Raw genomic sequence first — 115525 nt, forward strand, 5'->3', positions numbered from 1 at the left:
TGACTCTCAAAGTGACGATATATGAATCACGAAGGACCATGGTTTCAGCTAAACATCTTCTTTACATTTCTACTGAAGAAAAAAACACACTTACATCTTGGATGGGCTGAGTAGCCTAAACTAACAGCAAATTTTCATTTTTGGGTGAACTATACTTTTCACACGTTAACACAAAATGCCGCAAGTAGCTGCAAGTCATGATGTCAGAAAGAATGGAAGGTTTTTGTCTTGATGTTTGCCTTCCTGGTGGGTCATAATGCATCTTGAGCAGATCCTGCTGGGAAGCTGTTAATTAGCCGGATCTCTGTCAAAGCTCTGCTTGGCTGCTAGCCTTTAAGATCATGCATTAAGAAGTTTTAAAGCTACTTAGTCTCACACCAGAGAGATCTCATGGTTTGGATCCTCCTCGCTTTATTGTATTGCATAGTCATTTAGTGAAAGGAAAATCTGTTTTCTACATTCTGAAATGTCTAATGACTTAACACTATTAGAGCTCAGATTCCCAGTATCTTGTCACCGTGTTATTCTCCACCTCTCAGCAGTTGTCACGAGATCTACTCATAGCGGATTTATCTATATATCTATCTATCTATCTATCTATCTATCTATCTATCTATCTATCTATCTATCTATCTATCTATCTATCTATCTATCTATCTATCTCAACCATAATGCACTAGGTTATTGCAACTGCCAAATGTTTACAGTCAGCTATCATTCATGACTCCCATGTGAGCTTCTTTTTTTTCCAGAAGGTGTTGCTGTACCCCTCTAAAAAGGCCCAGACACAGTAGCAGAGGTCCCATTCGGCGTAGTGACATCTTATTAAAGCGGCACCACGTAATCCTACCAACACCCTCCCTTGCTTTAAATCCGCTCGTCCGGTGCAGTTCCGTAGACTCACAGCACAGCCTCCTCCTCCAGCAGAGCAGCGCCGCGGCTCGTGTCTCTACGGTAACATGGTGTGCAGCGCGCGGCAGCAGTAGACAGTATCGCTGGACCGTAAGAGAAGGCGCTCGCGCTGCTTATCCTGCTCTCCTTCCACAACATATCAACACATCGGGGGAAACTTCTCGTTTTTTGGGACACGGTAAGATGGCCAATCAACGCGTCCTGCGTACTTACTGTAAAATATTAATATTTTTTAATTCTTAATGACGGAACGTTGGCTCTCCTCTTGCAGTGAGTCTGTGTTGTCAAATAGCATCCCATCATAAGCACGCGTGAAATAACGAGAGATGGGGACCGATCCCAAATAAAGCCTAGTTTTAAAAAGCGACTAAATAAATGTAATTAGAATGGAATGACATAAAATAACGCGATTGCATTATTTATTTTTTTGACCCAGTGATTAATAGTTCACAACACAGGATTCGGGTCATTGTTCAGCCTCCGTGTCGTGTGAACAGTAGCCTACTTTATGAATTAATTGATAGTTTTGTGATTATGACGGATGTAAGGAATGTTTGGATGGGTCAGGGGTCGCGCTCGACGGATGTGCGCGCTTCCAGTAATTCTGTTTTTGGACAGTCAGGCGATGCTTTTGTTCGAAGAGCTCGAGGAAGCGGGACACGAATCCTGCGCAGGCAACACTAGGCTACTGGGATAAGTCATTAGCCTGCTCTAAAAGTGACCAATGTAAAATTATTTCGAATCAATTATCTACAATGTTTATTGAATTATTATGAGCAGTAGCATACTGTACATGCATAGGATGTAATAGACTCCAAAAGCAGTTCGGCGTGCAGTTCGCTCTTGGAAAAAAGTGACATACCTTTGCATTGCACAAGTGAGTGACAGAGTGAGTGTATATTTTATATATGAAGCATTTTTATGATGCTTTTAAAATAACCAGTTAGTTATTTATTCTTTTCGATTAAAAATGCAAAAAACAAACAAAAAAACAACAACAACAAAAAAACCAACCATAGGCTATAGCCTAGCTACCATGCTATAGCCTATTCTAATTGCTTCACTGCTATTATAGAAATAAATGAAAATAAACATATGGTCATGACATGGTCAATATTTTATTTTAATAGCCTGTTAATATGCACATAAAAATAACTCAAACAATCCAAGGTCTTAGGGGTCTAAAAAAACAAATCTAGACAAACCAATTAATGTATGCAATTTTGTTCCTTTTATTAATCTAAGTGACACATCCAAATTGAACTTGTATATGAATGGATCTTCTCCATGCCATTGATGTTGGTGAAGGCTACGGTTATGTAAGAAGATAAGAGTGGGAAAGACGGGCTCATCTGTAACAGTCTGTTTGTAATCAGGCTTTTGGTCCCACTGAATCCCTTCAGGACACACTTTATTCAAAGATGCACATTGATCTATGGAAGGGTTATGACATCAGGTCAGGGTGGGGTCTGTGATTTTTTCATGCTTAAAGATGTGCTGATAAGTGTGTGAGATTAATGTTTGTGTATGTTCTCATTAGGTAGATGCGGGTGTGGGGCTGAGTTTTTAGAATTTAATTCTAAATCATATTAAACACAAATTTCTATTTTTGTGTTCCATGGAAAAAATAAAACCATATGTCTTTGGAACAGTGATTATGGAGCATAATTCAGGTTTTTGGATGAAACATTTCTTTAAAGAAAATGCTTTCTTAAGTCTGGGAGAAAATAGAAGATGACAATGACTCAAGTGCTCTGTAGTTTCTGCATGCCATTAAACACCACCATTTAAAGTATGATCAGTGCTTAAGACACACTGTGTCTTGGCATTGGCATTGCCTTTGTGTGGCCAGAATCTCATGTGGGGGCTTTTTCTTGGATTTCTCTTAGAAATCTCATGGTCTCATTAGCTGTCTCATTAGTTCTCACTGTGCTGTTTTCTTTAGTTTTTCAAAACATGTGATCGTCTTTGGCATTGGTAAAAGGCTGAATAAAATGTGGATCTCATCCACTCAGTATAGGGAAACTGTGGTTTGCAGCACATAAAATGTAACTTTATGGCACACGTTATGGTGGAAACACTGGTCCATAAAACATCCACAATACTAGCTGTGAGTTAATGGACATTTGAGATAATATTAGTCATGGCACTTAATCTGAGATAAAGATGACATTCATGGTCATTGTTAAAATACATTAATGTGCCCTTTGTAATTAAGATAATCAAGATATAAATATGGAAATCAAATCACATTAAGTGTCATTAGTTTCAATGCAGCATTGAGACTCTTATTGCTGCTACAATACAAAAAAGCCTACAAAGATTTTTTAGAGGCATTTAAAAATTTAAAAAAAATTAGTTTTTCACTTTTTTACTGTCATATGTGTCAGCGCTATACCAATCATTTGAACACTGTGAGTAACCAAGCTCTGTGTGTGCCTTACTTGACCACTGCGTTCCACTCAGCCCAATTGTGGCTGCACTGTGGGATGTGATTGTGAGTTTGAGAACCTTTTCAAGGGAGGATGTGGCTTTTGCACCCCACTGAGAAGTTCTTGCTTCCTTTTTTTTATAGCATACCCAGATCCAGCCTTGCACTGGGCCTTCCATTAGACTACAGAAAGGCAGGCCAATTACTCCCAGCAGCCGCGTTGTGGTTGATTCTAAGGAGCTCTCTCAGAACCACTATGTTTTTCTGCTAGGGAAAGTGTGTGCTAGGATGTGAGTATTTGTGTGCTCAAGTGTTTCTAGGTTCGCCTTTGTCTGTGAGTAAATTCAATCGGTGTCATGCTGTTTTTAATGCTCGCTGGCTGCAGAGAAACTTAAGAGCAATATAAAGTCTGTGGCTATTGCCGGAAATGCATGAGTGCCCCTCTTAAAGTCCCCATGAAATCAAAATAGTCAACAATAGTTTTTGGGCTTTTAGTATGAATTAGGGCTGGGAAAAGATTAATCGCGATTAATCACATCCAAAATAAAAGTTTGTGTTTACATAATATTATGTGTGTGCACTGTGTATAATTATTTTTTATATATAAATACACATGTATACATATAAGAAAAAAAATATAAATTTATATATAAAAAAATTATATTTATATATAATATAAATTATAAATAAATATATACAGTATATACATGCAAATATTTCTTAAATATATACATGCATGTGTGTGTATTTATATATATATATATATATATATATACAAAATAATTATATACAGTGCACACACATATATTATGTAAACACAAACTTTTATTTTGGATGCAATTAATCGCGAATAATCTTTTCCCAGCCCTAGTATGAATATGTTAGCCTTAGGGTGTATTCACACCAGGAAAGTCCGATAGTTCACTTGCTTTGGTCCGTTTTTTTTTTTTTTTTGTTACGGTTCGCTTTCACACTGCTCCTTTTGCAAGTGAACCAAAATTTGTAAACAAAACCACATGTGTGTTGTGCCGACTCGGTGTCATTGGTTGTTGCGTTAAATCTTACCCAGATACAATAGTGCTATTTTCTGATTGGCTAACAACACCAGAGGAGACGTGCTTGATTCCTGCCGGTTCACAGTGAGAGCGGCGCGGCCAGAGTTTTGGGCGCTGCGGCATATTAAATATATTACAAATCGTTTTTCAGCATGAGAAATACAATGTGTGGCGGGAGAGCGTGACAAAAGACCGAAATGAGTGACTGTCACGCTCAATGCGTGACACTTGAGAGCCCTGTCACTCATTCATTCATTCATTCCATTCCAATGATGCACACACGACGCGCAGAAAGACGCACAACAGTATTGTGTGGCCAGACAGCGCGCCGGAATGGAATGTAGTAGGCTACAACAGATAACTTTCCCATAACGCAACTCCGACTACGGAAGCCTGTTAACTCAAAGGCGCAGTGCTTTCTTGCAATTGGGTCGGTTCATGTTCACACCGTACCGAGACCACCCCCTCGGCTAGGTCTCGGTTCGGTTGTTTGGTCCGCACCCGAGTTCGATTGCTGTATTCATAGCTGCCCAAAAGGTCCGCACCAAGGGGGTAAACTAACTAGAGTTCGATTCAATCGAACCAAACAAGGCAGGTGTGAATACACCCTTAGTTTTCACTATGAGCTGTTGTGCTCCAAAACAATTACAAAATTTGCATTTAGAAGATATTAGCATTAAAACCTTACAGTCTCTCACTTCTGCCAATATGGATCAATGATGTTGATGATGCACTTTGCACATCACCGCCCCCTACGCTATAAATAGACGCTGAATCTGCTGCTGAAATCGGTAACTTGTACATACATTTACTATTTTCTACATGGTGAATGGGACATAGTGAACTATATAGGGAATAGGGTACGATTCAGACAGTGTAAAAATGGTTTACATTGGGGCGAATGAAGTCTGGTTTTGCATTAGTGTCACGCGAACTGCCGCAGCGAACACACAGTCTGCTCCAGTTCAGAGACACGATAACACAGAGCGGATCATATGTGCGAGCCGGCGCAGACCAGAAAACGTATCGGACCCATTTGAATTCTGCACAGAATGTTATATTTTAAAGCGATATGGAGCAGATTAGGAGGAGAAATGGTTAGAGATTAGGAGGAAACTACGTCTTTACCGAGCTCAACGGCTCATCACGAGCTGTGTTGTAAACTAAACGCTATTTGCTATTTTAAAAAAGGGGAGGGGCTGTTCGATATGTCCCGCCCTGTCTTCCTGTTTTAGTGAAAATACAATAAATAATGCTGCGCATTTCAAGGCACTTCAGTTTCAGTAAAGTAACTTTCACACTTGCAACACTGAGATTAAGCTGCCCAAAATGTGAAGTTGTCTCAAGTACTTCTTGTCTCCTTTTCTATGAGGTCAAGCTGACCGACAGTGCTTCTCTACGTGGAGTTGAGAGAGCTCTTTCAGTGGATCTTCCCACTGTTCAGCTGGCTTATTTTCAACATACTGAGCCCTGGTGAGTCAGTTCCTTTTGCTGTCATATCTTGGACGACCTTTCATTGACACTGGGGAGTTAAGAGGACCTCTTGAACTTGATGAGAGTTATACTTGGCATTTAGGGAGGACTTTGCTGCAGACAAAGATAAGCAGAGGAAAGCAAATATAAAGTCAGTTGCGTAGGGTTTTCCTCATTTGAGAAATACTGGTTCTTTGTGCAAATTGCGATATACGATATAATAAACAAATGATTTCATGAGTCAACTTGCTTGGTCCTAAAGCAAAATGCACACACAGATTAGTGACTATTCTGAAATGTGTATTTCTCAACTCTAACTAGCAACAACAACTAAATGATTGATAACACTTATAATGATCAATAAGCCATTTTCCGTCATTACAATTGAAAGCTATAAAAAAAATTTAAACATTTATTAGGCTTCAAAATAAATGTCATATTTACCTGTGCCCTTCCTGTCTAACAGGTAGTACATACAGAAATTGAAAAAAGTTATCAAACAGTCTGCGCTTCATAAATTATAAATGATATATAGACTAATCCTTATTAAAGCTACAAAAGTTCTTTAGTCAAGAGCAGTGAGTAATTTTCTGTGTTCCCTTTGTTATTTGATTAACTTTACTGACAGAACACTTTATTGACTGCTTGCCCTTTAAGAGCAGCCGCTGCTGACAGAGACGCGGATCTCACTCGCGCCTCATTCTCGCACAACTCTTTACGTCCATCATAAGACTGCTCTTATGTTATGAAGATTCTTGACAAAACGGCATTTTGGCATAATTGTGTTATTGTTCATTCAAGCTTGAAAGATATTATATAGATATAGATATATTATTCTGGCGGGTGGTCTGTGTATGCGATTGATACTGGCACGCGTCTTTCTGTGAGTCACAGGCAGGACATTCACAGGCAGCGCACTCTCTTTTGACTTGTCGCCCATAAATGGTTAAAGGCATTTGCACGAATAAGAGCGGGATCATGTAACACTATTTAAAGGATGACACAAAATAACAGATGCTGCGTTAATTGCGTTAACAGCCATAATTAGTTTATTTCATATAAAATCACAGCCTTTTGCATCATATAATTGCATAGGCTTGACATCGCGATTGCGATATGATTAATCGTGCAGCACTAGTGCAAACGGAGAAAAAGTAAGCATTGTAGTGCATTCAGCACAAATTTTTTTTTCTAATTTGTCATTTGTTTCCCTGAAACCTTTATTTTTAGGTGACACAGCATCCACTCCACAAGGTGTCAGTAAAAAGTTAAAGCCCAATGTTGTATCAGTTATTTAGGAAGATGAACGAAAGTCAGTGAAGACAAAAGAAAAAGCGCACTTTAAAAATACACGACAACTGGAGTACTGATAGAAAATTGTGTTTGAGCATTACTTGCACAGCTGGACGTTTCTAAAACTTTTAAAGAGCGCGATTACCTGGTTGAGGTGTGTTTAATTAAGGTTGGAGATAAACTCTGCAGGACGTTGGCCCTCCAGGAGCATTATTGGGAATCCCTGCTCTAGAGTAAATCATAAGGACTCTAATAACTTTGACATACTATGAGTATCCTCAAAGGATTTACGGATACTAATATACAAAATGAGAGCAACCGTTGAAGGTCAACACACACAATTAGTCTTCAGACTCCCTTGGTCTGACACACTGATGTCGAGAGTCATGTCAAGATATGATAGTGGGCAAAAGTCAACACAGTTTACACAGACATAACCGTTATAGGATCAAGTAAGCCAACCGTATGGCACATTTGTTCCCAGGCATGGGGATTGTGGGGGTCTCTTCCTGCTCTGTGACTGTGTGCTGTGCTACATGATAGCGGTTGAAGGAGAAATTCGTGCTGAGGGGGCAATTTGCGTTCTGACGAAAGGGGATGTGTATTTTTAGTCTTGGCCTCATCACGACAGGAAATGGGATAGTAGGCTCCATAATGTCTCAACTAACATACTTTTAAAGACATTTCTGTTTCCCTTTCTCCCAACCCTTGACACAATTTCCCAAGGCCTCTCCCTAAACAATAGGTGGAATAGTTCATCCTTATTTGGGAATGTTGTGGCAGTATAGTGTGATGTCCTCAAATAGCTTTAGCATATAGATTTGTGTATTGCAAATATATCTTAGCCAGACTATATTCACTTGTAAATCACTGTATGTTTGTTAATCGAAAAATAATGTTTAATTGAATCCAAATTGGATTTGCATAGCCATATTGAGTGATACACTCTCATTAACTCTTTCCCCGCAAGAGTTATATCTTTTTTATCAACACTTGAATGTGGGTAAGTTTCATAAAAAAGCAGTATTTTGAACAAAAATCTGATTTTTTTTTTTTAAGACTACAATGTGCATAAGCAATGCTTTTATCGCTTGTTTCTGAATTTTTTTCCGGTGTTTTTGATTCTGAGATTCTGTACTCTTTCAGAAGATAAATAATAGCGCCCCCTACCGTATAACAGTGAAAACACGGAAACACCAGAAAATTCTGTCAATGGCGGGAAAGCATTGTCTCATAAATTAAGGAAAATTCCGTAAATGTCGGGGAAATAGTTTAAATAAGGTAAAGCGTTGTCGAATAAATGACGGAAAGTTCCAAATGGTCGGGCAAAGAGTTCAAATGAATACATAAAGGGTTAGTTCACCCAAAAATGAAAATTCTGTCAGTATTTACTCACCCTCATGTCGTTCGAACCCCGTAAGACAACTGACTCGAGGCCCACAGAGAAGGAAATGAATAGTTGAATTAAAGTCATTATTTTAGTTTTTTTGCTCACAAAAAGTATTCTCGTCGTTTGATAAACTTAAGATTGAGCCACTGAAGTCACTTGGACTATTTTAACGATATCTGTAATAACTTTTCGAGGCCTGCAAGTTCAATCCCTCAAGAAGCCTATGGAGGAGTGATCCAGCTCTCAGATTTCATCAAAAATATCTTAATTCATGTTCCGAAGATGAACGAAGGTCTTACAGGGTTGGAACAACATGAGGGTGAGTAATTACTGACAGAATTTTCATTTTTGGGTGAACTATCCCTTTAAGGCACCACCCAAATACTACAAGATAATCGAGCCGATTTTGGTCCCAAATTGTCCCCTTCCGACAACCCTATAGGTAAAATCCAGATTATCTTGATGATTCTACAGAAAATTTCATCAGATTTTCCTGTGGTGTGAGGTGTGTTAAGAGTGGAGGACAAACATGCAAGTACTCTGTAGATTGTCATGTGGAACAAAACGATACCAAATCAGAGAGTGAGAGATTTTGCATGATTTCCGGTATTTACAGTCAGGACTCTGGTTGTTTGTGAATGGAATCTATTATTGTGCGGTATGTGGTGTGCTGTCTTGGTCACATCCCGGCACCCCACATAAAGCTCTAAAAACTGTTTTTTTTATCATAATGTTTTTGGCTTCTAATAATCTGATAAGATTTTTAAAATCTTTTAGTGTGGGCCAGCCTTTAGTCTATTGTACATGTTTCATTTCTCAACCATGAGTTTGCAGAGTTTGAATCCAAATCTCAGGCGGGATAGGAAATAGTTACTTGTCTTGCTGTCCTGTCATGGGACATGCTGAGGTTGGCATACCGGGCTGATGCCTGGACATCCATAAGGGTCAGCACTTTGACGATCTGGCTGAATCTGGCCACTTTGAAGCCTGTTTTGTTTATCGTTGGAGACATACGAAGTGAGAGATCAGTTCTCCTTGACCTGAATACTATGGTGCCCTGGGCAATTAAGGTGTGGTGAGAATAATTACGATGTGGGATGGAGGGTGTCCTCTGAGTCTGGCACATATCAGTGTGTAGTGTTAAAAATGGGAATGAGCTGCACTACATTCTGCTTCCAATAATGGAAACTTCCAAAAAACCCGTTGAACTGTGTGGCATGACAAAAAAAAAAAAAAAAATTCACAGACCAAGTTGAGACCTGATATCTCTGTAAAACGTGAAGAGGATTTATTTTTTGCTGTTAATCCACACATATGGATTATTCGATGGGTGATACTTTGAAATCTAGATATTATGGTTGCTTGAGTTTTTGGCGATACCAATATGACTGATGAAAGTAGTATTGTCAAATGATAGCAAATAAAATATCTTTCAGCATTATCATTTGCTATTAATTAAATTCAGTTGATGAATTTAAATGTAATATTACACATTTCTAATCATAATTCACTGTAAATGTTTGAAAATACCAATGCACTAGACCTTTTAAAGGCTGTTAGTAGATCAGCTTTTGGCTGGTAATCTCAAATCAGCCTGGTCAATATATCACTGCTAGATATATAAATAACTACTAGATATATAAATGATATAGTTTAATGATGGCAAATTATGAAATTAAAGATGAAATAATTAACAAAATAAATGAAAAAATTGAAAAATCTTAAAAAATATGTTAAAATATACAAATATTATACATCTGAATAATTGATCTGGATGATAAATTGGAGTATCAATTTCCACAAAAAAATATTCTTAATTTTATTTTCAAAATGACCAATATTTAACAAAAAAATATCAACAAGGAAAAACAAGCTAGCAGTGTTTACATTCATTCAGCATCTCAAGTTGAAGTTAATGCAGTATGACACTGGACTAAGGGCTTTTTTGAATTTTATCCAAAAGGAACATTCTCAAAACAAAGCTAAATAAAGCTCCATTAAGATCACCTACAAGCTTGTTCATTTAAAAGTGCCAGCCTGAAGAGGTGAACTCCCCAGGTGAGTCTTGGTTCCTCCCAAGCTTTCTCACGAATCTTACCTAAAGATCTTAAGGAGTTTTCCCTTACTATTGTCACAGCTGTGGGTTTTTCCGCATGTGGATTTTAAGGCACTATTGTGTTTAAAGTTTGTTTTTAATGATTTGCATTTGTCAAAATGGTTAACTATATTTAAAATCAATTAAAATTGAATTAAAATTATGGCTTAAAACCCCTGATACGATGTAGTCATAGCCTCAGAGACTACAGATGGTGCTCTTCTGCTTACGCTCTCTCCACTGCCTGCTTTCTCATTCCTCATTAGTGGATTCTGAAATGTTGGTAATGGAGGATTAAGGAACATGTCAGTAGTCTGGCACAATATGGCAATTGGCACAAGTGTCTGTCGGAAGAACAGATGTGATTTGTAAGTCTAGCAGTTGATGAGTGCCTGAAGACCATCAGAAACCAAGTTAGCAGAATTCACAAGCTTAGACAAGAGACTGCAGGCTGAGCTGTAGAGCACAGAGATGTTCTAATCAGAGTTGGTGGTTTAATGTGATTGTCAGCAGGAATACTGAGTTTTTGCCTCTGGGAAAACTGATCAAATTCTGAGCAGAAGGGAAAAAAAGACAGAAAAAAACCCTCCAATTTCCCCTCTTTCTTCATACATAATAATAAAAACAACTGAAATTAATGAGCAGATAAACCCCTTCACTTTAAACCTCTCTCCAATTTGCGTCAACCTGTCAAGGTTTATTTTTCCTTGCATAACTAATGTTTTGCTCTTCCCTTGTAAAAAAGAAATGTGCTTAATTGCATTGAATATGCACTTTTGTTGTGTACTTCAAATCCTAAAAGCATATTTTTACTTGCAGAAAAATAACATTAATGAAATAAAACCTCTCTAAAAGAGAGTACACTTTCATGACTGTTAAAAAGTGCACTTTGTTTGCCTTTTTATTATTATTATTGCTATTATAATTATTATTTTAAACCATTTTTTATGTACCATTACTGTTAATTAACATAATCTAAGGCAATTTGTTGTTGGTGAGGGATTGAAAATGTAAAAAAATGCAATCTCTCTACAATCAATAGCATTTGTCTTTGGAATAAAAATAAAGAGAGAAGAAAGTGCACTTTGTAATAGATTGTAATAGTTACCATGAAGGCTTCTCAGTACATTTGGCAGTACACTTTAAGTTTATCATATGTCAAATACAATAGAAGTTATTATGAAATTACATTTAAAGAGTCCAACTTAAGTGGGTCAAGTTCAACTAATTGCATTGAATATAAATTCAAACTATAATACATTTTCATTGAATTGTAAATAACATGCAATTAAGGGCCAGGTTTACTAACAGCTTGTGCCAGTGCAAACACTCTGAACCCTCTTCAGGGATTACTAAAGACACGCAGTGAAAAATTAGTGCTGAAAAGGTGTGCACACAGTTATTTTTGTGGCTGTATTGCATATGCATTTGTACGAGTTTCCCTTTGAGATGCCAAATTAATGGGAGGAGAGTATTTAAATTAATCATGCAAGGCGATTTGGTTTGTGCTTGTCAATTTACTGGTATTTACGCCTTAATTAAATGCCCCGAAAAATGTCTTAAACCAGACACTAATTTGTGCTACTCCTGGTAGATTGATTTGGTCATTATGGAAAAGATCCGGCTGCGTCTGTTCTTAATATTTGATATAGAAGTCTTGATGTGTCTTCCGATATTGACGGGATGATATCTTTGAATACTGAATTGCTCACAGTCCTTATAACCTCCTTCACTAATAAGATCAGACTCTCTGCGAAAAGCTATTTGTGTTGCTTGAGTTAGTACACCGAAAGCTGATGAGTGGGATTTACAGCTGCAGAATGACTCGTGCAACAGGTAACTCCAGAGGGACGAATGATACGCTGCCTTCGCTTTGCTCCATTGCGTTGCATGTCCCAGGGGAAAAAGGGGAAATCCGAAGCAAAGAGTTACATTCTAATTACGTTACCTCCATAATTCAGGCTCCCTTGAGCTAATGTGCAGACGGCAGAACAGGAAATTACAACAACCCAAACCATTAAAAACATGGCTGCTGTTTTTAGGGAAACTGCCCTGGGTGTCCTATGTGTTTCTTTACCCTGGTCGTGACTAATGACCTTCAGGCACAGTTTGAGGAGATACTAGAGATCAGGAATGGGCAGCAGCAGGCCTTTGGAGTGATTTATGTGTTTGTGTCTTCTCCTGGCTGAGCAGTCAGCCAGTGTTGGACTGGTTTGCAGGAGGCCGCCACCGAATCTGGCAGTACAGTATAACTCAGAAACCGATCCCTCAGCAACTTCAAGCAGGCAGACGTTTGAAGCAGGAATGAATGGATTTGTTAAACATCAGTGGTTTTGCAGAGGTTTTAAAGTAACTCTCTGGGGTGAACCTAAATTGTGCTAATTGCAATATTTTGATAAACGTTGCCATATATATTTAATGCATCAACGATAACAGAATACTAGACCTTCTGTGAGCGTTTGTGTAAGCAGGCTGTGCAGAGTAAGGTGTTATCTGAATTAATCTGTGCTTGTACAGCTGGGAGATTATCCAGTTGACATATCTCTATGTTGATGTTATGTTGGCATAAAATGCGCATGGAGGTTAAACTAGGGTAACTGTGCGGTATTTTTCCCCCCAATTCTGTTATGTCTCTGTAATCTTGTCCACATTCATATTAGGAGCTGATAAGAGTAAAGTGGCATTTCAAATGGCTTGAAGTTATTAATTTAGCACATTACAATTTTTTTTAAAGTCAACATGAAATGACATTCATAAGACATTTTACTTATGTAATCTGACCTTTCTGGGTGAAATGGGATATACTGTGATTAAAAAATGTTGAGAGAGAGAGTTGATTTAATTCATTGGGAATTGATTGGATCATGGAAAAACAAGGTTGTGGAGAGGTTTTTATTGGCTGAACTTTAAGCAGCCTTGATTTACTGTATGTCAGCTGAATCCGAATTGTAAAAAGAAATATTTTAGTTATGAGTTGTTAGGTTGTAGTCTAAATTGAGAAAAAGAGTGATGTAAAAAGGAAAAAATTTAAAGATGTAAAAAAACTCAAAATTTTATGATAACCAGGTACCATTTTTTTTATGTTAAACCAACAATATTTTCTTATAGGGATGCACCGAAATGAAAATTCTGGTACACGTGGCTGCAAACTGATACCGAAACCGATTATATTTTTGTATAATTGTATTATTTAAAGACTTTTTAATTGAATACAATAATTTAATGAATCTGAAACAATAAGATGCAAAAATTGGACAGAAAATAGGCCTATATTAAAATAATTTCAATATATCAATATATTATTCTTCATTTAGTTCTATGCAACATAACTATTTATGATAGTCAGATTTAACAAATTAATTTTTTGACCAGTTATTAAAATAAAGTAGTCCTACAAATCTATTATTATCAGAGCATGTGAGCAGATAGCAGGGAGTGGATTAGCCACACACACAGAGCAGAATATTGAGTAGAGAGCGCATATGGAGCGACTGATTTGCTTTCTTAGTGTAGAAAAGCCTGCCTACGGTTCTAATGCGTAAAAATTATGGGAAGTGCGCTAACTAGACGGGATTTAGACTTTAAATGTAAAGTTTGCGAGCTAATTTCATCCATCAGATCGAAAAATGTGAAAAGTTCATACATTTACCCACCCATAGGAATGCACAATATATATTGGCCACCATATCGTTATCGGACGATATATGTTAATTTTTAATGTTATCTTATTGGCTCGATAAGAAAATCTAGCCGATATATTAGACCCTATAAAATATAGGATGATTTCCTTCAGCTGAGACACTTCAGATGCGTACTGTTTGTCATGATGGTTTTGAATCGCTTGAAATATGATTGAAATTCCTTCAAAAAGGAAAATATGGTTAAGTGCAACATGTGCAGCGCAAGTCTGTCATATAGGTTATCAAAAATTAAATAAAAATTTGGATTTAAATTTATCGACTATATTAGTTATCGGCTCTCAAATATAAAGAATTATGGGTTATCGGTATCTGTATCGGTATCGATACATACCTAGCCAAGACCCTCCCCTCCAAGAAATCAGGACAGAAGTGGTCAAAAGTGGACAAAAGAGATGGATTAAAACTCCAGGTGTGAACGGTGTCTCCCTCATCTACTTGTGATCCGATCAACCAAAATGCATCTTAATACCAGGTATAAACAGGGCCTAATTCACCATTACTCTCAGTCTGTCTTAAAAATTAATCAAGTTTTAGGTATTGTGTCCACATTGAAACATAGATCATTATAATAACTGACAGATTGTTCATATGACAGCTTTGAGGGTTTTTTGCAATAAACTCTCTTTAAAGACTCTTTATCATGTCAACATGTTTTTCTTCCACGCTCACTGTAGTTTTAATATCTCTATAGCTTAAATAAGTCTTTCAAGTTACTTTCAGTACCTGTCGATAATTTAGCCATCCATCATTTGTTGCTTTTGGGCACTCCGCAAGAGATAACACCACTCTATACCCTTTGGGAAAACAATGGCACGAAATGTAATTCATACTAGTCATTGCCTGGGGGGTCATTAGACAAATGATAAACCTCTTTGTTGTTTCCCACTCCCTTACACATCTATTCTACTTTGAGAAGGCTGTAAGTCAAACTGTGGTCATTGTCCAAACTGCACAATATAGGTGTGGTTCTCTCTCAGTTCCAGTGGCTTCTGTCTTAGAGCATTTCTTCCTTTTGAGCGTGATTAACGCTAACTTAACGGCTGAGAGCAAGCGCACATCTTATCTGAATTTTAAAATGGATAGAGAGATTTCAGGTCAAGGGGCTGCTCTTCTCTGCAGTATTTCAGAACAGTGAAGTAGATAAGCTGACTTTTATGAGCGCTGTTGCAGTGTTGCATGTGTGTATTTGTGTGTGTGCGTTTGCTGTCTTTACAGACCGTACAGTAAAGTCAACCTGGGACCCGACGTAACGAAATGAATTATGTTTTGGCCTGAGTATGTTGCAGATGAATAGAGGATTGGTATTGGCACTTGCAGACTCCATATAAAGCTCTATATTGCGATATAAAACCCACCGCCAAGTACACATCAATAAGGTGTCAGGTAATAAAGCTAAAGACACGGGTCAATGAGCTCTTAAGAGACCCTATTGTTATCTATTGAATTCCCCATCTATAACATGAAACTCAAAGGAGGCGAATCTTGATTAGTCCCTGAGAATGCATTTTCATGAATCTCAATGCTCTTGAAATCTTTGAAACTGAATGCCTTTACACAGCCTGCTTTGCCATCTGGGCTTTTGCTTGCGGCATGATTTTAAGTGAATTCAAAAAGGTTGATGTTTGTTTTGAAAAATACTTTACTTTAAAAGACTTTCGTTTAGAGATGCACTGACAGGTTTTTTTTGAACAATCAGTCGCTCTGGTGCATTTCTCAGATCACAACTGAAATTCTTGAAACTACTTGTTCATCCTCCACACCATCTAGTCACTTTTGCATATCATAAAAGCAATTTCTCATTCTTTTGAACAAGTTGCAAATGCTTTTGGTACATGCAGTTGATCATGTAAAGTTGTCTGCTGTTTCCTACATTAGCAATTGCTAATGTCATGTTGCTCACACGTTCTCTGTTGAATAGTCTTACCCCTCAAAAGATCTAGCCATTAGTTCATTGCATAAGTAATGTCAAGTTTATTTTCTATTCATTCTATTACACTTTTATTGTAAATTTGTCCTGAATTGATGAATTGTGAATTTGAAATTTCAACCAATCTAAAATATCTCAGAGATGCATGTCATTATTCTTCAATTGGAAAGCATATTTAGACAGAGCATAACACAGAGTTACAATTTCTTTGGTGGAAGAACAAGGAAACAAACAATTCAACAACTGGGAAGAAGAAGATGAGTAGGGATATGTGGTGGAAGGGTAGGGAGGCAAAACAGAGGAAGAGTTAGATAAGTCAAAGGACATAGGCACGTTTCTGATAAGGACCATTGTGGACCATGTTCTTAAATTATGACCTTACAATGGCTGAGGCGGGTTAAAAGGTGTAGCCGAATGTTGAGAGAACAAACGCTTCCTCAGTCATTCAAGCATTTCGTAGACAGAATGGGTATGTATTTCAACAATGTGCACTATACTCTAAAACTGTATACCAACTGTAATGGTTCATTTTACAGTAAAGTAAATAAACTTTATACAAATATACACACATACATATGTATACATACAGTATATATAGTTGTCTTCTTTTCTTTTATATATCACAATGACATTGTACTGTAATTTGTTGACAGACCAAAAGTAAATGCATAACTGTGAATCCTGTCCAGTCTCTTGCAATCAATGTCACGATCCACACACGGGAAACAGGGGTTAGATCCAAAAGCAGTATTTAATAGGGTAATCCATAAATCATAATCCAGTCCAAGCAAAGGTCAAAATCCAAAAGGCAATCCAATACAAGAAACAAAACAAGAAACAGGCATCAGAAGTGCAGTGACATTAAACAAGGACTCTGTGACAATGCCTGAACAGACAGGGTATAAATACACAGATACTAACAGGGTGAGTGAAAACAGCTGTGTGCGATAATCAATGATGACGGGTAACAGCTGAGTGCAATAAACAGTGATAGGTACAGACATGGATTGTGGGGAATGCAGTTCCAGAGTGAAAGGTGACAGTATGGGGAAGAGACCTCTAGTGGACACCTGGGGAAACACAAACAAGACACTGTGACATAACCCCCCCTCTACGGAGCGGCTACCAGACGCTCCAAGACCCACAAAAAACAAACAAAACAAAGAGTCCAGGAGGGAGGTGGAACGGTGGAGGATCAGGGGGAGGGATGGGGGGCCAGGTCCGTGAAAGGGAACAGAAACAGGGGGTGATGGTTTAACTGGGGACCAGGGCGAAACAGAGAATCCATCTGGTGGCCAGGGCGAAATCGAGAATCCATCTGGCGGCCAGGGCGAAGCAGACGACCCATCGGGCGGCCAGGGCGGTGAAGACCCCTCGGGCGGCCAGGGCTCAGGAACACACACTGGCTCGGCAACAGACACTGGCTCCGGCTCAGGAACAGACACTGGCTCAGGAACAGACACTGGCTCCGGCTCAGGAACAGACACTGGCTCCGGCTCAGGAACAGACACTGGCTCAGGAACAGACACTGGCTCAGGAACAGACACTGGCTCAGGAACAGACACTAGCTCAGGAACAGACACTGGCTCAGGAACAGTAACAACCACAAGGACAGATACAAACACAGAAACAGACATTGGCTCCGGCTCTGGAACAGGCACTGGCTCAGGCTCTGGAACAGGCCCCGGCTCCGGCTCTGGAACAGGCACCGGCTCCGGCTCTGGAACAGGCACCGGCTCCGGCTCTGGAACAGGCACCGGCTCTGGAACAGGCACTGGCTCCGGCTCCGGCTCAGGAACAGGCACTGGCTCCGGCTCCGGAACAGGCACTGGCTCCGGCTCCGGAACAGGCACTGGCTCCGGCTCTGGAACAGGCACTGGCTCCGGCTCCGGAACAGGCACTGGCTCCGGCTCCGGAACAGGCACTGGCACCGGCTCTGGCTCTGGCTCTGGAACAGGCACTGGCTCCAGAACAGGCACTGTCTAGGGACACAAAAGGTCTGAAGGGTCTTTCCAGGATCCGTGCCAGACGCTCCAGATAGTTGCTCGGTATTCCCCCGGCTGCGAGAATGGGTATCTCCTGATCTGTCTCTGGCTCTGGAACAGACACTGGCTCAAGCTCTGGAACGGCAGACACCGGCTCCGGTTCAGGAACGGCGGACACCGGCTCCGGTTCAGGAACGGCGGACACCGGCTCCGGTTCAGGAACGGCGGACACCGGCTCCGGTTCAGGAACGGCGGACACCGGCTCAGGCTCAGGAACGGCGGACACCGGCTCAGGCTCAGGAACGGCGGACACCGGCTCAGGCTCAGGAACGGCGGACACCGGCTCAGGAACGGCGGACACCGGCTCAGGCTCAGGAACGGCGGACACCGGCTCAGGCTCAGGAACGGCGGACACCGGCTCAGGCTCAGGAACGGCGGACACCGGCTCAGGCTCAGGAACGGCGGACACAGGCTCAGGCTCAGGAACGGCGGACACCGGCTCAGGCTCAGGAACGGCGGACACCGGCTCAGGCTCAGGAACGGCGGACACCGGCTCAGGCTCAGGAACGGGGGACACCGGCTCAGGCTCAGGAACGGGGGACACCGGCTCAGGCTCAGGAACGGCGGACACCGGCTCAGGCTCAGGAACGGCGGACACCGGCTCAGGCTCAGGAACGGCGGACACCGGCTCAGGCTCAGGAACGGCGGACACCGGCTCAGGCTCTGGCTCTGGAACGGACACTGGCTCCGGCTCTGGAACAGCGAGCACAGGCATGTCGAGGATCCGAATCAGATGCTCCAAATAGTCCATCCGTGCCCTCGCGGCCACGCGAATTGGCATCTCTTGATCCGTCTCTGACCCGGGAGACGTGGTGTGGACAGTTTCTGGCTGAGCAGACGTGACGTGAACAGTCTCTGACTGGGCAGACGGAACCTGAACAGTCTCTGACTGGGCAGACGGGACGTGAACAGTCTCTGACTGGGCAGACGGGACGTGAACAGTCTCTGACTGGGCAGATGGGACGTGAACAGTCTCTGACTGGGAAGACGGGCTGTGTTTCCTCCTTCTCCTTCTCCGGACCACCGGACTCAGGACCACCAGAACCAGGACCACCGGAACAGGGATCATGTCCCGACTACCTCCTCCACTGTGACCTCCACGGGACCCGCGAAACTTGACCAACCGGGTCCCCTTAAAAAACTCCCTTCTCTCCCGCTCGTGGCTGGGGAAGAGATATTAAAAAACATACCGCTGGATCTGGGTTTGACGGAGTCCTTCTGTCACGATCCACACACGGGAAACAGGGGTTAGATCCAAAAGCAGTATTTAATAGGGTAATCCATAAATCATAATCCAGTCCAAGCAAAGGTCAAAATCCAAAAGGCAATACAATACAAGAAACAAAGCAAGAAACAGGCAAGAAACAGGCAAGAAACAGGCAAGAAACAGGCAAGAAACAGGCAAGAAACAGGCAAGAAACAGGCAAGAAACAGGCAAGAAACAGGCAAGAAACAGGCAAGAAACAGGCATCAGAGGTGCAGTGACATTAAACAAGGACCCCGTGACAATGCCTGAACAGACAGGGTATAAATACACAGATACTAATAGGGTGAGTGAAAACAGCTGTGTGCGATAATCAATGATGACGGGGAACAGCTGAGTTCAATAAACAGTGATAGGTACAGACAAGGATTGTGGGGAATGCAGTTCCAGAGTGAAAGGTGACAGTATGGGGAAGAGACCTCTAGTGGACACCTGGGGAAACACAAACCAGACACTGTGACAATCAATATCCCATATACAGTATTGTGTCTGTAATTTGTACCGTTAAAATTAATATATGCCATACAGAAAAAGTGCAGTTTTGTAAATTTTCAATCATTGTCATCAAAATTGTAGCCATAGTTTACACCAAGAATAATCTTTTGCTTTTATTATTGTATTATCAATGTATTATTAATAATACTAATTGTAACTCAGTCTGTAAGGACTTTAATTTTCACATATGTTAGCCTGTAATGTTCTGTTTAAAGTTTGAATGCCAAAAAAATAAAAAATAATCATGATATGGCAGATAATTGCTAAATAGATATTAAACATTCATACTACTTTATTTAAATATATAAACATTCAACAATCAATCATTTTAGATCCTACAAGTGAATTTAGGCATAACAACATCATAACGTATATAAAAATCGGTAGGCTATTCATTTTTAGATTTGCTAAAGATTATATTTTACAGTCTTATTAAATTAAATTAAAAAGTTTTTAAAAATTAAATTTGTAACAGAAGTTCCAATAGTCTTTTCTTCCCTATTATGATAGCCAGTACATCCGAGTGATACACCTTCTCTTTAAAGAAAAAATGTTTGGGGGCGGGACTTGATTTCGTCCTTCAGGAATTGATTGGATGATCATTGTGGTTTGCTATTGTGTGATGTCATGTGAGTGACAGTTTGCCCTGTCCTCGTGCCAGTAAACACGTCAACAGGAGGAAATGTTATTTGATTAAAGATTATGAGGGCACATGAAAAAAAAAACTGGAAAAAAGATGTGCACCGAAAAGTCATTTCTAATAAATAGTGCGATATTCCATAAAAAATAACAATAGATTTTGATTTCACTGTGAATTTAAGTGAACATTTGACAACAGCAAAGATGATACAATGTAAATATAGGGGAAATGAGCATGCACAATTAAATATACAATTGATCAATACCGTTAAATTTAATTTTAAATTTACCGAAAATCAACCTGTAATCGTTATGGTACTGATATATTGTTCATTACTACTTTAATTTCACTAAACTGGATGCCATTTGATGCCAGTACCAGTGCAATGAATTAAACCGATAGTGAGCACGAGTATACAACTGAATATAAACAACATTCCTTTCCAAAAGGTGGATTCCTTTCAACGTCATGATCTCTTTCTTGTTTATGAAATGCTTTAGTTAACCCTCCAGCCTTAATGTTTTATACATTCAGATCTTGATTTCATAGGTCATAGATCTCAGTTACATTAAAGTTGTGCTGCTACAAATAATCAAAGCAGCACTTAGCTCATTTAAAGGGGAATGTAAAATAGTCTTTGTGTGCTTTTGTGCGTGTGTCCTTCTGTTATGGCTCTGTTCTGTCCTCTTGTGCTCTGATGCTGTGCCAATGTGGATGAATGCCGCTGGTCCCTTTCTGTGACCCACATACTGTAATCATAAGTGCTTCTAAAAGCCTGAGTTTTTCTAAGGAGGCGTGCTCTGGGTTGACCACTTTTTTCAAACACTCCATCTCAATGTCATCTGGCTCAGGCCAAACAACTTGATAACTGGAGGTGTTTACAACAGTGAGAGTTTTTTTCCTTCACAATGTAGTGGCACTTACCAATGCGAGCATCACTACTGCACTGTACAATGTCGTTCCAAACTTGTATGACATTCATAGACATTCATCGCAGACACTCTTTTGCACACCCGTACAGTAGTAAACACCTATTCAAGCTGCAAGATTATTTATCAAATAACGAATGTGCGATTATCAAATTGCAATGGCTGTGATTTAATTAAATACATATGTGTGCTGCGTATTTCTTAGTGAAGCACAGCACTGTGTTCATGATCAGTGTTTTCAGGGGCCAACATTTTCAACTCAAAACTGGACACTATTTTTGCGTTTTGGCTGTTCATTTACATGACGACAGCGGCAGACTGAAAATGCAAACTTTTGAAAATTGGTTTTAAGAGTGCAGGTTTTTTTATGTTAATTTCTCTCTGTAAACTACAAAAACATGAATATGTGAAAACGGTGACGTCATGCGCATGCGTATTACATGTTCAGTCTATAGGTGTGTAGTGTTTCTGAACACCCTCCCATGGATAATAGCCTGGCATGGATAATGCAGCGTTTTTAATAATTTTCGCAAATCTGTGGCAATGGGGAATGCTTTGACAATATTGTCATCTGTACTTGAAAAATGCAACAACAAAAAAATGAACCTGTTTTTAGTTCATCATTGTTGTGTAAACGTGCCCTCAGAGTGTCTCAGTTCACAGTAAATGCTGCTACACACAAACTTATCTCTGCATCTGCATCAGGAGTTTGGGTCACTTACTGTAAAGTAAAATTATTATTATATTTTCTTAAATACTCAAAAAAAAATTATTTTACAGTAAAATACTACAATAGTGAAATCTCTTATTTTATTTCTTATTTTAATTTAATAACAATAGGACAAATTAGTATTTTATTCTTTTTAATAATTTTTAGTCATATTGATGTATAATTACAAAAAATATTGGCCAAATTATGTAACCCTACAAACAGGCACAGCAACCTGGTGCTTTTTAAAACATTTTAAACTGTGATCACAACTTTCAACACCTATCACATAAAATACCTGTTGCAAATTCATACAAATGTGTGAAAAACATTTAGAACACCGTAGCAACTGCGTAGTAAGGCCCTGACAATCACCCACAATACCCTAGCATAGTGGCACTGATTTTTGCTAAATCTAGACAGAGGCTTGTATTCTGTATGTTCCCACACAACTTACTCATCAAGTCACTGATAAAAATTCATTAGAGGCCAGTCCATATTGTCTTTTGTTGAACAGAATAACCCTCAGTCACTGTATGAAATGAACTGGTTTCCTTCTGGAGCCACAGTCTAACCAAATTATTGTTCTTGAAACAATAAACAACAGATGAGCAGTTATTCTCTTTCAGCACCATCTGCAACTCTATCCAGCTTATGACTTACAACACACATACATATGCACGTGTGGACAAATACACATGCACTCACGGACAGGTCACAGAGGTCATCCGGTCTCCAGTGATTATCAGGCCTACACTCTTAGAGCAGGTCCAAGTTTCTTTTGTTTATTATGATCAAGTGATCTTCCTACAGTATGCTTGCATGGATGATGAGACTTTCTTTATGCATCTCTTGTGAGCGTTGAGAAGGGATAGTGTAATAACGGCACACTACCACCGATGTGTCAGAAAGCTTGTTAATGGAAGTGTAGGTCATACTCTGGGAGAGATGCTCATACAGCGCGTGTCCATCTGTCTGCTGATGCCATGTTTTTCTCACATATAATCTCTTTTCTCTCTCTCTCTCTCTCTCTCTCTCTCTCTCTCTCTCTCTCTCTCTCTCTCTCTCTCTCTCTCTCTCTCTCTCTCTCTCTCTCTCTTTAATATCTATCTATAATGCTCATGCATGCCATCATATGACCCTACTGTAATCAGACTGAGAGATAAGTGTGTGAATCCTGTGTGAACCCATTAATAGTCATGATTAAAAAAGTGCTAGTGTTGTCTTGTGGTTTGCTTACAAACCTTGAGCTAGCTTAAACGCATAAAGTTTGTTGAATTTGATTGTTTGGAGTTTCGGTTATATGATGTGATTTCTAGTACGGGGCTGCTGAATGCTTGAATCTGATTGTTTGACGAACGTTCTAATGTGTTCAATTATTTTCAGGGAAACGCATTACATTACAGGTATTGACCGCATTACAGTTCCATATCACTTCGCCAAATGATTTCAATTATTTCAAAGGTCCGTACAGACTACAACAGCAAAATAACCAAAACCCACAATGACACTGACCAAGCATGGTTTAAGTATTGTAAACAATAGGATAAAAACAACAAATTATTTCCATGTTTTTTTATACTCTCTTTTTCCTGCTCTCTCTCCCAATAAAACACACACATATACAGTACAGACATACACTCGCACAGAAACGGGTTGTCAGCGCTGCTCTAACGGTTTTATCAGTAAATTAGTTGAACAACTGAAAAGCTATAAGACATTTATCACAAGCGAAGTAATAACGGCGTTGTTCTTGGAGAAGATAAACGTACAATTTCACTATTTGTAGAGAGGCTGCTGCCGACTGTTGAGAGACTCAGACTCGGGTAATTCACATACGCTTAATCTCTCTCTCTAACTGCAATAGTCTGCTATCAGTGGCTGAAGCCTCAGTTACTAGCTCTAAAATGACCTTTTGGAATTAGCAATGGAGGCTTTGGATGAGATGGATCCAAACAAAACACACAAAATCCCACACAAAAGCGTTTTAAGGACAAAAATTCTGACAAATGTCTCTGAAATACATCATCTGAACAATGTTTTGAAATGTGGTAACCGTAGTATAAGCGGAATAAATCAAGCGTAGCGTCAGTTCTGGCAGGTCACGTTAATGAAGTTCGGATCAGCTGACTCTCAGCTGATCTACGTCTACCTAACGTTATAGGAATACGACGACTATCACTGTATACATATATAAGCTCCTTCAGTATAATCAATAGCTATTGCGTTTTTTTTGGAGCTAATTAAATGGTGAAATTCGGCAGGCAAACCACATCATCTCACAAGGAATCGTACAGTCAAACTCGTGAACTTGAACACGAGATTCACCGCATTCATCATGAACTGACTGATTTGGAAGTGACCTCAGTCTGCATTGCTACTCGCATCGCTGCATTATTGACACAGGACTCGATGTGATTCACTCTCCATTTCTGAAAGTCTTCACGAAGCTAAGCTAAGTTCCTGTTTAATGCTCATTGCTAAAAGCTATCAGGGTATTGGCAACATGCTTGTTGCTAATGCTATCTGTGTGCTTGGGCTTATCTTGTCGTTTTTATTAAAATGCTCGCGTTGCACTTCATGCCGTGTGTTTAGCACTATGCAGCACAGATTCAAGCAGCTTGTGGTGATAGTTAGGAAATAACAATTCATGATGCAAACAGAATCATTTCTGCTGTGGCACAGCTCTAAAAAGACATAGTAAACAGTCACTATTCAGTTGAGTCAGTTCAGCGTTGATTCTGTCGGGTATTGGACACGCTTGGTCTATCTAGCCTTGTTCTTGGAAGCATGGCGTTCTTAAAGTTATAATGTATTGAATGGGATTGTTTTAAAGGCTATCTAACCTGTACGTTATTGAAATACTGCTTGTTCTAAAGGCTACTGAAAACTTCTTCCTCTAAAAGCTGTTAGTTGCTAAAACATGGTTGTTTTACTTTTAAGGTTATTTAGCCTAGTCATTATTTGGAACATGGCTGTGTTTTAGGCTTATATCTGGTGTCATTATGACATGCTGTGCTAAGCTTATCAGGTATCAGCAATATGCTGTCGTTTCAGCAACATTGCTATCAGTTCTGTACGGTGGTTGCTAGTGCAAATTTTATCAAATATATGCTCATTATTTAGGCTTGTAGTATTATTGCGCATACTGTCCGAAGCAACATGCTGTGGTAATCAAGTGTTGTTTTAGGCTTATCTGGTTGCATTCGAAAAATGCTTGTTCTTTATTTTATCTGATGATTGCAACATGCTGTGTTAAAGTTGGCACATGCTTGTTGCTAAAGCTATCTAGATTATCGGTAACATACTTATGCAAAATACACAGTAGGTACATTCACCGCAGAGGTCGGTTATTCAACAACACTAACAACATCGTAGCTTGATGGTCCTGTGAAGGAGTGTGGAATCATGGGGGTCGTCATCTTCACTTCCACAGTCGATGGAATCAGTACGACGGGAGCAAAAACCATCTTCATGAATGAGGAAGCACACTGAATTCATAGCTTAGCACTGCATCTGACTCAGTGCTACACAGAGCTCAGTTCTGGCAGGTCACGTTAGTCAAGCTTGCATCAGCTGATCCATGTCTACCTATAGGAATACGACGCCTATCACTGTATACATATATAAGTTCCTTCAGTATTATTAGCAGCTATCGCGTTTCTCAGGAGCAAATTACCCTGATCCATCCCCAGCTCCTCCTCTCGTCAGTCAGGATTTGGCATTCTAATTCCCCTCGAATCAGAATAAATTCTCAAACAAATTATGTTGTATTTTAAAATCTTGAATTAATGATATCTGCATACATTCATGTTGGTTCTGTTCTGTTTACCCTAAGGGGGGTTATTCCCGGAATTTCCAGGAGTCTCCGGCATATTAATAGCGGCTCCCTGATGCCCGCAAATTAGTTCAAATCTCCCGGAATCTAGAGCTCGCAAGCTCCAAACCGTGTAGTTCGCGCTCGGCAGAGAGGGAGAGAGCGAGAGACCAAGCGCGTGTAACACCACAGACTTTGTGAGTCACCACAAACCTAGGGTGTTCAGAGTCGGTTCCCAAGGTATTGCTATGCTAAGGTTTGGTTTTAGTGCATTGCTTTAAAGTTGCTGGGGGGTTCTGCATAGTTGCCAGGGAGTTGCCATGGTCTTTTGAGTGGTTTTTAGTGCATTACTATTCAGTTGCTTGGGTGTTATGCATGGTTGCCAGGGAACTGCTAAGCTGTTCCCAAGGTCATCAGAGTGTTTTAATGTGCTGCTATAAAGTTACTAGGGTGTTCTTTGTGGTTTCCAATGTGTTGCTATGCTGTTGCCAAGGTCTTGAGTGCTTTTTAGTGCATGGCTATACAGTTGCTGGGGTGTTCTGCATAGTTGCCAGGGAGTTGCTATGCTGTTGCCAAGGTCTTTTGAGTGGTTTTTAGTGCATTGCTATACAGCTGCTAGGGTGTTATGCATGGTTGCCAGGGAACTACTTTGCTGTTGCCAAGGTCGTTAGAGTGTTTTTATTGTGCTGCTATGAAGTTACTAGGGTGTTCTCTGTGGTTTCCAATGTGTTGCTATGCTGTTGCCAAGGTGTATTAAGTGTTTTCAGCGTGATGCTATACAGTTTCCAGGATGTTCTGCGCAGTTTCCAGGGCATTAATATGTTGTTGCTAATAATTATGTTCTGAGTGTTTTTTAGTTGATAAGCTGTTGCTAAGGTGTTCGGAGTGGTTTTTAGAGTATGGCTGTACAGTTGGACGGGTGTTCTGTGTGGTTGCTAGGGCTTTTGTTAAACACCAGTAACAAGCAACATTCAGGCACCAATATTCTTTCAGCCCGTGGAATCTTCCATTCGAGGAGTTCAGGGATTATGACAGAGAATTGGATTTGGTACAACAGCGGTTTGCGTCATTTCCTGATACGATTCTCCCCTCTTCTCCTCATAATTTCCTGTCCTCTCTCTACTGTCCCATCAAAATAAAAATGTTAAAAAGGCCAAGAATCTCTCTATCCGCTCCCAGCCAGCTGAGATCAGCTGAAGTCCCTGTTGGCAAGAGGTATGAAATGGTGTCTACAATGTGAGCAGACTGAAGGGACCTCACTCACCGAGGACACAGCCTCATTCTTATTTTTACCTCTTTCATTAGCGTCCTTTCTCCATCTTCCGCTCGCTCTCTCTCTCACTCTTTCTCTCTGTCTTTTCTTGTTATTATGGCCTCTAGCCCCTCCCTCTCTCTTGAGTATTGTGAATTAGATTCATTGATTCAGGTCAGGGCTCGACCCCTACTGTCTTCATTAAATCCATACCTAACCTAACAGCTGGATGAACCGAGTGTTGGTGTGTAAGGCTGCGTTCAAATTTTAAACCAAACATCTAGAAATGCCTTTAAAGTCTTTTCAGACACCAATGTAACCATCACAGGATTGTTCAGCAGCTAAACCGTGATATGAAATCTGCGTTTTGATATAGCGATTTACTGTGTTGTTGTACACTTGAGGAATGAGATTGGCAGGCACCCTTTTAGCCTCTGTACGCTTCAAATTTTGATGGAATGGGAATTTCAGCACAGTGTTTTTAAGGAGAAGGTCTGTCCTTTATAGACAGACTCATAAGTGTTCTTGTATGTCGTCAAAATGTCAGCACAAGAATTCATTTAGTGTACATGATGCAAAAACAGGTTGTAATTTCTCTCCTTACTGCCACACAGAAAGGGGGAAAAGACTGAAAAAAGAGGACATTGCTCTGTTTCAAAATGTAGTGAGCTGTCTCTCTATCTACTGCCTACATAAGCAGCTGCCTTCTAAGAAAGTATATATCCATCAGAGAATCTCAGGAGTGACTGAACTTGGAACACAAAGGCAGAAACTCGTATAGCCACACATAGACTTTGGCATTATCGTGTTACTAAGCTAACAGTGCTCTACTCAATAAGCATAAAAACATGCATGATTATTTTTCCACACAAGTTAAGCATGAACCCTATTCCACAGCCGATTTCATTGGGCAACTCGATGCAGTTACCCATCAAGAACAGTCAATATTTCATGGATTCAGTTCAGAGCTCAGAAAAAAAACATGATGGATTAAATTGTGACAAACAGTATGCTATCTATCAGGATATGTCAACGCTATAGGTTAGGGATAGGGATTGGGGTTTTACTTTATTTTGATGGTCCCTTCAACACGTTCTGTTGACTATAAGTAATGTTGCACCTACATGTCTACTAACTCTCAGAGTTTAAGTAGAGTATTAGTAGACTGTTAGTGTCACGCAACACATACAAAAATGGGAAGAGAACTCAAGTGCAAAAACAAGGAGGATTTAATAACAAAAACTGTACAAACACAAATCAACAACCCACGAGGGGGAAAACATAATAAATGAACATGAAACCAACACTGACTCTGAACATAAGAACATCAACAAGGAACTGGGAAGACGTATGACAACGAACCGACAAAGACTGCATCCAAGAGGAGACTTAAAAAGGGAACAAATAAAGAGGGGACAGGTGGAACAACTCAAACACTAATCAGGTAACGAGGGGGAGGGATCAACAATCACATCAGCACATGGCACAACATAACAAACACCCATGTGCAACACAAGACAGGACAGGCATGTGACATAACCCCCTCCCTACGGAGCGGCTACCAGACGCTCCATCAGGCTAGGGCGGGGCAGGAAGGAAACATCAGGACGGAACGGAAGGGACTGATCAGAGGGACTGAAGGGATAGACCAGGGCGGGACAGACCAGTGCGGGACGAGAGGGACAGGGACATCGGGCGGCCAGGGCGAAACAGAGAGTCCATAGGGCGGTGAGGGAGAAACGCAGAGTCCATCAGACGAACAGGGAAAAACACAGAGTCCATAGGGCGGTGAGGGAAAAACACAGAGTCCATAGGGCGGTGAGTGAGAAACACATAGTCCATCGGCCGGCCAAGGCGAAACAGAGAGTCCATAGGGCGGTGAGGGAGAAACGCAGAGTCCATCAGACGAACAGGGAAAAACACAGAGTCCATAGGGCGGTGAGGGAAAAACACAGAGTCCATAGGGCGGTGAGTGAGAAACACATAGTCCATCGGCCGGCCAAGGCGAAACATATAGTCCATCGGGCGGCCAGGGCGGCGAAGAGCCTTCGGGCGGCCAGGGCGGCGAAGAGCCCTCGGCCGGCCAGGGCGGCGAAGAGCCCTCGGCCGGCCAGGGCGGCGAAGAGCCCTCGGGCGGCCAGGGCGGCGAAGAGCCCTCGGGCGGCCAGGGCGGCGAAGAGCCCTCGGGCGGCCAGGGCGGCGAAGAGCCCTCGGGCGGCCAGGGCGGCGAAGAGCCCTCGGGCGCCCAGGGTGGAGCAGATCTTTCAGGTGGCCAGGGCGGTGAAGACTCCTCGGGTGGCCAGGGCGGTGAAGACCCCTCGGGCGGCCAGGGCGGAGCAGACCCCTCGGGTGGCCAGGGCGGAGCAGACCCCTCGGGCGGCCAGGGTGGAGCAGATCTTTCAGGTGGCCAGGGCGGTGAAGACTCCTCGGGTGGCCAGGGCGGTGAAGACCTCTCGGGTGGCCAGGGCGGAGCAGACCCCTCGGGTGGCCAGGGCGGTCTTTCGGGAACAGACACCGGCTCGGGAACAGACACCGGCTCGGGAACAGACTCCGGCTCGGGAACAGACTCCGGCTCGGGAACAGACTCCGGCTCGGGAACAGACTCCGGCTCGGGAACAGACTCCGGCTCGGGAACAGACTCCGGCTCGGGAACAGACTCCGGCTCGGGAACAGACTCCGGCTCGGGAACAGACTCCGGCTCGGGAACAGACTCCGGCTCGGGAACAGACTCCGGCTCGGGAACAGACTCCGGCTCGGGAACAGACTCCGGCTCGGGAACAGACTCCGGCTCGGGAACAGACTCCGGCTCGGGAACAGACTCCGGCTCGGGAACAGACTCCGGCTCGGGAACAGACTCCGGCTCGGGAACAGGCACTGGCTCTGCCTCCGGCTCCAGCTCAGGAACAGGCACTGGCTCTGCCTCCGGCTCAGGAACAGGCACTGGCTCTGCCTCCGGCTCCGGCTCAGGAACAGGCACTGGCTCTGCCTCCGGCTCAGGAACAGACACTAGAACAGAAACAGTCACAAGGACAGACACAAACACAGACACAAACACTGGGTCCGGAACCGACATGAGCTCCAGCTCTGGAACAGGCACTGGCTCTGCCTCCGGCTCAGGAACAGGCACTGGTTCTGCCTCCGGCTCAGGAACAGGCATAGCAGAGACCGGCCTCTCCAAGATCCGAGTCAGACGCTCCAGATAGTCCGTCACAACTTTGGCGGCCACGCCAAAGGGAATCTCTGGCTCGGTCTCAGACTGGACAGACGGGACGCGAGCAGTCTCTCGCTGGGCAGACGGGACGCGAGCAGTCTCTCGCTGGGCAGACGGGACGCGAGCAGTCTCTCGCTGGGCAGACGGGACGCGAGCAGTCTCTCGCTGGGCAGACGGGACGCGAGCAGTCTCTCGCTGGGCAGACGGGACGCGAGCAGTCTCTCGCTGGGCAGACGGGACGCGAGCAGTCTCTCGCTGGGCAGACGGGACGCGAGCAGTCTCTCGCTGGGCAGACGGGACGCGAGCAGTCTCTCGCTGGGCAGACGGGACGCGAGCAGTCTCTCGCTGGGCAGACGGGACGTGAGCAGTCTCTCGCTGGGCAGATGGGCGTCTCCTTCTCCTCCGTCCATGAGGGCGAGAAGCCGGCCCAGAACTGCCTTCCACCGGTCCAGGATCGAAGGGGGGCAAGGATGGAGAGTGATGTTGACCCTCCTCTCGACCACCTCCTCCTCCTTTACAACCTCCCCGGGTCCCACGAAAAATTACCTGGCGGGTCCCCCGAAAATCTCTCCTCCCCCCCTCCTTGGCTGGGGAAGAGAAGTCCGAAAACCCCCCGCTGGAACCCAGGTTTGGCGGAGTCCTTCTGACACCGCCGATTGGAGAGAATTGGGTTGATCCAAATCTGGAAATGAAGTAATCTGGACAATCCAAGTCGTCGTCATCCATATACCTCCAGCAAAAATCCTCCATGCTGCTGAGTTCTCAAAGGGTCGGTTCGTTCTGTCACGCAACACATACAAAAATGGGAAGAGAACTCAAGTGCAAAAACAAGGAGGATTTAATAACAAAAACTGTACAAACACAAATCAACAACCCACGAGGGGGAAAACATAATAAATGAACATGAAACAAACACTGACTCTGAACATAAGCACATCAACAAGGAACTGGGAAGACGTATGACAACGAACCGACAAAGACTGCATCCAAGAGGAGACTTAAAAAGGGAACAAATAAAGAGGGGACAGGTGGAACAACTCAAACACTAATCAGGTAACGAGGGGGAGGGATCAACAATCACAACAGCACATGGCACAACATAACAAACACCCATGTGCAACACAAGACAGGACAGGCATGTGACAGTTAGGGTTAGATTAAGTTGACATGTAGTTGAAAAATTACTTATAGTCAGTAAAATGTCTGTTGGGGAAGCATCACAATAATAGCAGATATTCAGCAGACAGTCTACTAATACTCTAATGAGAGTTAGTGAATATAAAGTTGCAAAGTTACTTATAGTTAACAGCACGTTCAAACGGGAACATAAAAATAATTTGTTACCGGTATTAGTATTTGTTACAGCTTTATATCGGCAATCAGCATAGAAATGTTTAGAATTGGCTATGGCTCTGGGTTTGCGCGTAAAGGGTTAGTTCACCCAAAAATGAAAATTCTGTCAGTTATTATTATATAAAAGTCCCCCTTGAACAGACTGACAAACTCAATTGTAGCTTGTACTATGAGCTAGTAATAGTCTTGTGCAATGAAATGGAAATAAAACAAACAGATATAGACTTCTAAAGCTACTTTTAAAAAGATGAACAAAACGATAGATTAAATTATAATGTATTGTCTTTTAATTTATCTTAGTTGAGGGTCTTTTCTCAGCAAATATTGAAATGGAGTATGTAGCATGCTATTAATTAATAGCCTTGATTTTTCTTTTTTGTGCTTTACACAATGCATTATGGGATTGCCTCCCATCAGGGATAAATCTCAAAATGGTGGCATATTAAAAAAGAAACTTAATTATGCTATCTTGCTTTTGGAACAGTTGGGTGGGTACCTATGATTTCTTAAAATGCTGCCTACAGAGACAACTCAATAGGGGTTGGGGGAAAGGGGGAGAGAATATGAAAGGGAGATTGTTCATGGAAAGGTTGCGCAATTAGAATTAAACTTTAGAGGAATTAAAAGGGTCTTTAGCAAACGAAATGAAGGATAGAGCTGGCGGATTAAAAAGGAAGAGGCAGAGAAAGAGATGGCGGCTGATTTAGAGAGATCAAAAGTCGCTTGTCGGGTTAGATTGATTCTCTGATTACCTCTGTTTCTCATAAATGGATGAGAGATAGAAACACAGGAGTGGGGAAAAAAATCAATTCTGTCATCCTCTTTCCTCTGCCTTTTTATAGATGCAGGAATACGATACTCTTGTTGTGAGATTCATCTTTAGGCTCTTTCTCCCCTCCTCTGATGCACTCTCTAACTCCCTCCCTTCATTTCTCTTTTCTCCTTTCGGCCTTACACTTTTATTTCACTGGTTTGCAGTGGCTCATTCACTCTCCACTCTCTTGCTGGCAGGGATTTTAATGAGGCTCTTGTGTTTCAGATATTCAGCCTCCTCAGCCCTCAGGCTTTCCCACACAACAACAACAACAACAACAACTCTGAGGCGATTTCACTGAACAGTTGTGGCACTTTTGAATGTGGTACACTAACCGCCCGCAAACTGGTTTAAACAGGCAACAAATGCGCTGAAGTCTCTCTTGTCAGCGCAAACATGCCTACTACTTATGACCGTGCTTAAAGAATTTTTTGTTTATGCTGTGCTGATTGATCCTGCAGTTCGCACTATAGTGACACCTTCTGGCGTGGATGCAGCGTTGTGTAAACGCAAAACAAACAGTGCAGTCCTTGGTGAATTTTCAAAGCAGTTCCCTTCATTGCTCTTCATTCATCCATCCCTACAGCTGGATTAGCAGTCCAGATGTTGCTGACCCACATAGAGGAGAGGAACAGCTGTCTGCAGGACGGGGTGGGAAGGCTGTCCTGGATTTTAACAGTCAGAACAACCACTAACACATGTGGGACACTGTAGAGATAGAGAGGATTACCCCTTAAGCCTAAACATCCAGAGGGAGGAACAAGGGAAACTGCAAAGAACAAGAAAAGGAGAAATTCGGTTTGAGGTTCTGCGTGAGCATGATTCGGCACATCTGACTTTCTTGTATTTGCGGTCATCGGGTTTTTTTAAGAGCACTTGTCCCACTCATAAATAAGCTCTGTTTGTAATTTGTGTTTTTTTGTATTTGCAGGCTTTACTAGGTGAACATTTTATTGCTCAGAGGTTGCTTGTTCATAACTCAGGAGGCTTAAAGTCCACATGAAAACAGAAATGGTTCCATTTACTTTCTCCGTGCACTTGCATGTTAGTACTCTGAACGATTCATCGCTGTACTTAATTTGATAAAGTAAAGACTTTTATAATGTTACAAAAGATTTCTATTTCAAATTAAAAATACAGTATATCACAGTTTCCTCTAAAAAATATTAATCACCACAACTGTTTTAAACATTGATAATAATAAGAAATGTCTCTTAAGCAGCAAATCAGCATATTAGAATGATTTCTGAAGGATCTTGTGACACTGAAGACTGGAGTAATGATACTGAAAATTCAGCTTTGCCATCACAGCAATAAATTACATTTTAAGATATATTAAAATAGAAAACAGCTATTTTAAATTGTTATAATATTTCTCAGTATTGCTAATATTGCTGTTATTGTTGTATTTTTGATGGATTGGGGCCTTCTTGATGGATTGGTGACATTTTTTCAAAAACATTAAAAAGTCATACAGACCCCAAACTTTTGAACATTATAGGCTATAATAAGATTGTGTATTGCATAAAATATAGTATGTATTGAAATATGAGTTTAGACTTTGGTATATTGGCTAATCAGGTTGTTGAAAACCATAGAAGTGACTATGAGGGTTTTTTTCATTGGAATCAATTCTAAAGCCCAATTTATACTTCTGCGTCGAACTTACGCCGTAGCTACGCCGTAGGCTGTGTGTAGCGTGCGTACCCTCCGGCGTACCCTGACGTGCACCTCTCCAAAAATATAACAACGCGTCTATTCTACGCGGACGCAAGCGCTGTGATTGGTCTGCTCAAACCGCTTCCAACGGGTTTCACATGCTCCCTCTGCGTGCGTCAACGCGGACAACGACGCAGAAGTATAAATTAAAACCAAAGCGTAGGCTACGGCGTAGAGGCTCCGGCGTAGGTCCGACGCAGAAGTATCAATCAGCCTTAAGAGGCAGGGTATCCTTTCTAGGAGAAACAAGATATTCTAAAGATCTCATTTGTGCTTTCCCTTTGGAATTGTCCATGGGACAGTGTGATAAAATGTAAGTGGATGAAGTCACTACATTCTTTATACAGTATATTGCCCTCGCCTTCCTCCAGATGTCTTTTGTTCCACTCATCTTGGCTGGAGGTAAGGAATTTTTTTCTTCCTTTAACCAGGATCGGTTCAGCCTTCTTTTATAAAGTCTAATGAGCGTAGAGCGCTAAAACTAACGTGACATATCTCTGTGTGAGTGATGACATTCGAAGCCCTGGGGAACGGCACTCATTTCAGTATATCATCAAGGTGACTGCTACGCATAGAGGGACACTTGACATTGCACTGCTAGCCAGTTGGAGTTTTTCCAGCCGCAGATGCAGACATAATTACTTCGTCCTGCAGTTTCAGTTTTACATTGTCTCTCCATTTTCTGGTTCTTGTAGAAGGGCAACATAGAGCGCAAATTCTGTAGAAATATGGCTAATATCCACAGGGCTGGTTAAGGCACAAAAGCAGACGGCATAATGAAAACACAGAGCCATTTGCGCATCTGCTGGTCAGTCCAACACCAACACTTGGCAGTGATGCTCTTTCATCATCACTGGGCCATCCGCTAGTGTAAGCTGCTCCTGCTCTGCATTCTTGCCATTGTTGTTATTTTTTTCTCTCAACCACATTCCCCCTCCCCCACTCCCTCGTTGGACTTGTTGTGATCTCTGTGCTAAATCATTTGCTGTAGCTTCAACCCTAAATGGCTAAGTCTGGAGATCAGCCTCTAGCTATAAGCATAACGTGTTTGGGACATGTAATCACAGGACTAGGCTGAGGTTAAAGACGTTTTGAACCTTAGATCCTTTGGGGGGGGGGGGGGGGGGATGGGCGGATGGTTGACAAAACTAGTAGCAAGGATTTTGCAAGGAATGGCACAAATTTTAAAAACACTATCATCTAAATTAGGGCTGCACGATTTAGGGGCAAAAAATTTAAATATTTATTTAAAAACAATTGTTCTTGTGTTTGTTTGTTAGACTGCAGAATTTGGTCAAATATTCTTTGGATATAATAATAATAATAAATAAATAAAATAACTATGTAACTATTGTAATATTTCACTGTAAAAAAGGTATTTAGGAAAAATAATGCCTTTATTTTACAGAATTCATAATTAATTAGTTTTAGTTATTTAATTTATTCATTTACAAATGTTAAACCATCCAGCCTTTATTTTATATTTCACCCCAAAAATTTAAATGATCTCATCATTTACTCACCCTCATGTTGTCATAAACCTCCTGTACAACTTACTTCTGTGGAACACAAAACAAGATATTTTGAAGAACTGCTTTTGGCATACAATGAGAGTCAATGGTGTCCAAAATAAATAAACAACAGCAAAACATTGACAAAAGTGCATTTTGACAAAATATCTTATTTTATGTTGCGTAGAAAAAATTAAGTCAGGTTTAGAACAACGTGATGGTAAATAAAATAAAATGTTAAAAATGTAGCATAAAAACATATAAAAATGTTCAAGCAAATCTAAGCTGAAACTTTATTTTTATTGGCTGTTTTTATTGCAGACCCACCCCTAGCCACGCCCCTGGACTAATCTAAACTTGATCTGTGGTGTTTCATAAAACAATGTCTCTAATACAGAGCTAAAAAAGTAGCTTTAAATTAGGTTTTCCTCATCTGATCTCTCTCTCCTGGGGTTTATTTCTTTCCCGAGAATACACACACTCAGCATGGGGTAGAAAATTATGGAAGTAAAATAATGCCAAATGTTTTTGAAACAAAAAGCCTGTTGAATTGTACTACTTGGAAAAAAATATGCATTGCATTAACCCTGCATGTATTTTTTTAATGCATTGTATTTTTAGGGCTTGCATTTTTATGGGCTGAAATTTAGCATGGTTGAATATTTAAGCTGTGAATATTTAAATTCAAAACATCTCAAACACATTTTCATTAGTAAAATTTCAATAATCCATATTCACCTTTCATATTTCACTTCCAAAATATTCAAACTGATTAAAAATTCAACCTGTAATATTCAACAGGCGGTTTTCGGTCCATTTTGTTTCGCTTTGCAAATTCGCTTCCACAAATTCAGTGGTTCAAATTCGACAGTAAATTAAACGTTGACATCCAGGAACTGCAGGAAAAGCAGTAGATTACTGAGCATAATCTCTATCTGCTGTTAGTCGATCTCACCAGCAGGGGGTGCAAGCGCGTGTTGTTGACGAAGACCAGAGCAACAGTTAGAGCAAGCCATTCATTCATAAAAACTCATTTACAACAATGTAAGTGTATCTGTGATTATTATGTTTTATGTGAAATTCAGTGTCTTCACGATTACTTTTCCTGTGTAGCCTACATGCATCTATACCGTGAACGAGATTATACTGTTATTCCCCTGATGCGGATGTATACAGATCCAATGTCACATTTGAGTTTGACATATCTACTGGTTGTTTAGTTGCCTCAACCTTATTTTTTGCGGCGATGTGCTGCATGCAGTTGCTACTAGGGTTTCCCATACGTCAGGATTCCCCTGCTGGACATAACGCTTAACGTAGCTTAATGGACTAATACAGTGATATAAAAGACCAAACTCGCAGGCAAGCAGAAAGACTCAGAATATGAACTTAACGCGCAAAGTTTAAAGCTGAGCGTTTCTCAGTGATACTGGCATAAGTTGGCTTGACATTGGACATTCGCACATTTAGGGACCGTCTCTAAAGTTACATACGACATTGGTATACACATTTCTAACTTCAATAGCATTTGAATATAACGACTTGCAGTCATAAAACCAACTGTAAAGTGTTCATGTAGGTGTCAGGCATAATGCGCAATATATTCAAATAAATTGAAGTTTGCTATTGAAGTAAGAAACGTTTAGCCCTTTAGGACTACTAATGTTATTTTAGAGACGGTACCTAAATGTGCGAATGACAAGCCAATTTTACATTTAGTCATTTAGCAGACGCTTTTATCCAAAACGACTTAAGTTACAGTTAAACTAACAATATAGGACAACAATATGATATGCCAGATTAATCATGTATGTAGGAATGTTAACATGTATGTAGGCATAGGCTACTTCCCCAATAAGGTGCGTTGGTCTTTTATATCACTGTATTAGTCCATTAAGCTAAAGCGTTTTGTCCTGATGGAAGGGGAATCCTTGAGTATGATGAGGTATTTTCGGGAAACCGATTATAATCCCGTTCATGGTAGAAAAAGTTGATAACATGTAAGGCTACTCAGGGAAAGTAACAATGAAGTTAATGAATGAAACATAAAAACAGCTTTTGTGCCTTTATCATCTTTTCCGCATATATACTGATCCAGATAATCATCACAAAAAACTTAATGCATGCTCAATTGTTGTAAATGAGTTTTTATGAATGAATGGCTTGCTCTAACCATAGATATCATATAGAGACTAGATGCCATATTGGCCGTTGTGGCGCAAGAAATGCGGCCGCCATCTTAAACCGGGCATACTCCTATTTTCGTTGCATAGCAGCAGTAGATGCCAGAGCACTGTGCAGCATATTCCTGCTCAGATCGGCGGACCATCACTCGGGGATTACTTTCCACAAGTAAGATTTAACATTTAACATTACGGTACTATTGGTTGTATTTTGTGAACAAAATATTCAATGTGTCCTGTTACGTGTATGACCTTTGCAGCAAAAAACCCCGCGTGAAAATCAGTTTGGTATTCAGTGAGATATGATTAATTAAATGCGCTGGCAGCTCATTGCACCTGCCAAACAGATTACACTGAGCGGGTGACCGGTTTAAGATGGTGGCCCCACGGCTCGTCCGCGCCAATAGGCAGTAGCGGTCGATAGGGCGTCTATCTATATGATGTCTATGGCTCTAACTGTTGCTCTGGTCTTCGTCAACAACACGCGCTTGCACCCCCTGCTGGTAAGGTGACTAACAGCAGATGGAGATTATGCTCGGTAATCTACTGCGTTTCCTGCAGTTCCTGGACGTCAACGTTGAATTTGCTATCGAATTTGAACCACTGAATTTGTGGAAGTGAATTTGCAAAGCGAAATAAAATGGACCGAAATCCGCCTGTTGAATATTGTAGGTTGTATTTTTAATCAGTTTGAATATTTTGGAGAGATATGTGAGATAAGTGAGATATGAAAGGTGAATATGGATTATTGAAATTTTACTAATGAAAATGTGTTTGAAATGTTTTGAATTTAACACTTTCACAAGTAAGTTTAAAATATTCTAACTGACCCCCCAGCGTGAGTTTTTCAAGGCGACCGTTATTTAGAACTTGTCACTTTAATGTTTCCATGGTGACGCGTCATTGCTTGTCACGTGGCACAGCGTAACTACAACACAGCGCTGAATGAATGATGATCTGTTTTATGTAATTTTTACTTTTTTTATTAAAAATATACACAAATGTATTAGCTATAGCATGAAACACTGATATTCTGATTGTCAAATATGTGCAAGTGGAAGTGTTTTGTTGTTTAAACACCTTTATAACGATCGCGTTAGTTGAGCTGTATGCGCAATGGGCGGCGCCATGTTAGTTTGTTTCACAGTTCAGAGAATCGGATCTGTTGGATTTACAACACGTCAATTCCTCCACTTCTCACGAAATACATGAAAGTAGGTGGCCGGTGAACTGGGAGAAGAATAGGATAAAATGTAAAGCTACTTACACAATGTGTATCTGATATGAATAAAAGTGTTGTCTTATTATAATGGAAAGGAAGAAGAATTATTGCCGCTTCCATAAACATCAGTGTGTTTTTTACAAACTCAAAATCCTTGTTTTGCTAGTAATTATCTGTATTTAAGTGTCTGAAACCTAAATTAAACATTATGTGGTTGAAAACACTCAATATTTGTGATATATGACAGCACTGAGTGCGTCTGTCTCTGGCTCAGCGCCAGTCAACGCGCGAAAGCACGTTTGAATTTAGCAGTTGATCACGTGATGCACTGACCGTTCTAATCACACCGGTGTGATCGTACGCTCCAGGGACCAGCCAAGACTGATCACACCGGTGTGATCGTACGTGCGAAAGGGTTAAATATTCACAGCTTAAATATTCAACCATGATACATTTCAGCCCATAAAAAAGCAAGCCCTAAAAATACAATGCATTAAAATACAGGCAGGGTTAATGCAATGCATATTTTTTTCAAGCAGTACAATTCAACAGGCTTTTTGTTTCAAAAACATTTGGCATTATTTTACTTCCATAGAAAATCAAATCAGACAACTGCTATCATCTGTAATCGCGCAAAAATTAGCATCCCTGAAAGTGATACAGTTTGGAGGATGTTCTTTTTCTCAAAGCTTATGTAAGGTAATTTAGCTTAAACTCAAACCAGGCTTTTGCTTCTATCACATACTGTCAGATAATCTTTCTTCATTGAGCTAACACCGATCCCTTTGCTTTTGAGATAAATGTGCCTAGTGCTCAATGCTGGATGCTTTCATAAATCTGGGAAACTCTTGTTTGTCTGATCCTCCTCCGGTGTTTTTGTCGCGGTGCACTGCTTAGCCTCAGATCGCTGCCCATCTCGCAGTAATTGTGGGCGACTCTGTTATTAATTTGCGCAGGTTGGTAACTGCTCTCAAAACATCCTGAGAGAACGGCTGTTTTTCTACCTCACATTCGGACCGATTAATTTGTACATTTCCTTTTGCAGCGTTTATTGGCAGCATAAGGATTTTTATGTATTTTTATCAGAGCACTTTTTTTACCCAGGATGTGAGAATGAGTCAGCTCAGAAGGGTGTTATTAATTCACTAATGGATATGTTCATACACACACATGTTCATACACACACATATAGGAACACACGCTCACACACATTGGCTCTAATTATCCATGTAATGTCAGGGGAGACATTAGAGTTCAATGAGCTCTGATGGGTGTCACACCAGAGCAAGAGAGTTCAAACACACGTTAGGATTTGGAAGAAGCTTGTGGTTTTTAATTAGCTTAAATTTCATGTTCACAATACCATGACGGCCTCTAATCACTTGACCCTTGGCCTCGTAATTAAGACTCCTTCTTATTTTCACTTGAACTCGTAATCTACTCTAAAATGTTTTCAGGTATCACCTCATTGACTCATCTTTTTTGTCAACAGGTCTGACCCGGGGCCTCGGTGTTGTCACTGCGCACAGAGACGTATCATTATGGGAAAACAGAACAGCAAACTCAGGCCCGAGATGCTACAGGACCTGAGGGAGAACACAGAGTTCACTGACCACGAGCTGCAGGAGTGGTACAAGGTCGGAACGTCTTGAAGTATCTAGGCACTTAATCCACACGAAATATATGAAGTTCATTGCATTAAAACAATATCAAACCAAGCGCCATCATGGAAACAAATGATGCCAGATCTTTTCTACGAAATAATTACACTTTTCCGAAAGTTTTTTTGTTTTATAATTTAAAAGGATTACTATAATTTTTTTTTTTTTTTTGCTTGACATCTTTCTTTTGTGTTGTGTTATCTGATGCAGTGACATTAATAAAATTATTATGTGCACTGCAAACAAAAATTCTTGTATTTTTGTCGTTTTCCAGTACAAATGTCTAAACATTCTTAAAGATATTAAGTCGGTAACACTTTACAATAAGGTCTCATTTGTTAACATTAGTTAATGTATTAACTAATATGAATTATCAATGAGCAATACATTTATTACAGTATTTATTATACTTTGTTAATGTTAGTTAATTAGAAAATCCAGCTGTTCACTGATTAGTTAATGCACTGTGAACTAACATAAACAATGTTAACAAATACAACATATGATTTTAACAACGTATTAGTAAATATTGAAATTAACAAAGATTAATAAATACTGTAGAAGTATTGTTAATTCATGGCAACTAAAGTAGTTAACTAATGTTAACTAATGAAACATTATTATAAAATGTTACTATTAAGTCAGAATTAAGGGAGTTTATGCATAAAGCAAGAAAAACATATCTGCCAGTGGGGTAAGAAAAAAACTTAATTAGTTTTCCCTTTGAATTAAGTTTATTTTATGACTCCATTGGTGAATATTACTCACTAAACTTTGAAACATTTTTTCAGAAAACTAAACGTAATATCTTAAATCATTTTGCTTCTCAAGTAAATGTATCCTGATTTAAGAATGTTTAAATGTACTGGAGAACAAGACAAATAAATAAAAAAAACGAAGGAAAATAATTTTTGCGGTGCGTGACTTTAGTTCCAAACACTCAGTTTACTCTACATGGAAGGTAAATTATTGGATTTTGTTAACGGAAATATAATCTCAGGTAAAAAAACTAAATGTGTAGTTGTCACTGGAGCAGTACACTTATAGGAACTTTTAAAAATGTGCATATTAGTACCTTGGAATAGTAATATTTACCCTTAAGGTAATACTATAAACCTTTTAGGGGTAAATTAGTGGCAAAGTTCCCTAAAGGTACGATTTTTGCACTTTTTTTCTGAGAGTGTATGGTATTTATCCATATGAATATTTCATCATGAAAATAGTAACCCTTTCCCAAAAAGATGTCTCTATAAAGGGTGTTCATGGGAAAAGACTTACAGTAAATATGTATCCCAGGGGCTGGTTGTCCTTTGTACCAGAAGGTTAAGGTTAAGTGCATGTGTATGTAAATTGAAGCTATGTATCATGAGCCACAGAGTCCCTGGGGCTGAAAAAGCTCAAATCATTTTGTGCATTTAAGTACTGTCGGAAATTACTGTAACATTTAGTTTGTACGCATTTTGTGTAGTGTAGATGTAGTTTATGGTCTGTTGTGCAATCAAACTATATTTCCAATCACTTTCTGAGGCACAAGATTGATAAAGTATACAGATTATATAATTACACAACTAATGTGCATCCTTTGCTTATCATTATGCACTTAAAATGTGTCCCGTCTTTATTGGGAATTTACAAGCGAAATAAATACTGAATTGTCCAGTTAGTTTATTGTAGTATTAAAAAAAAATCACTTGTGTCACGTCATGAAATCAATTATGATTTCCAAACCTGCGAGCAGGAACTTCCCAGGAGGACGTGAATGCAGCAATAGACCTTCTATGGCGTTAGTATACTGCCAAATGTCAAAAACCACTTATTGTACCATAAAAGTACATCCATGTAATTCACAAGTGTGATTTTCTCGGCTTACATGCAGATTTTCTTCGCCCTCACACGAAACTGGACACTTGCTCTCAAATATGCAGTGCTCTTTTATGAATTGCCTGTCAAACATTTGTCCTGTGCACTCCTGAATCTCTCCATCCTCTTGCGCTACAATTTAATTAGGGCCCAAGCCTTGAAAAGGCGAAGGCCCTATTGTTTTCCTTAGGATTATTTTTTTTTTTTTTTTCTCCTCTTTTATTTTTCTTACGACTATTCGGGCACTTTTGGGGCTCTTAACGTGCACGAAAACTCTTGAAACTTTGCACGCGGGTCAGAACCCGCGGCCATCAGGGTCGGGGTGAAGATGGTACCCGGGCGTGGCAGGGGGGCTCGACAGCGCCCCCTGGAACGGGGTCCGAAAACTTGGTCCATAAATCAAACACGCTTGTATGTAAGAATATGAAACTCGGTACACATATAGATCTCATCGGTTCATATATACTTCATGCTCTTACTTTTTACCCCAGCCCAACAGGAAGTCGGCTATTTAGGGTTGTTTGTAAAACGCATGCAATGGAATTTAAAGTACTTCTCCTAGAGAATTCAAAGAAATGCCACGAAACTCGGTCAGCATGAAGTCAAGACATTGAGGATGAAAAATTGCGAGGGGATTTTTGATATCTCGAACGGTGTGGCCGTGGCGAGGAAACGAAATTATGGCGAGAAACGTGAAACAGGAAGTGTGTTATAACTTCTGCATACATTAACTGATCTTGATGAAACTTCAGCAGTGTGTTCGTTGTAAGAGGCCGATCACATGGATGTGACTTTTGTGAGTCAAAGTTATAGCGCCACCAACTGGCAGCAGGAAGTGTGTCACTTTCAAAATGCTTTGAAATCACCCTCTTATTTTAACCCGATTTGCTTCAAACTTCATCTGTATAATGTAAATACACGGCAGATGTAGACCTGTGAAAGGATTATTGATATCTTAGATACTGGTGCCATGGCAACGCATCAAACTTTAATATTCTTTTTGGATGCTTTTGAGACTCTTAGCATGCCTGAAATTGCTTAAAATTGCATGAAACTCGACAGACAGATCACATTTATTAGCCTGTAGACATGTGCAAAGTTTCAGAAACGGGCGTGGTGCAGGGACTCAGTAGCGCCACCTTTTGACAAAAGTGGGGGGGTTAGTTTTATAGTTTTATCTACAATCATAAAACTCGGTACGCATATTGTTCAGATCAAGCCGGACAACTTTCTAATTAACTGTCATTAGCTCAGACCAAGAGGAAGTCAGATATTTTGGTTTGAATATGGTCATTTTCTCTCTCTCTCTCTCTGAGCCAATATGGCAAGCCGTTTTAACATTTAATCATTTTAACCTACCAGTCTCTATTTTCATGCTTCTAGTACTTATTTTTTAGATACTAGTATCTATTCCATTAAGTACTAGTACTTATTTTTTAGATACTAGTATCTATTCCATTAAGTACTAGTACTTATTCATTAGATACTAGTGCTTATTCTTTAGATATTCTTTTGAATACGTATTAGTAGCTAATGAATAAGTACTGGTATCTATTTAATAGGTACTAGTATCTAATGACTTAGTACTAGTATTTATTGAATAAATACTAGTATCTATTAATAGGTACTAGTATCTAAAAGGTCATTCTCTCTCTTTCTCTCTCTGAGCCAATATGGCAAGCCGTTTTAACATTTTATCATTTTAACCTACTAGTCTCTATTTTCATGCTACTAGTACTTATTTTTTAGATACTAGTATCTATTCCATTAAGTACTAGTACTTATTCATTAGCGACTGGTGCTTATTCTGTTTAGAATATTAAAAGTGCTTATTCAATTTTTATGCTTATTTATATTTTCAGAGCAGAAAATCCGAATTTTCTGCTTATTCAATATTGCATCTAAAATGGAAGTGACTTGACGTGTGTGTGTGTGTGTGTGTGTGTGTGTGTGTGTGTGTGTGTGTGTGTGTGTGTGTGTGTGTGTGTGTGTGTGTGTGTGTGTGTGTGTGTGTGTGTGTGTGAGAGAGAGAGATTGTGTCTGTTACAGTGACAAGAGTTTAACCCTTTAAGGCCTTGTTTTTTGGATATAGATCTTTTTTTATTAAAAAAAAAGTGCATACAACCCATATCTTTTAAATGTATTGTTTGCTTTAAATTAAATTAAGATTGTATGTTTGGTAATTGAACCTAAATAAATTTAAAATTAATGTGCTATATTTCAGATCAATATATTTGTTTTCCTTCATTTTAATCAACACTAACTTTATTCTCATCTTAATTATAAATAACTTATTTCTGTATAAAATAAAAAATCCCGAATAATCCAGACCAACCAGTGCGCACTATTTCTACAACATCATCAGTGCTGAAGCGGAACTACCAGAGCCGTTTGGTAGATAGCCAGCAGATATTTTGTGTCACGTCGTGCACAATAACCCTAAAGGCACCAGGGTCGCGGTGCCAGCGGCTTTTTATATATATATATATATATATATATATATATATATATATATATATATATATATATATATATATATATATATATATAAATATAGCTGCGAGCAGCGATGAAGGGCCAAAGCCGGCGGTACCGCCACCCCGGTGCCTTTAGGTAACTAAAGGCACCGGGGTTGCGGTGCCACCGGCTTGGGCCCGTAATCGCTGCTCGCAGCTATATTTCTCTTTGCTCCTGTATTAAACATAGTCATTGTGTATTAAACGCTCCTGGCTGTATCAACCAATCAGAATAGGCTTCCATGACTGACAGATGCAATTGGTGAAAAAAATTTGCATTTGACATTTGGCAGCTAAACCTTCCATCTTGGAATTAAGCTCACAATCCCCTTGAATGTTTGTGAAGGATATAGACATAAGTGAAAATTACAGCATCCTCATGAGAAATAATTTATGCTCAGATGTCATCTTATAAAGGAGCCTCTTAAAGCATGCCACTAATGGCAATATATGTTGTTCACTCTAAACAGGGGTTCCTCAAAGACTGTCCCAGTGGGCATTTGAACGTTGAAGAGTTTAAGAAGATCTATGCCAACTTCTTCCCATACGGGGATGCCTCAAAGTTCGCTGAGCACGTCTTCCGTACGTTTGACACCAACAACGATGGGACCATCGACTTCCGGGAGTTCATCATTGCTCTGAGCGTGACATCACGGGGAAAACTGGAGCAGAAGCTGAAGTGGGCCTTCAGCATGTACGATCTGGACGGCAACGGTTACATCAGCCGTGATGAAATGCTAGAGATTGTGCAGGTCAGAGTCATTCTAGGATACCTGTGCTTTAATCTGCACTATGAATCCACTCTTAGAATAAAGCTAATGTACAGTATATTGCATCCATACACTGATTTTCTCAGTGCTGTGAAGATTTTGATAAACAAATGTGGATTATTTGGAGATTAAAAGTTTGATGCTAAATGCTAAAATGCTAACTGTCAAGGTTAGTGTGCTCAATAATCCTGAAATTTTGGTTAGCTGGTGTCCCAGCCTTGTCAAACTGAGACCACGTTCACACCAATGACTATAATGATAACTATTTTAGCTTTCACACCAGCAGACAATATTGTTCCTTTTTTGTCGTCTGTTGCTTTAAAAGCTCAAGGTCTGTTAGATTCTGATTGGCTATCATTGTTTTTATCATTCAAAAAAATAGTTCTGAAAGTGATTCTATCAATGTTTCTGTGTGACCTTAACGTTATAATTGTGGTGTGGACTATCCTGTCCATTGTGGTAGTTATCATCCTTGGTGTGAACGGACCTTTATGCTTTTACAATAGGGTAACCATACGTCACGTTTTTTTGTCCTGTCCCCGACTGAAGTTGTGTCTCTGTTTCACAGCATGTTTAAAACACCCTGCAAATACATTACAATAAAGCGTTCAGGGTTGTTTTGCATACAAATTTAAACGTCAGCCTTCAAAATGCAGTACTATGTGATATGTAGGTAGACAGTGATATGAATACATATTTGTGCTCAAAATTCTAAATAATTAGCCAAATTAAGGATAGCAAAGATCCGTTTCAAAAAGCACAAACATAAGATAACATTTGAACATTTTAAAAAGTTGAATTACTGTATACAGTATATTCACAACTTGTGAAAATATTAAATACATTTAGAAAATGTTATGCAGTTTTATTTATCGTATGTTGTGATATATATATATATATGTGTATATAATGTTATTTGCAGTGGTTACTATTTACTATTTTTCATTGTGTGATTTTTGGTAAATTTTGTTAAAATCAGTTAGCGTCTGTTTCACCTCCAAATATCATAATAATTATTCATTATAATAATGGTATATAAACAAAATTCAAAATATATCATCCCCATGTTTTAATTCATTGATAATAAGTGATATTTCAATGATATTTTGACCACGTGAACTAGAAAATGTCCCCGGTTTCCATTTCAGAAATCTGTTTGCCTCATCTTTCAGAAAGGATTTGTCATTTCTAAAAGTTTAGGCTTGTTGAGCACATTAGTCTTATGACGGTTTGAATTTAGCAGATAACATCTCACAAATTATGGATCAAGAAATCCTCCTGTTTGTTGACTTGTTGAGTGACTTTGTGTCCTTATGTTGGATGAAAGAAAAACATTTGCTTTTATCTTTTATGAAATGAAAGTATCAAAATACTTGAAGGAAACAAATGCAATATTTAATTTATGTTGAGCAGTTTTTCCCACCTAATTTGTTACTTATTATCAGTGCTCATATTTCGGTAACGGTTCATTTTACAGTCCTGTTTCCCATGTACATACTATGTACTTATTATAGTAATTACAATAACTGGGTAATAACTAGGTACTAACCCTGAACCCACCCCTAAACCTAACCTTAACCCATGTATTTACCTTATATTAGGTATATTTTGTGTCCTTTGTTGTTTCTCAAAATTATAAAAATTGACCAGCATCAATGATCATAAACTAACATAGACAATGTTTTTCAGGATAGCATACTACCATGAAATATTACTATTTCTGGGATGTTTTGATTACAGTATACTGTGTATATACGACACCATCTGGTTCTAAAAACAAATAGCACTCTATTCTGACTAAATTACTTTTTTTTACAAAAAATAATTAAATTGAATTTTTTTAAATAGCAAGCTGTATACTGCATAGTATTCAGCAAGTAAGATTCTATTTCAAACTGTACATTGACTATACAACTATTCCATTTCAAACTACACTTACATTCTCCTTCTAAACCAGCAGTGACTTCATGTACAGTACAAGTCTTCATAATTTGCAGAAAGCACAGAGATGAGAAGCATGACCCCTGGTGGAGAGATCAAGCACAAACATTAGCGAGCTGTCCCAGATGAATGCTCCCCTGTCAGCCTGTGCTGTGGGGGTAGAGAAGCTATTAGCATGTGCTTAGCATGCTCAGTTGGTACCAGTCTCCCACAACCAGGCTTGGCAAAGCTCAGTTCTGTGCGAAGCCTGTGGGGAAGATCGCGGCGATAGGGGAGGGCCGTAGGTAGCACCCATGTTGGCTCTCTTCTCTGTTGGATTAACAAGTTAAATTTAACCGGAGTTTATCCCTGTGTGTGCAGAACGGTGGGATTATCCGCAAGCTCATGGAGGTTACAGTTGGCTGGCACTCTGAGATTGCAGCGTGTTGCATATTTTATCACGGCGGCTGCTTTTAAAAGGTGCAGGGCTAAGCCGAGAGCAGTCTGCCCAACTGTGAATATCATTATCCCTCAAAAACATTACATAATTGATTGACTTAAAACCGTCTTCTCAGATTTAGTGGATATGGCAAGTAAATGAAAAAGCCTATGAGGTTTGCTTTCTACTTCGTGGCTCATGTTGAATCTCGGTGCAGCATGAATGCTAATGGAACAGAGTATTGGCTCAACCTGTGCAGGCCAGATAAAGGTGGTCTACTGATATTTTAGCTCTTTTTTTAACCTGGTTCATTCATATATCTAACAGGCCATTTATAAGATGGTGTCATCGGTGATGAAAATGCCTGAGGACGAATCCACACCAGAGAAGAGGACGGATAAGATATTCAGACAAATGGACCTGAACAATGATGGTAAGATGTGGACCAAGTCTTGACCGTTTGAATTCAATTTGAATTGAAATCACAAAATGGCCTTGCGTGACATCAAAAGTATGTGATTTATTTTAATGTACACTGTAGAATGTATAGAATTTATGTATAGAATGCATGCACTCAGAGCATGTGTGGCATTTTCAGCAGTCTCAAGGTGGTGCATAAAAATGCTTGGTTTACCTTTTTTAATTTGCAAAAAAAATATAAATCTATTTTATATAAATCAATTAATGTGGTACTGGTGCACAAAATACTGTAAACGGTAAACTGTTTCCACCAGAACAAAGACTTGAGAAAGTGGCGCAGCATCTGTCAATTTTTCACTACCATTCAAAAGTTGGGATTTAAAAAAAAATATTCAGCAATTCTATTCAGCAAGGATGCATTTAAGTGATCAGTAAAGTGACAGTAAAGACAAAGAAATCTTTTCTAACGTTATAAATTTAACGTTGATCAAAATTGACCGAATTTTTTATTATTTAAAAAAAATATGAATGTAGTATATTTTAGTTTGATGTTTTTTATTTAATATTTTGTATTTTTAAGGGATTTTAGGGTACTAAATCATATTTACACTGTATTTATTATCCATTTTGTAATGATGGGGTTGAATCGTAGGAGGAAGCAGGATCCACAAGCAGCAAACTTTATTAGCTAAACTCAAAACTAGACAAACTCAGGCTAGGGATACGGGAATCGAACAACCAACATAAGATAACAAAAACTGACAAAGACTGAACTAGACACAGTCTTACAACGGCAAACAAGCTAAACAAGATAACAAGGGGACGTGGCTAATCAGAAACACCTGGGGAGACTAATAAACAAGAAAAATTACAAAGGACTACAAAACATGGCACAGAACAGGAAATAACAGAAGTCCACACAAGACAAGGGGAACACTAGACAGCAATCATGACACATTTATTGACTTTTTGGGCATAGACTTTTTTTTTTAATTCAATGCTTTAGAGCACAGACTTTAGTTTGATCTCTTTTCAAAGATGACACTTGGAAAATTATTGAAGTGAAATTTTTTTTTTCTTTTTTTTTTTTTTTTTACAATTTTATGTTTATTATGAAAAATGCACTAAAATACTATTTACATTTTTATATGAAATATATATTTTCAAAAACACGTTTTACTCTAAAACTGAAAAAAAAAAAAAATCCATAAATCTAAACAAGCTGTGTTCCAAATTTGAGCTTGATATATATAAAAAAACAAGCTTTCAGTAAGACTTTGTTTGGGCGCAGTACCAAACTTACAATTTCCCATTCATTTCCAATGCGTAAGGAGTTGCACAACTATGACTATTTTTTTCAGGACCATTTAACCTTTTCAAATCATGTCCATGATTGTTTTGTGTTCACAAAGCAAGTGCCGAAACCTTTACCAAGTTTTGTACCATTTTGATGAAGTACAAAATATATATATATATATATATATATATATATATATATATATATATATATATATATATATATTTTAAACATTGAACATTAAAAAAAATAAGCTATGTTTCTTGAGCACCAAATCATCATGTTAGGTTGATTTCTGACGGATCTGAAAACTGGAGTAATGATGCTGAAAGCCTAAAAATGTAGCTTTGCCATCATAGGAACAAATAACATTTTTAAATATATTAAAGGCTAAAGGGTTGTTTAAAATTACTATTTTTAACGGTATAAAATCCTTGGTGAGCATAAGGGACTTATTTTAAAACCTTAACATAACCAACCCCAAACATCTGAATTGTAGTGACATGCAAATGAGAAATTACAACAGAAATATGTTTTTAAATATAAATTAAAATGGAAAGAACCCAGGTTTTAACCCAGGTCAGGTCTTGCAGTGTGTTCTCACAACATTTCCCCTCACCCTTTCCGTCTTGTCTTTCTAGGCAAGTTGTCTTTGGAAGAGTTCATTAAAGGTGCCAAAAGCGATCCCTCCATTGTGCGGCTACTGCAGTGTGACCCCAGCAGCGCTTCGCAGTTTTGAGTCACTCCAGACAACCGGCACTCAATGCATGAAAGCTCTTATATCTCATTCTTCTTTGTGTTCCAGACGGAAGAGTTTTAAGAAAAAAAAAAAAGTGCAACAATTTTACTTTCAGTTTTTTCCCAGAAAGGACATGTGTACATCTGAAGAACAAAGACAACACCTGCCAAGACATCCAAGTCTGCTGCGTGTCATCCGTCCTTGTCTCTGCTAGTGGAGTGCTTGACTCCACACACACACACACACACACACACACACACACACACACACACACACACACACACACACACACACACACACACACACGCACGCACGCACGCACGCACACAGACACACACACACACACACACACACACACAAAAAGGGTCCAGATTTGGGAAAGGAATGTTCCTTTTTAGGAATCGTGCATGCGCTCCCGAACTTCCCCACTCCTAACAAACCTTTTGTGTTTAATATCTGTGCTGTTTTGTTTCTCTTCCCCATTTTTTTGTGAGGGCACAGTTCCCCATCTACTTTTATATTGATATTTATGTGTATATACAGTTGAAATGCATATTAGAACTACAAAGGAAGGCAGTTATAGACGTCTTTTTACTCACGTGCATCTTACGGCAGTATTATGTAGCTTCAGGCAGTATCCAAATCTTAGTCTCTGACCCAGTGGACTGATGGACTGAATGTTGGGATTTTTCTGCTCTGGCGCTCATGATCTTTATTTTACAAAGAGATGGCTGAGGATCCCATTCTTGAATTCTGTTCATTTTAACTTTTTTGTTGTTGTTGTTGTTGTTGTTGTAAATATGTGGTTTGCCTCCATATCTCTTTTATTTATTTTTGCATTTTTATGGTGTTTATTTGACCAAGGGTGATTTTATTGCGGTTTAACTGAGATGTGAGACACTTGCTGGTGTATTATGAGCAAGTTGTTATTAATTCAAGGCTTTTCAATGCATTGTGGGTAATGTTTGCATCAGGGGATACATTCCGTTGTGTTTTGAATGGAATGCACTATAGCACATATCATTTGAAGCGCTTCATCTGTGTGTGTGTGGTTATATGCGTGTTTGTACAGTATGTACGCAAGAGTGAAGGTTTGCATGTTCTAGTGTATGTATGCGCCTGTGCTAACTTTATAGTATCACTTTGTGTTGTTCAATACGATATCTTTGTATGCAAGCAAGTTTTGAACCCTGATTTGAAGCAGCTCGTGACAACTTTTATCCTGCATCGTATGGTACTCAAAATCACCTGCTTAGGTTTCCATCAACAACATAGACAGGAATGTACAACTCTATAATTTATGATCATTTCTCACCTTTAGATAAAGAGTTTGAACACTGAAAGCGATCACTAAGGGCTTATTTTCACTCTTCAATGAACAGGTGTAAAGAGAACGCCACTGCTTTGATTTTTCTTTTCTTTTTATGCAACGACTGACATTCCATGACCTGAATTCTCCAGGTGCTCCTGCTTTGTACAAACATATCAGCTCATGAACTCACTACATGCCCACTCTCAATACATGTGTAGCTTCCATGTTGCTTCCATATTTGTACCGAGGCCATATTTGATGCTGCACCCTCTATGGCAACTTTCCTCTATTATGTTGCATGAAAACCTCATGCGAGGACATGATGATTGTCCCCTTTTACTGACATTGAAAAATATACTTCTGTGTTTAGAATGTCGCCTGAGAGTGATTCTTACGCAACGCTGACCTGCAGTTAATGTTAGGAACTTATTGGTCAACCTGGTCATGTGATCACAAAGTGCAAAGCTATTTAGCGGGATTGTGCGCCATTCAGGGTTGAATTTAGAATGCCTTTAAAATTCCAATACGATTCCTGAATTTGGATTGTCAGTAGCAAACAGGATGCAAAATTTAATGTGAATAGGAATGTAAGGAACTTATAATAGTTTTTAAAATGAAATTGAAATGTATGTAATTTAAGTAGAAAAGCGATAAATAGATATATTTGCATGATACTTCATTAATCTATTCCTCTACGAACACACACAAACACGCTTTCACTGTAAAAAAAAAAAAAAGTTTGTGATTTTAACGGTAAAAGACTACTATGGTAAAACCTGTTATTTGGTTAACAGTACGTTTTTGGAAGTGAAAAAGAACAAGTCATTGTATAATTTACAGTGAAAGACGTAAATTGGCATTCCCACAATTCCCTGCATGCCGCTTCACATTTGATGTATTTTCATTGAAATAACAGTTTCTTCTTACTTTTTTTCTTATTAGTTATTACATTATGGTTTTATGTTACTTCTAATGGTGTTAAATTAATGTTTACTGCATTACTTTAGTGTCATGTGTGTGTTACCATGATGGTGTTTTGTGTTTGTGTGAATGACATTGTGCACCTTTTATATATACTTTTTCAGCTTGTGGAAAAGCTGCTTGTAATGAGCTTTCTTTCATCATGTTACTTTCTCATCGCCACTTGTTTTTGGTGTTTGTCAGTGTGTTACAAAGATTCAAAACAACAGACATTAGTACTTCAGGAGGTTGACATAACATTATAATAGTTAATTAGATGTTTGCTGTAAAATTTAAGTTAAATCTGTTACTACCATATTTTAACAGTACATTTCTATAGACTTTATAGTGAGCTAGGTTTACACTGTAAAACTGTTGCTGCCTTAATTTTTAAGTACAATCAACAATTAACTTAAATTAGCCTACACTAAACTGATTTTAAAAATTAGTTAAATCTTGTATAACTTTATAAAAAATGGTCTAACGCTCTCAGAAACCTTTCTAAAAAAATCCACTTTCATTATACATTTTGTGTAGTAGACCTACGGTTGTTGGTGATCTCAGCTTTTAAGGCCTATTAGCTATGACCCTTCAAAGTATGCAAAACCTGACACACTCACTTTTTTTTTTAAATCTTTCTAGACACCATAAACCAGACACTATTAAATATATAGGCTATATTGTATCGAGACAACACACGAAAAGCGATGATCTATGAGTGAAAAAACATTAGATGCGACATAGGCTACTACAATCATGTAACATTCGTCTGTCTTCGAAAGAGTTTAAATTGCTCCATGGTCCGGTTTAAAATCAGATCCAGATGCTGGACCGTTCCAGCGATGCCCGGTTGAACGGGGATGCGGAGGGGTGTTGGCGGTACCCGGAGGACGCTGAGCGGTGCGGGTGAGAGTTGCAGGGTGGCTTGTACAGGTTTGGGGGTCTAACCGGCAAACTCCGCTCCTCGTCTCCTTCACAACGACTGGATGAAGGTGCGTTGCGGGGCTCGGGCGCTCCCGGGGTTTTCATCTGAAAAAGAACACAGTGTGCCGCTTTACAGTAGCCTATGACTGCATGTGATGTCACCGAACACAGTCACACACGTACGCGTGCATACGGGGCCATGTGTCAGTCACACATGTGTTAGTATTCTCTCAATCATCTATTAGGAGGACCGCATAAGTTGTCATACTGGAAACTTAAAGGATGAGTCCACCTATGCTAAAGCGCTGATTATTTTTAATGGTGCAAATTTGATCTCTCTTGAGTATCAGTGCCGATTCGGCCAGACGGGCCAGCACATACCAATCTGCTCTCATCTTGTAAATGTTGTTTGCGGAGGCACCGGGGTTGACCAAGGGAGAAGATGGAGACTTTAAATAAGCGGCATGAGAACACCATCTCCACTGCACTCATTAGTATCAATGGGATCCAGAGGACTATCGTGGTGCTCTGAGAGAGAGAGAGAGAGAGAGAGAGAGAGAGAGAGAGAGAGAGAGTTAACCTTCATTTACTATTCTGCCCTACAAAACAAAAAGGCAGTAACTGCATTTACAGTCAAAAATGAGTTATTATCCTTTTCATGACATTCAAGGCATCCTTTGTTATGTGAATAAAAGAATAAGCTAATATAAAGTAACAAAATAGCCACATGTCCAATAATCTATACCTACAACTAGGCTGGATGACAGGGTAACTTTAAAGTCGTTTTTCTCAGTTCTGCACTCTGCGTAGTTACTGTCTTTTTGCTTTGTAGGGCAGTATTGCGAGTGCATGTATTTAGGCTACTGTGCACTGGGTGGTCGTGACAAGTGCACCTTTTTTATTGGTTGCTCCTTTTCTGAACAATTTTGCAACCCCAACTGTAGCCTAGCCTACGGTTCATTATACTTTTTCATTATTTCCCTTTTTTATGTTATTTTTTTGAGATTTTACAAGTGTACATAATCAAACAAGTCAGGGTATATAGAAAGAAAGAAAAAAAATATAAATACAGAAAAATATTGTATCTTAACAATTTGCATATTTGTATTGCAGTTTTTATCCCAAATACATTTTAATGTCAGTTTTTAATTATTCAAACAGGATTTTTTCCAAACCATTTAACTTTGTGAATAATGAGCAAATAGGCTTAGTAATTACATAAAAAATAAATACTAGATGTTTATCAACATCCAATTTAAAAACACCTTAACATCGCCTACAAAATTACCAACATTCTTAACCTCTTTTTGTAAATAATACATTTACATTTATTCATTTAGCTGACGCTTTTATCCAAAGCGACTTACAATTGCTATATATGTCAGAGGTCGCACGCCTCTGGAACAACTAGGGGTTAAGTGTCTTGCTCAGGGACACATTGGTGTCTCACAGTGGATTCGAACCCGGGTCTCTCACACCAAAGGCATGTGTCTTATCCATTGCGCCATCACCACCCCAGTAGTGGTAAAATACTGTATACTAACCACATATCTCTACATATCATAAAGTATTTTATTTTATGTTGTATACTGGCCCATAGTCTATCACCTTGACATTTATGGTGTGGATGCAGCATCATGCAAAATTTTACAGCTAACAATGCCATTCAATTGGGTTATTTACACTTAATTAGTTGATTCCATTAATTACAATGTCCAATAACGGTGGGGTTACTCAGATAAAATGAGTACTTTTTGGCTGTTTATGTGATCTCAGCTCCAATTAGGCCATTGATATGAAGACTATCTCATTTTGAAAATTCACATTGCTATTAATTTCTCAATCTGTAAAACTTTTTAATGAGGAAGAAATTAAGGGCACTTTTAATGAGTAGAGAGTCTCATTGTGAACAAAATGATCAGATCCAATTTTTAAATTTAAATATCTTGTCTAAAAACATGGATTAAGAAAAGGTTATTTCTACAACTATAATTGTGTATATTTATGATTTTTAAGTTAAATAGCACAATATGATGAAAGGTGAGATGTATTACTGCGTCACAAAAGCAGCAGTTTAATACTGACATCAACATGATTGGCAATTAAAACACAATTTAGCCATTATAAAAGTTAAAGGCACACTATGTAACTTTTGGTTCTCTAGCAGTTAAAAAACTGGATTGCATGCATTGTGCGCAAGAGCATATTTTTAGTTGTGTTTTGGCTCTGCGTGACTGTACGAATGAATATGAACCTTCACAATAGATAATAAACTCTGTTAGAGAGCTACATATGGCAATTTATCTGTTCAATAAAATACCTTACTCAACTGTTGAGCAATATAAAACACCATCTTCACATCGCTTTTACATTTAAAATCAATGCCAGTGTTGATTCCGGATTTATTACAAGCTTGGTTGTGTTCTCTTTTTGCCTGCAGACTCTCCTCTGTTCTGCTTTTTTTTTTTTAAATAAAACAAATGATTACTCAGAGGTTCGAGATTTGGCGTGCTCCATGTCAACCTTTCTTGCTCATGGTAGGGTGAGTGACATATGTACGCAATTTCCTGCGAAAACCATCCCGACAGGTCTAAAATAAACACTTATAAATAGGCTTACTATATATAGTAAATCAGTGTAAGACAACAACACGTTTTGGAAGAAGGATTGATAATGCATCTCATTATTTAAATTGTGTTCATTTTGAACGAAAAAAAGTTACATAGTGTACCTTTAATGCAGAAGTTTCAATATTTAAGCACCCAGAATATAATTATTGGTGAACCAGAAACCTGTTTGCAACTTTGAACTGCAGATATTTCTTCAACAGCCATTCACCATTTTCTCTCATTTCTCCTTTGGTACTTACAAATATACGAGTTGGGTCAAAAGGACACTCATTGGCGATGGTAAGGTGACTCCTGCCATCATCACTGTAGCCACAGAAAACAAGTAGTCCCTTGTCCCCATGAATTATAGTCTTTACCAAGGACACCGTTAGACCGGTGACAGAGGCGGCAGCCACTAAACCAGCTACAGCACTTAACATGAGCAGGGACATGGTCTACAACACAAGAGAGCTGTTTTAGCAGTAGCAAAGAACAATTAAATACAATCGCCAAAGGATTTTCCTTTTAGGCTTTTCTATTTCACAGGGGTTTTTAGTACATTCTGAGCTCTGAAGGCACATGCAAGCTCTCTGACAAGCCAGTGATCAAACGCTAGTGAGCTCGACACAAGCACTGATGAATGAGAGAGGACGCAGGTGTGTGTCACTGAGGCAGAAAGAAGAAAGAGGGAGAAAAAACATACAGAGAAAACTGACAGAGAAAGCACAAACAGAAACCAATGACAACACTTTCATGGGCTTGTTCTCTTTCTTTCCTGGAAAAAAATGTTTTTTAAAGTTCCTAAGGTGTTTGTGCAATCATTGTGGACCAACAGCGGAAGAAAAATTTCACATTAAAGGGATAGTTCACTCAAAAATGAAAATTCTGTCAGTATTTACTGTTCCAACCCCGTAAGACCTTCGTTCATCTTCGGAACACGAATTAAGATATTTTTGATGAAATCTGAGAGCTGGATCACTCCTCCATTGGCTTCTTCAGGGATTGAAACCTGCCAGCCTCGAAAAGTTATTAATGACATCTTTAAAATAGTCCAAGTGACTACAGTGGCTCAATCTTAAGTTTATCAAGCGACGAGAATACTTTTTGTGAGCAAAAACAAACAAAAATAAAACTTTATTTCAACTATTCATTTCCTTCTCTGTGGGCCTTTAGTCAGTTAACGTAGTGTGATTCCGTAGAGCTACGTCACACGTAGGCTCACTATTGGCCGACGCTGGTCATGTGTGTGATGCGTGTGACGTATAACAGAAGCTTACGCTATTACACTAGTGAACTGACTCGAGGCCCACAGAGAAGGAAATGAATAGTTGAAATAAAGTCGTTATTTTTGTTTTTTTGCGCCCAAAAAGTATTCTCGTCGTTTGATAAACTTAAGATTGAGCCACTGTAGCCACTTGGACTATTTTAACGATGTCTTTAATAACTTTTCGAACCTGGCAAGTTTCAAACCCTGAAGAAGCCAATGGAGGAGTGATCCAGCTCTCAGATTTCATCAAAAATATCTTAATTCGTGTTCCAAACATGAACGAAGGTCTTACGGGGTTGGAACAACATGAGCGTGAGTAAATACTAACAGAATTTTCATTTTTGGGTGAACTATCCCTATAAGAATATAAAGCTTATTTTTTATGTCAAATAATATTAAATAGCCTATTGATAATTAAGCACATTTCCCCTCAAATTTAATTATCATAATATGTCTAAGCATATTTAGGTATATTGTAACTCCTATTAGACTCAATTGATGTATGGTGAAATATAATAATAATAATTTACAATTTAAATGATATAATTACACAACATTGTCACAATTATGCATTACCGTTATGAGAAAGATATTTTTGTTATTATTCTCATATCTTTATGAGAATATGAGGTGGAAATTAGCTTAATTGTCTTGTAAATAATGTCACAATATAAACAAAAACACTAATGAACTTAAATAGACTTCTTTCTTTTGATTATGAAGTGAATTATGAAGTGACCTGAGGTTTCATAGATTTTGTCTTTTAAGCATTACAAGAGAATTTGTGTGGTTTTAATTACAAAATGTAAATTACAGTAATAACCGAGACACATAATTTGTGCACGAGAAGTTCTTACTTACCAGTACCCTGTTCTTCTCATTTTTGGACAGAACAATAGTCAATATCCCAGTAACGACACCCTAGATAAATAGAACAGCACATTATTATGATTTCTTCTCGGCGCCCAAAAATATTTGAATGCAAATATTTAGAAAAAAGCCACACTTCAAAATAAATGAATGCCATTGCTCTAAATACACACAATGAAAACAATGTGAAATTTATTTGAAAGAAAAATAACACAAGGACATATTTCAAGCAAGATATTTCACAAAAAGGAGTTTGTTATGTTTTAAATGGAAAAGCATTAGATTACAACAGAAAGTATTTGGACACTTGGCTGTCAAACATTAATGGGTCATGTTCATGAACTACACCAGTAGTTATTTTACTAGTTAAATATACTCTGTAAACAAATGGCTTGTCATGCAGTATGCAAAAGACAGGACAAAATCTTCCTCTGGTTGATAAGATCAAATTGCCCATTTTACAGTTTACCAGCAGGCCCGCTGTCAGGGCTATGACGTTAGAGATGGCGCTTTCCATGGCCTGTCCCCGCTGAAGGCTGAAGTATCTCAGCACCACGCCATGGACCAGAGCGCCCAGCAGGAAGTTCACATGCCCAATCAACACCATACTAAGGCCCATCTTCATCAGCCCCTTCTGCTCCTCCAGACTGCCACAACACACCCCTGAGAGAGAGAGAGAGAGAGAGAGAGAGAGAGAGAGAGAGAGAGAGAGAGAGAGAGAGAGAGAGAGAGGGGGGGGGGGAGAGAGGGAGAGAGAGAGAGGGAGAGAGAGAGAGAGAGAGGGAGAGAGAGAGGGAGAGAGAGAGAGAGAGGGAGAGGGAGAGAGAGAGAGAGGGAGAGGGAGAGAGAGAGAGAGAGAGAGGGGGAGAGAGAGAGGGGGGGGGAGAGAGAGAGAGAGAGATAGAGAGAGAGAGATTTTTTTTTACTTTTACCATCCCTTTATTCTACATAGTCAATGAATGTAGATATAGATTAATTCATCACATTCACATTAATCACTCATTTTTAATAAATAAATAAATAAACATATCCATGTTCTTATCACATTCAATTACAATATACCCACAAAATAAGTTTCATTACCAATTAAAAACCAACCCCCCATACTCATTCACTTTAACCGGTGCTTCCTTAACACCCCATCTCCATATAAAGAAAGGGACATTATTAAAATGCTTGTAATATGTATATTCTATAACCACTCGTGCTTCCACTACGGATATGAATAAAGCCACCATGCAAATATCTCTTCCTGCATTTTTTTCCTGATGAGATTTCAAAAATTGTTAATTTAGCTTGACCTATGATAAAATTAGCAAGAACAAATGGTTCTTGTAAAGATTTCCTATAACAACAGCCCAATATAAATAAGCTATTACAGAAACCCTAATTTTGTTATTATTTTTCTCAACAGAACAAAAACAGGATCAATAGGGCAGCCACAAAACATATGAAAAATAGTATCAAAAGCATCACAAAATGGGCAATTCGATGTAACATTTTCATTCATCCTTGCTACAAACTGATTAGTAGCTAGGATACAATGGATCAATCTCCAATGAAGATCACCATGTCTTAGAAATTGGAGGTTTATACAGAAGTCTCCAAGATGGAAAAGTCCTGTATCTTTAGATATAGAGAGTTGAGATTTCCATTTAGTATCGACTTTTCCTTGCATTTGACCCAAATGTAAAGTTTTAACACATATGTGATACAAAAAGTTTTTCCCTTTAGAATCAAAAAACAATTGTCCATAACCCTTCAATAAGGAAAAACAACCAGAGTCATCAATGCCACATTCTTTTGGAAACACCCTTAACTAAGTAAAGTTCACCCATACAACAACATCCTCCAAAACATGATTAACAAAGTGATCAAATGAAAGAGGATTTAAAACCCCTAACAAATCCTTCTATAATTATAAGAGAATTCAAACCAACTTGATCAGCAAGTGACTGTGAAGTTCTCCACTGGGCTCTACTTAAATCAATCAAATCAATAACTTTAGTGACACCAGTATTCAAAAATCTATTGATTAAAGACTGAGATACATTTTGATACATTCCACACCATAATGCTCCTCAAAAGTTCTTGATATTTCAAACAAGTCCCATGATTTGAGCAAGTATAGATCTCCCAAAAACACCCAGGGCACATCATTTGAACTATACAATAGTTTCTGCAATGTTTGCATCCTCATTGCATAAGGATGTATAGTATAAGCCCTTGACCTCCGTCTGCCACTGTAAGGTAAAGGACTCCTGGAGGAAGCCAATGACATCCATCCCAGAAAAAATTAACCAATGCTTTTTGACGCTTTTAAGCTAGTCTTTAGGAGGGTCTAGAACAGTAAACTTATGCCACAACATTGAGGCAATTATGTTATTAATGACCAAGCATCTTCCTCTAAAAGAAAACTGCGAAAGTAGCCATCTCCATCTCTGAAGTTTACCATTAACACAATCAACTAATCCCTCCCAATTCTTCTTTTCATATTGATCATTCCCAAAGTACTCCAAGCAATCCATCCCTGCCCCATTTACACTGTTTTGGCAATTTTTGAGGAACAAAAACTTGCCAATCACCCAGCAAAAAAGATGTACATTTTTCCCAATTAATGCAAGCAGATGATGCTTTTTGAAAATTATTTAAACAAGAAGTTAACCTGTTAATATCCTCAGAATTTTTTATAATAATCGGTACATCATCCGCATAAGCAGTAAGTTTAACGGCGGCAATTTCACGGGAATCAGGAAGAGAAACATAATCCTCAGTTTAATTAAAAGCGGTTCTATAGCCATCGCATACAGAAGGCCTGATTGTAACAGTGGGACTCTGTGTTTCCCCCTTTTTCTTAGTGTTTTTGGTTTAGTCCTGTTCAGTTTTCCCGCTCCTCGTTTGTCTTAAGTTGTCTCACCTGTGTTTAGTTAATTATCTGTATCCATGTCACCTGTCTCCTATTCATTATGATCATCAGTCTCTGTATTTAGTTTCCCTCAGTTCATTCAGTCTTGGTCCGTTCTCGTTTGTATTACGTTGATGTATACCGTTCATATTATGACGTGTTATTATGAGTTTTCTTTAAATAAATTCCTGATTCCTGTTCCTCATTGTCTTCCTCGTGATTCCTCAACATCGTCCCGTAACACTGATAGGGGACAACCTTGCCTTATACCTCTGGTTACTGAAAAAGGTCTTGTCAAAGATCCATTAATCTTAAGCGTACTATAAATATCACAGTACAGCAGCTTAATACAAGATACAAAGTATGGACCAAATCCAAAAGCTTCCAGAGTCTTAAACATGTAGTGGTGGTCGACTTGGTCTGAGAGAGAGAGAGAGAGAGAGAGCTGATGGGATACCAAATGTAGCCAAGAGCTCTGTGCTGACTTTACTGTCATTCAATGAATTTACAGCCTCCAGTACCTTCCTCTCAACTACATAAACACTAAGTTAAGACTCGGAGAGGAGACAAGGGTCGTATTTTATTTCACATGGCTCTGCTGGCAAGCGTTACAGAAATTCTGCAGGTGTGCACTGGGAAGGACTGAGGAAGCTGAAGGAAAGATTAGAAGTGGAGCGGAGCAGTGTGGGTGGACATTACTTCACAGCGAACACAAATGCTTCACTGAGGACAGAGTTTGGGCTGCAGGAGAGATGTCACCTCAGTTAATCATTACACAGTCTGTACACTTGGCACAGCAAACTTAACAGAAAATGGCTCGTTGGACTTTTGGGAAATGAAAAAAGTTTGCGATAGTGATGGGGAAATGCTACCGAGATACATGTTAACATGATTTCTTAAGTAATAAGTCCTGCAGACTGTCATTTGCTTGGTAGCTACAACCATAAACAGAACTTCTATAAAGCATAATATTTCTGATATATTAATATGTTATCTGATATATCTATATATGTATATATATGACATCTGATATATGTTTTTTCACATAATGACAACAAATATTAATTATGGCTTTTCTCAGTATTGCAAACAGAACGAAAATCACCCGTCAACTTCAACACAGATTCAAAATCATTTATGAACATTTAGTTTGGTTTTCTCATGCAGTAACTCACCTGAATTACCCATTGAACAATTTCCTCAATAGTTTAAGCCCTCTGTTAGGTCATGACATTTCTGTATATATTCCAGGAGAAAGGAGCTGCACCTCCTGTCTGTACTGTCCTGTGTGTTTGTGTGCAGGAATGTGCCCCGGATATTCCCTTACAGGGTCAGCCTTTGAGGCTGGTAAGTTTATAAATCATTTGTTAAATCTTCTGATATTCTAGGATCTAGCAACTGGATTCAGAGTGTCTTTAATCTAATGTATAATTGCATAAATGATGTAGATTCTCTCCACAAGAGGGACACAAACACAAAGGGGAAGAGAACTGCAAGAAACCGTTCTGCCAGTAAAACGTTTTTTATTTTATTTTTTTTTTTTGGAGAACATGTTTGAATGCATCATTAAATATAGGCCTATGCTTTCTTGTTGGTAATTTATATAAAAGTGCTCATGTTTAGGCTACTTTATAAGTATGTATTAATATAGCCTACAAGGCTATACCTCTTTTTATCTTATTATCATTGCAACAATACAGGTAAAGCGCAGTAAGAGTGCAAAAGTGCTACTAGCTGAAGGGGAACAAAAGCACATGATACTAGCAATAAATTGCAAGATGACAATGAAATGGTTAATGGGCCTAATGAAGGCATGATTTTGAATCAATTTGAATTTTATTTTAAATGCAGGGCATCTCAAAGTTATGGCATATCATACGGTGCAGGTAGACTAGAGGAAGAGTACCCGAGCCTTGAAAAACAGGCTGAACATATGAGCCCATCACAGATCGTGTAGCGCCCTCGCTGTTTTAGCGGCGGTATTTCGGCTCTCTTTTCACACGGTATACAGCACGCGGGCATCATTAGCAAATGGGCTAATACACCACCACACAATGTATTACCAGTAAATGGATCAGATCAGAATGTCTTAAAATATTTATATCTAAAATAAGATTTTTAAGAATAATATAATTCCTTTTATAATTGGTTATTTAATATTTAAAAACGTCTCGGTTACATATGGTAACCCTCGTTCCCTGAGGGAGGGAACGGAGACGTAGGTCATGACTGACCAATAGGAATCTCGCTAGAGAGGCCAATCTACTTCGAGTGAAACTAAAACAAGCCAATACACATTGGCGTGCAATCATTTGTATCAGCTGCGCGCCCTCGTTAGCGCGGGTATAAACGAGCAGCTGGTGCGATTGCACACTAGTTTTTTGCTGAGGAGCCAAGCCTGAGAAAGCTGGCCGCCCCGGCGGGCGGCAGCGGATGTGGCGACGGGACCTACGTCTCCGTTCCCTCCCTCAGGGAACGAGGGTTACCATATGTAACCGAGACGTTCCCTATCGGTCAGTCACTACAACGTAGGTCATGACTGACCAATAGGAATCCCTACCAAAGCGCCACAGCCGCTGCACCCCATCCAGCGCCCCCGTGCAAGCCTCTACACCTTCTTGCCTGGAAGGACGATAGGCGGAGGCTTACACAGAGTGAGTCTGACACTGTTGTTCCGTAATAACCCATACAGTGAGATATTGGATAACACTGGGAAAGCGTGCCCTTTCTGTTTAGGGAGGAACGCTGCGGAAGCCACTTCTTCAAAGAGTTATGTGGAAATGCATATGGACTAGCCGAAGGCTGTACTGCATATGAAATAAAGGGTGACTTAGCCCAAGGGAAAGACACGGGCTTCCGATAGGAGCAGCCGTGGAATATACACATATGGGATCCCCGTAGGGTCACACAAATGGAACCCAGCCCAGATCCGGTTCTCAAGGATTCAGCGGATAAGGGCCTGGCGCCGGACGCTCCGCCAAGTCCGGGCCGAGGGGTTTTGGAGGACTCAACAGGTTTTACTCTGGAGCAATAAGGGTGCACAGTAGGGTGCAGCAAGCCGACAGAGCCAGACCTCTCAGTGCTTCTACCCGTCTAGGGTGAGAACACGGGAGGACACCGGCTCTACACGTAGGCTATAGTATCTAGCGAACGTGTTAGGTGTCGCCCAGCCCGCAGCTCTACAGATATCTGTTAGCGAGGAGCCACGTGCCAGCGCCCAGGAGGATGCAACGCCTCTCGTGGAGTGTGCATGCAACCTGAGCGGGCAGGGCACGCCTTGTGCTTGGTAAGCCAAGGCGATGGCATCCACTATCCAGTGGGCCATCCTCTGCTTGGAGACAGCCTTTCCCTTCTGCTGGCCTCCGTAACAGACAAAGAGCTGGTCTGAGGTCCTGACGCTTTGAGTTCTGTCCACGTACATACGCAGAGCGCGAACGGGACAGAGCAAAGCCAGGGCTGGGTCTGCCTCCTCCAAAGGCAGCGCTTGCAGGTTCACTACCTGGTCTTTGAAGGGAGTGGTAGGAACCTTGGGCACATAGCCAGGCCGGGGTCTTAGTACCACGTGGCTGTCACCCGGCCCGAACTCTAGGCACGATTCGTCGACCGAAAAAGCGTGCAGGTCTCCTACCCTCTTGACAGAGGCCAGTGCAACCAGCAGCAAAGTCTTCATGGAAAGAAGCTTTAAGTCTACTGACTGCAGAGGCTCAAAGGGAACATCCTGAAGTGCTCGAAGCACCAGGGAAAGATCCCAAGAGGGTATGGAGGGGGGTCGAGGAGGATTTAATCGTCTCGCCCCCCTAAGAAACCTGACGACCAGGTCGTGCTTTCCCACTGCTTTGCCATCTATGTGGTCGTGATAAGCTGAAATAGCGGCAGCATGTACTTTGAGGGTGGAGGGAGACAGTCTACGCTCCAACCCCTGCTGCAAGAAGGAAAGCACAGACCCTATCGGACATCTTCGGGGGTCTTCTCGGCGAGAAGAACACCACTCGACGAACAGGTTCCACTTCAGGGCGTAAACACGTCTCGTGGACGGCGCCCGTGCTGAAGTGATGGTGTTAAGTACCTCAGGGGGTAAGTCACCTAAACCCTCCGCGTCCCGTCCAGGGACCAGACATGGAGTTTCCAGAGGTCTGGACGCGGGTGCCATAGGGTGCCCCGTCTCTGAGTCAGAAGGTCCTTCCTCAGAGGAATGGGCCAGGGAGGGACTGTCACAAGGAGCATGAGTTCTGGGAACCAAGTCCGGGTGGGCCAATAGGGAGCCACCAGAAGGACCTGCTCCTCGTCCTCCCTGACTTTGCACAGTGTCTGCGCAAGTAGGCTCACTGGGGGAAACGCATATTTGCGAAGGCCCCGGGGCCAGCTGTGTGCCAGTGCGTCCGTGCCGAGTGTTCCCTCGGTCAGGGAGTAAAACAGCTGGCAGTGGGAGGTCTCTGAGGAGGCAAACAGGTCTACCTGAGCCTCCCCGAACTCTCTCCAGATCAGCTGAACCGCCTGGGGGTGGAGTCGCCATTCTCCCGGGAGCACAGCTCGTGATAGCTCGTCGGCCACACGGTTGAGCAAGCCGGGGACATACATGGCTCGAAGCGACCTCAGATGCTTCTGACTCCAGAGGAGGAGATGGCGGGCGAGTTGCGACATGCGACGGGAGCGTAGACCACCTTGTCGGTTGATGTACGCAACGGTCGCAGTGTTGTCCGTACGGACCAGCACGTCCCTGCCCTGTAGCCGTCTTTTCAAGCGGGTCCGGGCGAGATGTACTGCTAGCAACTCGAGGCAGTTGATGTGCCAATGCAGTTGAGGGTCCGTCCACACCCCTGACACTGCATGCCCGTTGTACGTGGCACCCCAGCCGGTGGCAGAGGCATCTGTGAATACCACAGCGTGCCTGGACACCTGTTCCAAGGGAACTCCTGCCCGCAGGAACGAGGGGTCTGACCATGGGCTGAAGGTCTGGCGGCACGCCGGTGTGATTGCCACCCGGTGAGTGCCATGATGCCACGCCCATCTCGGGACTCGGCCGTGAAGCCAGTGCTGAAGCGGTCTCATATGTAGCAGGCCGAGCGGGGTTACCGCTGATGCTGCTGCCATATGCCCCAGGAGCCTCTGAAAGAGTTTCAGTGGGACCGCTGTCCTGCCCTTGAACGTGTTCAAGCAGTTCAGCACCGACTGAGCACGCTGCTCTGTGAGGCGCGCTGTCTGGGCGACCGAATCCAACTCCATACCGAGAAAAGAGATCCTCTGCACAGGGGAGAGTTTGCTCTTTTCCCAGTTGACCTGAAGACCCAACTGGCTGAGGTGCCTGAGCACTAGGTCCCTGTGTTCGCATAGCTGATCTCGAGAGTGTGCTAGTATGAGCCAGTCGTCGAGATAGTTGAGGATGCGAACGCCCTGTTCTCTCATGGGAACAAGGGCCCCCTCCGTGACTTTCGTGAAGACACGGGGGGACAGGGACAGCCCGAAGGGTAGGACTTTGTACTGATATGCTCGACCCTCGAACGCAAAGCGCAGAAATGGCCTGTGTCGAGGAAGAATCGAGACATGAAAGTACGCGTCCTTCAGGTCGATCGCTGCAAACCAATCTTGGGGACGGATGCATTCGAAAATGTGTCTCTGCGTGAGCATTTTGAACGGTAGCTTGTGGAGGCTCCGATTCAAAACTCGCAGATCCAAGATCGGTCGTAACCCACCCCCTTTCTTGGGTACAATGAAGTAGGGACTGTAGTGCCCTGACCTCATATCGGCTGGAGGGACCGGCTCTATCGCATCCTTCGCCAGTAGGACTGCGATCTCCGCACGCAAGACATGGGCATCGGCTGCTCTCACTGTAGTGGAGTGGATGGCCCGAAACTTGGGGGGACGCCGGGCGAACTGAATCGCATAGCCGAGCCTGATGGTTCGAATGAGCCAGCGAGACGGCCTGGGGAGCGCTAACCAGGCTCGCAGAGACCGTACAAGCGGGACCAAAGGGACCGAAGGCGTACCCAGAGTGGGGCAGCGAGGTGGAACACAGGGACGCAGCTCGGGAGGCTCTCTCTGGGAGGCGGCCCGTAGCGGGGTCTGAGTGTGCTGTGCAGCACTTACCTGGTTCCACGGGGCAGGAGGTGCGGGAGGCGGCTCGATGGCGTTCTCGGACCGTACGCAGCTGCCGGCTGGCGATAGAAGAGGCGGATGAGAGTGGTGAGGATTCTGACCCCCCACTACTCTCCGGGCCCTCTTCGGACCCAGAGATGATAGAAACTGCTCTTTTATTGAAAATTTGGGTACCGCTGGTTTTAAGGCCAGCGGCGGAACACAAACAAAACGGAACAAAGGATTTTCCACCCGGCCCTCTTCCGGGGGAGGGAGCGATGCAGTCATCGTCTCCTGGAGAGCAGTCCCTTCCACCTCTGGGTCGCCCGTCCTAGGGCCGCTTACCCTTGGCTTTGCCGCCCCTCTTGGCGGGGGCCTGGACGGGCGGGGCGCCCTGCCTGCGACTGGCTCCACGGTGCCGCTTGGATGGAGGCTGCTGCTGCGGCGCGGGAGCAGGGGCAGACGCAGGCGGACGCCCACGGCGACGAGCAGACCGAGGAGCCGCGGGCGGTGGGGTGGAGGCAGCAGCTGACCGCCGCGGCAGGATATGTTTAATGGCCTCAGTCTGCTTCTGTACAGCCGAGAACTGCTGGGCGAAGTTCTCGACCGCGTCGCCGAAGAGGCCGGTCTGGGACACGGGGGAGTTAAGGAACCTGATCTTGTCGGTCTCCCGCATGTCAGCCAGACACAGCCAGAGGTGGCGTTCCTGGACCACTAGTGTGGACATCGCACGACCCACTGACCGCGCAGTGACCTTCGTCGCACGAAGCGCGAGGTCAGTTGCGGCACGAAGTTCTTGGAGAACTTGTGGATCATGACCACCCTCGTGCAGGTCCTTCAGTGCCTTGGCCTGATGAACCTGCAACAACGCCATAGCGTGCATGGCAGAGGCAGCTTCCCCACAGGCCTTGTAAGCCTTGCCGGTCAGGTCCGACGAGTACTTACAGGCCCGGGAAGGAAGACACGGTTCTCCACGCCAAGTGGAGTTAGGGCACAGTTGCATAGCAACGGCCCGTTCCACTGGCGGGATACGCGCGTATCCCTTAGCTGCCCCGCCATCAAGGGTGGTGAGGGAGGAGGAGCCACCGAGACGGTTTCGGGCAGTAAAAGGTGCCGTCCACGTCCCTGTGAGCTCCTCATGCACTTCCGGGAAGAAAGGCACTGGGGTGGGTTGCTGAGAACCAGCGCGCGCCACCCCGAGATACCAATCGTCCAACCTCGAGGGCTCGGGACACGGTGGAGGGTTCCACACGAGCCCGATCCTGTTGGCGGCCCGGGAAAGCATGGCCATCATCTCCGGGTCCGACTCGGGCACCGCTGACACACCTGAAGGAGGCAGCGGCTCCGAGCCGTCGTCCGCAGAGAGGTCTGACCCACCCTCCGATGCAGCGATCGACATCTGGTCGTCGCAGGGAGCGCCGAACGAAACGACCGGTACACATCTCGAGGACGGTCCAGAACGTTCCGTTGGCAGCTCAACTGGTTGCGGAGCATGAGAGGAGTGAGGGTTCCTAGGGGGTTGGTTCCCCGAAGGAAGCGCGCTCACTGTAATCCTCAGGTCACCCGTGTCACTGCCCGAAGCAACCCGCGAAGGGGGGTTGGAACGAGGTGCAGGCACGGGGACTCCGCCCCTTTGCAGGAACGTGAGTCTCGACCTCAGCTCCGAGATGGTCATCTTCCCACAATGGGTACATGACTCATCCACGAACGCTGCCTGTGCGTGTTCGAGGCCCAGACACACGAGGCAGCGATCGTGACCATCCCGCGACCCCAGGTAACGACCGCATCCAGAAACACACGGATAGAACGTCATCTTGAAAAAGACGCGAACTATCTGTGTGAGCTCTTTTAGGGACTACTCTCACTGGTGCTGAAGCACGCAGGGGAACAGCCACAGCGATCACAGACGGGAATGTGCACCCGTCTGTGCGCTGGATCTCTCTCGCTGGAGGTCTTACCAGCTGTTACAACAGCTTTTGAGCGCTTGCCAGGCGCACCTTACCAGCTGTTATAACAGCTTTTAAGCGCTCTGAAGCGCACCTCACCAGCTGTTAAAACAGCTCTTTTTCTTTGCTCAGTTTTTAAAATAAAAAAAAAGAAAGAGAGAGAAAGAGAAACTGCTCGCGCTGCCGTGCTGTCACGCCCGCACCGGGAAGGAGAGGTCCAGAAAGGCTCGTAGTAGTTGGTTTCAACTGAAAGCAGAGACATCGAAGTGTTTGGCTCCGAAGCAAAAAGCTAGTGTGCAATCGCACCAGCTGCTCGTTTATACCCGCGCTAACGAGGGCGCGCAGCTGATACAAATGATTGCACGCCAATGTGTATTGGCTTGTTTTAGTTTCACTCGAAGTAGATTGGCCTCTCTAGCGAGATTCCTATTGGTCAGTCATGACCTACGTTGTAGTGACTGACCGATAGGGAACTGCTAGCTACTGACTGATATTCACCATGCATTCTTGGGGTTCCATATATAACATTATGGTTCTTGTCTCAATTTTTTAGAACACTTTGTGCCAGAATGTTTTCTATATAACGAGAAAGGTCCTAAATGATAGCATAATACTTTCATGTGTACTTGGTTATTTCAATTAGATAAAGTTTACAACTTTACAAGTTTACAACTAAATAATGAATTAAAACAAAATGAATTATGACAACTTTAGTCAGGATTTTTTTTCTATATTTTTTATTGCTCTTAAGTCATGAAAAACAAGATTTGAAGATCTGTTATATTGATTTTCTGATGTGTCAGTAGTGTGTCGCGTATGCAGTTTTGGATTTTGGTTTTAACTGAAGATATACTAAACACGGGCCTAATGCACTAATGACACAGCAATATTGTGTGTATTTAACAGTTTTTAAGAAACCCTTGAATAAAAAAAAATAGTTTAAAGATTTTAATGATTTAAAATCCTGTGAAAACCATAAAATATACAAAAAATATGAACGCAAAATATTCCAAACACAAATGAGTTTATTCCCGTTCGACCAGTAGGCTAGATGAAGAACTTCATACAAGTTGAACTTCGCGTGTTTTTAAAATCAGAACATGAGGACGTGATTCCATTAAAGATCAACCGTTGAAGGTAGGCTACGACTCTGAAAGAGTATGTCGATTTACCCTTATTAGCTGATCATTCTGATTATGTTCAAGATGGACACGTAGCTCTCCTCTCTGAGAAAATTCAGACTGAAATACATTTATGTTTTCAGATTGTGGAAAAATACGAGTTTTACGTAATCAGATTACGATGTAACAAGTAGCCTAAAGCATAGGCCTACAATATGTATTAAGATTACTTTTCTGATGTAACGAGTAAAGTAATGCATTTCAATTTACAAATAATTTACATTAGCCTACGTAAGCACTTGTTGATGTAGGCTACAGGCAAATTACATTCTAATAACACAAATAGGCTACATTTATTATACAGCCAAAAAGTTACTGCAGACAAAGTATTTTCAATAACAGTCACAGTAATAATATGCAGCCTTTTATCTACTTTTAAGTAGTGTACTTGTTCTTTGTGATGTCCTTTTGGCATTAATTTCTGATAATATGACTGTATTTATATGACACATTTTTTTTTTGAATGAGTAACTCAGTATAGTCACAGATTGAGGTTAACCGGAACCATTGGTTCATCTTTGATTTGTAAACAATAAGCATTTGTTGCATGTTAATTTGGAGAAGAAAGGATGTCCAGTTCAGGAGATAGCCAGCAACTATATCATCTGAGGGAGGATGGTCAGCAGACTTCTCTAATATTATTGTCTCCTGGATATTATCTTGATTGTCTTTGCAGGCCAGAGTTGCTAGATGGATCATCCGTTTACGTCTGTTTAAGCCTTTCAAAATGAGATATAGCATCTTCCAGAGGGGCATCAAGATGCACACCAGGCTGGTGATCACCAGCTGAGATGCATTTCGCTGTAGGCTATCTTTGGAGGACAGGGCTTCTCATCAAGAAGATGAAAATGAACTGACATCTAAAGGTGAACTGACCCTGCAGTAAAGTTCATAACCTTTTTGAAGACCATGCACCCTATTGCAGTTTATTACAAATGACATGTCTGTCACGGATCACAGAGGAATCAGACAAGATGGTAAGTTATCAGTGTTTATTTTGCAGAAGGATTGCGGTCGGAGATAACAGGTGAGAAGAAGTAACATAGAAAGTTCAATGAAGCTTAGCTGTGGTTTTAAGTCTCTCTCTTTCTTTCCCTCTCTTGCAGGTGGCGTGGCGATGGCTGGTACGGATGGGTTGATCCAAGATGAGTGAAGCGACGGTAAGTAGAAGGTAAGTGATCGGGAAGTCTGTGAGCCATGGAATGACGAGACCAGACAAGTGACTGCAGTGAAGGTGAGTGTTTTATAGTCCATATGGTTGATGGGACACAGGTGACGGTGATTAGTACTCAGGGGATAATGAACGGGGAAAAGTCTGGTTGGGTGAAAGGGAACGAGTGGGCGGAGATGGTGATCTGGATGACGTAACCCTGACAGTACCCCCCCCTCCCGAGGCGGCTCTTGACGCCTGAGACGGGCGCTGCCGGCGGCGAGGTCGACCACGACCCCTGGGAGCCGGACGATCCGGATGATCACTGTGGAACTGGGTGAGTAGCGTTGGATCCAAGATGTCATCTCGCAGGACCCAGGAACGTTCCTCTGGTCCGTAGTCCTCCCAGTCCACCAGGTACTCCAGCCGAGGACCTCGCCGCAGAGAATCCATGATAGAGCGGACTCGATAAATGGGCTCCTCTTCAACGGGAACGGGAGGAGGTACGTCAGTGGGAAGGTTATCTGAGGGAACAGGGGTGACAGGGTCAGTGAAGGGTTTAAGTAAGGAAACATGGAATGAAGGAGCAATCCTGAAATGAGGGGGAAGATTGAGCCTGTAGGTCACTTCGTTCAACTGCCTCTGGATGGTGAATGGTCCGATGAATCGAGGACTCAGCTTACGGCAAGGTAGACGGAGACGGATGTCTCGAGTCGACAACCACACCTTTTGACCTGGCTGATACTGAGGGGTGTCGTGTCGGTGACGGTCCGCTTGTTCCTTGTGTCTCCGTACTGCCTGCTGTAGATGCACATGAGCTGAGTCCCATACCCCCTCGCTCTGATGGAACCAGAAGTCGACAGCTGGAACCTCCGAGGGCTCACCCGACCAAGGAAAGAGTGGAGGCTGGTAACCAAGGATACACTGGAAGGGGGTGAGCCCGGTGGTGTTCTGCCGCAGAGAGTTTTGGGCATACTCAGCCCATGGGAGGTAACGGTTCCAGCTGTCCTGGTACTGATGGCAGTACGTCCGCAGGTAACGTCCAATCTCCTGAATCTTCCGCTCAGTCTGGCCGTTAGTCTGCGGATGGTAGCCTGAGGAAAGGCTGATGGTGACCCCGAGGAGTTTGAAGAAGGCTTGCCATACTCTTGAGATGAACTGAGGTCCCCGATCCGAGACGATATCCTCTGGGAGGCCGAAGTTCCTAAAGACGTTGTGGAATAGAGCTTCAGCTGCTTGTAACGCAGTGGAAAGACCAGGTAAGGGAATCAGCTTACAACCTTTAGAGAACCTGTCCATAACAACGAATACGCAGGTAAAGCCTTCTGAATTGGGTAGATCAGTCATGAAATCGACACCAATGTGTGACCATGGTCGCCTGGGAAGAGGTAACGGCACGAGCTTGCCTTCTGGGACTCTCCTCGGGGTGTTGGTGATGGCACAGACTGAACAACCGCGGATGAACCTGGAGACATCTCTGGAGATGGACGGCCACCAGTACCGTTGACTGAGGAGCGAGAGGGTACGCTTGCTACCCGGATGTCCAGAGCCCGGAAGGGAGTGAGCGGAGTCCAGAAGGGGAGTACGTAGATGTGGAGGTACGAAAATACGCCCTTCTGGACCTCCCGGCGGAGCGGGTTGACGTGTCAGTTCCTGGGCGATCTGTTGGTCAACCTCCCAGACGATTGGACTGAGGATTACGGCTGGAGGGAGGATAGGTTCGGGATGAAGATCTTCAACAGAGGTGTGATGGAGTCGTGAAAGTGCATCAGCCTTGCAATTCTTACTCCCGGGACGATATGACACCACAAAGTTGAAGCGTGTGAAGAATAGAGCCCAGCGGGCTTGTCTAGGGTTCAGTCTTTTAGCCTCCCTTAAGTACTCCAAGTTGCGATGATCGGTGATTACTGTGAATTGATGGTTAGCTCCCTCCAGCCAGTGCCTCCACTCCTCAAGGGCCAGTTTGATGGCCAGCAGCTCTCGGTTACCGACGTCATAGTTCCGCTCCGCCGGGGCTAATTTCTTGGAGAAGAAGGCGCATGGAAGGAGTTTGGGTGGCTCACCCTGCCGCTGAGAGAGAACTGCTCCTACTCCAGTAGATGAGGCATCTACCTCTACCACAAACGGAAGGTCCGGGTTTGGATGAATGAGGATGGGAGCAGTGATGAAAGTTTCCTTTAAACGCTGGAAGGCCTGTACTGCGGAGGGAGATAGGGACAGAGACTTGGGCCGTCCCTTGAGGGAAGAAGTGAGGGGAGCACTGATATGACTGTAGTTCCGGATGAATCGTCTATAGAAGTTCGCGAACCCCAGGAATCGTTGCAGTTCCTTTACGGAGGAGGGTTGTGGCCAGTTCTGGATAGTTTCCACCTTCCTCTGGTCCATTTGGATGCCCTGTTGGTTGATGACATAACCCAGGAAGTGAACGGTAGAGGTGTGAAATTCGCACTTCTCCAGCTTCAGATATAACCTGTGTGCTCTCAGCTTCTCGAGGACCTGGATGACATGTTGATGGTGCTCAGACATAGAAGAAGAGTATATGAGTATATCATCAATGTAGACGATTACAAAACGGTTGAGGAACTCTCGAAGGACTTCATTCATATGACCTTGGAAGACGGCAGGAGCGTTGGACAGTCCGAAAGGCATGACCTGATACTCGTAGTGGCCCGAGGGGGTCACAAAGGCAGTTTTCCACTCATCTCCATGCCGGATTCGGATCAGATTATACGCACTTCTAAGGTCCAGTTTGGAGAAAATGCGTGCACCACGCAGTTGTTCCAGGGCGGCAGGTACCAGAGGAAGGGGATAGCTGAATTTGACAGTCTGAGAGTTAAGATGACGGTAATCGATACAGGGCTGCAAGCCTCCGTCCTTTTTGGCCACAAAGAAGAAGCTTGAAGCGGCAGGGGAGGTAGATGGTCGAATAAACTGCTGATGTAAAGCTTCCTTCACATACTCCTCCATGGCCTTCTGTTCCGGGATGGACAGAGGATATATACGACCTTTGCGAAGGGTGGCTCCGGGTAGCAAGTCGATGGCGCAGTCCCATGGCCGGTGTGGAGGTAGTTTGGTTGCCAGTTCCTTACTGAATACGTCCTGGAACGCCTGGTACTCCACTGGGATTTTGCCTTGAACTTGGACTTCAGGGCTTTCCACCGAAGTAGAACAGACAGGAACTCTAGTTTCCCCCGCGGGTGACTTGGAACGGGACGAAGAATGAACCTTCTGGATGGAACTGAGGCAGGATCTATGGCAATCTTCACCCCAACGGAGTACCTCTCCAGTTCCCCAGTGGAGTACCGGCTGATGTTGTACTAACCAGGGACGTCCCAGGATGATATCCGCGGTGGACTCCTCCAGCACCATAAGAGAAATTTCCTCAGAGTGTAAACAGCCGATACGAAGAGTTAGAGTGGGTGTATAATGGCGAATTCGACCATGACCTAATGGCTTGCCTTGTATGGTTTGGACGGGAAGATCTCGGCACAGACGGCGTCGCCGAATATTCAACTTTTGGAGAAACTGGGTGGATATGAAGTTCCCCGCAGACCCGGAGTCAATGAGGGCTTGCGCTGGGAGACAAACACAGGAGGTTAATACATGTACTCTGGTACGTGTGAGAGGCTCAATCTTCGGGGAGAGTTGAATGGCACTTACCGCCTGTCGCGGAGGTCGTACAGGGCAAGAACTGAGGAGATGCTTGTCGGAAGCACAGTATAGACAGAGGGAATGTTGAAATCTGCGCTGGCGTTCAGCTGTAGAAAGGTGGGTGGAGTCTACTTCCATTGGAACTGGTGCTGGAGGAGTGACTGAAGGCGCCCGAGGCGGAGAACTTACAGTGGGTACAAACCTATCACAAGCGGTGAGACGCTGGGCTGTACGGATTGTCTGCTGGATCAGATTCTCTAACCCCATGCTGTCCTCATACACCACCAACAGCTGGCGGACGTTGGAATTCAAACCATGACGAAAGGCGGTGATCAGGGCGGTTTCATTCTAGCCGCTAGCTGCGGCTAGTGTGCGGAACTGAAGCGTATACGAACTCACTGAAGAATTTCCTTGACGGAGGTTATAGAGTTGGTCGTGAATGGACAGTTCTGATATTGTTTGCCCAAAAACCTCTTTAAAGTGCTGTTTAAAACTTGAGAAGGATTTGACCACCGGGGCATCTGAATCCCACAATGACTGTGCCCATCGAAGTGCTTGACCAGATAACAGTGAGATAATGAAAGCCACCCGGGCGGTATCACTACGGAACTGATGCTCATTCATGGAGATATACAAGGATACCTGGAGAAGAAGCCCACTGCATTTCTCCGCCTCACCAGAGTAGGGCGCTGGCCGGGCCATGGGACTCGCAGAGGCAGTGAACGAAGCAGCGGGAGGTTGCGGAAGTGGAGGTGGTGGAAAGAGTGCCGCGGCGACCGGAGGATTAGCCGCTGAGGAATCCTCTTCTAAATCCGACTGATTCTGCATAATTACTCCTTTCTGTGTTCTGGTCTTCTGTCACGGATCACAGAGGAATCAGACAAGATGGTAAGTTATCAGTGTTTATTTTGCAGAAGGATTGCGGTCGGAGATAACAGGTGAGAAGAAGTAACATAGAAAGTTCAATGAAGCTTAGCTGTGGTTTTAAGTCTCTCTCTTTCTTTCCCTCTCTTGCAGGTGGCGTGGCGATGGCTGGTACGGATGGGTTGATCCAAGATGAGTGAAGCGACGGTAAGTAGAAGGTAAGTGATCGGGAAGTCTGTGAGCCATGGAATGACGAGACCAGACAAGTGACTGCAGTGAAGGTGAGTGTTTTATAGTCCATATGGTTGATGGGACACAGGTGACGGTGATTAGTACTCAGGGGATAATGAACGGGGAAAAGTCTGGTTGTGTGAAAGGGAACGAGTGGGCGGAGATGGTGATCTGGATGATGTAACCCTGACAGTGTCTGTTTAATCTTGTGTTATGCAGCACCTTTTGAACTATGAAACGTTCAAAAATTGAAAATGGTCACATGTAACAGTTGCCTAGAATGCATAAAGGGAATGCAAATTGACCCGGCATACTGTGATTTTTTAAATATTTATCAAACACAGGTATTTATTTGACATTCCATGAATTCTTTACAAAACTTGTTTTTGACCCTCATCAATTTCTTTTTCATACTGTATTTCTTGGTCATAGGATGGGGGAAAAATATTTTTGTATCACTACCCCAAGAATGCATAAAGTGGGTCAAATGAATCTGTATTATTTCTTTTGAATCTTGAATCAATACAGTATTTTTAGGGGCCAAGCCCCGAAGGGGCTGAGCCACCTATTGTATCTGTTAGTTAGGGGCCAAGCCTGAAGGGCAAGGGCACCTATTGTATCTGTTAGTTAGGGGCCAAGCCCCGAAGGGGCTGAGCCACCTATTGTATCTGTTAGTTTTCTTATTATTATTATTCCGCAAATGGGAGTCTATGGCAGCCCTATGAACCGTAAGTAGGAAAATGATGAAATTTGGCATGGTTATAGAGATGATCATGAAAAGTAATTGAGCCAAATTTTGAGTCTCTAGAACCAACTCTATAGCGCCACCACCAGTTCAAAAATGCAACATTGAAATGGTTATAACTTTTGAACGCTTTGATCTAGAGACATGAAACTTAGTCCACCTGATTCCACTCATCATGCTGATCACAACCAATACTGTACATTAAGACCCCGCCCATTACAGTAGTGGCCAGTTTGAAAAGTAGAGTATTCAGTTTTTTTTGCAAAAATGCTTATAACTTTTGAAAGAATTGTTCAAATTTTGATTACTTTGTCATTATGTTCCTTGGTTTATGCCGATTCAGACAATATCTCATTTGTCATTTTCCAACAATGTGTCTGTCCGCCATATTGGAGCGAATGTAAAACAGTTTTTTCGCTACTCCTCCTTCAAATTTTGTCGAATTGTCTCCAAACATGTGCTCAAATGATCTTCAGACTGAGCCGCATAGAAATACTGTTCCCGATTCTTTTGTTTTACTGGAAAAAAAAAGTTATGGTGTCGCAAACTTAACGAGGTCCACCCAAAATTGGCTAAGAGGCTGTATCTCGGCCAAACTTTGATCAATCGAAAAGAAAATTGGTACGCTTCATCAGAACCATGATCTGAGTGTCCATGCCAAAGTTGGGAACAGCGCCACCTACAGGTCATGAGATCTGGTCAAAATGGCTATTTTGGCCAATAACTTTTGAACAGTTTGTCAGAAAATCATAAATGTGGTATCAATGCATTCCTTGTGTCATGTCGAATCCGCAGATACTGATTTTTACAGATACCAAAATTTAGTATGGATCATCAACACAATGTCCTGAAGGTACATGAGAAGTTTGAACAGAGCACCACCTAGTGTTCCAGAGATATAAGTAATTTTTTTGCCAAAACGCTTTTAACTTTTGAAATCATACTTAAAAATTTGATTCTCCATCTTAGCATCAACACAGCTTCACAGTGGCGCAATGAGATGAGTGACAGGCTTCTGACACAGAGATAGTGGGTTCGAGCCCCATATTGTACAACTTTAGATAATTGTGTAATTTGGAGCCAATTGCTGCAGTTCTACCTTCAACAACTTGTCTCTGTAAAATTAAGCAAACCACAGTGTATGAGAATAAAGCAAATGCTGAGTAAAGCAAGAGGCTATAACTTTGAAGATTGTTTAATCAAATCCAATGTGTAGCAATCGTTAAAACATGTGAATTGTGCAATGTTCAAAAGATTCCTAGTAAAAAAATTGATTAAAAAGTTCGCCGAGATAACCTTTAAGTTGGCTTGTGAAAGTTTGGACCAGAAAGTTTGAAGAAGGTTGAAGTAGTTTGAAGTTTAAAGTAGTTTGAAGTAGTTTAAAGTTTTAAATAGTTTACAGTTAAAAAAAAAGATTAGTTAGAAAGAAAAAAGAAAGAAAAGTTAGAAAGAAAGAAAGAAAAGTTCGAAAGAAAGAAAGAAGAAAGATCAGTTAGAAAAAAATAAAGATTAGTTGAAGAAGAAAGAAAGATTAGTTAGAAAGAAAGAAAAAAATAAAGATTAGTTAGAAAAAAAGAACGATTAGAAATAAGAAAGAAAGAAAGAAAGAAAGATTAGTTAGAAAAGATATAGCAACTCGAGTCAGAACAGTCTGAGTGTCTGAGCAGAGTTTGGAGTATGTAGAGTTAAAGCTCTAGGAGGAGTTAGAGTCAGATTTTTTTTTGTTAAGAAGAAAACGAAGAAAAAGAAGAAGTTTAAATAGGATTTCAGTAAGTTCAGCAAGGCAAACGGCCTTCTGAATCTTAGCAAAAACACAATTTCCCAGTGGCGCAATGAGATGAGTGACAGATTTCTGACACAGAGATAGTGGGTTCGAGCCCCATATTATACAACTTTAGATGATTGTATAATGTTATGTAATTTGGAGCCAATTGCTGCAGTTCTACCTTCAACAACTTAAGTCTCTGTAAAATTAAGCAAACCACAGTGTATGAGTATAAAGCAAATGCTCAGTAAAGCAAGAGGCTATAACTTGAAGATTGTTTAATCAAATCCAATGTGTAGCAAGCGTTACGTAAAACATGTGAATTGTGCAATGTTCAAAAGATTCCTAGTAAAAAACTAGATTAAAACGTTTGTCGAGACAACCTTTAAGTTGGCTTGTGAAAGTTTGGACCAGAAAGATTGAAGAAGGTCAAAGTAGTTTGAAGTTTAAAGTAGTTTAAGTTAAAAAAAAAAGATTAGTTAGAAATAAAAAAGAAAGAATAGTTAGAAAGAAAGAAAGAAATATTTGTTAGAAAGATAGAAACATAGATTAGAAAGAAAGAAAGAAAGATAGATTAGTTAGTAAGAAAGATTAGTTTGAAAAAATAAAGAAAGAAAGATTAGTTAGAAAGAAAGAAAGATTAGTTAGAAAGAAAGATTAGTTAGAAAGAAAGACATATAGATTAGTTAGAAAGAAAGATTAGTCAGAAAGAAAGATTGGTTAGAAACAAAGAAAGATTAGTTAGAAAGAAAGATTGGTTAGAAAGAAAGAATGATTAGTTAGAAAGAAAGAAAGATAGATTAGTTAGAAAGAAAAAAGAAAGAATAGTAAGAAAGAAAAAGATTTGTTAGAAGGATAGAAAGAAAGAAAAGATAGATAAGTTTATTAGTCCATTGAATGGTAGTTTAATGGAGTCTAGGGCTTCAGTCAGTTTAGATTTGAGTTTTTGTGCACTACTGGGTATGCCTTGGCTCAATTTGAACATTCTGCAATGAAAGTCTATGGGATTTTCAAGGTTTTTAATATTAATTTTTAAGAAATCTGAAAGTCAAATTAGTTAGAAAAGATATAGCAACTCGAATCGGAACAGTCTGAGTGTCTGAGTCGAGTTTGGAGTATGTAGAGTTAAAGCTCTAGGGGGAGCTAGAGTCAGCCATTTTATGTTAAGTAAAAAAAGAAGTTTAAATAGGATTTCAGTAAGTTCAGTAACTCACAAGCCAACTTAATAAATTATGTATCCAAACAAGCCAAACAAGCATAAGGGCTTGGCCCCGTAAGGCTGCTTGCAGCTTTAATTGGATATATTTTTGTCAATAATACTTATTTTGTTAAACTTTATGGATTACTTAAAAATCAGTTGACTTTTTTGCACCAACTCTGTGTTTCAATATGAATATCTCCCTACTATATAGTAGGTGAAAAACAGTAGGCCTATGTGAAATGACAGCTGAAGGTCACAAAAAAAAAAGAGGAAGAGGTGCAAACTCTGGCCAAAAGTAATGCTTAGAAAGGTGCAAATCTTATGTGGAAAGTTCTGTCTCTGTCTGGAAAGATAATTTTCACATGTTCTGTGAGAAATGTAGTAAAGGTTGAGACTAATATACTTTACATTAGACCTAAATTGGTTAGTTTTTTTTAGAAAAAGTACAACTGCATTTTAAATAGAATAAATGTAATCTTTTGTGATGCATAAAGGAAACAAATAAACATGTTTGATATATTAAAACATTTTTGTATCACCAATTATTTGAATTATAATAAGAAAATCATTAAATCCAATATGGGTCATTTTGACCCCTCTTTGTGCATTTATATAGGTTTTTTTTTTGGTTCATGCATTCTAGGGTTAAAAAAACATTTCCATAGAAGAGAACACATTGTTGGTTGTTAGTTCATGTTAGCTAATGCTTAATGTTAACAAATGGGACTCTTGTAATTTATTTGTTTTATAAAAAAATGCATTTTATCCAATAGGCTATAATAAAATAGTATTACATTGTTCACTAAAATATATGGCGTCTAAATTATGGTGTTGATGATTAAATCTTTTTAGTAATTCTGTGGATTTGTTTATTTGTATTCAGGCTAATTGTATTGTTTAGTCTATATCTTGATTTATGTTTTGTTTTTCATTCTTGTTGTAGAAGCCTCAATTGATTGTGCTGGATGAAGGACTTGTGACTCATCTTGCACATTGCAATAATTAAATGATACAGGATTACTATATTTAAAAAAAAAAAGATTTATTTGTGGTCGTGTATGAATCTCATGTCGACAGTGCAAGTAACATTCCTGGTGCATTATAAACATTCACATTGCTGTGTGCAAAAGAGGAAAGCATAAATCCATACAGAATAGCAGTCCTGCGAAATCTGACAAACGTAAACAAACTTGACAAAAAGTACGTACGCATTTTATATTCGACATCTACTCCCAAAAATGTGCTCAAAAGAACTTGCGAAATCTTTTTCAATGTCATTAAAGATAGTAAACGTATGGGAGTATCTTCTGGCATCAACTTCCTGCATCCACATGGGACTGTCGCTGCGGGTTGAGAGGTCAATTGTTGACTTCCATATATCCAGTAATATTATGCTGCGGCATCCCAGGACAATGTGACCCTCCTCGGATCACCTTCATTAGCTAGTTGAAGCTCCTCGGAGTGCAAGTGAGCGCACAGGAGGGCCAGGATTACACCCAGGGTGTGCACCGACCGCTCTCCAGCTGCACCAGCTCAACTCCGGCTGCAGTTTGACGGTAGCGCGGGGAGGTAAGGCGGATAACTGCGTGCTGGGCATATAGCTTTTCATGCTAGCGGCATTACAGTTACTTTAGCGCTCTGTGCATCAAAGCTGTGCTACTATGAAGGCATTTCATACCCGCACTTACAAGTGATATTGTGAGACGCGAATCCGTTAAAAACCTAAAGCAGCTCTTTTTTTTTGTAGTAGTGCATGACTTTTACGCGTTGTGTGCCAGAAGTAAATGCCGTGCCAAAGTCAGTGGGTTCAGCTGCAAGTGTGAAAACAAAGGCGAAGATAATTCATTTTTGTATTGCAGTTGCACAGCAGCGCGTGCCCGCTGGGGCTAGCCAGTTAGCGCGAGTCTGACACAAAATAAAATCATGATTACAGACGTGCATTATCTGTTATTGAAGGTCTTTATGAAAGCAGACGTAGTCGAGTTGTTTGTATCGTTACTCTAGCATGAATAACCGACACATGCTGACTGGCTGTTAGTAGTTATTGTGATGTTTTGACAGCCCCCCCCTTGTCCCCTGCGGGTGACTCCTCGACCATGCGACAGTGGTGCCTTCCTGCTGTGGCTCCACGCGCAGAACCGCTCCCAACGGGCCGATTATCACCTCAAATATCAGGTAGGGCAACAAATATGATGTGAAGCATTTTTTTTTCAATTAAGTTAATCAAGCTAGATTTGCATTTCCTGAATGAATGTCAGTGTTTGCAACTGCAAGGTAGTTAAAGAATTGTAAAGAACAAAGATAGATAGATAGATAGATAGATAGATAGATAGATAGATAGATAGATAGATAAGAAAGATAGATAAGAGAGATGTATGAGATTGGCAGTAATGTAAAATATAGAAGAATAACTAGATGTGTCCAGTGTAACTTTTGGAATTCACCAATATTAAAAAAATACATGCTGTCATTATTTATTCACCCTCATGTTTCAAACCTGTATGACTTTTTATTCTGTGAAATATAGCCTAAAAGGTGAATTCTTAAAGAATCCCGCTCACTCTTTTACATAATGAAAGTAAATTTGGACTGGGGGTGTCAGGCTCCAAAATGAAAAAAAAGTATCATAAAAGTATAATTAAAGTGGTCTTTATCATTTGATGTATTCCAAGTTTAATGGAATAGCATTTTGTTATTCGGTTAAATTCAATTTACATTAATTTGTATAGTGCTTTAACAATACATAGTTTCAAAGTGTAAGGAACATACTAAACTTTAAGTTACAAAAAAAATCCATATTGCTTTTTCTTCTTTTTTCCTGTGCAAAAAAGACTACAACAAGTCCCTTCTCCATTCATAATGCGCTCTGTTTGTTTGAGCATTCCAATCAGCCTGACACAGCAACATTGGCTCAACCAATGGCATGAGTTTAGGGGAGGGACATCAGTTTTCCTGACCAATAGCAGATTTTTCTCTTCTAGAGTGTCCAGCCACATTTCAGCGGCTTTGGTTTCGAAAGTATTTTGTCTTAGTTTAAGACTCATAAGCCACTAACCAAACCAACCAGCTATGAGGTGATTGTGAATCACAACTAAAAAAATAACTGGATTGTAATTGTTTTTTGGCTTCAAATCAAAGTACAAGACTGTGTAACAGCGTTAATGAAGGAAATATTAATGCAAAGTATTAAAATATTTTAGTTGTTTGGGAGTGTTGGGAAATTGACTATTACATTTGCAGTGCTTCATGAGAGTGGGCGGCGCAATTAGCTTGTCTCTATTCTATGATTGGTGGATATTTCTCTGCAGAATCATGGGTAATGTAGATGTTCACTAGGTATTCTGCTGTTAAATGTGATTCTTTTTATAAAGTTCAAATAAAGCGAGCTGTTGGCTTCAACAACATTACACACCATTGATTTAACAACCTTGTAGTTCACAGTAACTCTGTCTTTAAAGGTTTATAAGTTGTCATAAGAAATCAATCAATGTTTACTCCCAGAACCCCAGAACCCCACTGTTCTGCTATTTTTGTTGTTGTGGTGACATTAGTGGTGCAGAAACTACACGCTTCCCGTCTGATGTTTAATATAAAATCAAAACAACATAAATTGCTTTATTTTCTTTGTCTCATTTCTTTTCCCACAGATGTCAGAATGGAGTGTTGTGATGTGGAGCCACGCTATACCATTGAACAGATCGACCTGCTCCAGCGTTTAAGGCTGTCAGGGATGACCAAACCTCAGATCATTCAAGCCCTTGAGTCTTTAGAGAGGCTTGATCCAGACCATCGTGTCCCATGCTGCAACAATCACTCGGCCCCACCCAGCGCCCCTACCTCCGCAACCCCCGCTGCCCCCTCGTCCTCCTCCTCTTCCTCCTCCTCTCTTACCTCAGCCACCACACAGACCCCTGTTATAGATGCTGCATTATCACCCAGCAACAGCTACGATGCCTCGCCTCCACCCCTGTACCCACCCAGCGGAGTTCAGAGGTCGTTTAGTTACGACTTGGCAGAAGAAGACTGGGATCTGGAGGAGAAGGTGGAGGAATACATGAGGTATCTTTTATGAGAGCACTATATCAGCTGCTTCTGTGGGATTCTCTTCTCAGGTCTACTGAGAGGTAGAGATTAATATAACAGCTGATAATGACAGTGAACGTCCCTGAGCAACAGTGTAATTTTCCTAGAACAAGTGGAATGAATCCGATCTTTCTGAATCAGGTCAGGTGGACAGTTGGTTCAGATGGATACTTTTTGTAGCTTTTCTTGTAACTGCTTTGGATCTGCCACAAAATATGTTCCCCATTTAAACATATATTATGCAAAACCCCACGTTTTATCAAATCTTTTAAAGCAACTGACGTTTTTCATGCTTAATGAAAATTAAAACCTGATGTTTTGACTTTGTCAATGTTATGCTTGTCTTTGTTTGGACTGTAGGAGAGACAGTAACCTTGTGAAAGAAGAGATAAAAGCTTTTCTCAATAACCGAAGGATCTCACAGGCAATTGTTGGACAAGTCACAGGTACTCTGTATGCTTTCAGTCTGGCAATGGAAAAAACAGTGTGCATGCTAATTTTGAAATCATGCAAAACCATCAGAGAATGTCTGTATTTTTACTAAAACCATTTAACCTATATTCATTTACTCTACATTCACAAAGTATTCTTTATTTCCTGTGCTGAACAGGAGAAATGTATTAGTAATGTTTTTATTTACTTGCACATCAAGAATGTCAGACAGAGAAAATCTATGCCAACCACAACTTCGATAACCAAAACATTGACATAGAGGAAAAAAATCAGCAAGCATGTGAAACTGATAATATCTTGCTGCAAAGAGGTCAGAGCTGATTAAACGCGTGCATAGAGAAGATGGATATTGAATATGACTGCACAACAAACTTGCTTCAGTCTACGGAAGCAACTGATTCCAAGTTCAGTTTGAATTTTCAACCCTTAGTTAATACATTTCCCATTACTTTACACAGACTATTACACAGATTATACTATACACTGAAAGATCAACACGGGATCTTATGCGGATATGAAGTTATACAGAGTACAAATGCTTTTACTATCAATAATCAGTTTATTTTGAGGACATATGTTTTTTTACTCATAATAGTGTGTGTCAAAAAAGCAAGATGTTTGTTTGAAATTAAAGTTGGTTGGAAGTCAATATTACATCAATCACATGCAGGACTTTTATTTAATTTTACTTCAACAATATTTTAAAAATGTCTGGAGCCTGCATATCTATATAAAACCACACCAATCGAATGAAGCAATGTAATATGTATGTACCATTATAGTTTTTATTAGTATTTTGAATTAGCTTTTATATATTCCGTTTTCATTTTATTTTATTTTTGTTATTTTGTAATGTTATTTTGCTTTTGTACGTTTTTGGAAACCTGTTGCAGCAAGATTCCATTTGTTCATTAAGTTAACTACATTAGTTAACATAATTTAACAATGAAAAAATATTCTAAATCATTTATTAATATCATTTAATGTTAATTTCAACATTTTACTAATACATTATTATTTCAAAAGTGGCATCTGTTAATATTAGGTAACGGACCTGAGCTAACATAAAGTAATAATGAACAGTTGTATTTTTATTAACTACCAATAGAATAGTACTGTGACAAATACATTGCTCATAATTAATGTATTGACTAACGTTAACTATTGGGAACTTGTATTATAGTGTTACCTTTTCTGTAATATCACTATTTTTTTTTTTTTTTTTTTTTTTTTTAGTTCAGTTTTATTTATTTCCAGCTAGTAATTTTAGTGCATCAACTTAAACTTATTTTAGTTAGTTGCCAAACCAACGTAAATTTAGGTTTTTCATCTAATATTTCTATTTTATTTTATTTCAGCTTTATTTAAATGAACCAAAATGTCTTTAATAGTTTTAGTTAACCCTGGCATCTTTGGTTTATTCGGGTGGTATTTTCCTGTCATTTCTGTCACACGTTTCCTTTTTTATGACTGTGACTATCTTCTGCAGGTATCAGTCAGAGCTACATCTCCCAGTGGCTTCTGCAGCAGGGGCTTGAGATGAGCGATTCCAAACGCAGGGCGTTCTATCGCTGGTACCTGCTGGAGCGTAACAGCCCAGGTGAGTTGTGCCTCCTCAGCAGGGAGATGACTTGCCAAAAAAAGGGCGTGGCCTGGATTTTAGGCTTGGGGCTGGCTTATATTCAGTATTTATTTTATTATTTTTTGTCGGGGGGCTTCACTTGCCATTCTGCATTATCTTCCCTATAAAGTTTGCATGGTCCTTAAGGGCTTTACATTTGAAAATTCAGTGTTTGATAAAGACAATATATTGGAAGGACATGCCATGTCGCCGCACTGAATTGAAATGAAATCAACTGGTGTAATTTCCCATCAGTTATGTGCTTAGGTTAATGCTGTTCTTGCCACATCCAAGAAGTGTAGGTTGTTGCAGTCAGAAATGAGCTTTAAAGCCTTTTAGGCTGTAACACCACCAACTCTCGCATTTATAATACAGAAAACATGTTGATGCTTGAAGGAGCTAATTAAGTAATGTGAAGCCCTGCAGGACCTCTTCTGCTCTTCACCTCCCAGGTTAAAAGCTCTTCTGTAGCTCTCAGTCCTGATCCTGGGTTTGTCAAATGCTGGTTTTCATGTCCGCTTTGCACTGAAGTGCAATTAACACCCGACCCTACTAACAAAGCCCTGAGCATGACGCTTTTACATTCTCTGCAGCGCTAGAGAATTGAGCATGGCTCCAAAAACCTAATCACATCGAATGTCTATTAACGCTGCTATCTACAATTAATTTTTACTTACTTTAAGTATCTACAAGGATTTTCATTGAGCACTATGTTAATATTTGTTTACGGTCATCACCATTAATTGCAAGTTTTCGGCCTCTCGAAGGGAACCTAGTTAACACAGTTTTCTGATTGCCCAAATGGGTTAAAGGAATCAGATGGAGTGAAAACCAGCATGCTCAGGTCCCCAGGAGCAGGACTGACACTCCGTGGAATAGGCAGAGAGAACTGCTGATGCACCTCCTCCCCTGGTACTCTGCTCACCAAGCCCAGTCAGGTAACGTCCATGCAGCAGGGGAACACTGCTTAAGTTTACTTCAGTACGAATGGTTTGGAAAATTTATATTTGTTCCCTTTGAGTCACCTTTTCACTATCTCACTATCAACAAACAATACACCAGAAGTCATTCATTTCCAATGGAGAGTAGTATGGGAGATGCGTAGAGTTCTATTTGAACTCTTCTATTTTTTTTAACTCATGTGATGTATTCTAATCAGTACTTTTTTGAGCGGAAGTTGATAGTTACAGTACCAATAGTTTTGCACTAAAATGCTATTTTTTTTAAACACTACATAAATAATTATTATATAAGGATTATTATTTATTTGATTAACCCTAGAAAACCTAATACTACTATTTTTAGTATCATTTAAGATACTATTATAGTTTTTAATACAATTTTGAGTTTGTTTTTATTTATATATTTTTCAGTTTCATTATAATTTTTTGGATAATGTTTTAGTAATTTTGTTTTATGTTTTTGACTTTTTTTAACATGTCTATCATTTTTTTCCAATTCATTTTTATTTCAGTTTTAGTTATTTTTGAAAACTATTTTATTAAACTAAATTAAAATAAGAAATGTTGCCTTGTCAACTAGCTGAAATAAAATAAGTTTAAGTTTTTGTATGTTTTTTTTTTCAAGTGAAGAAAGTTTTTTTTTTAAATGGTTTTAGTTTACAATAATAACCGTGCAATGCTTTTATTTTAGACGTATTGACAGTCATTTTTGCGTTGTATGAAAAATAATCAAACACTTTTATTCTTCACGACCAATATGTAAGTTCTGTGCGAATGGCACTAAATGTGACAATTGTATGCAAATGTCAGAAATAGTGGAAAGATGGCTTTAAAGTCTTTTAGAATGGATCTTTAGACTCAAAGGGATAGTTCATCAAAAATAACACCTTTGTGTCATTCTAAACCTTTATGATTTTCTTATATTGTGTGGAACACAAAGTGAGAAATTTAACAGAAAATGAAATGCAATGAAAATGGATGGGGACCAGGGACAGCTATGGCCATGATTCACTTTCATTGCATGGAAAAGAGAAGCATGGACTTGTATTTGTATTTTCTGGTGAACCATCCCTTTAGTTTGTATTTAGCTACATGTGCAGTGAATTCATATTCTACTGTTATTTTGGTTTGTGTGCAATAATGTTCATAACAGGCACCACATTGTCCATGCGTTCTCTGGTTAAAGAGGAGCCCGACTGGAGGTTGGCTGCAAGTCCCGCAGACAGGGCAGCGGTTGGGCCTTTTAGACTGCGCAGAGGTAGTCGCTTCACCTGGAGGAAGGAGTGCCAGTCAATCATGGAGAGGTACATGACAGAGCATTACTGTCTTTGGCACTATTTGGATTGTAATAGATTCTCAGGGTGACATCTGTAAAAGAACATATGCATGGCTCCTTTAAGATAAAACTCACAAAGACAATACATGCTGCAGTTAAATACGGTCCTCACTCTTCTTCCAAGTGCTTCAAGCCTTTTACACAGAGACTATTTATGGGAGTGATAACTGCATAGTACAATGAATTCACTCCAATTTTGACATATTATCAGTTAATATAAAAAAAACAATAACCATCCAGGATTTTTTTATTTACCGTTGGAATTCTGAATTTATTGTGATGGCACAATCATCATATTGTCGTCTTTTTAATTTCATAGTGAGCTATGGTGACTGTGTTCCCATAAAAGTGGAACATTGTCTCCATTCTCAAGCATTTTTCCACTTAATGTCATTGTCATAAATGTTGTGAATAAAAGTAGCCTATTTCATTAATCAGTTTTCTAAGGCCATTACCGTTTCCTATTGGTTGGTTTCCAAGTCTTGTTCTGATTCACTGCGTTTGTTATCAGTTTCTTTATAGAGAATCAGTATCCTGATGAGGCCAAAAGAGAGGAAATTGCCAATGCCTGTAATGCTGTCATTCAAAAACCTGGTAAGTGATTGCAATCCGTATCTAAGCAACCTCAGAAACAGTCCAGTCGTATCATAGCCATGCCATATTTGTTGCAAATGTACCCCTGCCTCACTGACTGCCAATTTACTTATGGATTTAAATGATACATTTCTTGAATAAATGTTGTTTCAGGATGCAAACTGTCAGAATTTGAACGAGTCACTGCGCTCAAAGTGTACAACTGGTTTGCCAATCGGAGGAAGGAAATGAAGAGACGTGCCAACATAGGTGAGACTGTAACAATGATAGTCTGACACTCACTGATTTAAGTGACACACGAATCAGACGTTTATCTAGGATGCCTAAAGTTTTAGTTTTTTCCTCCAGTACTCCATGTGGAATATTTCACGCATTAAGCCTCCAAAACGAATATTTCAGTAACAAAATCACATAGTGCCTGTCTGTGGGCTGTCTATTTGTGTGATTATGAAGTACTGTTCAAAAGTTTTTAAATTAAATTTTTATGAAAATGTTTTTTGAAAAACCAAGGTTGCATTTATTTAAACAAAACGCATAACAAACAAGCAATACAGTAAAAACAGTAAAGCATTGTTACAATTTAAATTAATTTTATTCCTGTGATGGCAAAGCTGAATTTTCAGCAGCATCATCATCACTCATGCAATCATTCTAATATGCTGATTTGTTGTTCAAGAAACTTTTTTCAATTAATTGTGCTGCTTAATGTTTTTGTGGAAACCATGATGCATTTTTTCAGGATTCTTTGATGAATAGATAGTTTGAAAGAGCAGCATTTATTTGAAGTAGAAATCTTTTGTAGCATTATACATATTTTTTACTGTGGTTTTAAATGAATTTATTGGATCCTTGCTAAAGAAGGTATTAATTTCTTTAAAAAAACAAAAACTGATCCCAAACGTTTGAATGTTAGTGTATAATCCTGTGACTTGTGGACAGGCAATTAGATTTTTATTTTTATTGGAAGCATTCATTTCAGTTTGACACATTCTTTACTTTTCTTGAAAGGTAAGCCTTTGCAGGATTTAAAATGCCGTCGTTATCTCTTTATACTAAACACTTTGTCTCTGTTTCACTCAGAGGCTGCCATACTAGAGAGCCATGGGATAGAGGTGCCGAGCCCCAGCTGCCACTCCAACAGCGAAGAGGTTGAGACTCAGGAGTTTGGAGATCAAGTCATGAGTCAGCGTTTCTCTGAGCAGGTTGTTGTAAATGCACTATTCGGACTGCTTTTGTGGTCAGTATTGTTTGTTTGAATCTGATGGGTTTGTTTCCAGGAGGATCTCTCCCAGAGAAAAGACATTGAGCCAGAAGGTGCCATGCTACCTCCTGTGGAAGTTGTGTCTCTTCCAAGCCCGGCCTCTCAACTCATGGAGAGGAAACTGGATGAATCGAAAAGAGAGGCTATTGATGACGATTAAGCGATGAGCCGAGTCATACTCTTGTTCCAAAGTGGCTTGACGTGGTTGTTTACAGCCAAGCCTGACACTCTAAATTCTCTGGTGCCTCTAGTGGTAGGGAGGCCACTCTATGTATCTACAGTAATCACGCTTGTAGTAACGGCAATATTTACTCTATATAGTATATTGTGCATTCCAAGACCGTCTTAACGCTTCCTTTGAGAGGGAAAGATGCATAAGGTGCAAACTAGTAACTTTCTTATCACGCTAAAACTGTTTTCTTTCATTTCTCATATACAGCAGTTTCACCTGGTATTATCTCGAGCGAGCAGTCTAGAGAAACCTGCAGGACAGGTGTTCAATTTGACAGAAGGGGCGCACTGAACCCAGTTAGTAGTCTGTGTGAATTTTAGGAGCTGAACAGTCTCTTAGTTGTCATATGCAATAGTTAAAAGACAAGATGGGACATATACACCCCTGATAGATACACAAACTCAGGTAGAACCAAACTTGGCAGTTGAATGAGAAGATCGGTTTTCAACATCATGGAAATCAAAAGTGTTTCTCACAATAATGGTTCATTGTGTAGAAATGTGACTTGTCAAGCTTACCAAACTGTATATATTATTTTTCACTTCTTTTTTTTCAGGTGTAATCTGAAAGTAATATTCAGATGATCATGGCTCTGTTTTTGTATCATCAAAGCTCTTTGTATCCAGCCACTTAAGCTACACTGACCCTGACTGGTGTGAGGGGTCTAAAATGCTTCAGAATTTCCCCCTCTTAAGTATTATTTGCTATAAGCATCCTTTACTTACCTCTTTAATAAGGTAATGCAGTATGTAAAACTACAAGTATAATATCAGCATCTAATGCAACAAGCTGCTTTTCAATGACTTGATATATACCGTTTGATTTTCTGCATCTTAACGAAAGCCAAAGCTCGGCTAAGTTCTAAAACAATGCATTTTACATGAACGTAGTCAAATGGACTAAACAATTGCTTACGGCACATCATCGTGCCTCGGTGAGAGATGCTTTGAGCGTGTAAAGGCTTTAAGCTGCCCAGTATGATTATTCTGGCCTATCAGCTCTGTACACACACAGGATACGATGCTGCACGCTGTCAAGGCCCCCTTACTGCGTGCTTTTTTCCTAATGATTAAACAATAAAAGGAATAGACAAATGTAGTGTTGAGTTTGAGTTCAATTTATACATTTGTTTTTTAAGGTAGAACTTGTATTACTGGGCATAAAGTTTGGGGTCGCTAAGAATTTTTTTATTGTTCTGAAAGAAGATTCTTGTGGTTCTGGGCCACCGTATTATGCTCAACAAAGTTGCATTTGTTTGATATAAGATGCAGTAAAAACATGAATATTGTGAAATGTAATAATATATCACAATATTACTATTTAAAAGAACTGTTTTCTATTTGAATATATTTTAAAATGTTATTTACTCCTGTGATGGCAAAGCTGAATTTTCAGCATCCAGTGCTCCAGTTGAAATAGAAAGGTTTGTTTAATGTTCTAAATGTCTTTACTGTCACTTTTGATCAATTTAAAGCATTCTTATTAAATAAACGCATTAAAGTATTTGTTTTAAAAAAAATCAATCCAAGATATGAATACTCTCCCACTGACTTCCACTTTCTCTAAAATGTAATCCAAAGTAAAAATGTATGATGTATACTTTGCCGACCTACATAATCCTGTCAAATAAATTTCGCTTAGTCGGTTTTAAGTTTATTTGTATTGTGACTGCAGCCTTTTACAGTAATATTTACTGTTGTTTACCTTGTTTTGCTTTTCATTTTAGGCTCAAATGTGATTGGCTTTTGAAAATCTTGTATGGCAGTAATACAGCTTACAGCAATAATAGTAATAAGTGGGTGTTTGTGCGCGCGTGTGTACGTGCACGTACTTAACCGTATTTTGGGGACAAATTTGTACCCAGAAGTGACCAAAATCTCCATAAACTTCACTTGTGAATCAAATGACGTCCTCATTTGTAAATCTGATATAAAAATTAAGTAATTAAAGATTATGTTTTAAAATGCATTAACAAAAATGGTGTTTTGAGCTATAAATGCTTCATAATATTATATTTAATCACATTAATCAGTAATTATATTTTTTGTCAAGGTGTGTAATGGCACTGTGAATATATTTATGAAACATCAAATGACAGATTTTAACATAAATCTAAAATTTCACTACTGGCAATTAAAAGTGCCCGTAGTTGCAGAAAAACCCTTATATGCAACGTTCTTAAAATGAGCCTATTATAATATGGCATGTTGATTGGTTGTGTTGCTGTCCATGGTGCTGCAGGTACACGTGCGTCAGAGCAACACTTTATAATATACACTGTCATACACTTGGAGGGGAGTTATAAATCCCGTCAAATATTATAGGAACTTGATCTCGAAAAAATGACACAAAACTGTCTAACAGAGTCTCGAAAAATATAATCATTTTGAATCTGGGTGGTTGTTTGTCACAGGGAAGATGGATAGTGGAAAATTACACAACTTCACAATCAAGGCGTTAGGGGTGTTTACACTAGAATGGCTAAATTGCCTTGGCAAGCATTATTGTGGCGGATCCATCATCGCAAACAAGTGGCACGTAGCCTAGTCTGCAGCTCACTGTCTCTCCCTTTAAATACACTTACAAATATCAATGTATAACAATAAATGTATTTTGCTATAGCTTGTCAACATCGGCAACATCATTTTCATATTATTGTAAACTACATAATAAACAAAGACACTGAAATATGTCTCCGCTGCTTCATAAATAGGTTACTGTCACTTATATTATGGAATATTATGTTATTTTCAACCTAATGTACTACTATGATATGTGAAATGCTTATGCGTGTCGGTTGTCAACTTTAATCATTAATTGTTGTAAATGGATATACATGTTTATTACTGGTTCTTTCTTTGTTCTAATGTGTCTGTTAGGTCTAAGTGTTTTAGAACTGATGGTCACAGTTGCTTCATTTTCTGTTTCTCTGGACTGGCAGGTTGATTCTGGAGGTCAACTTGTGTGTGAGGCTGTATAGTCATCCCGCAGGCCCCTTGGAAGTTACTTGAGGCCCCAGTTTGAGAACCACATGACCAGTAGAGGGCAATGATGTTTACAATGAATCTTTTGATAGCTAATACGAGGATGAGACACTATTATCAGTGGATCATGTACTGTAGGGCAGTTTGATAGACTCATTTACTGTACATTACATTTCTGTGCAATTCTAATTCACTAATTCGAAGTCATTATCAGTGCTGGGCTGTAACTGATGTAATCTGGAGTATGAAATCAGATTCCAAAAAGTATATGCTTTTAATTGTTAAATTGTTGTTATTATTAAATTGTATTATCACATTTTAAAATACTCATAATTAGTTTACAGCTATGTTTTTATTGATTACATAATTACTTAATTTTCATAAAATGATTCAGAATTTAATGATTCTCATTCATTCTTCTTTTTTATCTTTTAAATTGTCCTTTCTAAAACAGCCTATTGCTAATGTATGTCTTTCAGTTTTGTGGAATTGCACGTCAAAGGCCACACTGCATAAAAAAAAATTTTTTTACTTCGTTTTTGTTTTATTTTTATTATTTTGAAATGTTTAATTTTTTATGGTTTAATTATACATTACCTTTTCATCAACTTACAAACCCCCTGCAGTTCCTTCAAACCCGAGTTTGGGAAACCCTGACATAATTTTGTTGATGGCATTTTGGGTTAAATTAGCCACAGTCTGCATAGAAATGGGGTAAGATGTTGAGCACTGCATCAAAGCAACAATACAATTTATGGTAAAGACTTCCCAGTTCCATGCTAAAGAAACAAGCTCAGCTCAGGTTTCCTAATCCGGAGAAACTTTCAATCTGACTACCTTATTTTCATGTTGACAGCAAAATATCTACCCTGCCTGTTCCTCTGTGTGGGTCATATTCCTTTAGTGCTTTTTCTCTCCGTGGCCCCTCCCCGTGGGAAAGCTGGCCTCGTGTAATTGTGGTGGCCCATACTGGAAGCTGTGGTAGCAGCACTGACTCTACTGGTGCCAAAAGAATAGAGGACTATACCCACACGTCCACACACACACTCATGCCTAAACATTCACTAACATAAACAGCATAAACACTTTACGCACACAAGCGAGTCTCTCTACACACAATCACTTGCATGAGAATCTGCCCCATGTTTCCTCGTTGTGCCACATCCCTCACAGACACACAGTCCCGCCACAGTCTAGCACACGCATACTCACATTCCATGCCCATTTTAAAGCTCAAACAGGGGAAAGCGCACAACCAACCAAATAAAAAACAACCCAAGAACCAAAAAAATAGCATAACTTCTCCGTCACACAGACCAACACTTTGATGTGTTTTAATTGCTCTTTTAGTGGTAAAACACATGATTATTCCGTTTTCATGGTCAACGGCAATCTTAATTTGAGACTGTCTTGTAAATGATGCATACCATCTTTCCGGTGGTGTTGTTGGAAAGCAGCTCTGTTTCTTATGAATCAGTCATAATGGATGCCCAATCATAGAATTTGTACTTTTGTGTAACTGCACAGCACTGTCACATCTTTTTATTCCTTATTTTTTAAAAGTAGGCCTACCATGCATCAGCACTTGGAACTTGTTATTTCGCATTCAAGTCGAAAACATATCATGGAAGTGGCATAAAGCAAAAGTCTTATATTGCGACAAATAAACCCAAATACTTCATCTGAATTCAAATGATGAAAATTATTAATTTCTAGTATTTTCACATGGAATTACAACTTTGTTTTTAAAGCAAACAATGAAAGTTGACTGATTAACTTTATCTAACAACGTTCGATTTGCTTTCTAATCAGTGATCTCTATACAGACATATTAAATTATCTATATTATATATTGCTGTTCCCCCCCATGGTTCAAATCAGCATGCCCCTTCCAACGTCAAATCAACATGCCCCTTCCAACGTCACTACTCTGCAATTTGTGTATAGTATTGTGAGTTTCCTACTTGTAAATAGCCTACGACTTTGCTCTGTCATTTCTGTGATTCCTTGTAATTGTATTTCTAACTCCACTGTGGAATATTTGATTATGGTTGGTCAATCACAGCATTCAGTGATCAGATAACATTAACTAATATTCGCAGTCATCCATGGCAACGCTATAGCCTATCAGTCCATTCATCCGGATAACTGAAATCAGCCCTACTTTCATATTTCTTGGCATGCCTTATTCATGCCATGTTAGATTTACATAAACGAGATTGTGAATTGTAAAAAGCGTCCACGTTCTTATAAAACTTGTAATTACAATTTGTCAACTGAATTTTCTGGGAGCTTATGACACCTAATCGCTTTAACATCATATGAGCCCCTCCTCCCTTTCACGAGTTCACACTTACATCAATTAAACAGAGTAAAGATTATGCGTATTTGGCGTGCTGTCCGGGGGGAGGGCTCCGAGCTCGGAATTTTGCCCGAACCCAGAGTACTCCCCCCATTGTTGTAAGAGTATTAGGACTATAAGTGAGGAGATGGGGTGGTGGAGGGATGCTGTTAAACTGTCAATGAACGGAGGTTAGTTTGCTGTATATATACACAGCGATTAACTCATTGATTAAGCACCACTCTTGTCTAATTAGGTTTGATTATCTGAATGTGCTCCACGTGTGTTAAATTAGGTTTAATTATCTGAACGTGCTCCTCCCGAACTTTGTTAATAAAACATCATTTCACGAGTTCACACTTACATCAATTAAACAGAGTAAAGATTATGCGTATTTGGCGTGCTGTCCGGGGGGAGGGCTCCGAGCTCTGAATTTTGCCCGAACCCAGAGTACTCCCCCAAAAGGCAAAAAGAGCAAAGGACAGCCGCCAGACTAAAGACCCCCAAAAACGCAGAGAATTTGGCGGGCTGGCGTTTTGAGAATAAGCCTGGTTGCTTGACCAGGAGGGCCTGCTGGCTCACGAACGGGGAGCAGTCGTAATTTGGAACAGTTGGGAGGGCTCGCACAGTTTCTCGACGGGAGCAGCTCACAGCGTCAGACAGGTGAGCTCTACCGGCCGATGAACAGCGTGATTTATGCCGCCTGACCAGGAGGGCCCATGTTGCTTCTGGCGGAAGCAGCTCACTGCGCTAGGCGGACGGGCCCTATTGGCTGACGAATGAGGAGCAGCAAGATTTGGGAATGACGGGTGATCTCTGCCGACCGATGGGCGGGGAGCAGCGAGATCTAAGATGGCCGACCGATAGGGCCCATGTAGCTTCCGACGGGAGCAGCTCACAGCGTCGGACTGGTGGGCTCTACCGGCCGACGGCGGAGTGACAAATTTTGGAAGCCCGGCCGGGAGATTTCTTGCTGTGTCTGCTGGGAAATCAATACCTGCTGGATGGGAAAGAGGAAACATAGATGAATGCTACGTCCGCTGGGAGACCAAAGCTTGCTGGACGGAGAAGGAAAAACAGATGCATGCTATGTCTGCTAGGAGACCAATGCTCGCTGGACAGAGGAAGAGGAAACCTAGATGCATGCCACGTTCACTGGGAGACCAATGCTCGCTGGACAGAGAAAGAGGAAACATAGATGCATGCGACGTCCGCTGGGAGACCAATGCTCGCTGGACAGAGAAAGAGGAAACATAGATGCATGCAACGTCCGCTGGGAGACCAATGCTCGCTGGACAGAGAAAGAGGAAACATAGATGCATGCGACGTCCGCTGGGAGACCAATGCTCGCTGGACAGAGAAAGAGGAAACATAGATGCATGCTACGTCCGCTGGGAGACCAATGCTCGCTGGACAGAGAAAGAGGAAACATAGATGCATGCAACGTCCGCTGGGAGACCAATGCTCGCTGGACAGAGAAAGAGGAAACATAGATGCATGCGACGTCCGCTGGGAGACCAATGCTCGCTGGACAGAGAAAGAGGAAACATAGATGCATGCGACGTCCGCTGGGAGACCAATGCTCGCTGGACAGAGAAAGAGGAAACATAGATGCATGCGACGTCCGCTGGGAGACCAATGCTCGCTGGACAGAGAAAGAGGAAACATAGATGCATGCGACGTCCGCTGGGAGACCAATGCTCGCTGGACAGAGAAAGAGGAAACATAGATGCATGCAACGTCCGCTGGGAGACCAATGCTCGCTGGACAGAGAAAGAGGCATCACGTAGGGGTTTTAACAGGAATATTAATTCTGAATAGTGAGGTACTGGAGAGGAGACATCACTGCTGCGGCAGTGGAGAAAATAGCCAGAGAAACAGAGCTCATGCGGGAGCAGAGACATCACTGCAGCGGCAGTGGAGAAAATAGCCAGAGAAACAGAGCTCCTGCGGGAGCAGAGGAGACATCACTGCTGCGGCAGTGGAGAAAATAGCCAGAGAAACAGAGCTCCTGCGGGAGCAGAGGAGACATCACTGCTGCGGCAGTGGAGAAAATAGCCAGAGAAACAGAGCTCCTGCGGGAGCAGAGGAGACATCACTGCTGCGGCAGTGGAGAAAATAGCCAGGGAAACGGAGCTCCTGCGGGAGCAGAGGAGACATCACTGCTGCGGAAGTGGAGAAAATAGCCAGGGAAACGGAGCTCCTGCGGGATCAGAGGAGACATCACTGCTGCGGCAGTGGAGAAAATAGCCAGGGAAACGGAGCTCCTGCGGGAGCAGAGGAGACATCACTGCTGCGGCAGTGGAGAAATTAGCCAGAGAGACAGAGCTCCTGCGGGAGCAGAGACATCACTGCTGCGGCAGTGGAGAAAATAGCCAGGGAAACGGAGCTCCTGCGGGAGCAGAGGAGACATCACTGCTGCGGCAGTGGAGAAAATAGCCAGAGAAACAGAGCTCCTGTGGGAACAGAGGAGACATCACTGCTGCGGCAGTGGAGAAAATAGCCAGAGAAACAGAGCTCCTGCGGGAGCAGAGGAGACATCACTGCTGCAGCAGTGGAGAAAATAGCCAGAGAAACAGAGCTCCTGTGGGAACAGATGAGACGTCACTACTGTGGCAGTGGAGAAACTTACCTGGAGAAAAAAGAGCTCCTGCGGGAGCAGAGGAGACATCACTGCTGCGGCAGTGGAGAAAATAGCTAGAGAAACAGAGCTCCTGCGGGAGCAGAGGAGACATCACTGCTGTGGCAGTGGAGAAAATAGCCAGAGAAACAGAGCTCCTGCGGGAGCAGAGGAGACATCACTGCTGCGGCAGTGGAGAAAATAGCCAGAGAAACAGAGCTCCTGCGGGAGCAGAGGAGACATCACTGCAGCGGCAGTGGAGAAAATAGCCAGAGAAACAGAGCTCCTGCGGGAGCAGAGGAGACATCACTGCAGCGGCAGTGGAGAAAATAGCCAGAGAAACAGAGCTCCTGTGGGAACAGAGGAGACATCACTGCTGTGGCAGTGGAGAAAATAGCCAGAGAAACAGAGCTCCTGCGGGAGCAGAGGAGACATCACTGCTGCGGCAGTGGAGAAAATAGCCAAAGAAACAGAACTCCTGCGGGAACAGAGGAGACATCACTGCTGCGGCAGTGGAGAAAATAGCCAGAGAAACAGATCAGATTATTTTATTTAATGCCATGTCGGCATTCAGAGCTATTTTCATGGCAAAAATTCAATCACAAAAATACAAATATCATATAAATACAATAAAAACAAAGCAAATATAAACAAGTCATATTATATAATATATATATATATATATTTAAATTAACATGATAAAAAATCCAAAACCTTTTCAGGCATAATCTCATTAAATATGTCCTTCAATGAAGAAACTTCATAAAAGAGCATTCTGCTTGCATGAAGGGCAGAACAATCTAATAAAACATGTTTGACAGATAAGGGAATTTTACAAAACATACACAAAGTTGGGTCTTCAACTTTAAGCAAAAAGCATGGGTCAAACTTGTGTCCAGAGAAACAGAGCTCCTGCGGGAGCAGAAAACTTACCTGGAGAAATGAGCTCCTGCGGGAGCGGAGAAGACATCACTGCTGCGGCAGTGGAGAAATTTACCTGGACAAATTGAGTTCCTCTGGTGTGAGGCTGAGCAAAGGGAGGAGTAGGTTGGGGCCTGGTGGGCCGATGCTCGTCTTCTTGCGCGTTAATCAAAAACGCGAAGAGGTGGTGAGAGTTTAAATCCTTGCAGGATTATGCGCATCTGAAGTTTAAGTGGCCGAGCAAAGATAGCAGTTCGCGTTTTAGAACAGTGGGAAGGTGGACGAGATCAAAAATATCCTATCGATTTTTTCTTGTGCAGTGAGGCCTGGAAAACAACTGTATCCAAGTTAATGCCCAGAATTCAAATGGACGAGGCTGAACCCATGGTTTTAACCTGTGCAATTGGAATCCCGAGCTCAGCAGAAACTGTGCGGGGCTGAGAGATCGATTATTAAACGTACGAAAATGTTCTTATTTTCTCCGTTTATTTTGATCATTTCTATGGGTCATATTCCCTGCCGATTTGTTCGTTCGTTCGCTACTTCAAAAAAAAAAAAAATGCATTTATGCTATAACTTTAAGTTTCTAAGCAATTTTTGTAAATAAATTGCAGGACAGTGTTAACGAAAGGTTCTTAATGATTCTGTGTGCAATCTGCACGTAATGTGCGACCTATTGTTTACGTGTGAGTTTACCAAAAGGAAGCATCGCGTTAATGAACGGCAAATCATTTGTACGGAAACTATTTAAAACGAGTGTTCCCCCGATCAAAATTAGTATCCAGATAGCATAACTTGCTCGTGATTCAACAACTGAAGTGATACGAAGTTCAATTAGGGACAGAAAACGAAAAGGTTTTGAGCCAAGCACTCACAGAGTTGACCCGGCAGATGTTGAGTGTGGACTGACCGGGACTGAATCTGCAGCGCGGCTTACTTAGGGCCTGCTGCGGCGGCCTGACGCTGGAGGAAGACCCGTTCCATCGAATTAAGAGGGCGGCATTGCCTTATGACCATTTCTCTATGGCAGGAATTATTGAATGGGACAGTTTAAAGAAATACGCGGAAGTAGATTGCTGATGTTTCGCCCGCGGTGGCGAGGACCCATTTGTTTGGCCTGACGCCCACGAGATAATACCAGAGGATTGTGGCAAAGATTCCTAATCCTGAAGGACGAAAGATTCTTCATCAAACGGGAAGCGCTCGATTCGGACATGTTAGGAAGGTACTGCGGGGCCAAATGCTGTTAAACTGTCAATGAACGGAGGTTAGTTTGCTGTATATATACACAGCGATTAACTCATTGATTAAGCACCACTCTTGTCTAATTAGGTTTGATTATCTGAATGTGCTCCACGTGTGTTAAATTAGGTTTAATTATCTGAACGTGCTCCTCCCGAACTTTGTTAATAAAACATCATTTAGTGCCCGTGGTTTATATCTCCACAGCAAGAAGGCAAGATTTTACCGATTTAAGAATGAAACGCTCGTTTTAAAATCGTCCTGGGGTGCGATCCCAAAACCATAGTTGCTAACTAAGTTAGCAACTTTATTGGTTGCAATGCAATTTCCCATTGCCAACCAAGTTGCTAACAGGTTAACAACTATGGTTTTGGGATCGCACCCCAGGTCTACTGACATGATAACTTTTGTTAACTCTACAGTAAGTTAATCCACTTCACCAACTCTTCGACAGCGATGCCATTAGAGCTACATTACCGCAAAAACGGAAGTTCGAACACAAAATTATAAAGATGGCTGCGTGCTTTATGTCTGTAAAATGGCATCTTTCACCAGTAAAATTCCGCTATATTTCTGTTTACTACTTTATAGAATTTAATATTGTTAATATCTAATGCAAGAAAAATCTGTAAATAAACGAAAGATTAACTGTGTAATGTCCCACTAAATAAACTATAAGTTTATCAATAAGGTATTTCCATAATAACTTTTTGCATTGTGGTTTTGTCTATTGATTTCTTCAAATTACACACAATAGGGTTTTCCGAGACGTGGCGGAATCGCTGTCATGTTTTATACTGCGCCATCTTGCGTCTTTGTTCTTGTTTAGAAACAATGACCTCAAATGACTTCAGTATATTAGCCTGTTGATTCGTCTTTGTTGCTTGGCAGATTTGTTTGTAGCTACATACAATGGACTATTTTTGGCAGACGAAGATTATATACAACTCAAATCATTTTCATGTTCACGAAGCTATTTCTTTGGTAAGTATGCGGTGTAGGAAATAGTTTACAGTCCGCTGCTGTAACCTTTTTCAGAGTAAATCAAGACACCTGGGGCCTCATTTATAAACGTTGCGTACGCACAAAAGAAGGCGTACGCCGCTCTCTACGCAATAATTGGTATTTATAAAAAGCAAACTTGACGGTAAAATGTGCGGTCCTTCACGCGAGCTCTGACCCAGGCGTACGCACAAAAACGGGTGAAATGAGAAATGGCGACACCGTCGGCAGATGGAAGAAACACGTGAAAGTGTGTGAAACTGTAGACCGTTGTGTAAAAGAAATGGCAATACTGCCTCTCATAAATAACATGAAGACTTTACAAACCAAGTCTTTCAATTAACAGCCTACACGAACACCCCGTTTGATCGATCTGCAACAGAAATGCAAATTAACACATAAGAAAAGTGAAATATGTTCTGCAATAATATTGGCATTTTATACAATTCATCCTCATAAATAAGATGGTAAACAGAACGAAATAATGTACAAAACTGATATTCTCGCCAATGTGTCCGTCTGGCGGAGCAGATATAGATGCAATTAGATAGTCAGTCAGATAGATAGATAATTAGGGGGATAGATAGATAGATAGATAGATAGATAGATAGATAGATAGATAGATAGATAGATAGATAGATAGATAGATAATGTATTATTTGTCCACTGGGGAAAGTTGTTTTCATAGTAAAAATGTATTTTTTAAATGTCGGTGTCCCCTTTCCCCCACCCGTGGCAGACACATTCTGGCGATGGAGCACTAGACGCTTTTTTGCCTCGACTTTGATGTCCGACCATTTCTTTTTTATTTCGGCCACAGTCCGAGGTTGTGAGGCTACAGCATTTACGGCGTCTGCAACCTTTTGCCACTCAAGTGCCTTTTTGGCATTAGTAATGCCCACACTGTGCCCTCCAAATAACATTTTTCTCCTCTTTTCCACCTCGCCGACGATAACTTCTACTTCACATTGAGTGAAGTTACGTTTTTTTGAATTCCTCTCTGTGTTTGCCATGATTTCGCAATCGATGAATATTAACTTGTGGGCGTTTCACGGACTATTTATGGGCAACTATGGGCGTGATATGAAGCCGCAAAAGCTGCGCTACATTTAGAATTGATTGTGATTTATTAAGGGAAAACTGCGTAGGATGTGCGTGCGCACGGTTTTATAAATCCGAATATTTCTGTGCGTACGCATGTCCTATGTTTCATCCGTACGCCACTTCTGCCGCAAATCCTACGCAAAGTTTTATAAATGAGGCCCCTGGTCCTGATCAACCTGTCAGGCTTTATTTTACGATAATATCCCAAATCATCTTCTGTTTCTTCAATGCAAGCGTGAGGATGTGTGCGCGAATAGATTTTTATTCACTGTGTGTTTTGAAGTTAGTTTGGTTTCACTCTAATTACAGCCTGTATGGAGAGTGGTTGGCAGAGGCACTGAGAGGGCACACAGTGTTCCTGGTTTCGTCTCGCTGTTGCAGGATCAGGGCCAGCAGCCACCATGTTTTCACTGTCTGAGTGGCCGCTGTACCGCAGTGTTCTCTTCTCATCAACCTCTCTGGAGACAGCTAAAGAAAACAGATGCTCTAAATGGCACCTTGCTTTAGAGTCTATAGCACCCAGAGGAGTCATTCAGATAAGAGTCAGTTTAGTATGGTGAGTAGGCAGGCTACATCTCTGCTTTAAATTTTGTAGGCACTTTCTTTTATATTTGACTCACTTTTTAATTGGCTTTCTAATAAAATAACTCAGTTGGTGTACAGTATAGAATAATAAAAAATAAAAAATAAAAAAATTATATATATATATATATATATAATATATAATATATATTATATATATTGCTAATAGGTTACCATTTTTTTTTTTTTTTTTTATTCAGTAAAAGGGAACTGTTACAAAATTTTAGAATGAAAAAATAATTTTGTCCCTGAGAGAGTTGATCATCACATTTTGCTCTAGTGCTGCCATCTTCTGGTAGCTATAGCCTATGTACTTGCATACACAAGTAAGTGAACAAGAGACTGGAGCTATGGCTGCTTAAAGCAGAACTAAGTAACTTTTTTACCTTAACCAAACAGCTTTGGAGTCATTGTAATGTTTATATTACTGATTTCGTGTTGAATGGTGGTCGTCTCGCACCCCTCTGGTGCCTGTGAGCCGCAAAACCACCCTTGCAACTTTGGGCCAGCGGGCCGGCCGGCCTCAGTGTTAGGAAGTATCGTGTGATATCAGGTCTCGCGAGGTAACGAATTGCTTTACTGCACTGCACGCGTACATGCCCCCATCCAGGATACGGCTAGCTATAAGAACAACTATGTCCCATGGCAAAGCTGGCATATAAGAAGCAGAAAGCTAGAAAAGCATTGTCGGAGGAACAGAGAAAGAGGAAATGGCAGACTGACCGAGCGAGGAGTCAGACACGAGTAAACATCGGACCTGCGTTTTCAGAATGGCGAAAAAAAACAAAGAAAGCGCGGTCGGAAGAGTCAAGAAAAAGGTAACGAGAATCTGACAGCCTGAGGAACCGGACAAGAGTCCTACTCACTCAGTCTTTCACTGTTAAAAGTTGATTCCTGCGATTATCATGAGAACAGTTGTCAATATCTCACATAATTATCAGGACATAAATAAGCCTACATGTTGTAAATAGTGTAAATGAGCGCAATTTGCAAACTATTATGATAAATTGCAATAATCAACATCGTAACGGACATTGTTACGCAGGGCTCTCAAGCAGTGGCGTAACTTTGTTTTAAAAAGTGGGTGGGACAGGTGTGTGTGTGTGTGTGTGGGGGGGGTATAGTATACAATAGTACATTGTGTTGAATTTGTCGTTTAATGAGATCTAATATGTAATGAAATTATGACAGAATTTTAACTTTTAAGTGAACTATTCCTTTTATGATTTGCTCTAGTGCTGCCATCTTCTGGAAGCTCAATGTACTTGCACACACAATTAAGAGAAGAAGAGGAACACTTTTTTTATAAGGCACATTTCTCTTTATGAAATTTCCTCAAGCATTTCCATCTCAAAAATATGATATATCTTGTCAATGAATGTATAAATGACAGAGTAAACAAATACACTAATATAAAAAAAAAGATAAAAGATCAGAGTTCTAGAAAATTCCAGTATCTGGATCTCAAAATCCAAGTTCAAAGCACTGAATTGCTTTGAGCATTTCATTTATCACATTTAATCTCTCAGAGAGTTTCATTTACTTTTGATTTTGACTTGGATTATACAGTCCATTTCATTTCCCTCCTATTTGTCTCTGCAAACAAAATCAGATTTTTCATAATCAGACATTTCTAAATGTCATTTGAGTTGGAATAGTAGATGGTACTGAATAAACATTTTAATTTGAATTGTCCGATGCTGTGTTGTTCTTTTTAAAGTTGGTAAATAAGTTCAAATGACCAAGATTAATTTGTCCTTTTAGACTGTCATAAACTCCAAACTTCTCCCTAATGCTGATTCAGAACGCCCCGATTTCTGTGCCCCAGGCCTGTGCGGACTTACTGGAGGTACCGGAACCCCTGCGACCTGGGGCTGGAGACCCCAGAGGGGCAAAGGGTCTGAAGGAAATCTGGGGAGGGGAGGAGTTGGAGGAAGATGAGGAGGAGGATGGGATTGTGTGTCCGTCAGGTGAGTGCTGTTGAAGTCTGTGAGGATGGCCGGGGATAGAGGGCAGTCGACGCACCGGGGTCAGCGCTGGACTCATTATCGCCCCCTGGGTGCCGAAAGATCCCATTCGCAGGGTCGCTGAAGGGTAGCCGAGCATGGCGGCGGTGGCATGAGGGGTCAGATCCCGGCGGGCGTTTGGGGGAAAGGGGGTAGATGAGACTGGAGATGGGGTGGCTGCTAGCTGAGGGAAGGAATGCCAGGGCCAGGGAGGAAAAGGCAGAGCGGTGGAGCTCTGGAGGAGAGGGTCCAGCTCACTGGCGCAGTGGCTGAGGTGGGACACCAGGCGCGCGCCGATGGGGTCTGAGGTTTCAACCCCCTCCAGAGAGCTGAGGTATCTCACCACCTCCCCAACACACTCCCGAAAGCCCAAAGTCCTGTAGTCCACTGCCAGAGCACGAGCATCAAAGTAGCCTAGGAGAGAGAACACTTCAATTTTCTGTTTGAGAAATACATACAATAAAGCAGGACCCAAGGAGATGCCAAGGAGGACCCACAGTTATAATGATGGAGGAAACTCCTTCCTAAAATATAAAAGCAACTATAAATGCCTTTCAAAAGTTTGTGGTCAGGAAAGGAATGTTTACTTTTATTCAGCAAGAATGCATTAAATTGATCAAAAGTGAATGTAAGGACTTTTCAACATTGATAATAATAAGAAATATTTCTTGAGCAGCAAATCAGTATGCTAGAATGATTTCTGAAGGATCATGTGACACTGAAGACTACAGTAATGATGCTGAAAATTCAGCATTATATTATATTTTAATACAAAGCAGTAATTTTAAATTGTAATAATCACAATATTTTAGTTTTTACCGTATTTTGATCAAATAAATGCAGCCGGCGAGCATAAGAGACTTCTTTAAAAAAAAACATTAGTGTATATTTGTGAAAAAAATATTTAGCATGATATTACAAAAACAACATTTTGTTTCTTCAATTAAATAATTGTTTATGTTGTCACTGTAATAAAACAGTAAAACGATTAAAATAGTATCTGTAGAATTGAATAAGGCAGTTGTGATTAATCTTAATGATTTCTTTACAAAGCAGAAGAAAAAAATCTGCAAATCTGTCATTTTTCAGAAATGTCACAGGGACCCCCTAGTGGTCCTTTCCAACCCCCTGGGGGTCCCTGAATCCCCCAAAAATATATTTAGAAGAAAATGACCAAACAGGCCCAGGGTCTATTAAATGGGATCCATCAACTGTTTGGTTATATTTCTGTGTTCAGCAGAAAAAATAAATTCATACAGGTTTGGATCAACTTGAGGGTGAGTAAATGATGACAGAATTTTTATTTTTATCCCTTTAAGTTGCATAATTGAGGTTAGGGGCGTGTTCAAATCCATAACCTAAAGTATGAGCAATAGTAATAGTACCAATATACTGTAATGAAAGCTCTTCTGAAATTTCGGTAGCACTTTATTTTACAGTCCCCATGTACTTATTATAGTAATTGCAATAACTGGTTAATAACTAGGTACTAACTCTGAACCTACCCCTAAACCTAACCTTAACCCCTGTAGTTACCTTATATTACCCAGTACTTAGGTAAGCACACTGCAAGTACACGTTCTGTGAAATGGAGTGCAACTGAAATTTCTTGCTCCTTATCTTCTCTCACCTTTGCCGCCCATGGCATGAAGCAGTTTCAGATGATCCACTGTCATCTGAAGAATCTCAGCCTTCTCCAGTTTAGAGGAGCCCTGGTCAGAAGGGGAGAAGGTGCTGGTTTTTATTACAATTTTGTTTTAGTTTTAAAGCTAGTAGCTTGTACATTAAACCCAGCTGCTTTGGTAATATAAATCAAAACTGAGCCAGTCTGATCATCTTACCTGTTTCTCGAAGGCACTGGGCACGAGTCTCCTGAGCTCTGAAAGACTGTGGTTGATCCTGTCCCTGCGCCTCTTCTCAATTATCTGAGGAATCCAGCAGAATCAATTTAAAGACAGAACGACGATTCGCAGTGGAAAGCATTTGCTAACTGAATTATTTTTGTGGCCGAGGCCTAGTCACAGCATTCTTAAGATCAGATTTTGGGGAAAAAATAACAAGTCCAAATAGGAAAACACAAATCAAAGTCAGACAAGAGGGCTCAAACTGTAAAAATACATGTTGCTGCAGAGGGTCATATTGCAGGCATTTACAGAAGAGACCTTGTAGCGAGATCATATATTTGGTCTGTTCTTGAACAAGCAGGGGAAAAACAGAGCTGGATTGACGTAAACTCACCCCTCTTCTCTTCTTGCGCGCCAGGATCTGTGAGGTACTGCCTGGAGACATGGACCCAGTGACAGGGCTGAGCAAGAGAAAGAGCGAGCGGGGAAGGGGACAGATTAAAGCTTTGATGTCAATGCATATTGTTGTCATTACTGTACTTAATACAACGCAGAAACGCTGTTGCACATCATCAAACCCAATCTAATTTGTCTTGGGGCACAGCTAGACACGGGAGCGCCGGGGTAAACAGAAAACTAAATTATTTTGGTTTAACGCGTTTTTGGACATTATTGTCAGATGGCAGATATGTTATGATTTTCGCATCGTACGAAAGCATTTTCTTTTTAGGCTTAATGGACATGATGATTACATATCCGCAGGGCTGGCTGAAATAGTGGCTTTTGCGTGCTCTTTGAGCGCATCAATACTCTGTTATCCTTCAATGTGGATCTGGTTTGCATGGGCACTCTCTGGTCTGCCAGCAGAATGACACTGTTTGTTTTTGCTTTTACTTTGACTTCCACGCATAACTATATTTTTATATCACATCATTGTAACTCCTTTTAACATTAAGAAGCTTAATTCACAAACATTCCGTTCATTTAGAGAGAAAGTCCAGTCCAAAAAGAAAATTAGTTACAGGAATAAACTCTTGTATAGACACTGTAGAGCTTTTGCATTCTGGATGAGAGTTTTCAAAGGCAATAAGATGGGAAACGATTGGTCATATAGGGGCACAATTCAAAAGGACCAAATGGCAGTTGCATGCGTCTTCAGTCTGTACTTGATTTGTGTCGCAGCTGTACTGAAATATCAAAAAGACGAAATGACTGAGGGAAAAGGGCAAACGGACAGAGAAGGAAAAAGCATGCTGAGCTTTATGCTTGTCAGTGGCACAGCAAAAGAAAGATACGCCTCTCAAGAGTGTCAAATAAGATCGTAATGGGCCTCTATCAGCCGCCCTTCTTGACGGTGACCCCATTTGTGATTTTGACAATGTGCATGTCCGCTAACATAAACTCACTGCGCTCTGGTGACTTGGTTTGCGCTACAGTGTGTCAATGTCCATTTAAATTTGGGAGGGACAACAACAAGATGGTTTCTGTAGAATATTGGGTGTAATATTAGCAATTTGATGTTTTCTCAAACGTTTGTTCGATGTGTCTTCACTGTCCCCTCATGCAGAATCTATCCACCTATTTTAAACATGTAAATAAACAAACCTGGCTGAATACTGATGCATCATGAAAAACATAGATAGCACAAAAAAAAAAAAAAATTGTGGTCACACTTGATTTTAAGGTGTGCTTGTTACAGTGCATTACACAAATACGTACTGAGTAATATGAATTACCAACAAGTACATATGTAAACTTATATACATTTAAGGTTAGAGTTTGGGGTAACATCTTATTTTAGGGTCCTTGTTGCACGTTACATGTAGTTACTGTAGTAATAACTATAAATTATGCATAATTACATGCAACTAATCCTAAACCAAACCCCAATCCTAACCATATAGTACATGTAGTTAATTATTATTACACAGTATTTAAATGCATCATTACATTGTAACACGGACACCTTAAAATAAAAAGTGTAACCGAGTTTGGCTTAGTGTTAGTTGCTAGTAATTAGTATAGTAAACACATGTTTACTATAACAGACACATTAAAATGGCCAAATTAGCAGAATTGCTTATCATAGCAAATGCCAACAATTTTAATAAAAACATACAGCACTTGTATAGCTTGTTTAATGAATGTTAAACATTTCATATCTTGTTATAAACAGCAGAGTGCATGATAAACCCTGAACGCCCATGTATAGTTGAACATACAGCTCTCAAAAAAACACCTTGCATTTTGACCATCAAAGCTGCAATTTTGGCACCGTAAAGAGATGTCGCTTGGAAATTTCGAATAAAACTTAAACTCATCATAAATTTCACGTTTATACTTTCTGAGCTGCAGTGTGAGGTCTACATGTAGAGCGACTAACAGCTATATATACCCATGTCATCGCCCCTGAGCATATTAAACACGCCAGGTCCTCACCAGTAGCTGTCCTCCTGTCCGACATCGATCAGTTCGTCTGTGTCCGAGTCCGGGGAACTGTAGTCATGAGGTCTCTTCATCGCCACTCCTCTATCCCTGCAAGGGGAGGTCGAATCGATGGAGCGATGGAGACGTGCGGTCCTGTCGAGATGATCTCAGATGATGGATTCCTCCTCTGTCCTTCAAATGCAACGGTAAGGAAAGCAGACACCTTCTAATGTGAGCACGCCCCTCCCCGTTTCCCTTTTTTCCTCTCCACCTTCTTCTCCTCTATTTCTCCCTCTATCCTCCGTCCACAGTACAAGAACGCTGCTTGGGAGTCTTTAGTAGACCTCTCTTGCTGACAAAGTCTGGTCCTTGTTTTTGCGTTTATGTGTAGCCGTGTTTTGACATATCTAGACCCACTAGACTTGAAGCCAGAGAATGACAGTCCTCCTCCTTCTGTCTTCTCTCACTTTTCCTGTTTTTTTCTACCGCTCGGTCACCCTGGCTACACTCGTCTTCTTGCTTTCTGTTGCAGCAGCAAAAGTGACGGAACTTGGGCACTTTGGAAAAGTTGCCAGTTTTGGCTCCTTCTTGCTTACCCTCCCAAACTCCCTCCCTCCCAGCCCTCCCTTCTTTCTCTCTCTCTGTCATTTCTCTCCTTTCAATTAGCCTCTTCTCTTCACTGTCTCATCTTGCTCTATCTTTAACAGCCCTCCTCCCCCCCTCCATGTTCCTCCCTCATTCCTTCTGTCTCTGTTTCTCTCTGTCTCCTCTCTTCCACTCTTTTTAATTAGTTCCCCTCCCTCTCTCCCAGGACAATAGGAAGAACGCTGTGGGAATAGTGTCTTGGATTTCGACCCACATGCACACATACAGTGGTGCCAAAAAAGAACATGGCACTTAAGCCACACTTAAAGCTCTATGGATGTCATAGTGTTAGATAAAAAATATCAAATCAAGTCTGCAAATAAATGATGTTAAAACTTTTCTAGCCATTTTTGCAATTACTTTTACCTAACTGCTGTGGTAGTGATTTTTAGTGTATGTAGTTCACACAGGTGTTCTGAGTTCCACTAACATTTGACAGCCAGAAATTGTCTCAGTATTTTTTCTAAGCCTATCTATTGTTTTATACTAAAATTTTGTTTAATGTTTTGCTTGAAAACTGAGCTTCTGCTTTCTTTAATTTAAAATTGCTTTCTTTAAATTAAATAAATAATATATTTGAATTTAAAGTGCTAGTTCAATTCAATTCAATTCACCTTTAAGAATCAACTGTTTCACTTCATTTTGATGGTCCCTTTAACACATTCTGTTGACAATAAGCAACATTGCACCTGTGTCTACTAACTATTTGATTTTGATTTTAGCATGTGTGTTTTATTCCTGTGATGTCAAAGCTGAATTTTCAGCATCATTACTTTATATTCAGTGTCACATGATCCTTCAGAAATCATTCTAATATGCTGAGATTTGCTGCTCTAGAAACATTTCTTATTATCATCAATTTTGAAAACATCTGTGCTGCTTTTAACTTCCCTTAGGATTCTTTGATGCATAGAAAGTTCAAATAAACTGCATTTGTTTGAAAAAGAAATCTTTTGCACCATAACTAACATACGAGACCATATTACTCCCTTTTTGGAGTCTTTGCACTGGCTTCCCATTAAGTTTAGAGTGGATTTTTAAAATTTTGATGCTTACTTACAAGGCACTGCATGATTTGGCACCTCAATACTTGACCGAGCTTTTAACTCCATGTACTCCAAAATGTGATCTTCGTTCTTCGGATACTGGTCTTTTAACTGTTCCCTCCACCCGTTTGATATTAATGGGAGATAGGGCTTTTTCTTCATTAGCTCCTAAACTTTGGAACTCTCTACTGATTGAGATCAGGCAAGCCAAATCATTTGGAAACTTTAAATCTCAGCTTAAAACTCAGCTTTTTTTAGATTAGCTTTTAATTGATTTATTGTCGTTTATTTATTTTTTTACTGTGTATTATGTTTCTTTGTGTGTTGAATCTTTGCAATTTTAATTGTTTTTTGTACAGCGCTTTGAGATGTACATTTAAAGGCACTATAGAAATTAAAAGTTATTATTATTATTATTATTTTAACAGTACAAATACCTTTACTTTCACTTTAGATATTCATCTTTGCTAAATAAAAGTGTCTTTCATAGATCCCCTTTCATAGTGTATATATATATATGTATATATTGTTCACACTTACGAAAAACAGGTTTTCAACACTCACTTCATTCTCAATGTGATAAACTATGGGTTACTCTGTGAAAATTCACTTTATGCCTTTATACATCGACTAAAATCGCTGCAACACCAGCTGGTTTCTGAAAGTGCTTTTTGAGTGTGGTTGTGTCCCAATACTTTTTGTATCCAAATACCATTGCATTCAGAATTTGTTTGTTGTAGCATCTACACAGCTGAGTTTGAGGCGGGATTATTTGTTCAATCTGTTAGGGAAGCTATCATTATTATCGCAATTCTGTTTGCTAGTGCTAGTGACAGATTTACCCACTTCACCTTTAAGAATCAACTGTTTCACTTCATTTTGATGGTCCCTTTAACACATTCTGTTGACAATAAGCAACATTGCACCTGTGTCTACTAACTCTCATTAGAGTTTTAGAAGAGTATTAGTATAGGGTTAGAATAAGTTGACAGGTATTTGCAAAGTTACTTATAGTCGGTAGAATGTCTGTTGAGGAGCATCAAAATAAAGATTTAGAAGATATTTAGCCGACAGTCTAATACTCTAATGATAGTTATTTGACGTGCTGCAAAGTTACTTGCAGTCAACAGAATGTTCAAAAGGGACCATAAAAATAAAGTGTAACAGAATCAACTGTTAATAAACATATTACTTGACCACTAATCTTAGTCTCCCCCTGAGTATCTGTGTTAGTTACGTTCCTGAGTCTGAGGGACAAAGCAGCTCTGATAGTGACCATGAACTGATGCCCTCTGGGGAGAGATGAAGAGAGGTTAAGAGAGGATTTAGCCACTGAGTGTCTGAACGGAGGATCTCCTCAAGGACGACAGCATCACGGTTTTTCATGTCAGACGCGCTGCATTTTCAAAAGAAACATTTCACTTCACACTATATAGTGCTAAGCACGTACATGTAAACTCACACACACAGAGGTGTTCACCCCCATCCACTATACCGTGGGAAGCTGTAGGGCGAGAGTAGCCATGGTAATTCGAATTACAAGCGCCTGGCAGGAGTTTGCTGTCAGGAACGGTACCTTACTGACCCAAGAGCTGCAGCAGCATGCCCTGCATCACACAATACCCGACCCACCCTCTGCCTTCCTGTTAGCCTGCTGCTTTGATTCCATGGGGCCGTATGCAATTATATAGTTTCCTAGTGTGTATATGTTCATGCAAGTGCAATTGTGTTGGACAGGCAGCCTCTCTGATGCAATTATATCTAGGTGCTGTGACCCCAAGAATAGTAAAAAAAACAAAACAGATATGATGTTCAAACTAAAAACAAACCCATGTTTGAACACTTGTGAGTTATCGGAAGTTGGTGGAACCTTTTCATAGTGATGATGAAATATACTAGGCAGTGTTGGGGAAGCTAATTAAAACTGTAGCTTACAGGTTAATTATAATTCCAGTCGAGCTGTTGTTTTGAAAAAGTAGTAAACTATAAGCTACAAACAAAAAGAAGCTACAATGATGTTACCTAAAGGCCATTGAGAAAAAGAAATGTGCTTAATTGTATTGAATGTGCATTTGTAGTGCATTTCCAATCTTAAAAGTATATTTAAAAAAAAAACCTTTCTTGCAAACAATATAATATTAATAAAATAAAAGGCCACTTAAGTGTACTTGAACAGAGTGGGGTTTCTTGACGATTTCTTAAAGGGACATTGTGTAGGAATTTCTCCCATCTAGCGGTGAAATTGTATTTTGCATTCAAACGAATTGTGCTCTCCAGCGCCTCGCTTTTTCAAATGCGTGTTGCATCTACGGTAGCTGTTATGTACCAAAAAGCAATAATAGCACTTCGTCGAGTTTTCCTTCGGGTGAACAGGTTTGTTATTTCAAACAAACTGCAACTTTACACAACGAACAAACGAATGTTACAGTATGAATAATAACAGTGCAATGCAGCCTTTTAAACTTGCCGGGGCAGTGACAAGCGCCTCTCACTGCTCTGCTCCTCCGTTTCTGCTGCTTTCAGTCACGTGACGCTGGCTCTGAACGAAAACGCGTTGTGGAAACGCATTGGCCTAGTACTTTTTGACCCTCTCTGCGATTATAGTTTTTCAAGATGGCGGAACGGCATGGAAGCCTCCGTGGACCTACCCGTCACATGTATATAAATCATAGACTGTAAAAAAATATGGACGTAGTGTCCATGACGTCACCCCTAGGTTTCTGAAGAGCGTTTTTGAAGCCTAAAGTGGGCGGAGTCGCTCGTCGCCATCTTGGAAGCGCGTCACAGTGCGTCACTCCCAGATAAACGAAAATGGGCAAAAAGGTGGGATGTGGGTGGAGTTGAGGTGCCTGGATGCTGAAACTATGCCCGCCTAGCTCAACGTGATTGAGTTTGCTCAGGCTAAGCTGTGCTACTGGCCTCGCGCTAAAGTGACAGCTGACTTGTAGAAATAGACCTAAAGCCAATAGTTAAAGTTCATGTTTTTGCCCTTTGAAATACTATAATAGTTAAAAGACATAACTAACCGTGAGACTATGTTTATTGTGATGCATTATCATTCTCATGCAGTAACTTACAATATTTGCTCTGAGCGTGTGTGTGAGTGTGACAGTGATTCATGCGCATACATTTCAGTCAGCGCGGCATCGCACGTCAAGTTCGTAGAGAGCTTTATTCAGTCCATTTTCAATTCTGATCGCTATTACCTAAGAAGTTCAAGTAATGCACTAGAAATCCGCGCTCATTTAAGGGACGAAGAGAAAGCACTGACACCTGCAGGATTTCATCAGACGGTACTTTTTATTGAACACTAAAAAGTTAAATAAGCATACTATAGTCTATCTGCTCCGTAAGATCAACGGCACCGCAGAACGAGTGTGGCCTCTAGATCTTAGACGTTTCTAAATCTGAACTCCAAAAATCAACGATATTGTCAGACATCCATGAGTGCATGTTCACAGAGGAAAACAACTGAAGAACAGCGCTGGTTGTTCTCTCGACAC

General features: G+C 40.7%; 4 protein-coding genes and 1 long non-coding RNA gene across 8 annotated transcripts; 2 read left to right on the forward strand and 3 right to left on the reverse strand.

The window, feature by feature from the left end:
* The first annotated feature begins 787 nt into the window (after nt 1-787).
* On the forward strand, nt 788-52747 carry hpca (hippocalcin). Of its 2 annotated transcripts, none has more exons than XM_077196265.1 (5): nt 788-1090; nt 40934-41078; nt 45949-46230; nt 48935-49040; nt 50966-52747. In XM_077196265.1, the coding sequence occupies exons 2-5, from the start codon at nt 40983-40985 to the stop codon at nt 51061-51063; spliced, it is 582 nt and encodes a 193-aa protein (XP_077052380.1). In that variant the 5' UTR covers nt 788-1090; nt 40934-40982; the 3' UTR covers nt 51064-52747. The 2 variants fall into 2 exon arrangements, with proteins under 2 accessions (XP_077052380.1, XP_077052381.1); XM_077196266.1 differs by having other exon boundaries at nt 878-1072; nt 40915-41078.
* A 1384-nt stretch (nt 52748-54131) lies between these two features.
* Nucleotides 54132-63217, reverse strand: tmem54b (transmembrane protein 54b). The gene is made up of 6 exons (XM_077196264.1): nt 63086-63217; nt 59475-59668; nt 58997-59056; nt 57129-57323; nt 54641-54787; nt 54132-54364 (listed from the first exon to the last, which is right to left on the reverse strand). The coding sequence occupies exons 1-6, from the start codon at nt 63096-63098 to the stop codon at nt 54149-54151; spliced, it is 825 nt and encodes a 274-aa protein (XP_077052379.1). The 5' UTR covers nt 63099-63217; the 3' UTR covers nt 54132-54148.
* A 14316-nt stretch (nt 63218-77533) lies between these two features.
* On the reverse strand, nt 77534-77862 carry LOC143702631 (uncharacterized). The gene is made up of 2 exons (XR_013190478.1): nt 77617-77862; nt 77534-77570 (listed from the first exon to the last, which is right to left on the reverse strand). It is a non-coding gene; the product is annotated as an uncharacterized LOC143702631 (long non-coding RNA).
* A 4150-nt stretch (nt 77863-82012) lies between these two features.
* On the forward strand, nt 82013-92914 carry LOC143702409 (homeobox-containing protein 1). 3 transcript variants are annotated; one of them, XM_077196261.1, is made up of 11 exons: nt 82123-82285; nt 82758-82891; nt 84364-84775; nt 85160-85245; nt 86742-86852; nt 87686-87811; nt 88989-89139; nt 89683-89765; nt 89919-90014; nt 90846-90967; nt 91043-92914. In XM_077196261.1, exons 2-11 carry the CDS (start codon nt 82813-82815, stop codon nt 91184-91186), a joined length of 1410 nt encoding a protein of 469 aa, XP_077052376.1. In that variant the 5' UTR covers nt 82123-82285; nt 82758-82812; the 3' UTR covers nt 91187-92914. The 3 variants fall into 3 exon arrangements, with proteins under 3 accessions (XP_077052377.1, XP_077052376.1, XP_077052375.1); XM_077196260.1 differs by having other exon boundaries at nt 82168-82285; nt 82779-82891; XM_077196262.1 differs by lacking the exon at nt 87686-87811 and having other exon boundaries at nt 82013-82285; nt 82778-82891.
* Nucleotides 92915-105352: 12438 nt separating this feature from the next.
* On the reverse strand, nt 105353-110963 carry heyl (hes related family bHLH transcription factor with YRPW motif like). The gene is made up of 5 exons (XM_077196263.1): nt 110344-110963; nt 108299-108365; nt 107902-107985; nt 107691-107772; nt 105353-106474 (listed from the first exon to the last, which is right to left on the reverse strand). The coding sequence occupies exons 1-5, from the start codon at nt 110421-110423 to the stop codon at nt 105855-105857; spliced, it is 933 nt and encodes a 310-aa protein (XP_077052378.1). The 5' UTR covers nt 110424-110963; the 3' UTR covers nt 105353-105854.
* Between the last annotated feature and the right edge of the window lie 4562 nt (nt 110964-115525).

This window comes from Siphateles boraxobius, unplaced genomic scaffold (genome assembly GCF_051911475.1).
Source record: "Siphateles boraxobius isolate OS27281-9 unplaced genomic scaffold, OSU_SipBor_1 35, whole genome shotgun sequence".
Classification (NCBI taxonomy): Eukaryota; Metazoa; Chordata; class Actinopteri; order Cypriniformes; family Leuciscidae; genus Siphateles; species Siphateles boraxobius.

Bases quoted from the DNA above. Each gene is read 5' to 3' on its own strand.
- hpca (XM_077196265.1), top strand. From the start codon at position 40,983: ATGGGAAAACAGAACAGCAAACTCAGGCCCGAGATGCTACAGGACCTG. The intron at 46,231-48,934 runs GTCAGAGTCATT...TATATCTAACAG, and splicing joins AAATGCTAGAGATTGTGCAG to GCCATTTATAAGATGGTGTC. The intron at 49,041-50,965 runs GTAAGATGTGGA...TTGTCTTTCTAG, and splicing joins AATGGACCTGAACAATGATG to GCAAGTTGTCTTTGGAAGAG.
- tmem54b (XM_077196264.1), bottom strand. The intron at 57,324-58,996 runs GTAAGTAAGAAC...CTTGTGTTGTAG, and splicing joins ATGAGAAGAACAGGGTACTG to ACCATGTCCCTGCTCATGTT. The intron at 54,365-54,640 runs GTATGTGCTGGC...GTTCTTTTTCAG, and splicing joins TACAAGATGAGAGCAGATTG to ATGAAAACCCCGGGAGCGCC.
- LOC143702409 (XM_077196261.1), top strand. From the start codon at position 82,813: ATGCGACAGTGGTGCCTTCCTGCTGTGGCTCCACGCGCAGAACCGCTC. The intron at 89,140-89,682 runs GTACATGACAGA...GTTTGTTATCAG, and splicing joins TGCCAGTCAATCATGGAGAG to TTTCTTTATAGAGAATCAGT. The intron at 90,015-90,845 runs GTGAGACTGTAA...TGTTTCACTCAG, and splicing joins GAAGAGACGTGCCAACATAG to AGGCTGCCATACTAGAGAGC.
- heyl (XM_077196263.1), bottom strand. From the start codon at position 110,423: ATGAAGAGACCTCATGACTACAGTTCCCCGGACTCGGACACAGACGAA. The intron at 107,986-108,298 runs GTGAGTTTACGT...TGGATTCCTCAG, and splicing joins CGCGCAAGAAGAGAAGAGGG to ATAATTGAGAAGAGGCGCAG. The intron at 107,773-107,901 runs GTAAGATGATCA...CCTTCTGACCAG, and splicing joins CCAGTGCCTTCGAGAAACAG to GGCTCCTCTAAACTGGAGAA.